This window comes from Hyperoodon ampullatus (genome assembly GCF_949752795.1).
Source record: "Hyperoodon ampullatus genome assembly, chromosome: 7".
Classification (NCBI taxonomy): Eukaryota; Metazoa; Chordata; class Mammalia; order Artiodactyla; family Ziphiidae; genus Hyperoodon; species Hyperoodon ampullatus.
The window spans coordinates 26,925,352-27,069,530 of NC_136920.1; the positions used below are offsets into that span (position 1 = coordinate 26,925,352).

The window sequence follows — 144,179 nt, forward strand, 5'->3', positions numbered from 1 at the left end:
AAGAACATGTACTTTCAACCACAGAGACATTTATTAAATTAAAATTTATTAGACATTTCTTTTTCCATAGCTCATTATCTCATAGCAAAACTAAAGAACTTTTTGGTCATCACCCAATAACTTGCCCTCTAAGTGAGAACACTGAGCTGTTTTCCTGTTGGACCCTTAATTATTAATCCACACCAGTTACCACCTCTTCGTGAATCAGAAGGCTAAAGGAATATATAATTCATTAATATTAAAATCTAGAGGACATTAGATTTCTGTGGCTTTAGCTACAGACTTATTTCTGTAATATTCTTATTTCTATAGTCCTGTAGCAGGTGCTACCGAGAAGTTCAGCAAGGTGTTTTCACTACATTAATAGAGAGGCATTTCCCCAACTCATAAGTCTTTTTAATGTGCTAACCTCCAGGATTTCCTATTAAATTGATGTTTTTAAAAGAAGAATCTCTTGTGAGGCTCTGGGACCAACCTGCTTGTCTGAATCCTGTCATCGCCGCTTGTTAGCTGTGTAATCTTAGACAAGTTACTTAACATGTCTTTTGTGAAATGCTGATAATACTAATATCTTTCTTACGAGGTTATGATGAAAACTTGAGTTAATAATACATATAAAACATGGAGAACAGTGCCTGAAACCCACTAAGTTAGCTATTACTATTGTATTATTATATTTTCATGGTCAGCATACGTATAGTTTGAAGAAAAGGTCTGTATCTACTTAGCGGGAACGAAGTTAACTAGAAAATTATATTGAAATACCTACCTAGAAAATAAGAGTACTGTAGAGAATTTCTCAAATGATACTTTTAAAACATTAATTTATTTTACCAGTTTTTCCATTTTTAAGGCTTTTTAGGAAGCTATTCCTCCTAATATTTTCCAAAGTTGTGATGACTCATTCAGGAAACAAAACATACAAAAGCCCCGTGACCCCACTGAATATCAAGTTTCCAATTTTGCCTAATTCATAGGCTCATATACTCTCACCTGCAAGGAATAATGACTTTAAGCATTCTCTGAAAAATGACTGAAATTGAAATTTTAAAAGGACAGAGTTTGCTCTCAGGAACACTTACATCTATACATCTTAGCATCTATTTCCATTCTTCTAAAGTTGCATCAAAGCATAGGTATAAAGAGAATACCTGGAAACTCAACATCATATTCTAATTATTTATTTAACAGGTACTTAATTAACAGGCTGAGATAAGATATTCTTATTAATTCATCAATAATTAATAGATGATTTGGCGTCAAAATGGAATGCCCACAAATTATTTACTAAGTAATGAAACCTAGTTAACAGTGGTGGCTGTGTAGCATGGCAAGAGCTACATGTGCTCACTGCTGAGTAAAGTTGGCTTCCACTTCACAAGCATTCGTTCTCAACTAATAAATTTAAAGAACAAACTAGCTTGATATTTAGCATTAGAAATACCGAATGGTAAAAGTAAAACTTGATTTTTACCTGCTCCTATAATTTTGCTCAGCTGGAGAACTCAAAAGATAGGATCCTGATTCTCTGAAAATAAATTCGACGGATGGTCCCTTGAGAAGCAAAACAATGGGTGTGAAGATTACCTAAAGAAGTGGCTGTCCTGGCAGATGACTTATTCTATTAACAAAATGCATTTGCACACACAAGACACCTTCAAAAAAGTAGGGCCTGGATAAGAGGTAGGAGAGTGGAGGTATGAAACACATTTCCATCATACAAAGCATGACTGTTTCTTCCAAACTCAGCCTCTTTCTTTTTTTTTTTTTTGCGGTACGCGGGCCTCTCACTGTTGTGGCCACTCCCGTTGCAGAGCACAGGCTCTGGACGCGCAGGCTCAGCGGCCATGGCTCACGGGCCCAGCCGCTCCGCGGCATGTGGGATCTTCCCAGACCAGGGCACGAACCCGTATCCCCTGCATCGGCAGGCGGACTCTCAACCACTGCGCCACCAGGGAAGCCCTCAGCCTCTTTCTTTAGGCATGATGAGCTGGCAAAGAATATTTTCTTTGTGAGCAGTAGGGTGTAAAGCTCTCTCTGCCCATGCAACTTGCCACTAGGTAGTTTTCCTCCCAACTAAGTTTCTAAGCTTTGTTGGGATTAAAGTTATTATAGTAATAGGTACAGGTACTGAGTCAAGGTCATGGAAAATGAACTGCTGAGCTTGTATAACAAGTGCTAAATATTTGGTTACTAAAATTAGAGAAACCAGAAACCATAAGGAGCTGGTTATAACCAGTAATGTAAAAACCTGGTTCAAATGTTACCTCCTCTGTGACGCTGTCCTCTCAGCCCAGGTCCTATGCAGACTCTGATGACTGCAACTCTGAATTGCATTTCATTTATCTGTAGTTTAAGCTGCTTGAGGGTTAAGGGCCATTACTATGAATCCTCAGTGCCGACACACAGTAGATGCTCACCATTGTTGAATGAATAATATCTCAACATCTTCTTTTGTTTCACATTTTAATCAATGTTTCACCTAACAGGGGAATTTACTTGAAATAATTCCTACCCACAAAGTAGATCTAACATAGACTGCTACCCCTTACTAAGATGTCTTATCATTTGGAGTTATTCCAAATTACAAGATCACATTTTATTTCCCAGCCTGTCTGGTTGGGTTGTTGTGCCAGCCACTAATTAATTTCTCGGATTCAATTGTACCCTTCAATGCCTGCTCTGAACTTCTGCACTGATCGATGATTCTTCTAAGCATTTCTCCTTTACAGCAAGCACAGTAAGTTTCTCAGAAGGCACCTGGGAGACATTGCCAATTCTAGCTCCTGCCAGACTGCTCAGTGGGCGTAGAACACACAGTGATGCTTTGCCCCTGCCTTGTGCCCAGAATGGCAGCCCCAGCTCAGCCTGATGACCACCTTCCCACATGGCCCTCCCCACACAAACAGCAGGTGCTCCAGGCCTCCCACCCGCAGTGGCACTGTGACCCTCTCAGCTGAGGCTGACCCGCGCCCTGGTGGGTGGCTTCATATTTCCCTGGCGACTGCAGACAGATCTGTCCTGGGGAATGCAATGAACTTCTCTGACACCCAGTGGGCTGCAAATATTGGATGCTGACTGATAAGGTGGTCAATATAGAAGGCTTGACCCTGGGATACAGTTGTCAAGATAGAAGCCTGGAGCTTCCAAAATAAAAACTGAGGTAATTAATTACCTTTGGCTCTGAACTCGGACCAAAGATATTTATTAAAGTAAAATTGTCCTATATCATGCTTTTTATCCTTAGAGAAACTAAGCCCCTAATTTTTTTAAGCTTTTATTTTCCTAAGCCTTCTATTTGGAGGTAGAAGTTACAACACTTAACTTCAGCATTGCAGGTTAATAGTTGTCCATAATGAAAACAAAAATTCCTCAGCACTTTCTGCATCACCAGAAAGGCACAAAGCGAACTACTACACTACAGAGAAATATGAGTTAAGAGTGGCCATGTAGTCGACACATTTTATTATTGAAGAACAGGACCTTCCAATTATTGCAAGTAGAAAATGCTATCTGTTAGTACAGAACTATACCTGCAGCAATAACACAACCTAGAAAGTTATATACTGCAGTGTGGTGAGCTTGAATTTTGGCACTTGCAAAGACCTAGGTTCAAATCCCAGTTGTGACACTTCTGAGCTGTGTGCCTTTGGCCAAATAACATAATCCCTGAGTTTCTTTCCTTATCCTGTCTTGTGATGATGGTTATAAAGTAAGATATACCTACCTTATAAAATTGAGAAGATTAAACAAGGTAAGCAACCATTAGTGTGATTAATTTTCCCTCCTGTTTCCTCACTTTATAGGTAAGAGAATACTGAGGCACAGAGATAAAGTTTTTACCAAAAGCACAGTAATTTACAGATAAAGTTGAAACTAGGCTTAAAATACTCTTGATTTAAGCATGCAAACTTGGGAAATGAACTATGTACTAAAGACCAGTAGCTCCACTTGATAAGGATAGTAATTTATTAAGTAAATAATAAATTATAGCTGCCTGATAAATGCCGTAAGAAGTGTAGAACAAGTGCAATTTACGTGATTAAAAATTTAACATATTCATATAATACTTTATGCTTTATAAAGTGCTATGACTAATATAATTTAATCGGACCACAGTAGCCTTATCTTTAAAAGACCCATTTTTTTAGTTATAGGAGTAGTAATTTCATAGACTAAGGAATTTCAGAAAAAATAAATTACTTTAGGTGTGAATAAAGGAAAATCATGACTAATTAATGATTTTGCTAATAATTTCTCAACTTTTAATAAAAGCCCAAGTTTCTCTTAACTGTATATATCATATATAGAAGAGGTTAAATTAGAGGTTTAAAAAGTAGCCACTTTGCTAGGAAGAATAAGGTTGCTTGGATTTGTTGCAAAAAATATAAGTAGGTAAATGTGAAAGTAAACTTTGTATGGTCAAAGAAATAAAAGACTGCCACTAACAGAGGCAAATGGTTTTTCAAAATACGTCTTTGTACCCTACAATTTCAATTCAATGGTGTCTTCAATATTACAAGTCTAGACAAACCACACCTTCCTTCAGATCTCCCCGTCCCCATCTCTTGAAATCAACAGACACTAGAAAATAAATTTTAAAAATTCACAAAACTATTTCAAATGATTTTATTAGAAAACTGTTGTGTTTCCCATTTACAAAAAGTTTCAATGTTTCCTGAAATATACCACTTGCTGTACATAACTTATCAGAATCTTAACCTTTTGTACACTGGTGATGGGGGCCATGGAGGGTGGTGTTTTGGACTGGGAAACTGCATCATTGTTGCTGCATTATCCTATAGCACACACCCACCCCACATATTCATAATATACACAGCAAATGAACATGTCGAATATTCTTAAGTTTCTCCCTTCTTTAAAGCCCCTGACCTGGTACAGAATCTAATCAATGGACACTTTCATTGTAGCAAAAGCTTCCAGCTGGTCCTGCTGACGGCTGTCCTCTCCATTTTGACCTACCTTGCATATTGTGGCCAGATTAACCTGAAAGTAATTCTGCCCTGTTACTTCCTTTTTCAAGTCAACAAAAGTTTCCCATTAATAACATCACATTTAAAATAATGGTTAATTCTTACCAGCAATACGCCTGGTCCTTTCATTTCCTCACTGCACCTGAGAAAAAGTCCATCATGATGCAATGAGTAATAAGGACAAATTTTCCTTGAAAACTGAGAATTGTCAGTTTTATTTTTCTCCCACACTCTAACTACAATATATTAACTCACAGCACCACCTATCTTTCAATAAAAGGTTAGGAAAGTAGTTTTACTTTTAGCATAATGCCCCAATATCTGGCCTGTACAATTTAGTGTGAAATTAAGTTTAAATGCAGGAAGGAAGAAAAAAATCTAAAAATAGAAGTTCCATTTGACATGTATATAAAACACTTATACCAGTATGTATCAATTTCTTAGTAACGTTTCAAACAAAGGAGTCTGGCCAGCAGTATACTGAAGATATTAATCTGCCACAAAATAGTCAGTGAACAAACTGTGCCTGAGGATGTTAACTCGAAGTCGCAATCAGGGAGAAGCAGGGCCGTTTTGACTTATAAATTCTAATATTCATTGATATTTTCATGCCCAAGTGTTAACTAGAATGTGTGTTGCCTTTTCCTTAGAAGTCTTCCCAACATTTTGGTCATTTTCCGTGTTTAAATAAGAAAAAAAAAAGGTATAAAATTTCATTTTCACATGCTCTCAGTGTGATCCCTATCAGTACTACAAGTAAGTATAAATTTATAACGTGGAAAACAGCCTGCTCATACAGCACACAGTTCATCCTCTGTTTAAGGATCCCAGTCAAGACACCATACCCCTTTCTCAAATCAGTGTTATTCTATGACCTCGTGTTGCAACAGAACTATTTTTAGAAATGATGATTTTCTTACATAAACCTAAGCAGTATAGAAATATTATAGAAAATATTTTTTGGTCAGAATGAATGGGCATTTGTACCAACAGCTGAGAAGTCAAACCATGAAAAGTCAAACCATGAGAAGCAACTGATTATATGAAAAGCCTGGCTGTGATGTCCATGAAGAATTAAAATGTCTTGAATTTACAGAGCATTTCTCTTGTGCAGTCCATGTCAGCTCTGTAAGGCAGGCAGGGGTGGGTATCACCGCCCATTTCACCTACAGGGAAACAGATGCACTACAGTTTAAGCATGTCAGTCCGTTGGAAAAACAGAACTCCAAGCCAAGGGTGATTTACAGCTGTCTCACGTTCTATTCCTCAGATTTAAAAATTAGAAAAAAAAATAATAATTTCAGTTAAAACGGATTGAAAATAATTTAACTCATGAAAGTTATTTTGAAAACAGCATTTGGTTACAATTTTCAGTAATATGACAAAAGTTTTGAAGACTATTTTTAAAGAACAGCTTGTCAAAACTAATTGGATTAAGCAACTTCTTAGCAACTGATATACTGGGGCTCTAATTATTTTAGAAAGCTCTTTTGTTAGAGCATAAGTAGTTCATCATGTCATAGCATACAACTTGTACCACATAGTCTTTCTTCTGGTGATTCTCATCAGCAGAGAGTAACACGACTCTGTGACTAGTTAATTAAATCACCATCCAATTCCAGTTCCAGTTAGCTTGTCAGTCGTAGCAGAGTTGTTAAAAGAGAGAAATAAGCTCTCCTAACCTTTACAACAATTAGTCAAATTTTCATATTATCAATGGAATAAAAAGGATAGTTCTCACCTGCTTCACAGGCCTTCTATTCTTTCTGAAGTTTTACATTTCACATCCATTTTTTCCTAATGTCATATTACAGTTGACCCTTGAAGGAGTTTGAACTGTGCATGTCCACTTACACGTGGAGTTTTTTCAATAAATACCTAGTATAGTACTACCTGATCCCCGGTTGATTGAATGCCCAGATGCAGAACCATGGATATGAGAACCAACTGTAAACTTAAACGCAAGACTTCTCTCCTCCTGCAGAATCCCTTTTAAGCTATTCCAGGGAAATTACTAATATACTTCCAGGTACTAAACTTCTGTGTCATAACATTTAAAATACAATAGAAATTTTTATATTTTCTCATATTTTATTGCACAGTATAAACTTGATTAAAATGCACTAAGTAACAACATGTGTTTAAATCAACACTAACATAAAATGTTAGGTAGGAAATAGCATAACTTACTTTAATATATTCCAACTCAGTATGAAGGTGAGCAGTTTATTTCTGAAGGTTCAGATATTTTAACTGTAGTTTATTATCAAAGCAAACAAAATATTTTGGTCTCTTTCTTCACCTTTGATTCTTTTGAATTCTTCTTCTTTAGTTTACAGTGTCATAGAAGTGTAAAATAAGACTGATAGAAACCACTCTAAAACATATGGCTTTATATACATAAAAAATTCAATAATGTTGCTACAGCCCCTACAGAGTGATTCTTATTTACCTACTAGTATCCAGAATAAACTTCTGTACATATTAAATTGTTCAAGTATATCTAGAGCAGTGCTTATAAAAGTGACGTCCCACTGCTACATTAATGGGCATCTCTTTGAAGACCACTTCTAATTTCAACACAATTAAGGTAGAGTTCTAAAATTTTTTGATTTTACAACTTATCGTACATCCTTGAATATTCTAAAATGCTCCAATGAGCCAAACATCTAATTTAATTTACATCTAGCTGAACATCCCTTTTGTACAGCACCAGTGGTTAAATTAAAAATGCATCTGACTGACCAAATGTTCTCTTCCTTTCATCAGTTACAGTTTGTTATTTATTTATATAACTCTGAACCCAAACTGAAAATGAAGACAACTCAGGTCAAACTCTTTCACCCTAAATAAACATTTCATTCACTTCACACTTAAATACCTAATTGTTTTCCTATAGTGTATGTTTCTCAGTAACAACGATACAGTTAACTAAGCCAAAGACCAACGTCTCATCTTTGAGGATTAGGCAAGTCGAATAGGATTCTCCAGGTTTGCTTTAAAACTTTCCAGAAACCTGGTAGCCAGTTCATCATCTACCACTCGGCTGTCACTGGACATTGTGACCGTTATGAGCTGGTGCTGCTGCAGTTTGGCATTACCCTCTTCATCCTGAGTGAGCTTCAGCACAGGTCGGAATCTCCCAACAGCCAAAATGCAGGCCTGAGGGGGGTTGATCACTGCAGTAAATTCATCGATGCCAAACATCCCCAAGTTGGAAATACTAAGGGAAAACAAAAAGCTCTGAAGATGGCATGTCCTTGATCAAAGAACCCTTTTCCTGAGTCATATATTTTTACTTTATTAAAAAACTGTGCCATAGAACCTTATTCCAAGTTACTCAAAGACCAAAGACAAAGAATACCATTTACAGTAGGATCAAAAAAACAAGTATAAACACACAAATATTGTATCTAATGTAAACATTTATTCAGCGTTGAACTCGAAATCCTAGGCAGAGGAATATGGCAAGGAAAAGAAATAGAAGGTATGAAGACTAGAAAAAAGAAATAAAACTTTATTATTCACAGATGAACTGATTGTGTACAAAGAAAATCTAAGCCTCTATAGATAAACTAGTAAGATTAATAAATGAATTTAGCTAAGTCACTAGATAATAAGTCAATATAAAAATTTATATCTATATACAAGTTGCTTTCATTAGAAAATAATACCATTTACAATAGTATACAAAATATCTAGGATTAAATCTAATGAAACATATGTAAGACCTCTAAACAAAAAATTATAAAACACAACTGAAAGAAATCAAAGAACGAGTAAACAATGGTTTATACCATGCTCATTCACTGGAAGACTCAACGTTATAAGGATGTCAATTCTCCTTAAATTTAAATTGATCAAACAATTCAATGCAATCCCAATAAAAATCTGAGCAAGATTAGTGTGTGTGTGTGTATGAAAAATGACAAGCTGATTCTAAAATTTATTTGGAAGTGCAAAGCCAGGAAAGACAATCTTGATGGTGAACAAATTTGGAAGACTTTCATTATCATATATCAAAAGTTATAGTTTGCTGGTATTAAGCAAGGGAAGGACAAACAGGTCAATTGGAAAGGAGAGAGAATACAGAAAAGGACCAAACACACTTGGTTACCTTCTCAATGCTACAGAGAAGTAGTAATCTTTTCAATAATTGAGGCTTAGTCCATTAATTATCCACAAAGGGAAAAAAAGAGAATCGTGACCTTTACCTCCATATCAAAGATGAAATCTAATTTCAGATGAATTGCAACCTACATGTGAAAAGTTACAAAGCTTCTGAAGATAACACAGAAGAATAACTTCATGACTCTGGGATAGACAATAATTCCTAGCAGAAAACAAAGAGTACTAACTATAAAGAAAAATACTGATAAACAGAATTTTATTAAAATTCAGAACTCCTGTTCATTAAAAAACACCATCAAGAAAGTTTCAAAGGCAAGGTAAAAAGTGGGAAGGTATTTCAAATAATATATATCCTATAAAAGTCTGTGTATCAGGAAAAAGGAACTATTGTAAAACATTTTTAAAAACAGACACAAGACTTCAACAGGTATTTTATCCGATGAGTTACCCAGATGGCTGACAAGTAAATGAAAATAGTTACCAGATACCCAAATGGCTGACAGCTAAATGAAAACAGTATTCAACATCATTAATTTGCATTCTTCTGACCACAAAGAGTACCACTACACATACCAAGATTCATTAAAATTTAAAACCTAACAATATTAAGAGTTAACAAGAACATGAAGCAACGGGAATTCTTCATACACTGCTGATGGAAGAAAAAAATGGTAGAACCATTTTGAAAAACTATCTGGCAGGATCTACTAAAGCTATAAACCCAGCAATTCTACTTTCAGGTCTTTACAACAAAAATATGTACATATAGTCACCATAAGATACTAACAAAAATGTTCATGAGCACCGAACTGTAAACAACACAAATGCCCAACAGTGAAATGGACACTAGCATATTTATACAGCATACTACAGAATACTATAATGCAATAATAAATAAATGACTGTTTCACACAACAACATGCATGGTTCATCTCACAGACATTAATGTTGAGCAAAAGAAGTCAGACACTGAAAAATATGTATTTATGTAAAGATCAAAGTTGGCAAACCAAAGAACTTTGGTGATAATTTTCAGAATCATGGCTACCCTCAAGGGGGTGAGAATTAGGAAGGGTAAAGGGAGGCTTATGGGATGCAGAAAATGTTCATTATCTTGCTTTGGTTGGTTACACAGCTTTCTTCACTTTATAAAACATTCCAGCTACACTCCGTGTACTGTACTGTAAGTTATACTTAAAACAAAAATAGAGCTGATAATAACTCAAGAGTCTATGTGTTAATATTTTACCCCAAAGGACCTTAAAATTAATCACAAGTAAAAAAAAAAATAGTTGACGTTTATAAATCTATTGTATGTCAGACCCTGAATGTCATTCTATGAACATCTAAATGGGTTAACTAGCTAACCCTAACGGCTTCCTACTAGCTTTGATTCATATGAAAGACTGACTAGTCTGAAGAACATTTTCACATATTCTCTTGTCTAAATAAAGTATGATATTTAGCTTAAATTTTTAAAGAAATTCTTCAGAAAATAAATGAAAACAGGTTAACAAGGACTTCATAAGTCTTATGTCTGATGTTACAAATAATTAAGTTTATATTTTACCTAAAAGATCCTCCTTGGTATTCTTCAGGTAACAATTTTCCATCTCTAGCTTTCTTTGATAGAGCCTGAGAAAAATACAAACAGAGCATGACAACCAACACTACATTATATGGCTGATCTTGTCACTTAAAAATATTTTTATAGGGTACACTCTCATCTTTGATATGCCTTGACCTGACTTTATAAGAGACTATATATACATACGTATGTATATATATATATATATATATATTTTAAAATTATATATATAAAATTTTCTCTAACACACTTAAAAAAATGAGTAAGTTAGAGCACAGATAATCCAAGAAGCTATACACATGTGAATCAGAACTCTAGAAAAATCATTTCCCTTTAAAAATTCTTCAAATATTGGAATTACCTTGTACACTATGCAGAATATTTCAGTGTTTTTTATATATACAGTGAAATTTTCCATTTTGCCTATAAAATTTTTTCTTGTAAGACAAAGTATTAGAAGAACCCTTCTTGTTACTCTAGTAGCTTTTAAATAAATTATTCAACGGCAACAATCTCACAACCAACGCATCGATTTTCATTTCAGTGTTTGCTTCTTTTTCACCCATAACATATATATAACTTCAAACAGTTGTTAAAAAAAACAGAATTTTATCGTTACTTTTCAATATTATATGCATCGTCTGTATTGTTAGTCTTTACAGCTGATTTTTAAATGTTTAACATTCTAAATACTGCATCTGCCACAATTTAGTCATTTTCCTAGTGTTGTAATTTGGTTCATTTGTTTCTTTTGAATTCCTTCATATAAATTCTCAGAAATGGAATTACAAAGCCCTCGAAAATGAACTTTTTTTTTTTTGTTCTTGATCCTATAGCTAAAACATTTCCTGTGAGCTAGTCTACCCTGCTACAAGGAATGTAAAAATGTAGTAATTTCATAACACCTTTGACAAAACTGATGTCTAAAAACTTACAGAGGGAAAGACAGATAACACTCTGAGAGCTATATGAGGAAAAGTAGTTGAGTTTCCCTCTACTTGCAATTAACCACACATCTTAATTTTTATTTTTCAATGCTTCAAAAGCAAGGGGTCAGAGACTGAGTCATTACATACAAAAAATTAATGAAGAATTACTTTATGAGGGGGAGAGTAGAGATAAGCTACTGTCATTGGGTAGATGATATAAATCTGGGGTTTACTTAATATTCCGTATTGTATAGCTAACAAAGGTACAATTACAATCCCCACTGAAAACTACTTAATTTTGAACCACGGATGATTTAATTTTTGAAAAATAAAACATTCTTTAAAAATCAAAAAACGATCTCAACATATCACTGTGACTTACTGCCAAATTAATCAATTACAGATTTATATTATTTGGATATAGTTACTTATAAAACTATTTAGATCCAGAATGAAAAAAAAAAAAAGAGATGAATTTAGACTTGTATAGTCCTTGGAATATTAGTAGAGAGGACAATCTACAAATGCATTTCTCCTGCCTTAAGCAATATAACTTCACATGATCTGAAGAAGCACATATCACATGAACTCTAAAAGGCATTTCTCTAAAGGCAGATGATTGTAACACATCCTGATGAGTTACCAGGCTACAACAAATAAAAAACATATTCATAAAAAAAAAAAAACGAACAGATGATAAACACACGTAATACACTTTAAGAAAATCTCTATAGACCCAAAACATCAGCAGGATATTCCTGTCAATGAACTCCTAAGAGTGTGGAATAAGAATAGATTCTGATGAGGATAACTGGTTATGAAAGTAACTAATTCTCACTGGTATTTCCTGGGAATGTGAACTTAAAAATCAAAGCTTGTGTTTCCTGAACCATCCAGTTGACAAGACATAATACAAGCTGACTAGCAAATATTTCTAAAATATATCACATGCCTTACTAATTTATTCAAAAAATTTACTGGGTATTAAGGAGCTAAACTTTGCCTCTGCCTCTTAAAAGCTGGCCTACTATTGAAGCTGGCCTACTGCCTGCGTTCCGCCTATTCAATGTGATGTTTTTGGTGAGAGCTGACTCTTCCATATTGGACCCCAGGAAAAAGAAAGCGTTTTTGCTTCTGGAATACCAAGTACTTCTAGTGGTCTCGACTGCAGAGAGGAAATTAATAAACTTTTAAGAATAAAATGCTGTGAAAAGTGAGGTCTGTCCATCACCACACTGATAGAGATACAGTTTCAGCTTTAACTTTAAAATTTATCTAAAATACCATCTCTAGAGTTGCATTATAGACTTTGGGAAACAAAGCAGCCAACTTGAACACAGCTGGCCCTAACTTGTATGCATGTTATTTCTGAATTTTTAAATGTTAAATGTTCTTAAAATGGGTTGTACCTGGATAAAAGCTTAAAAGTCTATATACGTAATTGATAAGCACTTGGAAATACCAAAAATATATATTATGCGCGCGCACACACACCTATCTCACAGTGTGGCAGAGTATGCTAACCTACCTTCACAGAGTCAGCAATCTCTGGCAGACCCTTAGCAGCAGCATCTTTGATGACTGGTGTAATTAACCCTTTATCTGTTGCCACAGCCACTGAAATGTCAATAAAGGGCAGTTGCTTTGGGCTCTCTCCATCCCAGCTTACATTAACACTCGGCATTTGCTAGAAAGCAGAAGTAGGGAAAAATGTTGCTAAAGAAGTAGCTTTAGACCAAAGTTGTTACGGAAAAATAACTAACATTATTATGTAGTTTTGAAAGTGAATATAGCTAGACTGAAGGAAATAAATAAAACTTTGAGTTGAAAAAAGTGGTTTGGACCTCTATATTAAATATCTTTTATGCTTGGGAAGAATAATTAAACACACCATCTTTTTTGAAGCAAGCTTGAGGAAATTCTGATGATGTACACATGTTTTGATCTCTTTATATCATGGTTAAGAAAAGGGCTTCCTTTGTTAAACCTAATTGCTAGGAAGTATTTAACGTTTGTTAACCTTCCTGTCTCATATGATGACCGACGTGACCTCGAGGAGAAGAGGGGAGGGCAGAGGGGTAGTGACATCCAACCACATTACTTCTATGGCATGAGGATGCCTGACTTTCTAGTGCAGCCCTGGGAAATATTAGCAGGCCCTTAATAAATGACTGCCCTATTTAAGAGAGGTTTCTTAGGCTTCATAAACATAAGCTATATACTATATATGAGCATGTATATATTTAATATACATACAACTACACTGAGGATGAAAAAAACCAGAGGAGATGACTAAATGCCTGGAAACAGTGTGTATTGATAACATTGCCAGACATCACCGGAGAAAATGATGCTGAAAAACAGAAATCAAAAACTGATTTCTCTTCTCAAAAATTCACTGCTTTCTGCAGAGTAAGATCCAAGCCTCCCAGCATGTCATTTAAGCATGGCAATCCACAATTTGATTCCATCCAATCTAATTTTACTCCTGACCACTCCCCTAAGATGAATTTCCACTTTACTCAGGCTTCTCATTCTTATGCTACACTCATTTCTATTTCACCACTGTTCAACTGCAATTTTCACTTCTTCTTTCAAGGCTTAACTCTTTCATTCAACAATGCCACTATGTCAAAATAATAAAGTCCCAATCTCCCAGAAGATTTTAAATTCTTCATGGACAATGAAGTAAAAGAAGAAAAGAGAAGAAAACAAACAAACCCTCACAAATGAAGAATGTCTGGCAAATAAATTTAATTAGAAAGTTATATAACAAAAACCTCTAGGATAAAGCCTAAGTTGTATTCAAAGGAAAATTCATCTTAAACTTTCTTATTAATAAAAAATAATTATAATGAAATACACATTCAAGTTTTCTAACAAGATATTTCTAACCAAAATAAACCTAGGGAAATGAAGGAGGGAACACATAATGAAACAATGTAAAAGGAGTGATAAAGCTAATATGCAATAATAAAAGTGAGACAGAGTTCAGAATAAACCCAGGCATTGAGGACATTAAAATAATTATAAGAAACAAATTCAAATAACTCTAGGCTAATAAGTTTGGAAATCCAGGTGAGATGAATGATTTCCTGGGAATATGTAAATTTCTAAAATTGATTCAAGAAAAAGCTGAAAACCAAACAGCTTGATAATTATAGGGGGAAAAAATGGGAAAGCTGCCAAGGCCCCTTCCTCAAAATAGAACTAGGCTCCGATACTTTTACTGGTGAATTCTATAAAACTTCAAGAAATACAAATCTTTGTAATACTGAAACAAGCACAGAGAAAGGAAAGGGGAAAATACAACCAAATTCATTTTATGAAGCAAATGATTTAGAAAAAAAAGCCTGAAAAAGCAAGCACACAGTTTAAATTACAATTACTTACGGTTTCTGATACAAAATCATAAAACGAAATCTTAACAAACAGTTCATGGACCACTAGAGACTCACTTGAAGAAGGCAAGAATGATTCATGAGAAGATCGTTAATATAAATCAAAATATTATTTGGTCAAAAAAGAAAAACCATATGAACATTGAGATACCAAATGACTGAAAAGGCATGCCTTTAAAATTCTCTATAGCTGTACTCTCCTAGAACTAAAAATAAATTCCTTATAAAAATACTTTAAATGCAGCACTTAGTAAGCAGTGATGCAGAAAATAGCGTAGTTATAGAAAGAAGGCATGACAGCAAATGGTGCTGAGCAGGGATTCAGGAAGCCTGGGCTTTGGATTTACATCTGCAGTCAGACACCTCGCTGAACTGCAGGCTCTGATGTTCACCTGCCTTCCTGCCACCCCACTGGGACACTATTAGGCTTCCTGAACTTAACTTGTCCAAAACTGAAGTCTAGATTCCCTGCCTCAAACCTGCTCCTCTCCCAGTCTTAGTACCTGGGAAATTCCATTCCTCCCACTGCTTGGACCAAAACCCTTGTCCTTCTTTCTCTCACATTCCACATCCAATCCACCAGCAAATCCTGGTGGTTCTGCCTTTGAAACGTAACCACTTCCACCCTTGCCTTTCTGCAAGCTGAGTTCCACACAACGCCGCAGCAGGCTCTCCTTTTTCTTTTTAAAGTTTTAAGTCAGATCATGTTAATCCTTCGCTCAAAACCCTCCAAAGACTTCCTTCTCATTCGTAATAAAATTCCTCCTCCTTCCCATGGTCACCAAGGCCTCGTGTACTTCGGGACCCCTTTAGCCCCTCTCCCTCTTCTTTTATGTTTAAGCTCATCTCTTACCCTCCTACTCTCACTAATTCCACTCCAGGCACACTTCATCCCCAGCACCATGTCTCTGGGTGACACGATCCACTCCTCACAGCCTCTGTGTTTGCTGTTCCCTCTGCCTGGAGCATCTTCTACCACATCTCTACATGGTTTTCTCCCTCTCTTTCCACAGGCCTTGTCTCAGTTATCATCCTGCCAGAGAAGCCTTCCTTGGCTAACTTTTGAAAAGAACACCTCTAGTTCTTCTGTTCCCTTAACCTGCTTTCTTTTTCTCCTCAGCACTTTCACTATCTGACATATATATTTGTTTGCCTCTCCCAACTAGAAATATAAGCCCCATGAGAGCAGAAAATATGTAGGCTTTTGCTCACTACTATATCTCTAGTATTTAGCACATGCTAGGGGATCAATTAGTATTTGTGGAATAAATGGTCTTTATTCTGCTGTAATTAGTTGTAAGCCTTTGTGATTCTCAGTTTCTCCATCTGCAAAACTGAGTGAGACTAAAAAACAGAATATTTTTAGCATTAAAATTATAAAGTTTTTGTCACTTAAAAATAAGGGTTCTAGTTATTATATAAAACCCCAATTTGTGAGACTACTTTGGAAGCCAAAATTATCTGGGGTTTGCTACTTACTTTAAGGGTAACAGCTGCTGCCTTGATGATAAAATCGTTTACTGATACTTTGATGTCATCTGAAAGAAAAACAAGTATTAAAATTAGTGTTCATAATAAAACTTTTAAATTAACCATTATGATTTCAAACTTTTAAATTATGGACTGCACTGACAAACAATGATAAAAAATATTACAGGTTTTGTTCGCTTAGTCATGGTTCCTCTGAGTAGAAAAACTTGCATTACATGAGGTCCTGGATAAATAATATTAACCACGAATATAAAAGTTTTCTCCTGATCCTGATTACAGTTCTTTTAAACTGCTCAGATATCATACACAAAAACTTAAAAGATACATGACAACCATAATCAGAAAGAAAAGATCCAAGTCCCATGTCTTGAAAAAGACAAATGGTCTGTCCATGGCATAGTCAGGAAGTTTACAAGATGATTCATTTTCTTTCCACATCCTTTTCAAACGTCCGTATTCTGTGTATTCTTTATAATACATGGATTATATTAGAACAGTGGTAGCTGTAGTCACTTTAAAGAAACAAACAGATATATATATAGAGAGGGGATGTTCAGAAATTTCTTTTTACTAACAAAGTGTACAATGAAAAAATTTAAGATCACTACATTAAATAAGAGCTGCTTTTTAACTTAACAAAACAGGATATAGCAAATGCCAAAGATGAAGCAATGCTGGCGTGGGTCTTAATGCAATGAATAAAATGAGGTTCTCTGTCTAGTTTTATGGTGAATCCATTTAAATCAATTTTTTTCCAGTATAATGTTTTAAGATAAAGCTGGGGTCCCCTCCCTTCCCAAAGAGCTGATCTTAATGAAGGCATTTTGTTTATACCTCTGCTTTTCCCAGTGCATATGAAAGTGTTGAAAATGTAAACTACATTTGATTCTTTGTTGCAAGGGCTTCTATAAAAAGACTTTAAGATCGGTATCTAGTCAGTTGATGGTATGTGGCAGGATACACAAATCCTGTTACTCTACTATGATGGAATTTTACATGAATGATATCTCATTCCAAAGGCATGCTAAGATTTCAGAAAGGGATTAGATGTATTACCATAAACCTAAACACCGTCAAACTGTCATGGTAACTGTCAGCTGCTCTTCTAATACACAGCTCTTACAATTCAGATTTCCAGAGACACAAACATTTTTGTTTGTTTAAAACTCCTTTGGGAGCAGAAAAACAAACAGATTTCCAGTGGTTAGAGACTTAATGATACCCACATACAGAAAATTTGGTCTGCATAAATTCAAATACGCAGACAGAATATTTTATGAGCACACTGTGCTTACCTCTCATGCCTCTCTCAGCCTCCTTCTCACTTTACCTACTATCCATAGGTGTCCACAGTGAAGACTTCCCAAACCATTTACCAGCTGATGATTTCCAAATCTACTGCCCAAGTCCATAGTCACCACTTAAAATTCCCTGCCCTCATCATACTCCTACATTTGACCACTTTCTTCATCTTGAAACACATTCTCTTTCTGACTTCTGTGTCACAGACTCTCCTAGTTTTATTCCACTCTCTGCTTACTTACTTTCAGTCCCTTTCTCTCAATGTTGACATCTCCCCAGGTGAGAACTTTCAGTTTGATACCATTTATATGATAATGATTCCTCCAAATTCTATCTTGAATCCTGGTGTATCTGGAGCTTCAGACTCATACACCCTCTTTCTCACATGACATTTTCTACTTACGTGTCTGATAGGCATCCCAAATCTAATATGTGCAAAGGAGGTTTTTTTCAAGTTCCTTTATTTTTAAGTAAAATTTAAAACATACAGAAAAGGGTTTTTTTGCTTTTTTTTTTTTATTGTGGACATTTTCAAACATACAGAAAGACCACTGGTAACATTTATTAAGAAGAGAGTAGGAAATACATTGTGAGGGAATATCAAATATTCTCCTTTGCATATTGTTACAAAACAAAGGTGGAACATACTTATAGAATGTTATATATTATAACCTTTAATGTGGGCCCTATGAAGACTCATCAAAAAATCCCTAATTGAAAGGACATACCAAACCTGGTCCATGCAAAGATACTACACTAATCCATACCTCCAATGAAATAGTACTGTTTCCTGCCTCATGAGAGGAAGGAACCAGGAAAATTATTCCCACAATAACCTCTATATCATAACTAGCAAGTATGATTTGAAACCTGTAAGGGGAGCTTCCAGGGTTAACTTTTTGAACATTGATCACTCTGTCTAAAATAGCTTTCCATTTAGTTCCTTGGACTATTAAAATCTGTCAGGTTTGAAAGCCTATACCTATACTGATTTTTCAGTTCTGCTTTCACTTAGGATGTAGAAAGCCGTAAGAGAAGGTTGTGCCCATCCAAAGAGGGTGGGAGGAAAAGCAACATAAACTACAAAATCATAACTTTCTTGAGCTTATTAGGGAGCTGAGGTTACGTCTAAGCTTTACAATTATGTCTAACATTTATAATTAGAGTTCCAAGGAGAAAACACAATGAAGCAGAAGATATAGTTAAAAATAACTGTATCTGGGAGTTTTCCAAAATTAATGAAAGACAGCAAACCACAAATCCAAGAAGCTGAGAGAAACCCAGACAGGATAAATGCAATAGGGAAAAAACAAAAAACAAAAAATGTTAGGCATATAATAGTCAAGCTGCTATTGGAGAAAATCTTGAAGGCAACCAGAGAGAAAGAAAACATCATATACAGGGAAACACAGATTAAGAATGGCAGCAGATATTCTGCAAGTCAGAAGATAATGGAATGGTATCTTTAAGTAAAAATACTGGGGGAAAAAAACCTGTTTGCTCAAAATTCTATACCCAGCAAAAATATCTTTCAAAAATGAAGGAGACACACCCATTAGAATGACTACTATCAAAATCACAGAAATAAAAAGTGTTAGTGATGATACAGAGCAACTGGGACCCTTGTGCACTGATAAGAATGTAAAATGATGCAGCCACAACAGAAAACAGTATGCTAGTTCCTCAAAAAGTTAGAGTTAGAATTACCATATGATTCAGCAGTAACACTTCTGGGGATATAACCAAAAGATCTGAAAGTAGAGATGCAAAGAGATCTTTGTATATCCATGTTCACAGCAGCATATTCATAAAAATCAAAAGGTGGAAGAAACCAAGTGTCCATTGACAGATAAATGAATACACAGAATGTGGTATATACATAAAATGGAATATCATTCAGTCTTAAAATGGAAGAAAATTCTAACATATGCTCATTGTGAATGAACCTTGAGAACAATATGCTAAGTGAAATAAGCCTGTCACAAAAGGACAAGTACTGTATGATTCCACTCAAATGAGATACAGAGTGGTCAAATTCATACAGACAGAGAGTAAAATAGTGGCTGCTAGAGGCTGAGGGGAAAGGCGAACAGGGAGTTACTGTTTAACAGGTACAGTGCTTCAGTTTTACACAATGAAGAGTTTTGTGAATATGCATGGCGGCAATGGCTGCACAACAATATGAATGTACTTAATACCCCAGAACTGTATACGTAAAAATGGTTAAGATGGTAAATTTTATGTTATGCATATTTTACCAGAATTCATAATTCAAGGTATGGAAAAAAAAATGAAGGAGAAATAGACTTTTCCAGACAAAAACTGAAAGAATTTTTTGCCAGCCAACCTGTACCACAAGAAACATTAAGAAAGCTCTTCAGGCAGAAGTATGATAGCAGATAGCTAGCACTCTGGTTCTGTACAAAGAAATGAAGAATGACAAAACTGGTAAAAATACATACAAGTATAAAAAGACATTTTTTCCCCTCATTTTTAAAACTTTAAAATATAGTTGATTTGCTAAAGTAAAAAAAAATTATACATGTATTCTGCTGACATCATATGTAGAAGTAAAGCATAAGAATAACAGAAAAAAGGATGAGGGAGGGAATACAGGCATACTGTAAGGTGCTTACATTATACATGAGGTGGTGCAATAAAAATATGAAGGTAGATGTGATAAAGAATTATACTGTAAACCCTAAAGGAACCACAAAAATAAATAAACACGAATAAATAAATAAATAATGAGGGAGAGGAGAGAGAGTAAAAAGAGAGAAATAAAATGGAATCATAAATAAACAAGTAATCCAAAATGAGATAAGAAACAGGAAAAACAGGAAGAATGATGGGACAAAAACAAAGGACAATAAATGGTACGAAAGAACATTTTACAAAGGAAAAACAAAGAACAAATCATTAAATGTGAATAGTTTAAATCTTAATAAAAAGACAGAAACCACAGGATTGGATTAAAAAAGTGAGAACCAATTATATGCTGTCTGCAAGGAACCATCTAAATACAGGCATACCTCATTTTATCGTGCTTTGCTTTACTGCCCTTTGCAGATATTGTGGTGTTTTTTTTTTTTTTTTTAACAAATTGAAGGTTTGTGGCAACCCTGCTTCAAGGAAGTCTACTGGTGCCATTTTCTCAACAGCATTTGCTCACTTCATGTCTCTGTGTCATATTTTGGTGATTCTCTCAATATTTCAAACTTTTTCATTATTACTATATTTGTTATGGTGATCTGAGATCAGTGATCTTTGATGTTACTATTGTAACTGTTTCGGGGTGCCACGAACCACACACATAGAAGAAAGTGAACTTAATTGATAAATATTTGCGTGTGTTCTGACTGCTCCACTGACTGGCTGTTTCCCTGTCTCTCTCCCTTTCCTCAGTTCTCTTTATTCCCTGAGATTCAACAATCTTGAAATTAGGCCAATTAATAACCATACAATGGCCTCTAAGTGTTCAAGTGAAAGGAAGAGTCACACATCTCTCACTTTAAATCAAGAGCAAAAAGTGATCAAGCTTCGTGAGGAAGGCATGTTGAAAGACAAGGTAGGCCGAAAGCTAGGCCTCTAGTGCTGAACAATTAGCCAAGTTGCAAATGAATGCAAAGGAAAAGTTCTTGAAGGAAATTAAAAGTGCTGCTCCAGAGAACACATGAATAACAAAGCAAAACAGCCTTATTGCTGATAGGAAGAAAGTTTGAGTAGCCTAGATAGAAGATCAAACCAGCCACAACATTCCCTTAAGCCAAAGCCCAATCCAGAGCGAGGCCCTAACTCTTCAATTCTGTGAAGGCTGAGAGAGGTGAGGAAGCTGCAGAGGAAAGGTTGAAGCCAGTAGAGGTTGGTTCATGAGGTTTAAGGAAAGAGCCATCTCTATAACATAAAGGTGCAGGGTGAAGCAGCAAGTGCTGTTGTAGAAGCTGTAGCAAGTTATCCAGAGGATCTAGCTAAGAACATTAGGGAAGATGGCTACATTAAACCACAGATTTTCAATGTAGATGAAACAGCCTTCTATTGAAAGATGTCATCTAGGACTTCATAGCTAGAGAAGAGTCAGTGCTGGACTCAAAACTTCAAAGGATAGGCTGACTCTCCGGTTAGGCAGCTGGTGACTTTAAGTTGAAGCCAGGGCTCATTTACCATTCTGAAAATCCTAGGGCCCTTAAGAATTATGCTAAATCTACTCTGTCTGTGCTCTATAAATGGAACAAAAAAGCCTGTATGACAGCATACAGTTTACATACTGTTTACAGAACAGTTTACTGAATATTTTAAGCTCCCTGTGGAGACCTACTGCTCAGAAAAAAAGATTCATTTTAAAATATGATTGCTCGCTGACAAGGCACCACGTCACCCAAGAGCTCTGACGGAGATGTACAACAAGATTAATGTTGTTTTCATGCCTGCTAACAATCCATTATGCAGCCCGTGGATCAAACATAATTTTGACTTTCAAGTCCTTGTAAGAAATACATTTCATAAGGCTACAGCTGCCATATATAGTGATTCCTCTGATGGACTCGGGCAAAGTAGGTTGAAAAACTTTGGAAAGGATTCACTACTCTAGCTGCCATTAAGAACGTTTGTAATTCACGGAAAGAGGTCAAAATATCAACATTAGCAGGAGTTTGGAAGTTGATTCCAATCCTCATGAATGACTTTGAGGGTTCAAGACTTCAGTGGAGGAAGTAACTGCAGATGTGGTAGAAACAGCAAGAAAACTAGAAGTAGAACCTGAAGATATGACTGAATTGCTGTAATCTCATGATAAAACTTGAACAGATGAGGAGTTGCTTTTTACTGATAAGGAAGGAAAGTGGTTTCTTGAGATGGAATCTACTGGTGAAGATGCTGTGAAGACTGTAGAAATGACAACAAAGGATTCAGAATATTACATAAACTTAGTAGATAAGCAGCAGCAGGGTTTAAGAAGACTGACTCTGCTTTTGAAAGAAGCTCCACTGTGGACAAAATGCTATCAAACAGCATCGCTGCTACATAGAGTCGTTTGTGAGAGGAGAGTCAGTCAATCAATGCAGCAAACTTCAATGCTGTCTTATTCTTTTAAAAATGCCCACAGCCACCCCACCCTTCAGCAACTCCCACCCTGATCAGTCCACAGCACTCAACATCAAGGCAAGACCCTCCACCAGCTGAAGGCTCGGATGGTGGTCAGCATTTTCAGCAATAAAGTATTGTTAGACATAATGCTACTGCACACTTAACAGACTATAGTATAGCGTAAATTACTTTTATATACACAGGAAAATCCCCCCAAAAAACTGTGACTTGCTTTATTGAAATATTTGCTTTATTGTGGTGGTCAGGAACTGAACTCATGATATCTGTGAGGTATAAAGATACACATACATTCAGAGTAAAAAGATCTAAAAAGACATAATATAAAAACACTAATCAGAGAAATATGGAATGCCTATACAAATATCATGCAAAGGAGGTTTGAGGATAAGGAATAGTATACCAGGAACAGACAGGACATTACATGATGGGTCTATTCACCAAGAAAACATAAAAATCCTAAATGTGTATATGCCTAATAACAGACCTTCAAAATACATGAAGCAAAAACTGATAAAAACTAAGAGAGGAAACAGACAAATCTACAATTATAATTAAGGATTTTAACGCTCCTCTTTCAAGAATTAATAAAACAGAGAGACAGGGAATCAGTAAGTTTACAGAAGGTAAGAAAAATAGTATCAACTAACTTCACCTAACCAACATTCATAAAACACTCCTCAAAAGTAGAACACACATTCTTTTCAAGGACACTAACCTTTGTGCTCCATTGCCTGTGCTTAGTTGTGCTGGCTCTGCCCCTTTGTAAAAGAATACTGCCTAGAGCCTGAAATATACATAATAGCCCTTTCTTAATGCTCTGCCCGCAGAGGCTTGAACTTTTAAAGGTGTAACACTTTTTCATTCACATAGAGATAAAAAGTTGCAGAGCAGAAAGCAATTGCCTTGTTGGAGGTTTACAGAAACATTGTGACCAGACCCACCCTGGCACTGTAAGAACAAAGGATTCCAGCACCAAAAAGACTGCAACAACCAGTCACATCCCCTGCCCTTTTAGTATAAAAGAAGCCTGAATTCTAACTCAGGTAAGATGGTTCTTTGGGACACAGTCTGCCATCTTCTTGGTCTGCTGGCTTTCTGAATAAAGTGCTATTACTTGCCCTAACATCTCTTCTCTCAATTTATTGGCCTGTTGTGCAGTGAGCAGTGTGAGCTTGGACCAGGTAACATTTTGACTACAAAATAAGTCTCAACAAACTTAAAAAGGTTTAAATCATACAAAGTGTGTTCTCTAAACACAGTGGAGTTAAACTAGAAATCAGAAAAGAAAGAAAACTGAAAAGTCCCTAAATATTTGGAAATTAAACTTATACTTCTAAATAACTGATTAATTAAAGAAGAAATCACAAGGGAAATTCGAAAACATCTTCAATTGAGTAGGAAGGAAAATAAAACATGCCAAAATTTATGGGATACAAGCTGAAGCACTGCTTAAAGGGAACTTAAAAGTATCATATGCTTATGTTAGAAATAAAGCTTATTATATTATATTGACATCGATTTTCACCTTAAGAAACTCTGGAAAAAAAGGGCAAATTAAACCCAAAGCAAATAGAAAAAATGAAATAATAAACATGAGTGTAAAAATCAGTAAAAACAAAACTATAGAAATAGAAAAAGTTAGTAAAATCAAATAACTGATTCTTTGAAGAGATCAATAAAATTGATAAACCTCTAGCCAGACTGACCAAGAAAGTTAGAAGACAATTTACTAATATAAAAAATGGTAATCTCACTTCATTTACAGTCATCCCTCCGTATCCGAGGGGAACTGGTTTCAGGACACCACTTGGATACCAAAATCCAAGAATGTTCAAGTCCCTTGCATGAAATGGTGTAGTATTTGCATATAGCCTACATGCATCCTCCCGTAAACTTTAAATCTCTAGAATGCTGGTAATACTTAATATGATGTAAATGCTATGTAAACAGTTACCAGTGCATGGCAAATTCAGGTTCTGCTTTTTGGAACTTTCAGGAATTTAAAAAATATATGGTTGGTTTAATTCACAGATGCAGAAGCTGTGAATATGAACGGCCAACTGTATACATAGATGTTAAATGTATAATAAGGTAATATGATCAACTTAATGCCAATAAATTTGATAACTTAGAAGACATAAACAAATTCCTTGAAAAACGCAAACTACCAAAGGTCATTCAGGAAAAAATAATAACTCTTAATCTATTTTAAAAGTTGAATTTGTAGTTAAAAATCCCCATAAAGAAAACGGCAGCCCTAAAAAGCTTCATTGGTAAATTCTACCGAACAATTAAAAAACAAGTAAAACCAATTCTACTCAAACTCTTCCAGAAAATAAAGGAGTAAGAAACATTTCCCAACTTATTCTGTGATAACAAACCCAGTAAAAAAAAAACTCAATAAAAGAAAAACGACAGATCAGTATTTCTCATGTGCACAGGTGTAAAGATTCTTAGCTAAATTTTAGAAAATGGGATCAAGCAATATATGAGAAAATTTTTAATGATTAAATGAATTTTAATCTCACTTACTAATGAGGAATCACTCATGTAAACAAAGGTGATTCAACATTTGAAATCAACCAATGTAATTCATCATATTAACAAGGAAAGAAAAGATTATTTCAAAGGATACACAAAAAGTATTTTAAAAAACTTAACATCCATTCATGCTTAAAATTCTTGGCAAATTTAGGAATACAAAATTCTTCAACATGAAGAAGGGAATCTTCCAAAAAATCAACAGCTAACATTAAAGACTGAATGCTTTCCCCCAAGATCAAGAACAAGGCAAGAATGTTTGCTTTTATCACATACTGATCACTGTAACAGAGGTCCTAGACAGTGCAATAAGGCAAGAAAATGAAATAAAGCCATACAGATTGGAAAGAAAAAAATAAGACATCAGATCATTCTAAAAATTTATATGTCTCTTAGCAACCTTAGTTTTAATAGATTTGGAGAAGGAACATTACAAATTTAATAACATGAAAGTACATTTTGAAGAGGAACTAAAAATTAAAATGTATAAAGAGTGATATCTAAGATATATTTACAATCTAAAACATTCTTAAATCAGTTTTGGATTTTATGCTTTCTAAAATGTTAAGAACTGCTTCTTCACATATCACACCAAAAAGTATGACGTATTCAGTACTATGGAACCAATTTATTTCTTATAGGAAAAGAAAACCAATTCTCTTCTAGTGCTAAAATATGCCCAGATGATGAAACTGACGGAAAAAGCTACACAATGTGCATTTCATAAATAAAGGATCTCATAATAGTTTAGCATGTGTATTACATTAAATAAACTCAACTTTACTAACCTCTGACCAGATTTTGCCTAACCTTTAAAACAGCTCCAAGGTCACAGTCAGTAGTAGCATATGCATGAGGTACAGTACGTTTAGATTCAGTTAACCTCTTGGCAATAACTCTTCTAATATTGCTAGTAGGGATTTCAGTGAACGTGCCCTGCAAAGAATAACATGTCTATTAAACCATAAATAGAATTGGAAAAAACAAGCAAACAAACTGTAACTGAAATCTAGTCTCAATGACCTAACTTATGAAAATAAAGATTAATACAGTAAAACTGTTATGAAAAATTCTTAGTATAAGAAGAAATATAAGAAATCTGAGGAATTTTAACTTTATAGTATATGACTGTAGAAAAAAAGCAGAAAAATTCATGTTTCAGTTGTGAATGGAACATCTATGTTACCATGTTTAAGATGATTAAAAAGAAATGTACCGGGCTTCCCTGGTGGCGCAGTGGTTGAGAGTCCGCCTGCCGATGCAGGGGACACGGGTTCGTGCCCCGGTCCGGGAAGATCCCATGTGCCGCGGAGCGGCTGGGCCCGTGAGCCATGGCCGTTGGGCCTGTGCGTCCAGAGCCTGTGCTCCGCAACGGGAGAGGCCACAACAGTGAGAGGCCCTCATACCGCAAAAAAAAAAAAAAAAAAAAAAAAATGCACCAAATCATGAATAAACCCCTCATGGGTGTGCTTATTGAGATATCACCTACAAGCCTGTAAGTAGCTTCTGTTACAAACATCACTTCTTAATAAAACTCAAAGCAATCAATAAATCAACAATTACAGGCAATTTTTACTTATAAAAATGGCATACATGAGAAAAAGGTAATCCAAAATACTAGATAATCTGCCAAATTATTTCTAATTTGGTTTGTAATTAAAAATAAAAAATCACATGAGCATCTTATTTCCAAGAAACTCATAAAGTATGAACAGGATAATAAAATCTTCCTGTAACTTTACTGTAGCTTTTCCATTCTGTTCCTTGAACCTCTAACAAAAACATGATGGACCTTAAATTACGTCTAATTCCTTCTTTGTCCTTCACTCCATTCTGGGACTGGATTACAATCACTTAGGATAATACAAATCAGCCAAAAGTACAGCTGACTTCTTTTTTTATAAATGCTTTCTGTGGGAATTAAACATCTTATGTTAGCAAAATACTTGATCAAATAAAATAAATGCTGTCTACATACTGTAAGAATTTTAAAGGTTTATCTTTCAAATTTGAATAACTTACTTTTTAAAGAAATAAGATCTGATTACTCATAAACTTTTGTGTATGTAGCCACAAATCATTAATCTACATTTAAAAAATCTGTTTCTCATGAAACTTGTACTGTTTTTAATTCCTTTAAAATACTATATTGGAATATATTTCTCCATCAGAAAAAGCAGTGTAGGTTTATTTATTTATTTATTTCAGTGCCCATTCAGCTTTAAACAAACCTGATTATCCTGCATTTCTTCTGATGGGAAGCAAATGACATAAAAGGTACTAAGAAAGGGAGACAGAGGCAAAATGGAGTAATTTGAAAACAAAAAAGGGCTATTATATGTATCCAAGAAGGAAAGAATGATTAGCTATACAATCTCTATAGCTCTTCACAGTAAGACTATCAACTCCCTTAGTCAAAAAATAAAACATATCCACAAAAGGGAGCTGGTGTCAGCTACCAATTATTAGTATCACACCCAAGAAAAAAAGAGACATGAAAAGTATCACGATTATAGAGCATATATACATGGCACTGACATTGTGGAACTTGTGGCAAATTTAAATTGAATCATAATTCTATTTGGAAGTTAGCACTGTACAAACAAATCTGGTTTATGGAAATGTGCAAAACAAAACATTTAGAGAATTTCTGTCTTCATCACTTTGAGCTACTACTATAATGGACTGGTAAAAGAACTCATGAAACATAGAGTAATGGTTCTTATTTCCTCTCTCACTTAAAACTGAAAAATAAAAATCTACTCAGATGACATTACCGCTACATTAGGCTGTCCAGGAGTTGATACTGGAGGGATCATTGGCCGGGGATAAGGTGGCCTGGCTGTGGCCGGTGGGGGTAAAGACGCTGTGGGAATGGTTGGCAGGGCTGGGGTGGGTCTGGATTCAGTGATCTTGCCCATCTGTTTCAACTGGACCAGTTTGAGAGCATCCCTGGAGATAAGAAGGGAGTTAGATACCATGATTAGCAACCAGGAATATAAGAACTTTCAGAAAATGGAGGCCAGATGTGAAGGGGAAATGAAGAAATATACTAATGTCAAGGCTATAACGCAAAACGATTTGAGCTAGACAAGAAAATCTTGTCTCTTACCTGTTCTACTGATTCATATTTGTCCAATGGCTACAATATTTGCACATTTTAAAAACAAAACAACAAACAGATTTTATCAAAGCACTGGGTGTAGACAGTTATTTTTTAAAGGAAAATCAGTCTTTTTTTCTGGGGGTGGTGTCTTTTGGTAGATGAGCAATTCATAAATTAAGCCATACCCTCATTCATGGTATTTGTGAAATAATTTTCATATAGCATTCAGAAAGTGTCAAGCTTACTGTACCTATGACTTTCATTAGAATATTTACTAAAGCATTGTTTATCCTGGTGCAAATTAGCTTGTTTATGGCCAGAAAATCATACCTCAAATGCTATCAGCACAATCTAATGTAATAAACCTAACCCATAGCAGCATTTAGCATGAAAAATAACTAAACAAGTAACAGACTTGCCTTTGTATTACTCTGCAAAACAAAGGTGTCTTTGTTTATTAAAAGGATATAATTAGGCTACTATTCAAACTCTCAATCCATTCGAAGTTACAGTGGTATAAAGTCATGTACTTCCTTAAACAAAACAGCTTTTTCAAAAATTTTAATCTGACAATTCTAAAGTACTTAAAAATGTTTTATATTAAAAATGTTTTAAATCTAAAAATTTTTCAAATGAAAAAGGTTTTACATAATCTAAAAACAACTTCAGGGTAACACAAATCTAAAGGCAAATTATATTTTTAAAATTTCTTAAACACAGTTAATGATTTGATATTATCACATACCAGGCAGAACTCTGAGATGGCCCCAATATTCCTGTTCCTGGTGTACATACCTCATATAATCTCTCTTGAGTGTGGGTGGGCCTGTGAATATGATGGATGTCACTCCCATGATTAGGTGACATTACATGACAAAGGTGATGGATTTTGTAGACATAATTAAGGTCCCAAAGCAGTTGACACCGAGTTAATCAAAAGGCAAACTATCCTGAAAGGGTCAGACATATCAGATAAGTTCTTTAAAAGGAACAGGGAATTCCTAAAAGAAGAAATTTGAATGGCGATTCTCCTGCTTGCATTGGAGAAGCAAACAGGCATTTATGAACGTCTATGGAGGTGACCTCGTGGCAAAGACCCGAAGGAGGCCTCCAGGAGGTGATAGCAATCCTTGGATGACAGCAAGCAAGAAAACAGGGCTCAGAGTCCTACTACCCCAAGGAACTGAATTCTGCCAACAACCATGTGAACCTGGAAGAGTGCTTCAACCTTCAGATGAGACCCTAGCCCTGGCTGACACCTTGATTTCAGCCTTGTGAGACCATGAGCTGGAAACCCAGCCATGCTGGACCAGGACTTCTGACCCACAGCACTGTTAGATAATAAGTGGGTGTTGTTTTAAGCTACTAAGTTTGTTGCAATTTGTCATGCAGCAATAGAAAATTGACACAGGCAGGAATGCTCTAGCTTGGCGAGGCATCATGGGAGGGATCTCCCAATGTGTACTGGTACATTTTTAAGGAAGGAGAGTCTATGATTTTTATATCAGGTCCAGAAAGGGATACATGAACTTAACATTAAGTGCAAGTAAGTCACTTGTTTCAAAATTAAAAATCTGACATTTAAGATAAGAGGTCAGACTGACAAAGAAATCTTAAAGGTTGTATCATCCTTGATCTTTAATTACTAAAAGAGGGAATAAAAGTGGAAAAGTGAGCCTCTTGTGTATGTACTGTGGTTATGTTAATGTAATCTTACACCAGCCATGTGAGGGAGGTATTATTACTCCCACTTTATAAATGAGTAAGTAGGTTCAAAGAGGTTAAATTCCATTTCTAAGTCAGTAGTTCTCAAGCACCTACTCTACTGTAGGTGTTGAAAATATAATGTTAAAACACTTCCCAACAAGGAGTGTTATTCTATAGGAGAGTCATACATTAACTAAGTAAACAAATGAATAGATAGTGAAGAAAATAAAGCAGAGTAATGAGATTGAGAGCCATGAGTGAGAGGAGGTGTTACTTTAAAACAGGGCGGTGAAGGAAGGCCTGAAGAAATAATATTTCTGTGGACGGACATGAAGGAGCAAGTCTCAAGAACAGCTGGGAAAAGCATGTTTCTAAGCAGAGAACAGCAAGTGTAAAGGCAGGGAAATTAGGGCTTCTAAGAACAGAAGGAAGCCCAGCATAGAAGGAGGGCAGTGAACAAAGTGGAGAGGGTTTAAAGATGAAGCTGAAGAGGTAGACAGCTAGGAGCTGCCAGGGCTGGGACCAAACCTGGATATGGCCAACTCCAAAGCCTGTGTATTTCCTACTACCTTTCTAATACCTGTGCAGAGTATGCCAATTAAACTAGGCAGAGTCGGAACAATTTTTTCTCAGAAGAAAAGGCTAGAATAGAATTTATCTATTCTATTAGATTAACATATCTCAGATTAACAGCAATTCCGTGATTGAATGAAGAATAGTTATCTACCCAGTTTGAAGTAGCTAAAAGTAGGACCTCCAGACAAAGGCCCTTCACCCACCGCACAAAAAGTAACAGGAACATAACTGGAGGCAAGGCTGGTTCTCTAAGGATGAGCCACAAACCTGATGGTAACGGCAGAAAGACTGAGTGTCCTGGGGAATGAGCTTATGTGCTCTTAAGGCTTTTTAACACCAAGCTTACTCCTATTTGGAAGTTAATTTTAAATTTACTTATGATATTTATAACCCAAAGCACCATTTTTCCAGTTAATTGTGATAACATTTACATGTGAAGTAAACGACTGCCCTACAATTCCTGGGGATTTATGTCATGAGTCAAAACCTTGGCCACATAGATAAAAGTGTGAGCATTGATATAAGATAAGGCCTTTTGTTTTAGAAAAATGCCTTCAACAAAAGATATTTAGCGTTTAAGAGCTGTTACAAGCCACAATCTAACATTACTAGTCCCCTTTCATCATATAAGGTAATTAAATACACCTCTCTAACAAAATCTATTATTAATCTGGGTTTTAAAGTTTAGCATCAGGATGGCATATACAAAACACATTGATTTCTTTATACAGGGATCACTAGTGTACCCTCAGTAATCGGTTAAAAACAAACAAACCAACAAACAACAACAGAAAACAATGAACACTTGAGGAGACTAAAAAAATCTAAAATAATTCCTGAATACATTCTACTTAAAGGTTGGTCACACTAAATAGACATATTCTTATTTCACTATCAGCATTACTATTACTTACTATTTTTATCAAGAAAAGGCAGTTTAGGTTCATCCCTAAAAGTAAGTAGGAGTCATCAATCATAAACAAGCAGAAAATCAATTCTGGCCACGGGCTCACAGTAAACTTTTATTGCTGATTTTACACTTATATACCTCATAAAGTATGAATGTTAATTATTGTTTAATAACAGCCAATAATTTAGTTTCTGTAATGCAGAGAATGATTTTTAATGATTTCTGTCCATTAAGTAATTAATCAGTCTAAGCTTGAAGAATCAGGTAGATATTAAAAGCTATAAAAATTAGAGAAAATCTGATACACCATTCACTTCTGCTTTGGACATTCACTTAAGGCAGAACCTTCTCTACCAGATCCCTTAAGTCATTTGGGTGTGCTACGAAGTAGTTTTAAAAAGAAGTAACACTGAAAACATACTAGACATGACTGTCATGCCTACTATATTTGTGATGCTGTGATACGAACAGAAACATTAGCTACAAGTATGACTTAAGACGTAGATATGCCAAATAAGTTAGGCTATAGGCCAAGAACCTCCAACAGTGTCCCTGGCACTTGTTTTCCTAAAACAGTTACATGTACAGGCAAAGCAAAGTCTACATGTTTTTGCACAACATACACTCTGAGCAATATGCTTGCTTTCATGCAACATTAAAATAGCAAACATGACACTTATGGTTTTCTTCATAAATACAATGGGTCAGAGACACCTCCTCAGCTGTTGCAACTGACTTTTCTCTTCTACTTGCACATTTAGTTGACAAGGTAAGAAGGAAGGATGTCCCTCATTATTTCAAGAATGTGTGCTAAGGTATTTGGGGCACAGCTTATGCTGAAGGCTGCAATTTGTCAATCTTACCAGAAGATGACATTTCTGTAGATGACACGAGGACAAATTTTTTTCCAAAGCTCACCTCAGTGTTTACCTTAAAACAAGGTATCTTTAGTAGTATACAAAGTAAATATTCTCAATAATGCATGCTTTAAGGATCCACTTTCCTCATGAAATCTTTTGTAATACGTCATATTTTAAAGACCGAAGGTTGACCCTCTTATGGTAGGGAGTTAAAGGACTGGGTAATAGGCAGACAAAGATAGCAAAGATATCAAAAACAGAACTCTGTAATAGTGCTTCCTTAGGGTATCCAAGAAGATAACACCATTCTGTCCTCCTTAGGAGATGTCAGACTACTATGATCACTTTCAACTTGGGTTTAAAAAAGATACTTGTTCATCGTATATGTATTAAGCACATACGGAAAGAGAAGGGAAAGAAAAAGAAAACTCTACTTCTTTACCCCACTGCTGTCACACCACTGATCTGCCCTCTAAACGGTCACTAATCACCAACTTCAAGAGCCTTTTCTCAGATCCCTTCCTCCTTGACTTATATCCATCTCCTAGGTATCCTCCAACACAGAAATTTTTGCCTTCTAAAATGTTTACCTACTGATGATCTCAACTGTAATTATCACTTTATTATCTATCAAACCTACCTCTCTAGTACCAAACTATCTCCCAAGATGCATCTTCACCTCACTGCTTCTAATATATGGAATCTGGTTGTCAGCACTGACAATAAGCTTCAAACCAAACACATTAGTTATTCCACCAAGACAAATGCTTCCACAAATCCCTTATTTCTATTTATGGGGCCAAAATGTCATCACCTGGAACAGAATCCCAAGTTCTTCCCTTGACTCGTTGCTATCCTGGTCTGTGCTCTACATTCTATCCTTTACAGGCTTCTGGATTTTCTCCTTATAATGCTGTATCCATCAGTGATCTCTCTTTTACGTTCCTACCCACATTCGAGTATTCATTCTCTCTTAGCTAGACTACTTTATGAGCCTATTAATTTATCTCCTTACCTCAAGTCTTTTTCTGCTCCAATTTATCTTTCACAAATTTGCAAAATTGATCTTTCTAAGTTACATCTATGATTATTTTACATTTCACCAAATCTTCAACAATTAATGAATTAAATATAGACTCTTTATCTTATCCCTCAGATATATATGGGTAAGTCTACCATGATATAAAGAAAGTTGTTTTCTCCCACTTTTACAGAGACTTTTTCATAAGGTATGGACTGGTAGAAGATTAACAAAATTAAGATACAAGTAGTATATACTAAATAAGGATTAATGTGGGGAAAAAACTAGGCTTAACTACCTATCAGGATTCTTTATTTTAATTTTTTATGGCTAAGTGAAACATTTAAGTCTTTTAATTAAAAATCCAGTCCAGGATGTTGCCTTTCAGCCAGGGGTCAGAATAGCTGATTTCCAACTCATGTGAGTATGTTGGCACAAACTTCACAGTATATGTTTAAGAAAACCACACACACCTGTCTGATTAACAAATCAGTAAGGCTGAAGTACAGATAAATGAGGATATCTAAGAATTAAAGTGTATTGCTTTCGTTAAAAGAAATATCCAACAATAAACCAATGCTTTAATGAAGAGTAAAATAATCCAATGAAAAGAGAGAAAAGTCACCTGGTCTGCCGCTTAATAATTTCATAACTTAGCTCTACCTCAACTTGTAAAAATTTCTGGCCAATACTACTGATCACTTTTATCAATAGTAGATAAACAGGGAATAAGCATATTGCTTTAAAACATTAACTCAAATTGAAAATTTAATATTACTCTAGTAGAAATGTGGCAGACACCTCTATAGCAATTTCACATTAGTTCTTATGCCTATTTGATTAACCTTTGTCTTCCTCACCAGACTAATTTTCAATAGAGCAGGGGTCATCTGTTTTAACACATTCTTGAAAGACACAAAAGTTAAACAAATAGAAACACATAGTGTTCTTGAATAGGAAGACTCAACATCATAAAGATGTCACTTCTCCCAAAGTTAATTTAAAATGTGATACAATCCCAATAAAAAGAACATAGTCTTCCTGCCCAACCCCACCAGTAGGGCTAGACAAGTTGTTTAAAATTCATTTGGAAGAATAGTAAAATAAAAATAAACCAAGAAAACTGGTTTACTGAAAAAGAAGAGCAAGGATAGCTCTATCAGACTTTAAAGCTTACTATAAAATATTTCTAATTAGGAGTGTGGTCCTAAAAAAGTGAGGTACTGGGTTTCCCTGGTGGCACAGTGGTTGAGAGTCCGCCTGCCAATGCAGAGGACACGGGTTCGTGCCGCGGTCTGGGAAGATCCCACATGCTGCGGAGCGGCTGGGCCCGTGAGCCATGGCCACTGAGCCTGCGCGTCCGGAGCCTGTGCTCCGCAACGGGAGAGGCTACAGCAGTGATAGGCCCGCTTACCGCAAAAAAAAAAAAAAAAAAAAAAAAAAAAAGTGAGGTACTAATTCACGGACAGACTGATCAACGGAATAGAAAAGAAAATCTAAAATGAGACCCAACTGCATATGGAAATTGCTTTAATCATACACATGAGCAAAATCCAAATGGGTTAAGAACGAAATTTTTTCTTAACCTATGCTTCAGAAATTTAAATGTGATTGCATGATTATTTCATACAAACTTAAAAATAATATAAAGATTCACCATTCTGCACTCTAATTTTCTCCATTTATCATGATTTCTAAGGTTCTGGCTTAGTTATCAAATTAGAACTGTTTTTCAGTCATGATGCAATTATTCAAAAAACAACCCTTGCATAAAATACATTTTATGCTGACAAAAGCAATTAAAAGTACAAAAGAACAGTGTATTTCCTTTTAAATCTTAACAGTGAATAAGCCCTTCTTTAAATACTTTCAGAAAAAGATGATCATGATAAATAATGGAACTGGTTATTACAAAAAGTACACACATACTCTTTAGTGAATATCCCCCGAGGGCCAGTGGCTGTGCCCTGGTTAGCATCCAGTGAGTGTTTTTCCAGAATATTGCGGGCAGCTGGACTTAAACGGAACCTAAGAAAACATGAAAATTAATGGAACCAATTAACACTTATATTTCATTCAAATATCTCTAAATGTCCACAGTTTTGCTGATAATTAGAAAAATTAAAACATAATAGAGCTAAAATGACTCCCATAGATAGTGACAGTCAAATAAATTAATCTGTACTAACCTGGTTTACTTTACTATGAAAACATTTTCATACAAGTTTAACTAGTTATTATTTCAAAACACTCTTTTAATAAGAATAAATATTCATAGGGAGAAAGCTTCTATTTTGACTAATCACTTGTCATATGGCTCCTCACCACATACATCAATAAGAAACTATGTTGTTCCTTCATGTTTTTTTTATTATAGTAAAATATATGTAAAATTTACCATTTTAAGCATTTTTAGGTGTTAGAATTGAGTGGGATTAAGTACAATTACAATGTTGTACAACCATCACCACCACCCATCTCCAGAACTTTATCATTCTCCTAAAATGAAGCTCTGTACCAATTAAACAGTAACTCCCCATCCCTCCCTCCTCCCAGCCCCTGGCAACCATCATTCTACTCTCTGTCCTTACTAATTTGACTACTCTAGGTAACTCATATAAGTGAAATCGTTCATCATGTGTACTTTTGTGATTGGTTTATTTTACCTAGCATATCTTCAAGGTTCATCCATGTTACAGTATGTGTCAGCATTTCCTTCCTGTTTAAGACTAACATTCCCTTGTATATATATAGCACATTTTAGACATATGGGATGTTTCCATCTTTTGGCAATTGTGAATGCTGATGCTATGAGCATGGGTATATAAATATCTCTTCAAGTCCCTGCTTTTAATTCTTTTGAGTATATCCAGAAAAGGAAGTGCTGGATAATATGGTAATTCTATTTTTAATATTTTGAGGAACTGCAATTCTGTTTTCCAGAGTGACTGCACCATTTTACATTCCCACCAACAGTGCACAGAAATAGTAATTTCTCTGTATCCTCAGCAACACTTGTTATTTTCTGTTTTGGGGTTTTTTTTCTTGTTTTTAGATAACTGCCATTTTAATTCGTGCGAAGTGATATCTCACTGTGGTTTTGATTTGCAGTTCCCTAACATCTTTTTATGTGTTTACTGACCATCTGTACATCTTCTTTGGAAGAAATGCACACTTGAGTCCTCTGCCCATTTAAATTGGGTTGTTTTGTTGTTGTTGCTGAATTACATCTTAACATATTTTTTCAAGTCCTTAGTATTTACACGCAAGCATTTTTACTTCATATATAAAGAAGAGAGGCAAACACAATTATGTTGATTCTATAGACAAGGAAACTGAGACACACACCAAAAGGTCACATGACTAAGTGTCTACTCTTCAAATAAGACCTTTAAGCCTAATAGCAAACACAAATAACTACACAGATTTTTAAAAATGAGTAAAACGGGCTAGATCCAGAAGTTTATAACTCCAAAAAGGAGAGGAACAAATGTGGCATTTTCTGCATTTCTGGGAAACAGCTCTAGCTGATATGGGCTCAGTGGTACCAAATCTTCAGATTTTTCAAGAGAAACTGAAATTTTAGATTTTAATGTAAGATTAACTAGTAACAAACAAACTGAAAAAAATTTTTTAAATCACTACATGGGCCAACACTGTGCAGGTTCACAGGTCAGCTGGTTTTTAAACTACACCATGGGGTTTCAGACCCATGTAAATTTCTAACGTTGGATATTAGCAAAATCACAGAGTATACTACCTTTGCAAAAGGGAAAAGAGCATTAAGTACAAAGCATCCATGAGCCTACCTTGTGATTTTCATGGAAAATAAAGAGGAGTCAAGGCAATGGAGTCAGAAATACTGTATGATAATGGAAAGTTAAAACTCAGTACTTCAAACACACTGGCAACTTCTAACAAGAACTGACAATTGTAAACGACTGGAAAAAAATATAAAAATGAAAGTGTCTGCATTTTTATTTACGCTCAAAAGCATTCTTAATAGGACCATTTTTCAAAAAGAACTTTTTTTACAAAAAAAAGGAATTTCATATAATTATAGGGAATATTAAAATAAAACATAATTTTCAGAGTCCATCGATTAAAGTTATGGAAAGCTAAAGTGAAACGATGTTTACTAAGTATCTGTGTTGTTACAGAACAACTGGACAAAACTGAGCTCTAATACATGTCAGAAACTCAAATGCAGGGTAGTTAGAAAAGGAATGCATGTTAAAATGCTAATTTCATTTTATATCAGCTATACATTTGAAACTGTAATTCACATTACAGTAATTAGGATTCCATGAATGGGAACACAGTATGAAGTTTGGTACACTGAATTCCATTCTGGAATCCTAAAACCTAACTCAAGCTCAGTGGGGACACAGACTATTTGTCTTCTTCTCCACAAGGTGTCCAGGGCCTTCACAGTACCTGGAATATAGTAGGTATTCAATACTATTTGTCTGTGGAATAAACAATGATGGTAAAATAATCATTCCTAGACCTCAGTTTCCTAAGAGAAAAAAAGGGAAGAGCAGCAACTTCCTACTTAATGTACAAAGGTGTTTTAAAAAGGATAATGATTAAAATACTCAAAAAGTTGCTGTAACTTTTTTTTTTTTTTAAATAACATCACTCAAATAAACATACTCACTGCAGTTTTCCCGGTGTGTGTTCCTTTTTGACAGGGGTAGAAATCTGTGGTTCTGGTGAAGGGCAAGGCACTGATGGTTTTGAAGCTGGTGACGAAGGACCTATATCTTTGGGAATTTCAACATGTTTCCAATCTTCTCCTTCTTCAACCAGCAAACCAATTAGTGTACCTAGCCGTATATTTTTAGATCCTTCAGCAACCTATATTTTAAAAAGAAAATAATTGCAGAGATGGAAAGACTCATGACTTCATGAAGTAGTTTATTCCTTGGATAATTCTGTACCAGTTAGAAATCTCTCTTAACGTGAGCTAAATTCTACATCTGAGCTAGCCTGCCTCCGCCTTCCATGTGCCTCGCCTACCTTCCCGCACTTACCCCTTTCTTCACTACTCTCCTCCTTCCAGTTACTGATTCTACCTCCTGAAAAAAAAAAAAAAAACCTAGAATCTCTCCTCTTTCTGACAGGCTTCAAATATATAAGAGCTACCATTACTATCTTCCTTTTGATGTCATTCAGTACAAATCCAAAACAGGAGTTGTAGTAACATATCTTAACTATTTGTCTTTCCCAGACAGTTTCCACAATGGCTTAGAGAATTCCAAGATTTCATAAGGGATTAACTCCTTCAAATAAGTCATATTTACGAAAATTAATTTAAAGTAAGATCTTTTCAGTAAACTTAGTCTCTGGAAAAAAGGACGTCCCATTGTATAGACAGAATTGGTTAACTACTCTGGTTAATAATGTTAAATATACTTTCCACATTTCTCTATATTTAATTTCTTCCCTGTATTTATATTTGCAAGATCTAAGAAATAAAATAAAAACCTCATGAATTTTCTGTAAGTACATGAGAAACACATGGTGGTGTCTCAGCTGACCAGTTTTTCATAGATAATGCCAACTAAAAACATAAATAAAATCGAAGATGATTTTTTTAAACTCAAATATATTTTAAGCATTTCAGCAGCATTAATTTATAAAGAAAGAGTTGATTCTTATTTACTTATTAAAAGAAGTCCCTAGAGAACCTTCAGATGATAATATAAGTTCAGTACTGGAAGAAAATGTCATTCCTTCAAAGTTTTCTATTGTTCCCTTTCAATGACTTTAAATAAGGTTCATTAGAGATGTAATCTAATGAATAATAGAATGACAGACTGCAGGACAGTCACTAATATAGTAATTATAAGTAAAAGTGTAACTCTTAGAATGGGTTTGACATTTTCTAAGTAACAGTAATTTTCATGCTTATTACTATGTGCACTATTAAAATAATAAGGCATAAATTCTGAGAGCTAGGAAGCTTTCTAAGTTTACTAACTACTGATGGAGAAGAACAGTAAATATATATAAGAAATGGGTATATAAAACTAAAGGATGTTTAATGAATTGCGGCTGAGGAAAGAAAAATACTAAACAACCCAAGAACAATTTGTTTAGTTGTCTGTCACATACTAAAAAGTTTCACTTCTGTGGTCTGCTCATTTTTCTTTACTATGTCAAAAAGATGAGTTAAGATTACTAATGGGTTAACACTTTTTCTTCTTCTGAAAATGTCTATTTACCTGCTTATGAACTGCTAACTCAAAATCACAAAGTAAAATGATCAATTTTCTTAAAAAATTGATAGAAAAAAGCATTAAGTGATATGAAGTACACTTGATGTTAATTCCTATCAAAATTGAACCAGAAATAGGATCAATATCCAAGTTCAAAGAACCTCACTCAAATAAAAAGCATTCTTTAAAAAAAAGGAAAGTTTTATTTTAAAAATATCAATAGGTTTCTAAAACCTGAATCAGATACTATATAGAATCTGAAACTGACACCTCACCTTGTTTCATTTACTACAATAAATCATATAAATGATTCCGTATATACCCTACTTATTGACACCTTCACAAGTGGGCAATAATGAGCATTTAGTATCATTTCCATTTTTACCATATCTAAATATCAAGTAAATTTTATTTTTAGGGGCTTCCCTGGTGGTGCAGTGGTTGAGAGTCCGCCTGCCGATGCAGGGGACACGGGTTCATGCCCCGGTCCGGGAAGATCCCACATGTCGCGGAGCGGCTAGGCCCGTGAGCCATGGCCGCTGAGCCTGCGCATCCGGAGCCTGTGCTCCGCAACGGTAGAGGCCACAGCAGTGAGAGGCCCGCGTACCGCAAAATAATAATAATAATAATAATAATCAGTAAGTTAATAAATTATTTAAATATTTTTCTTCTTTAAAACAGAACAGTTTGAGAGCTGCTAAGTGAGTACTGAAGGAGCATGCACAATGGTTAGTGGAGATAAGCTGAGTCACATGACTGGCTTAGTTGGTTTGCAAACAGTACAGATTTTCCATCATAGTTTGAACCATTATACAGTTTTAACTTGTTTTTATTCTTTAATATATATATTTAACTTATATACACAATGAACTTTGGTTTAAAAGGAAGACACATAGAAACAATGAAGCAGAAAACAAATCAATGATAAGCTAAAATGCAGAGGGGAGAAGGGACATCCACTAAGTCCTTGAATACGAGTTTGACTGGTACTTAAGTGCCAGGCACTGTTCTAGCACAGTATTAACTCATTTAATTATCTTAAAAACCTTATGAAGTGCTATTATTATTCCCATTTACAGATAAGGAAACTGAGGCAGAGAAAGGTTAAATAACTTGCTCAAGATCACAGGGCTAGTTAGCAAGGAGTCAATGCAGTGTGACACTAGAGACAACATTCAATACGATCAGTACCAAATCTGTAAATTATATTCGCTCAATCAAAATGATCACACAGCACCTCAAGACAGTGCTACTATTTTTACAAAGAAGCTTAAAAAAGAAGAGTGGATTATAAATGATTTAGCTTTTAATTCATGGGGAACATAGACTCATTTACTACTTCAATGTCATTTACCCATTTCAGTATAAAAAAATTAGAACTGAGAGTATCTCCCAATTAGTAGAATTTGCTCTGAGCTTTGAGAGGATATTTTCTTAGTTAAAAACATTATAGTCTACAGAGAAGAATCAACTGAAGGTCTTACAACTTCAAATTTCAACCATTAACTTTCAAACTACAAAATGCAACGCTGAAGGAGACTGCCGGCAATTTAATCAAAAATAATGGAGGGGAGGAGGGAATCTAACAAAAAAATAAAACCTTATTGAAAAAATCCATTCTTTTGAAAACACCAGTGACACAGTACTGGAGTGAGAAACAATCAAGAAATTGATTGAATTTGATGAACAATACCAAAAATAATTATGATCTGTTGTTTTTGTAATATTCAGATGATCAATAGTTTTTTAAAAATCTGTTTTAATATCCATGGATGGTAGGTTTTAGAAAGAATTCTGTTTTTGAAAATTGTTTTGAAGAGTAACGGCCTACCAATAAAATAAAACTCTATCAATGAATGCATTGCCAGTCAATAAACTAAAATTTTCTAAAATTATGTAAGTTTAAATTTTTTAATTGTATAAGTTTAAATAATCCTAACATCCTACGCCCTCCTCACCCTCAAAAGTATCCTGACTTGCATGACAAATTATATAGTAACCCTAAATACATCTGAAGCCAAACTACACAATCTCTAATAAACTCTCCAAAAATGTCATCCTAATATTCTATATTACCATTTAAAACACCTGCTATCCAATTTGCTGAATAAATTTAAGACTAAACTTATGAACTGATATATGTGTAATAATTTAAGGTTTTTGCATGACAAGTTACTAGTGATTAAATGAGAATTTAACAACTCTCCAATTAACTTAATTGGAAATAAATCATAAAATTATCTACACTGATACCAATTATTCTTTATTAATATTATTAAGAGCTTCTAAGCTTTTTTTCTGGCTCTAACTGAAATGTAATAATATTATTTTACATTTAAAATGGAATTCAGATGTAAAAATTATAAGTACAAAGAAAAGAATAAAATTGGGAGGAGAGGGAGAGTATAAAAACCTCTCACAGACTATGGAAATAAATCCCTATGAAGAGCAAAACAGATTATAATTCCTAATCTTTCAAAATGTGGGCAAACTAAAAACTAGAGTTTTATATCATCACTTGCCTTTTAACAAGCTCAATTATCCAACTCCTTGATTCTGAAAGTAAAAATCTCTTATATGTATCCCTTTAAAAATCATTTATTATGTGTGCTAAAATATGAGAATTATTCCACAATGAAAGACAAAGTTGTAACTTGCTAGTGGGGTGGTTGAGAATGGAGTGGGGTGAAAGGCTAAAAAAAAAGACAAAAACAAAACACTATCAGTAAAACCACCGTAATTTTTTTCTCCATTTTTTCCCCATAAAATTGCACACACTGTGACATGAATATACTCCTATTCCTATTATCCAAAATGCATGTGGAATAATAATAAAGCACAAAGCCCTAAACTACATACAGTCTTTGGCAAGGAAATAGCTACTTGTGCCGCTAAAGCTGCTGTCAATCACACCCCCCACACTGCTTCAGAGCTCTGGGGCCAGATGAACAGTCACTACTGACCTATGACATCATTAGTAATCTGAAATGCATTACTAAGTACCTGAGTGGAAAATGCTGTCGATTCTGGAAGACTTTCACAGCCAAACAATCCAGAACTAGGGCCAAAAACACAGCTTGCCAAAAGCACACACAATAAAATGTAGTTGCGTTTATTACATATGGTAATTCAAACAACCTTTTTCCGTTTCAAAATGCTGCATAAATTAGTGAAAGAAACTACCTTTGGTACGAACATTTATTTTTTCCTAGCTATAAAGGTACAGAAATTTTAGCCTTCCATTCATATTTCCTCCTAGGAAGTATGTTCAACAATGTGTTTTAACATGGCTATTAATATTGAAGATGACAAGTAAAGGAAGTTTGACAAATTAGAATGTAAAAAAATAAAATATCAAGTATGACATCCCAAGGTATGGTCTTTGAATAGAATGTATGAAGGAAGGCATTATATGCATGGTCAAAGCAGAGGTAAGCTGGTAGCCCAGAATTAAAACCACATCAACAATGGACTACTAATAGACGTGCAGTTTATCTGTACAAATCAAACTACAGAGGCATAAATGGATGCTTAGTGTCTAGTCACAACCAACACAAATTATTAGACAAATATACAGACTGAAATGGGGGCTTATGGTCACCAAGACTGAATGAATAACTGTAATAATAATGGGAACAGTGATATTTATTGACACCTGGTGGGTGATAGGTCTTGTGATGAGTGTATATGCATTATCTCACTCAATCTCTACTTCTACCCCATGACCTAGGTATTATAGTTATCTCCACTTTATTATGAAGGTTAAAGAATTTGCCAATCATGACATAACTAGTAACCCGCAGAACTTATTAGCTATATGAATCAGGCAGCAGTGTGACTCCAGAGCTTACAATCTTAGCTGCTATACCATGCTGTCTATTAAACGTCCTACACGTTAAGAAACAAACATGCTCCATCAGTGAGTATACCATGTAACCTTAAACAGGCTTTAAGCATTTTATTTTACTTTACTTTTCACATAAATTCTAATATTCCATTATAAAAATAACATGCCTATTATAGAAAATGTAGAATATAGAGAAAAACAGAAAAAAACAGAGCAGGAGAATCACTTAGTTCCACTACCCAAACACAAATACTCAAATTTTTGTAACACTTCTTTCTAATCTTTTCTGTATTTATGTTTTTATTTAAAGTTCTACAAGATTGTAATCACTGTCCACACACAATTGTAAAAGCATTTTTCCAAAATTTTTTTGAATTTTTGTTAACTTATAAAGAAATCACATTTTTTTTCCTAGAAGCAATTTTTCATTGGCTACATGATATTCTGTATTTCCTTCCATTAATTAAGTAACCTCTCTTGTATTGCTACACATTTTGGTTGAAGGGTTGTACTAACTTCAGCTTGTAATAATGCCACTAAAGTATCCAAGTTACAGCTTCATATTTTTAATTAGTTATAAAGCAAAGTTTGTTCAGAGAAGAGCCTTCAAAATTACTGCAATGTATTAAAATTTAGATCTAAAAGGAAATGACTTTGGTTTTGCTAGACCCACAAGTATATTTCTTTTGCTCATGAAACAGAAAATATGCTATCAAAAGATAAGATTGTCAACTACATTCAAGTATATGAAATATTCCATACACATATCTTTTTATATAATTGTATTTGTAAATAATTATAAAAATGTAAAGGATGAATAAAACTGTAAGAAAGAGTAAGAAGTAGACCAGGACACTGAGTGTGGCTATGAAACCCACAAGCAAGACTATGCATAGGACGACTCCAAATAGTCTCATCTAGAGAAAGGAGCTGAGCAGACAGTCACTTTATACACCTTCCAGGTTTCGGAGTCCTGGGGATAGATGAAGACAGGGTTTCTTGCTTTCATGAGATTAGAGTAAAACATTTCTTTTTTAAAATTTTACCAACTATAAACTTGGAAATTACTAGCTCTAAGCTTTAACCTATTGCTTTCTTTGTCTTCAAATTCCACCTCAAATAGACTTCTCTCATCCCTCAGGCCAGAATGCTTCTCATTTTCCACTAGGGAACCCAAAACACTGAGTATCTTTACCATGGTTGAAATAGTTCTATGTTGTTTGATCATTACTGGCTACTATTAGACCTTAACACTAAAATATTTTAAACATCTGAATTTAAAATGTATTATGTATACTATAACACTATAAAGAAAGAGGTAAAAATAAACAGTAACTCAATTTCAAGGAGCTTTACATTTAAGAAATCTTCATCCTGTTGAAGACAATCAAAATAAAAACTTACCACTATCTTGGCCAAGATGCCATCATCACTTGCATCTAAGGTAACCACAGCTTTGTCAGTCTCTATTTCACATAAGGCATCTCCAGTACTCACAGCTTCACCTACAAAACAAGACTGGGTTTGTTTTGTTTTTTAAAATATGAATATTAGTTATGTGAGATGGTGTGTGTAAAGTGTGTAAAACATGATAATAAGTACCAAAACACTCAATAGTTATTTCTGGGCTGTGGAATTACAAGTAATTCTCATATTGCGTGTGTGTTTCTGTGGTGTATATGTGTATGCTTTGTTGCATTTTCCAAAAGCTCAATAATGGACCTAAATTATATCTGTTATAATAAAAAAGTGATTATAGATTATTAAGCAAACATTAAAAATGAAATCGCATTTTATAGAGAATAGCAAGGGATGTGTATCTTCCTCCAAACAAATCAATTCCAGACCCCATATTTCTTCCTTTTTAATATATTTTGATTATTATTCCTTAAGAAGACAGTTCTACAATTAATAACACCTCTGGGTTAACACTGTAGGCGAGTTCAGAAACCCTGTCGGCACCACAGAGCACAAATGAATAAAAACATATTAAGCATAAAGAGAGAAAATCAAAGACACAGCTAAGGTCAAATAAATATTTCTGTGCAACAGAAACAGTATAGATATTCAAAAATGCTGAGCAGGACCTGACTTGCTGGTTTCTGGAGCTAAAAGCATGTTGTGGGGAGGAAGGGTGAAGTACAGTAGTTTCCTTTGGAGCAAAGGGAACTAAAAGTGGCCTGCTGAAGCAGGGGACTCAAATCGATTCTCTGCTTAAAGCTAGGGCTGGCTGCAACCAAAACCTTTGACTAGAACTATGGCTTTATATCAGAAATGCGGGTCTAAGAAGGTAGGGAACAAAAACACTGCCTCAATACCAGAACAGAGTCAAGCCACCCTCTGGTTCCATTACTTTATCTGCCAATATCCCAAATATCAATAGCAAAATCCCAGATTGAGGGGTGGGGAAAGGGAGACTCAGGGGACAGGTGGGAAGATATCAAAACTAAAACAGAAACATTCCACTCAAAAGTAAATTGCAAAACAAAGTTCCAAAAGATGAAGAAATTTAATGCTAGGAAAGAAAACCACAAAAATCAGTAATTGGAACAGAAATGCATTTCAGATGCAATCCATTTAGTGCAACCCACCAAAGATTTTAAAATAAGTATCTTAAGGATGTTCAGATATCGAAATGAAGGTATAAGATCCATCACAAGAACAAGAGATAAAAAAGAAAAATAATGTACAGACATAAAGCACCATCAGGTTGAAAGGAAAAAAACTAATTAGAAATCTTGGAAATGAAAGATACAATGAATGAAATAACAAGAAACAATCAATGGGATATATTCTACAGTTGACATAGCGAAAGAATAATTTAGTAAATTAAAGATAGCTTCAATGAACTACCTGGAACTTAATATGGGCAGACAAAAGGACAAGCAGAAAAGAGCAGTTAAGGGACATAAATTGAGGCTGCAGTGTTTGTCCAATGGAGTTCCAAGGGAAGAGATGGGAAAGAATAGTGGACAAGCAATACTTGAAGAGATAATTGCTGAGAATTTCCCAGAGTTGAAAAGAGATATATATATCCTCAAAATGAAAGAGTACTGAACGAGTTTAGAGTGTGGTTATCTATAGTGTATTGACTAGGAGGGGGCACAGGGAGCCTTGGAACTTGCTCGAAATATTCTGTATCTTGACTAGGTATTGGTAACCTGGATATATGTGTATGTAAAAATTAACTGAGCTTACACTTTGTGTAGGTGATACCTTGATAAAAAGAATTAAACAGAAAAAAAGAGTATTAGACTGTATAAACATGACTCCACATCATACACTGTATAGAAATTACATACTTTCAACAACTGAAACACAACCTTAAAAGCTATCAGAGGGAAAAAAATAGATTACCTCAATGGAATGACAGACTGAGAGCACACTTCTCAGCAGCTGCAATAGAGGTCAGAAGACAACGGAGTAATATCTTCAAAAAGCTGAGGAAAAATAACTGTCTAGAATTTTATATGCAGCCAAACCATCATTCAAGAACAGAGGGAAAGTTCAGACATATAAAAGCTAAGAAAATTTACCACTTATTGATGAGCTATTACAAAATGCAGTTTATCAAAAAGAAAGGTAGACACAGAGGGGACCCATGGGCTACACAAAACAAGTTACCACAGAAACTGATAAAGGGTTAACTATTAATCATTTAAAAGGTAACTTCTGAGGGGTTAAAAAAGTTTACAACTCAAACATTAAAAAAAACAATAAGACGGATAAGGATATTTTTAGGTGATAAAACATGCTAAGAACTTTGATACAGATAGGAGGAAAAAATACTGGGTAACTCTAGACTGCACTGGCAAAATATAATTAAATATGTATCCTAAAAACTTAATGGGGTATACCAAAAAATATAAAAATGGAAACATAACCTACAGCATTCATAAAAGCAGGAAATACAGAAAATAACAAAAACTATTATCCAATTGAAGGCAGATGCATGAAAAGAAACAAGCAAAGGATAAAAACAGAAAACACAAAAATGGTAGAAGTCCAAACATATCAGTAATTACAATTAACATAAATGGATTAAAACCACCAACTAAAAGTAAGAGATTATCAAAATGAATAAAAAAATAAAATCTAGTTAAATGTTGCTTATAAGAGACAGACATAAACAAAAACAGAATAAAAAGTAAGATATAGAAAAATGTGAAGCATACAAATACACCCCCTCACATATACACACCAAAAACAGCTGGTACAGCAATATGAATAGGCACACTCAATAAGAGAACATGAAGGAAAATCTAGAACACTGACATAACAAATATGCTCTAAAAGTTCACTGTACTGAAACTCCTTCACTGTATATCAAGATTTTCACACAGAAGGTTATACTATATCTCAGTTAAAATAGTTCAGAACCACCAATACAAACTATTTTAATGAAATAAACTTATCTGTTAGATATTTATCAAACACCTGAAAGGTGCTCAGTCTAACCCCAAAGAGATTTTCCTACTCAACCAATATTTATTGAAAATGTATTAGAACACTGAGGATACAGCGGTGGGAGGAAAAAAGTGGTTAAGACTTCTGACCTCAAGAAGCATCCTTACTATCTTGTGATAAATTAATTGGAAATAACAGTGGAATTAGATGAAGTCAGGATGGTATGGGAACACTCAGCAGGGGTATCTAATTCAGTTTTTGAAAGGTGAGAGCAGCCTTCCTTAAAAAAAAAAAAAAAAAAAAAAAAAAGACATCTAGTCTGAGCCTGAAAAGATGAGGAGACAATCAAGTAAAGGGGCAAGTGATCCAGGCAGAAGGCACAACACACCCAAAGCTCTCAAGAAAGAAAACAGGAAACTTTGGAGGATGTGGCTAAATACTACCTGAGAGAAGTGATGAGAGATTAGGCTGGTGAGGTAAGCAGGAATTCCACCCAAAAGGGAAACTTGTCTGTCATAGAGAGAAAACTACGGTGCCAGATTATACAATCTCACATCACTTCTTTATATGACAGATGTCCTAGGGCAGTTAAGACAGATTATATTTCAAAAGGAAAGGAATCACACCCTAATATGTTTCTGCTGTAACCATGGAAAAAACAATTGAACCAGGCAACCTAGCAATTAAATACTTCTTTTAGACACCTAGAAAAGAAATTCTGGCCATAGGAAAACAATAAAATAATGTTTTATCACTTGTGCTTGCCTATTTCAAATTCCAAACACCCTTTGAGAACGATTCACAAATTCTTCCTCAGCCATAGATCAACCTAGATGATTTTGTTCCTATTCCTGAATTCCTATAGTAATTGTAATTAATTTGAAATGAATCACAAATTGTACTATGAAATGTTATGTTAACTTCCATTAATTACTTTTTTAAAAATTGGTTTTCTTCTATTTACCAAACTATGAGCTTCTTCATAATAGGAACAGGACACAGTTTAAGTGTTTTACATTCTACCTCATTTCCCAGGACTCCAGCTATTGCCTCATACATGAGTTTGAGATTAAAACACTTCAGAAAAAAATTGCAATAATATCACAAGTCCTCATTTCCTCATAAGGTATACATCAAACTGTCCTTTATGTTTCTTTCAGTTCTAACATTTGATTTGTAGCATGTTTCTGACATTTAAAAACTTAGGTATTCTGTTTCCTTTTTATTTTGTTTTAATTAAAGGTACACCTATTCACAAAACATATATATGTATTAGCTATATGAGAATCCTGAGAGAGAGATAAAATGTAAAGAAACATAGAGAAAAGCATCTATTGTGTGGTGAACCTTCCCCAGAAACCACAGCAAGGTTTAAAACATTGTATTATTATATAAGGCACATTACCCCTAATATCACAAAACTAGGGTTCTATCTATCAATAATCAAACATAATGTGAATGCCAAAGAAAAATTTTGAGACATAACGAGCCATGAAGATTCCAAATATACACAGTTTCAGCCCTGGTCAACAATTTAGTGCTGTAACTTGGAAAACCTGCAAGGCACAGTAGTTACAAGGAGCTCTTCCAACTCAGACACAGGTTTATCCCAAGCTCTGACACTTACTGGTAATCTTGACCAAGTTACTTAATCTCTCTGACTCTAAGGAAAGTTTTGAATGTGCAGCTATTATAAAAAAAAAAATCATGGAACTGCAAATGTTAACTCTTCACTAACCTCTTCAAATAACACTTCACAACATCTTTAGATTAAAAAGTTAGGTATGTTATTAATAACCATTAAGAACCAAGGCTCATTCTAGCTCCCTACTCCATACGCCATCATCTCAGACAGATCATTCATCATACATTAGTATATAAGGCATTTATAAGTAAGCACTGGGTATAAACAAAATAAGATAGGGTTCTGTTCACAACAAGTTCAGAGTCTAGAGGAGAAGACTTAGAAGCTAGCACAGAGCATCATGGCTGGTGTGAGGTGACAGACGGCTCCTCAGCTGCCACGTTGAGGGCTGACTGGTTGTAGAAGGAGATGGCAGCCTTGCCGTGTTCCTGCGTGTCCCTGTGCCATCTCCTCGTGGTGCGTGTCAGCAGCCGAGGTGGAGCGGGCCCGGAGCGAGAGTGCGGGCCCCAGGAGGGGCCAGAGCAGAGGCCCGCCCGGGGGCCGCTCCCCAGCACCGAAGCCAGCATCATCATCATCCTGTGCCTTTGTCCAGGTGGGCAGCTGCCAGAGCTGAGGACTGGAGTATACAGAGGCTTCCCTTTCTCTTTTAAATTCTGGGTATGAAATGTAGTCTTGATCAAACACAGTTAATGGTGATGTTTATCAACTAAACACATCCTATGACTTTCACAAAATAATCTTGTTCTGTCGAAAGTTAAGAATAAAAGTCTTTATTTAAAAGGTGTGTGTGGTGGTAACGGTGGGAGGCCAAGTCACATCTACATGAATGTTAAAGAAAGAAACCTCTTCTCAGTGCTAAGGTGAACCATAATGACACCTATGATTAGAGACAAAGATAATTCAATCGTATATCAACAAATATTTACTGGCTGCCCCTATGTGCATGACACTGTGCAAGACCCTATGGCAAAAATAATAATAAAATAAGACAGAGTCTGACTGAGGAAGAGTACAAACAAGCTGGCAATGCCAATCTCATCCAGTCAGTGCCTACGGCAGCGTGGGAGGATAGAGAAGGGGGCCCTAGTCAGTGTTTGCCAACTCTTTTCATCACACATGAAAAGATATTACTTGCATGGCCCAAGACCCCAGGCGACCCGGCTCCAAGGGCATCCTGCTCTGAGGACTCAAGGCAGGAGTAGTTGTTCGAGAAGGAAACTGCTAGGCAAAGTTAACCTCCCTTACATCCTTCTGGCTCTTAAATTTCACTGCATTACGCATTTCAAGTGCGCAACACACATGTGGCTAGTGGTTACTACACTGGACAGTGCAGACATGGAACATTTCTATCACTACAGGAAGCTCTATTGAATAATACTGTAATCTCACCAATTCCACTCAACAATTCTATAATTCTGACATAATAGAAATATTAACAATAAATGTAAAAAAGCCTAATGATGGAATGCTATTCAGCAACAAAAGGAATGAACTGTTGATACATGCTACAACATGGATCAACTGCAAAATCACGCTAAATCAAAGAAGCCAGTCACAAAAGAGTTCATAATACATGATTCTATTTACATTAAATGCCCAGAAAAGGCAAATTTTTAGAGATAGAAAGCAGATCAAGATAGGGATAAGAGAAAGAAGTGACTGCAATCAAGCACTAGGGAGTTTTGGGGGTGATATAAATGTTCTAAAGTTGTATTTTGGTGATGGCTGAAGAACTCTATATATTCACTAAAAAATCACTGAATTGAGCACTTAAAATAGGTGAATGTTATAGTGTGTAAATTATACCTCAAAAGCTGTTAAAATAGTAGTGTACTGAAAAAACACTGAAGTTATTTGTGAAATGCACACTTCAGAAGTTTTCCATTTTAGCATCCAAACATGTAGACAAATCCCCAGAAATAACAGAAACCAAAGCCTCATCTACAATAGAAGCCAGAGACCCATTTAACTCTCTAGTAGCACCTGGTGATAACAATTCAAATAGCGATCAACACCTTTAAGACAGTTTTGCTTCTGAATTTTACACTGTATTAATTATACAATCTAAGATTTACACAAAAATTGTTTTAAATATTCAAGATTCCCAGTCCCATGAAAAAAGGAAAGCCCACATAAAGTGACAGTCTCTGAAGGATAACAAACACCAAGAGCAGTAACACGGCTAAGGAAGCAAGTTCTACGTCTGTTCCAGACAATGTGTGGCCAACTATCTCAGTCTAGTTTTGTTCCAGTGTTTCAGTATAAGCTCTTAAATATCTCAAGAAAGAAAACAATGTTTTTCATACCCTCAAATATTCTCTCACAAAAGGGTAGAACAAGAGTATTTTCTTCCTTTTTGTTTTTTAACAGATATGACCTTACAACTGATAAAAAAACAATCTATATACACTTTAATTAAACTAAAAATAATCTGACACATACTTCCCCCACCAAATAACAAGCTTGTAATAAAATTGTGGAATGTGGCTCAATTCACCTTTCAGGTTTTGAAACTGTACATGTTATCTGGCACTTTTGAACTGTTTTCCCTACTAACTTAATAACGCATATTCTTTACTTAATCCTCAGACTGAAATTAAGTATTCTAATATTCATTACAAAACTACTTTTCTAACATTCATTAGATTAACAAAGATGGGAATAATTTACATGCTGTATTATTGCATGTTTCCATGTGATGAGACAGGTTATCAAGAGGACGTGACCACTTAGCTGGGCAAGAGTAACTGGAGGTCACTCACCCCTCCCCATCCGTGAAATGTGTGCTCCGCTTGCCTTCCCAGTGCTGGAAGCTGCCCAAGGACATAGCCTTGAGATAGTACTGTGGTGCTGAGACCACCTGGACAGAATACGTGATCAAGCCCAGTTAAGGCCTCTGTATACTTTTAAGATTCTGGCAGGCAGTGTGGGGATCTACCCATCTTGTGGCTGCCAGAGGCAAGCCTCACATGAAAGTCCCCTTGCTTATTAAACCTGCCACCTACCAACCTGGAGCCTCTTTCTTCCATCTCTCCCTACCCTCCATGTATAGGGCCAATTTCAGATTACACCCAGGAAGCTCCTGAGGAGGTTGTGATACAATGCTATGACTTCAAAAAAGAAAAGGAAACTGAGTTATCACAGAATTCTAAAGTCAAGGATATATCTTAGAAATCATCTAATTCAACTCACTCCCAGATATTTCACGACAGAGTGGGAACACCAAAGGACAAACCTAGACTAGAGTTCTTTTCACTGCACCCTTATTGCCTTGGCTTAAAACAGACACACACACACGCACACATTAGTAACAGTTGTGAATTACAGAGTCTCAGATTTTCAAGAAGCCTTAAAGGTTTGTAAGACCAAACTGCCATCCACTAAAGGTTATCAGATCATTAGCATTAGCTTAAAAATAAACTAGATTCAAAATCAGATACAACACTATTCTTTTTCATGAAAAAAATTTCAATCCCCTTAATGTTTGAAGGTCTAACAGTGACCATACAATAAAGATCTCAAGATAAAAAATTTTAAAAACATAGCTAATAAGAAAAAAGGTATATAAAAAGTTTTCTTGTAGAATATAAATGTTTTTAATACATAACGACTGAACCAAGTTATGTACCAAGCACCAAACATACTTAGACATATATAGTCATACCCATGTGTACAATACATAAATGTTAAAGAACTAAATTACGAGGGACGTCCCTGGTGGTCCAGTAGTTAAGACTCCCAATGCAGGGGGCCCGGGTTCGATCCCTGGTCAGGGAACTAGATCCTGCAACTAAAAGATTCCCGCATGCTGCAACTAAAGAGCCCACACGCCACTACAAAGATGCCGTGTGCTGCACTAAGACCCAGCACAGCCAAATAAATAAATAAATATATATATTTTTAAAAATTCTTAAAAAAAACTAAATTGTGCTCAAAAAAATCACAAAGGTGATGAACTAAAAACGAAGCCAGTGAATTATGGAGAGCTAACGATTTAGATTGCTCTCAATTACTTATGTGTACTGGTAAACAACATTTCTTCTGAGTTGGCAGAACACAGAATTTTAAAAGCAACCTTCAAGGAAACAGGCTCCAGGGCCTTAAAGTACACCCTGGCTTGTCCTGCATGAAAATAGCACATGTAATCAAAAGGAAAAAGAACAGAATGATGAAACCATTTGTCTCCTGGCTCTGCATTATACTCACCATATTCTAATGGGTGTGAATAACTTATCAGACTGCCAGAGAGCTAGAAGTCTGAGAGATAAATGTGGTCCAGAGAATCCTCCTATCTACTTGCCTATCAAGGTCTCAAAGTGTGAAGAAATTTAATCTTTTTATAATAATCCTAAAAGGCTGGTCTGTGTCTGAATCATTCTTTAATGACACCAACACTCTGTCATACCGGATATGGAAAAAGCCAAAGCTCTGTAATTCATCAGGAAAAAGAAACTTAAAAATAGATTCCAACTGACTGCATTATTTATAAAGGTGAAACTTTCTTAGATACTGATAATTATTTTAGAAGACGGCAGCAGCCATGCAGAGCCGATTACTCAAAATGCTTCCTAATGAAGCACTGTCTCTTTCATTTATATGACATATGTCTTTCTCAAATTCTAGAAAACTCTGCCATTTTTTTTTTGTTGAATATTACCTCTTCCTCATTCTCTCTTTTTTCTCCTTCTGGAATTCTTCCTATTGGGCTAGTAGAGGATTCTCATTTTATTCTTCGTGTCTTAGCTTCTCTTTTATATCCTCTACTGCTTTATCTATTGCTACTGCATGCAGGCTAACAGGTTGGACTTCACGAATCCTTTGATAAGACACGTCTAATCACACCTTAACCCAACCTTGAGTTTTTCATTTTCTAATTTTAGAGACAACATTTTTCATTCCTAGAAGTTCTATTTGTTCTTTTCAAATCTGTCTGGACTTTTTGGACAGCGTTTGTCTTTTTTCATATTTTCAGTTCCTTCTCTTACACGTTTTGTCGTTTCAAACATATGTTTTTATGTATCTAGTAATTCCAACAAGCTGAAGTTCCTGGAGGTCTAATCCTGTTGCTTGTTATGCCTAATAACATTTGCCCCTAAAGGGCAGCTTCCATGTCAATTATTAAATTTGGAACTGTGAATTTGTGGTTAAGTGGGACTTTATCTGGGAATCTTGTGTGAGTTGGATTAGAGACTATGTTCTTCCAGAATAATGGCTTCTGCCAAGTAACCAAGGAAGATTATCAGCCCAGGACCACTTTACCTCTACGTATGGGTTCCCAGAAAATGCAAATACTACAAATCTGAACCCCAAAGCCTCATGAAGAAATGCCTATGAGAGAACATTTTCAACAAGGTAAGCATTTTTATTCCAAGAAAAATAAATATATTTGTTTGTTAGCCCTTTTATGGCATTAAATCCCATCTATATGGTGGTGACTCTAAAATGTCTATCAAGTCAGACTTCACTCCTAAACTTTAACTCCTATAACCGTCTATTGAATACATTCCCTTGAATATCTAATAAGGAACTCAAACTTTACCACATCCAAACCTGAACCTAATTCTTTTTTTCTCCAGCTTTTTTTTTTAATATACAGCAGGTTCTTATTAGTCATCCATTTTATACACATCAGTGTATACATGTCAATACTAATTGCCCAATTCATTCCACCACCACCACCACCCCCTGCCGCTTTCCCCTCCTGGTGTCCATACGTTTGTTCTCTACATCGGTTTCTCAATTTCTACTCTGCAAATTGGTTCATCTGTACCATTTTCCTAGGTTCCACATATACGCATTAATATGCAATATTTGTTTTTCTCTTTCTCACTTACTTCACTCTGTATGACAGTCTCTAGATTTATCCACGTCTCTACAAATGACCCAATTTCGTTCCTTTTTATGGATGAGTAAAATTCCATTGTACATATGTACCACATCTTCTTTATCCATTCATCTGTCGATGGGCATTTAGGTTGCTTCCATGACCTGGCTATTGTAAATAGTGCTGCAATGAACATTGGGGTGCATGTGTCTTTTTGAATTATGGTTTTCTCTGGGTATATGCTCAGTAGTGGGATTGCTGGATCATATGGTAATTCTATTTTTAGTTCTTTAAGGAACCTCCATACTGTTCTCCATAGTGGCTGTATGAATTTACATTCTCACAAACAGTGCAAGAGGGTTCCCTTTTCTCCACACCCTCTCCAGCATTTGTTGTTTGCAGATTTTCTGATGATGGCCATTCTAACTGGTGTGAGGTGATACCTCATTGTAGTTTTTTTTGTTTTTTTCCGGTACGCGGGCATCTCACTGATGTGGCCTCTCCCGCCATGGAGCACAGGCTCCGGAGGAGCAGGCCCAGCAATCATTGCCCACGGGCCCAGCCTCTCCGCGGCATGCGGGATCCTCCTGGACCGGGGCACGAACCCGTGTCCCCTGCATCGGCAGGCGGACTCCCAACCACAGCGCCACCAGGGAAGCCCCCTTATTGTAGTTTTGATTTGCATTTCTCTAATAATTAGTGATGTTGAGCAGCATTTAATGTGCTTCTTGACCATCTGTATGTCCTCTTTGGAGAAATGTCTATTTAGGTCTTCTGCCCATTTTTTGATTGCATTGTTTGTTTTCTGAATATTAAGCCACATGAGCTATTTATATATTTTGGAGATTAAACCTTTGTCCGTTGATTTGTTTGCAAATATTTTTTCCCATTCTGAGGGGTGTCTTTTCGTCTTGTTTGTAGTTTCCTTTGTTTTGCAAAAGATTTTAAGTTTCGTTAGTTCCCATCTGTTTATTTTTGTTTTTATTTCTATTACTCTAGGAGGTGGATCAAAAAAGATCTTGCTGTAATTTATGTCAGAGTGTTCTTCCTATGTTTTCCTCTAAGAGCTTTATGGTGTCCAGTCTTACATTTAGGTCTCTAATCCATTTTGAGTTTATTTTTGTGTATGGTGTTAGGGAGTGTTCTAATTTCAATCTTTTACATGTAGCTGTCCAGTTTTCCCAGCAACACTTACTGAAGAGACTGTCTTTTCTCCATTGCATAACTTTGTATCCTTTGTCATAGACCGAATGACCATAGGTGCGTGGGTTTATCTCTGGGCTTTCTATCCTGTTCCATTGATTCATATTTCTGTTTTTGTGCCACTACCATATTGTCTTGATTACTTTAGCTCTGTAGTATAGTCTGAAGTCAGGGAGTCTGATTCCTCCAGCTCTGTTTTTTTCCCTCAAGACTGCTTTGGCTATTCGGGGTCTTTTGTGTCTCCATACAAATTTTAAGATTTTTTTGTTCTAGTTCTGTAAAAAATGCCATTGGTAACTTGATAGGGATTGCATTGAATCTGTAGATTGCTTTGGGTAGTATAGTCATACTCACAATATTGATTCTTCCAATCCAAGAACATGGTATATCTATCTGTTGGTATCATCTTTAATTTCTTTCAACAGTGTCTTATAGTTTTCTGAATACAGATCTTTTGTCTCCTCAGATAGGTTTATTCCTAGGTATTTAATTCTTTTTGTTGCAATGGTAAATGGGAGTGTTTCCTTAATTTCCCTTTCAGATTTTTCATTATTAGTGTATAGGAATGCAAGAGAGTTCTGTGCATTAATTTTATACCCTGCAGCTTTACCAAATTCATTGATTAGCTCTAGTAGTTTTCTGGTGGAAATCTTTAGGATTCTCTATGTATAGTATCATATCATCTGCAAACAGTGACAGTTTTACTTCTTCTTTTCCAATTTGTATTCCTTTTATTTCTTTTCCTTCTTTGATTGCCGTGGCTAGGACTTCCAAAACTATGCTGAATAACAGTGGCTAGAGTGGACATCCTTGTCTTGTTCCTGATCTTAAGAGGAAATGCTTTCAGTTTTTCACCATTGAGAATGATGGTTGCTGTGGGTTTTTCGTATATGGCCTTTATTATGTTGAGGTAGGTTCCCTCTATGCCCACTTTCGGGAGAGTTTTTTTTTTTTTTATCATAAATGGGTGTTGAATTTTGTCAAAACGTTTTTCTGCATCTATTGAGAGGATCATATGGTTTTTCTTCTTCAATTTGTTAATATGGTGTATCACATTGATTGATTTGCATATATTGAAGAATGTTTGCATCCCTGGGATAAATCCCACTTGAGCATGGTGTATGATCCTTTTACTGTGTCATTGGATTCTGTTTGCTAGTATCTTGTTGAGGATTTTTGCATCTACATTCATCAGTGATATTGGCGTGTAATTTTCTTTTCTGTAGTATCTTTGGTTTTGGTATCAAGTGATGGTGGCCTCATAGAATGAGTTTGGGAGTGTTCCTTCCTCTGCAATTTTTGGAAGAGTTTGAGAAGGATGGGTGTTAGGTCTTCTCTAAATGTTTGACAGAATTGATCTGTGAAGCCATCTGGTCCTGGACTTTTGTTTGTTGGAAGATTTTTAATCACAGTTTCAATTTCATTACTTGTGATTGGTCTGTTCATATTTTCTATTTCTTCCTGGTTCAGTCTTGGAAGGTTATACCTTTCTAAGAATTTGTCCATTTCTTCCAGGTTGTCCATTTTATTGACATAGAGTTGCTTGTAGTAGTCTCTTAAGATGCTTTGTATTTCTGCGGTGTCTGTTGTAACTTCTTTTTCATTTCTAATTTTAATGATTTGAGTCCTCTCCCTCTTTTTCTTGATGAGTCTGGCTAATAGTTTATCAATTTTGTTTATCCTCTCAAAGAACCAGCTTTTAGTTTAACTGATCTTTGCTACTGTTTTCTTTGTTTCTATTTCATTTATTTCTGCTCTGATCTTTATGATTTCTTTCCTTCTGCAAACTTTGGGTTTTGTTTCTTCTTATTTCTCTAGTTCCTTTAGATGTAAGGTTAGATTGTTTATTTGAGATTTTTCTTGTTTCTTGAGGTAGGCTTGTACAGCTATAAACTTCCCTCTTAGAACTGCTTTTGCTGCATCCCACAGGTTTTGTGTCATCGTGTTTTCATTATCATTTGTCTCTAGGTATTTAATTTCCTCTTTGATTTCCTCAGTGATCTCTTATTTAGTAAAATATTGTTTAGCCTCCATGTGTTTGTGTTTTTTACGTTTTTTACCCCATACCTGATTTCTAATCTCATAGCATTGCGGTCAGAAAAGATCCTTGATATGATTTCAATTTTCTTAAATTTACTGAGGCTTGATTTGTGACCCAGGATGTGATCTATCCTGGAGAATGTTCCGTGCACACTTGAGAAGAAAGTGTAATCTGCTGTTCTTGGATGGAATGTCCTATAAATATCAACTAAATCTATCTGGTCTAGTGTGTCATTTAAAGCTTGTTTCTTATTAATTTTCTGTTTGGATGATCTGTCCATTGGTGTAAGTGAGGTGTTAAAGTCCCCCACTATTATTGTGTTACTATCTATTTCCTCTTTTAGAGCTCTTAGCAGTTGCCTTATGTACTGAGGTGCTTCTATGTTGGGTGCATATATATTTATAATTGTTATATCTTCTTCTTGGATTGATCCCTTGATCATTATGTCGTGTCCTTCCTTGTCTCTTATAACATTCTTTATTTTAAAGTTTATTTTATCTGATATGAGTATTGCTACTCCAGCTTTCTTTTGATTTCCATTTGCATGGAATATCTTTTTCCATCCCCTCACTTCCAGTCTGAATGTGTCCCTAGGCCTGAAGTGGGTGTCTTGTAGACAGCATATATATGGGTCTTGTTTTTGTATCCATTCAGCGAACTTCTGTCTTTTGGTTGGAGCATTTAATCCATTCATGTTTAAGGTAATTATCGATATGTATGTTCCTATGACCATTTTCTTAATTGTTTTGGGTTTATTTTGTAGGTCCTTTTCTTCTCTTGTTTTTCCCACTTAGAGAAGTTCCTTTAGCATTTGTTGTAGAGCTGGTTTGGTGGTGCTGAGTTCTCTTAGCTTTTGCTTCTCTGTAAAGCTTTTGATTTCTCCATCGAATACGAATGAGATCCTTGTCGGGTAGAGTAATCTTGGTTGTAGGTTCTTCCCTTTCATCACTTTAAGTATATTATGCCACCCCCTTCTGGCTTGTAGAGTTTCTGCTGAGAAATCAGCTGTTAACCATATGGGAGTTCCCTTGTATGTTATTTGTTGTTTTTCCCTTGCTGCTTTCAATAATTTTTCTTTGTCTTTACTTTTTGTCAATTTGATTACTATGTGTCTCAGTGTGTTTCTCCTTGGGTTTATCCTGTATGGGACTCTCTGTGCTTCCTGGACTTGGGTGGCTATTTCCTTTCCCATGTTAGGAAAAATTTTGACTATAACCTCTTCAAATATTTTCTCGGGTCCTTTCTCTCTCTCTTCTCCTTCTGGGACCCCTATAATGCGAATGTTGTTGCGTTTAATGTTGTCTCAGAAGTCTCTTAGGCTGTCTTCATTACTTTCCATTCTTTTTTCTTTATTCTGTTCCACAGCAGTAAATTCCACCATTCTGTCTTCCAGGTCATTTATCTGTTCTTCTGCCTCAGTGATTCTGCTCTTGATTCCTTCTAATGTATTTTTTATTTCAGTTATTGTATTGTTCATCTCTGTTTGTTCTTTATTTCTTCTAGGTCTTTGTTAAACGATTCTTGCATCTTCTTGATCTTTGCCTCCATTCTTTTTCCGAGGTCCTGGATCATCTTCACTATCATTATTCTGAATTCTTTTTCTGGAAGGTTGCCTATCTCCACTTCATTTAGTTGTTTTTCTGGGGTTTTATCTTGTTCCTTCATCTGGTACATAGCCCTCTGCCTTTTCACCTTGTCTATCTTTCTGTGAATGTGGTTTTTGTTCCCCAGGCTGCAGAATTTGAGTTCTTCTTTCTTCTGCTCTCTGCCCTCTGGTGGATGAGGCTAAGAGGCTTGTGCAAGTTTCCTCCTGAACCTAATTCTCAATTTCCCCGCCTGCCCACAAAAAAACACCCCTGTTTCCCAATCTCAGTTATTCTACCCTTCCAGCTCAAGCCCAGCAGGGCATGTAGTCAACTCCTACTCACCATTCTGGATATTGTTGGATTTGGTGATTCCTCTTTCCTGTGTTTAAGCTCAACTTACATTTAAAAAATCTGTCTTATAATTTTCTACCCAGAAGTGAGGAGAACCCTGACCGCATCTGTTTAGATGGTCATGCTGACTAGAAGTCCTCAGGACTGGCCTTTCCAATGTGAGCCTGTAAAGGGAGCTACTTAAATTGCCTACAGTTAGCTCTTGATACCAGAGCACTCCTAGGGCCTGTTCCATTCAGTGCATGGCTGCTGTCAGGGCTCAAGAAAGCACGTAAAGACCACTTCCTACAAAATAACCATGAGTGTCGTTACCTCTTGGCTTTAGGATAAGGACACTCACAGACTGATAAACTGCAGCTTGATATTCAAGATCCTTCCTTATCTCACATCCACCATGCCCTTAATGCAGCCAGAACTACCTACGGTTGCCAAAATACATGTCATGACATTTCACTCCCAAGATTTTGACAAATGGTTTACATTACTTATAATGTCCTTCTTTCTTTTTTTTTAAAAAAAGCCCATGTATTATATAAGGACCAACTCAAATAGTACCTCATCTGTAAAGCCTTCTCGATGCCTGTCACATCTCCTGCTCTTGCCTTACTCTCCCCTCTGCCAATATATTTACTGATCAGCCATGTACAGTGCTGCTGGGTCTGTTCTATTGATTATTACTATGCTAGTCATAACCACAAAAGGAAACATATCAACATGTTCGCCACTAAGGAACAGAATTAAGTTGTGCTTCCAATCAGAGGTGGTATATAGCACATCAAGGACCAGTCATGGTCATCTGGATAGCCTCATTGTGCCATACCTCCTATCCTCTATATTGGCCCAATCCACAGTCTCAAACTCCTGCTGTGAGGCCCATTCTGTAATTTCTCTTGTTGACTTTCCTAGCACCCCAGCCCTGCCCACCCCACCTGCAAGAACTGAGGCCTTCTCTCAAACTCCCAAGCTACTAAATACTTGCAGCCTTCTTCCCGACGCCCAACACCTGTCCTCACTGCCATGAATGGCTCGTCTCGTAGAATTACAGCATAACTGGGTCAGACTCTGAACTCTTACTCACTGCCTAAGTTCTTTCTATACAATTTTTTTAACATCTTTATTGGAGTATAATTGCTTTACAACGTTGTGTTAGTTTCTGCTATATAACAAAGTGAATCAGCTATATGCATACATATATCCCCATATCCCCTCCCTCTTGCATCTCCCTCCCACTCTCCCTATCCCACCCCTCTAGGTGGTCACAAAGCACCGAGCTGATCTCCCTGTGCTATGTGGTTGCTTCCCACTAGCTATCGATTTTACATTTTGTAGTGTATATATGTCCATGCTACTCTCTCACTTTGTCCCAGCTTACCCTTCCCCCTCCCCATGTCCTCAAGTCCATTCTCTACGTCTGCGTCTTTATTCGTGTCCTGCCCCTAGGTTCATCAGAACCACTTTTTTTGTTTTTTAGATTCCCTATATATGTGTTAGGATATGGTATTTGTTTTTCTCTTTCTGACTTACTTCACTCTGTATGACAGTCTGTAGGTCCACCCACCTCACTACAAATAACTCAATTTAGTTTCTTTTCATGGCTGAGTAATATTCCATTGTATATATGTGCCACAACTTCTTTATCCATTCATCTGCCAATGGACACTTAAGTTGCTTCCATGTCCTGGCTATTGTAAATAGTGCTGCAATGAACATTGTGGTAAATGTCTCTTCTTGAACTATGGTTTTCTCAGGATATATGCACAGTAGTGGGATTGCTGGGTCGTATGGTAGTTCTATTTGTAGTTTTTTAAGGAAACTTCATACTGTTTTCCATAGCGGCCATATCAATTTACATTCCCAACAGTGCAAGAGTGTTCCCTTTTCTCCACACCCTCTCCAGCATGTATTCTTTGTAGATTTTTTGATGATGGCCATTCTGACTGGTGTGAGGTGATACCTCATTGTAGTTTACATTTGCATTTCTCTAATGATTAGTGATGTTGAACATGCTTTCGTGTGTTTGTTGGCAATCTGTGTATCTTCTTTGGAGAAATGTCTCTTTAATCTTCTGCCCATTTTTTGATGGGGTTGTTTTTTTGATATTGAGCTGCATGAGCTGCTTGTCAATTTTTGAGATTAATCCTTGTCAGTTCCTTCGTTTGAAAATATTTTCTCCCATTCTGAGGGTTGTCTTTTCGTCTTGTTTATGGTTTCCTTTGCTGTGCAAAAGCTTTTAATCTATACAATTTTATAAGCGCTAGCCTGGACCACTCAGTACCGACATTTGCCTGGATGACCTCCCATGCCCACTGAATCACATATAGAGACCCCAGAAGTCCTTGCCCAGGCTAGTCTCTGGAATCAGTCAAATCCTCCCAGACCATGTCCTTCATTCTCAACTCACTCTTCCCTCTTCTCTTTCCATTTTTAACACTTGGTTTACCATTTCTCACGCTGAAGCATAATAATGGCTATGGGGAACTCATCTGGTCAATTTCTCTGTGCATCTGTCCAACAAGCCCTAATAAGGGACTGGAGATTCATCTCCCCAAAAGTTTAACATGTTGCAGAATGAGTAAAGCATAGGGAGATGGCTAAAAGAATCCATCCCAGTCAGTACCTGGTTACTCTACAGACACATATGGCAATGACCAGAGGACGGAAAAAGGAAAAGAAAGCAGCTGCCAGAAAAATAAAAAGTCTCCTTCTCCAGCTTCCTTCACAGTAATTTTTCCTCTGTCCTCATTCTGTACCATGAGCGCTGTAGCATCCTTATCTCTTTGGCCTTCATATCCTTAGTCTTATTTTTTAAGCACCATACTAAGTATTAAAATCTGGCAAAATAATTATTTACAATAGCATACAATTTACATATAATAGGTATGGAAACAACCTAAGTGTCCATCAATGGATAAATGGATAAAGATGTGAGATATATGCATATATATATATAATGGAATACTACTCAGCCATAAAAAGATGAAAATTTCGCTATTTGCAAAGACATGGATGGACCTTGAGGGTATTACGCTAGATGACATAAGTCAAAGAAAGACAAATACTGTAGAATGTCATGATATGTAGAATATAACAAACAAAACAAAAGAAATGAACAAAGCAAACCAAACAGAAACAAACACATAGCTACAGAGAACAGAGTAGTGGTTACCAGAGCAGAAGGGCCAGGGGAAGGAGGGGAGGACAAAATGGGCAAAGAGGACCAACTGTATGGTGATAGACGGAAACTAAGTTTTTGGTGGTGAGCATGCTATAGCATATACAGAAGTAGAAATATAAGGTTGTACACATGAAACAGACAATGTTATAAACCAATGTTACCTCAGTAAAAAAATAAATTTAAAAAAATCTGGCAAAATGGTTGCTATAAACAATAGATTAATACAGCTTTGTAGGTAGTATTGTAGCAAGTATTTTCTTAGTAACAGCAAGATTCAAATTCACTTGGAGCTTATAAAAAGCTGAGGAAAGAGTAGTTTCTCACTCCAAGTTATATCCCAAAGGCTACTGATTGGACAACTTTACAAAATATATATTAGTACAAAAAGTTCAAACATACACAAAAGTTATAAGGAAAGTTAATGAACCAACTTTTACAACTATTACAACTGTCAACTCACTCATGAATACTTATACTCTTATCCTCCCACCAGAGGTACTGTGAAGTTAAGGCCAGACGTACTATCACTTCATACATAAATATTTCAACTCATATCTCTTATAGATAAGATTTTAAAAATTATTAGCATAGTATCATTAAACCTCTAAAATGATTAATTCCTTAATGTAATTAAACATATAATTTTCAAATTCCCCAAATGTTTTTATTTGCTTGAATCATAAATAAAATAAGGTCCCTACATTGGAACCAGTCTCTTAAATCTCCTTGAAGCTACAGGTTCCCCTACCTCCTTCCTTTCCCCATCTTCCCATTCCTTGACATTTATTTGTTGATGAAATTGGCCTGTAGAAATCCCCACAGTCTGGGTTATGCTGATATACTCCTCATGGTGTCATTGGATACATGCCTCTTTCCCCTATATTTCCTGGAAATTGGTAGCAAGAACTACAGGCTTGATCAATTCAGCTCCATTTTCTGGCAAGACAACCTTATAGCTGGTGGTACTACCTGTTTTTCTCTCTTTTTGTGATATTAGCAACCATTGATGGTCACTGGCTATATCCCTTAATTCATTAGAGATTGCAAAATTGTGAGACAGTGACATTCTATCATTCCTCCATCTTTTAAGAGTTGGAATATGCCAACAATTAGAAACTTATCATCACCAACTACTTGGTTACTCTAAGCTACAGTTCATATAGGAAAGGTAGGGAAAAATACTTGAGTCTTTCCACTTATTACCAGTTTTCAAAATGAGTTAATTTACTAGCATCCCCCAAAGCAGACCAACTATTAGTATTTTTCTTTAGTATTATTGTGAGCTTCAAATTTAAATATATTTAATATGTTTCAATACACTGTAGATATTATTCTTACTGATCCTCAAATTGTCCCATTTTTGGCTCCTGAGTCCTTTAAGACACCCTTAGGAGTTTTTATAACTGTTTTCCTTTCTAAATTGACAAGATGTTCCAAGCTCATCTTGTACATTTCCTGCCCCAGACCTGGAAGTAGCTATTTTCCAAGGAGCTTTGGTTTACTTTAGTAGGAAATGGTATTTAGATACTATAGTCTCATTGTTAGGGGTGCTCATTGCTAGTGGGTTTGTCATTTTTCCAGGCCCTGCCATGAAAAAGAGCTAGAAAATTTACCATCACAGGATCTTTCCTTAACCTTAGCTATCTTTCATCTGTTTTTCCTTTAAACCACACTCAAAGGCTGGATTCCCAATAATATCTTAATCACTCATTTGCTTTATCCCATAAAATACATTTTTAAAAAACCTTAGAATAACAATACCAATATAACCACTATAATACTATTACTCTAAACAGTTTAAGATATTTTTAGAGATGTCATTGTCCTTTAATAACAATCTAGTAGCGATAGATAGTCAAGTTTGTTGACATTTGAAATAGCCCCTCCCTGCATGGTTGTTATATCAGCAACTCAATATATAATTAGGTACTTCTGTTTCAATTGGTTTCCATTTTTAGGGATCTTTTAAAATTAAATTCTGTGTTAAAATTATGCAAAATATGTATATGGTTCCAAGTTAAGGAGACAAAACAAGATGTATCCAGAGAAGTCTAGCTTCTACTCCTCTCTCCACCCACGACACTGTTTCCTCCATCACACTACAAATAACCATTTTTTTGTTGTTAAATTTTTGTTTTATCCTTTTTAAAAAAAAATTTCCAAATATTAGTATTCCCATTCCTTTCTTCAATGAATGATACACACTATATCTATTAGTCACCACCCTGCTTTTTTCCCCTGAAAGTCACTCTACAACAGTATAAAGAGACACTCTCCATTCCTTTCTATAGTTGTGGATGTAGTATATGTTATTCATCAAATTGTGTACTGACCAACAGATGGATTGTTTCTAACTTTTGCTATTACAAACACCACTGCAATAAATAGCCTCATATGTGCATCTTTTCTTATTTTTGCCTTGAGATAGGATCTCTAGAAATAGAACTGCCTGGCGAAAGGGTAAATAGAAATGTAATTTTTCTAGGTATTGACAAATTCTCTCCCCTAGGGCTTATATCATTTTGCATTTCCTACAGCAATGTTTGAGAGTGCCTGCTTCCCCCCATTCCCTCCACAGTCTCATCAACAGAATAACTTGTCAAACTTTTTAATTTCTGTCAATATGATTGGTAAAAAATGATGTATCAGTGTAGTATTAATCTGCATATTTATTAGTACAAATATTAAATAGCTTTTCATATGTTAGAGGCAATTTGCAGTTCTTTTTCTGCAAACCATCTGTTCTTATATCTTGCCCACTTTCTTGCTGAGTTGATAGTTTTCTTATTCTCTATTTTTTAGAAATACTAACCCTTTGTGATTAAAAACTGAAAATATCCTTCTCCAATTTGTCATCTTTTTTACTTTATTTATTATGTTTTCAGCTATAATAAAGTTATTATTTTTACCATAAAATTTATCTATATTTCCCTTATTGCATCTGGATTTTGAGTTATAGAGTGTTTATCCACTTCCAGGTTCAGAGGAATTCACCAGCCTTTTTCCTAGTACTTGTCTGGTTTCATTTTTGTATATTAAGTGACTGATTCACTTGTAATTTATCATTGGGATAGCACAAAGACTAAATCTAATACCATCTTCCTTCATTATTTAAACACTATTCATGTATATTTCTTCATTTTCCATTCAGTTCTGTTAGTCTGTCTTTTCAAGCACCAATACCACAGTTTTTATTATAAAGGCTTAATAAAATGTTTCAATATCTAGTAGGTCTACAACTCTCCTCTGCTGCTCTTCTTTAATGAGAGTTTTTCTTATTATTCTTACTTATTTATTCTTTCCAATGAAATTTATAATCAGCTTGCCTAGTTACAGGAAGCACACACAAAGAATCATTATAAAGTCAAAAATTAACTTTAGGGGATTGACAGATTTATGATGTTGAAACTAAAAGCTAAGAATAAGAACTAAAACTTGGAAAAAAGCATTAAAATAGTTTACCATTCTCTGCTTGTGAAAAGATACAGGCTGAACCCAGAAAACCTTTGCTACATTACCATGAGAAATTTTTATTTAAACAATTAAGATTAATAAGCAAAGGAACCAATCATTTCATGTATATCATGTATTGTGTAAACCAGCTGATTAGGAAAAAAACAAAATGATCAAATAACACAGGTATTAGAAATGCATTGCTCACCTTCCTTTTTCAGCCATTTCACAATGTTCCCTTCTTCCATTGTAGGAGACAGTGATGGCATTAGTATCGTAATAGGATCAGCTGAAATTGAAAAAAGGAAAGATTAAACACAAAAAATAATGCACCTCATGAGGCAGCAACAAAAAGTTCAAGTAAATTAATATCGAATTCAATTTGAGAAAAAAATATTCCAGTCTGAAAGACACCCAACTGGTCAAACTAAGTGTTCAGTAATCTTTTCTGGAATATTTTCAACTCCTTTTTCATAGTTCCCCAAGCCCTCTATGCATATTTTCAAGCCAGGTGCTTACAGGATTAAAAAAAAGAAAAGCTGATTTATGTTTCATCTTCTTTTCCTTCCCCTTTTGTTGCTGCAAAAAATATTTACAAGTAGAATGACCAAAGGAAAAGACAAAAAAAAAAAACCTAGAGTTCTGATAAACGACAACAGAAGAATTAAGATTAGACTTACAACAGAATAATCAAGATTAAACTTTAGAAACTTGTTGTGTTTTTACTTTAATCTAATATTACACTATTCAGAAATCAAAGGTCTTGCTGCTAAGTGTGAAAAGCAGAGGTTTGCTTTGTCAAGAATGACAGGGCAAGTGAACTTAAGTAGTTAAACTAATCTCAGATTGTGTTTCATAGCTAGGGATCCAAAAAGATAGACTCAAATCAGGTGACCTCTCAATAAAGCATAGCTACTTTTCCCTTAGATATCAAAAAAGGAGACACGCTATATATTTGGCCAGATGTGCTTCCCGATAATTCCACTGTCCAGGACCATACTTAAAGAGCGCACAGCTGTTAGATTACAATTTACATAAAGTTTATACTAATAAAATAGTTCACAGAGTGCTCCAGTGCTTATTTAGCAGTAGCCATAGTAACAAATTACATTGCCTGAAATCTTCCACAAAACCTATTCTCTCCTCAGATTATTAAACTCTCTGACCCAAAAAAGCAAAACACACCACATCTGACATAATTCAAATGTGGAAAAGGGTAGAATAAGGTTTTTTTTTCCCATTGATGTTTTAGGGTTAAAAATAAGGGAATTGATATCAAAAAAACAAACAACCTAATCCAAAAATGGGCAGAAGACCTAAATAGACATTTCTCCAAAGAAGATATACAGATTGCCAACAAACACATGAAAGGATGCTGAACATCACTAATCATTAGAGAAATGCAAATCAAAACCCAATGAGGTATCACCTCACACTGGTCAGAATGGCCATCATCAAAATATCTACAAACAATAAATGTTGGAGAGGGTATGGAGAAAACGGAACCCTCTTGCACTGTTGGTGGGAATGTAAATTGATGCAGCCACTATGGAGAACAGTATGGAGGTTCCTTAAAAAACTAAAAATAGAACTACCATATGACCCAGTAATCCCACTACTGGGCATATACCCTGAGAAAACCATAGTTCAAAAAGAGACATGTATCACAATGTTCAATGCAGCACTATTTACAATAGCCAGGACATGGAAGCAATCTAAGTGTCCATCGACAAATGAATGGATAAAGAAGATGTGGCACATATATACAATGGAATATTACTCAGCCATAAAAAGAAACAAAATTGAGTTATTTGTAGTGAGGTGGATGGACCTACAGACTGTCATACAGAGTGAAGTAAGTCAGAAAGAGAAAAACAAAAACCGTATGCTAACACATATATATGGAATCTAAAAAAAAAAAAGGTTCTGATGAACCTAGGGGTAGGACAGGAATAAAGACGCAGACGTAGAGAATGGACTTGAGGACATGGGGGGGGGAGGGTATGCTGGGAGGAAGTGAGAGAGTGGCATGGACATATATACACTACCAAATATAAAATAGATAGCTTGTGGGAAGCAGCCCCATAACACAGGGAGATCAGCTCGGTGCTTTGTGACCACCTAGAGGGGTGGGATAGGGAGAGTGGGGGGCAGGCGATAAGGGGATATATGTATACATATAGCTGATTCACTTTGTTATACAGCAGAAACTAACACAATTGTAAAGCAATTATACTCCAATAAAGATGTGTTAAAAAATAAAGGAATTGAATACTAATGTTAAATGTAGTTAAATATTTCCTTTGGGAAACTGAACTAATGTTATTGTAATTTCAAATGGAGAGTTCCTATGGCTTCATGGTAAAGAAGTGCCATTTCTGAAGCATTTGGAAGGAAGCTTCTATCCTCCCATCACTGTTCATTCACTCCCCTCTAAAGGACTGGGAAAAGGATCCAGGCAAAGACATCTGCCTCAGCCTTTTCCTCATTTTAAGACCTGCCTGCCTATAGGGAACCTGTATTTTCCTTTCAGTTCTTCTATGCACTAGGCATAAATGGACCTGCCTTTCAAAGGCAGGTAGTAAGCCCACCTCTCTCTATTCCTGCCATCAGGGCCCAGTGGGTGCTGGGAAGCAATTCAGGATGTGTGTTTGCTTTGTATACACAAACTGTCTCTCTCAAACAAAAGCCCAAAGTCTAAACAGGGGTTGTACTGAGGAGTCCAACTGTAAAAGGCCACAGATTTAAGTCACATTTTCCAATACAACAAAACCATCAACATTAAAACTGTTACTTTGATCTCCATCTGTCTGGTTTTTGCCTTCTCAATTGGTACCAATCTACAAGGATAGAAATGTAGAATCATCACTCTCAATACCCCAACAATGATAGAGCCCGAACCAAATTCTAAGTCAACATGCCCATTTCATCAATGAGAAAACTACAATCCACTGATTACGGGATTTGAATTCTGCCTAACTCTCAAGGCTGTCCTCTCCTACACTGTACTACTGCTCATCGATAATTGATGATCCTTACCATTATGGATTATCAACTAATTAATCATTGGTTATTTATAGCCTATTCATCCAGAAATTCATACAGAACAAACCAGACATATCAAATCTATGTGAGCATTCTTCACGTGTCCAATCAAGCAGCCTAACAATCCCTCTCTATCAAAAAGTTCAAGCCTGGCATTACGAGATGCAATATTTCAAAATTATATACACAGTAAATTTATACATCAAATAGAGTTCCACTACAAAGAAGCAAAATAAATGAACTTCTATGATTCTATGTCCAGATTCCAATTTATGACAAATATCAACTCAGTTCTCTCAAAACAAAGTCTCTCTTCAATATGTTTATACCTTGGTTCTAGTTACCATGATACAATTAATATTTATTTTATGATTCTCTCTATTATAATCTCTCACCTACGAGACCTTCACATTTTTCCTGACACTAAGTACTTCATTATGAAACTTTTTGCGTTTTATGAATTACCACATCAAGAACCTTAAAAATTTTCATATTTTAAAAATAAAAAGAACATAATCACTCCTCATACAGCCACCCTTCATAGATGAACTGAAATCGCTTCTCTGAATAATGACTGAAAAATATAAAAATTCTGTAATAGATCACTATCCTTACTCCGAAATGAAGGTGACAAAAACCAGAGAAAGACATTTTGGACATTTCCATTATTCGGTACTATCTCTTGATTGCTTATACTGACTTATATGGAGAGTACAATGTGCAATGTATTTTCTTTTTCTTTTTTTTTTTTTTTTGCGATACGCGGGCCTCTCACTGTTGTGGCCTCTCCCGTTGCGGAGCACAGGCTCCGCGGCCATGGCTCACGGGTCCAGCTGCTCCGAGGCATGTGGGATCTTCCCAGACCAGGGCACGAACCCGTGTCCCCTGCATCGGCAGGCGGACTCTCAACCACTGCGCCACCAGGGAAGCCCTGCAATGTATTTTCTGATTAATCTAACTAACCTATATCCTCAGATGCTCATGCTAGAAAATGATTTTTAAAAGGAAGCATTAATTTATTAATAATAATGCATATTTCATTCTAGTGGATCCTCTTTCAACCTGAACATTACATACATCTTTTCCAAATATATTTTTTCCAGTGGGAAGGTAATTATATAATCATAATATCAGTTTTGAATGACAGGGCTGCATATAACTAATATCTGGCCTTTATGGCTGCCATCAATTCTACTGAAGATAGTGTTGGCTTTTCTAGACTCCTTGGAATTTTAACCTACACATAATGTTGTTTAATTTCATTAGGAATTATATGTAGCTTCCCTTCTCATTCCAATAAGCAGTACATTCTACCTTTTTCCTGTCAAACTGAGGAGGCCTTGAAATGGGCACCAATTACAGTTCCTACTCGTAACTGGGCACAACTATAGTAAGAATAAAGGAAATGCGGTTTTTTACTCCACTGGTCATACAGGTTATTTCAATTAGTACTCAAAAAATACCCCAAATTTTGTTAGACTTTAACCCTTTTGTAGTCATTTTAGTGTTCTATTTCTTTTCATCAAGCTAACAAAGTATACCTAATGGTCTAAGTATACCTATAAAGTCTGCCCTTCTATAGCAGTTAAAAAACATATTTAAAAACTTTTAAGGTAACTACCGTAACGTACATTGTTCCAGTTTATATTTAAATATACTGATTTTAACAGCAGAGTCTCACAAATCCATCACAACTGTCTTAATCTCTTTTTTTTTTTTTTTTTTGCCTCAATATAACGACACAATAAGTTGAAATTTTTCACTCAGTATATTGCTGCTTTACCTTCCTTATCAGGCACATGAGCAATTGATCAATCAGCGAATCTTACAGCAATCTACACTAATCTAATTTCTTGTTCTCTAGAGTATTTCTTTTATCTCAAAACACGCGTACTTTAGCAAAACCTATAAAAGCTTTAAATTGATGATGTATACATCAATTCTAAAAGGTTTCCAGATTTTTTTTAAAAAGATTAATATAAGCAAACTCTTAAAATACAAATGCAGAACAAACAGCTTTGTGGCTAATAATGAAGCAGATCTAAGCTCCATTACTCTGACTGAAGTAATTAAGGAAATTCCACAATTTACTTATGGTACTGCTTGGACGTCATGCTCTAGTCCATTAATACGACTATAATCCAAACACAAAAATCATGAAATGAAGACAGACAAATTGAAGAAATAAATTACCCTGTACTTTTTTAGTTCAGCTCTCTGTTCCTTACATTAATTTGCTTCTTTTTAAATAGGAAGAGATGCTGCTCATTTAATCACCTCTCTTTCCAATGCAAGAACTCATTAAATAAAATTGACCTTTAAAATTTCTGCTTAAATTAAACAATTCTGCCATCTGCAGGCTGGATGAAATAAAGCCATAAGACATAAAGGTAATTTCAAAATCAATACCAGGGCATAGAATAATATTAATACTGCAGTTTTGAATAAAGGTAAAGCAATTTTTTAAAAGATAAGTGCTTGTCATATGGGTCTTCTTTGTTCAAATACTTATTTTGGCATAAGAATAGATTGAAAATGTCACAAATACTTACTTTGGTATAAGAATAGATTGAAAATGTCACAAATACATTTTGGTATAAGAATACATTGAAAATGTCAAAGAACAACAATAGAAAATGTATGCATAGTAGTTTGTGAGAAAATAGCATTTAGAGTAATAAATGTAATGAAAGATGTCCACAAACAGTATACATGGCATAATCCAATTTCTACCTGCTTAGCTTGTATGTACACAAAGACTGAAAGGATATACTCCAAAATGACAACAGTACCTATCTCTAGTTGATGGTTTTATTATACCTGCTTTTTATTTCTTTGTTTCTTGTTACTTTTAAACAAAACCCCACAAGAACAGGGAGAAAAGAAGGAACAATAGAACACAATTTTGGAAGCAGAAAAGTAAATAATGTAGATAGTAATAATTGACTAAAGAGAGACTAGAAAGCTGAATGCTAAACTAGAAGTGGAGAAAGCTGAGATAATCAACCTGGTTTATACAAGAATTTCCCAAAGGCCCAAGAACTGGCAGTACGGAGGACCTCTGGAAATACTGGGGGCGGTGCGGTGGGAGGTTTGGGTGAATGCTATTTAAGTGCTGGGTAACACCACCCTCATTCAACCGAAGACTGGAGGTTGTTTCCTCTGCAGAGGTAAAAGAGAAGACCTTTGGAACAGAGGGTGAACCTACACACCTGGAGATACTGTATATAGAAACTGCAAAAGTAAGTTAACTGAGAGATCAGCTGAAGTGACTGACAATACCAGAAATTGTGCTAAAAAGATATTAGATGGTGTGGGATGAATTAGTAATAGTTACAGAGAAAACTGAAGGAAAAATTTTAAAGGCAACGACTTGAAAAAAAGCAAAAAGTAAGAAAGGTAACAATCATAATATGGGACGATATAGGACAATTCTCAGTTAAGCATTATTTGTTTGGTGTAAGCACTGAATATAGATTTAATTAAGAATTGCAAAATAACTACATTGGGAGAATGGTGGAAGGAAAACAGGGGAATGACTGATCAGAAGTCATACACAGATAATATATAACATATATAATATACAACATAAAATAGAGAGATGAGCAAATGCCAGAGGACACTTAGAAGCAACAAGAGACAAAACTTGTTGCTTCTAAGGAGGAAGATGACTGGGGGAGCAGGGAGAGATGGGTCAGAGACCCACCGTATTGTTATAAGCCTTTTAGTATCATTTGACTATTTAAACTATATGCATGCACGACTGTGTTAAATTTTTTTTTTTTTTTTTTTTTGCGGTATGCGGGCCTCTCACTGTTGCGGCCTCTCCCATTGTGGAGCACAGGCTCCGGACGTGCAGGCTCAGCGGCCATGGCTCACGGGCCCAGCCGCTCCGCGGCATGTGGGATCTTCCCGGACCGCGGCACGAACCCGTGTCCCCTGCATCGGCAGGTGGACCCCCAACCACTGCGCCACCAGGGAAGCCCTTAAAATATTTTATTATTTAATAAAATGACTAATTTTTTTTTTTAACTTAAACAGCAGCACACCACTGTGATTTAGAGAACAGGCACTGGAGCCAAACTGCCTAGGTTCAAATTATCAACCCAGCACCTACAAGTTACCTAGTCATTCTGTGCTCTGATTGCCTCTTCTGTAAAATAAAGAGTTTGGTAAGGACTAAATAAGGTTACACATGCCAAGTCATTACAATGGGGTCTGGCAAAAAGTCTCATCAAAAATGTTAGCTGTTTATTATTAATACGCAGCACAGAAATGGTTAAGAGTAGACTCTGAAGGCAGCCAGACAGCTGGCTAGATGTATCACAATATCCTACTTTACAATTCCTTCCTCAGGTAATGAGCGATGGATTCACAGGTTCCTTTCACCTTCCCAATCTAAACATGAAGGTTTCCTTTCTACTCTTTACCTTATCCAGCCTTGTCCTCATTGCTAAAGTACACTAACTCTTGAACTCTCTTTTAACTGTATTGCACATTTGAAAACCAAACTCTCATTAATGTCATTGGCAAATGTTTTACTTTCTGTGGTACTGTCATATTGACTACTAAAGCTAAAGAGTAAATGTAGGCATTCAACAAATGCTTTCTGAGCTCCTGCTATCCTAGCCTTAGACCCACATAAGACCAGAATCTTGACCTCAAAGGATTATAGTTTAAATGGGAAGTCAAGACAAATACACAAGTACTAGAGGGTAGCATATAAACATGCCGTGAGAATGCCAAAGAGCTGAGAGTCGAGATTCTAGCTGTTCAAAAAAGGAAATCTTGATTTGTGTGCTAGTACCACTTTATACTCATTAGAATGGCTATTATCAAAAAAACAAGGTGTTGGCAAGATGTGGAGAAATTAGAGCCCTTGTGCACTGTTGGTGGAAAAGTAAAACAATGCAGCTTCTGTGGAAAAACAACCCAATGGTTCCTCAAAAAGTTAAACACTGAATGACCATTTATTTGATCAGGCCACCTCACTTCTGGGTATACACCCAAAATAACTGAAAGCGGGAACTCAAACAGGAGTTTGCACAACCATGTTCACGGCAGCATTATTCACAATGGCCAAAAGGTGAAAACAGCCCAAGTGTCCGTGGATAGATGAACGCATAGACAAAATATTGTGGTATATACATCCAATAAAATGTGATTCGGCCTTAAAAAGGGATGAGATTCAGATATCTGCAACAACATGGATGAAACTTGAAGACATTATGCTAAGTGAAATAAGCCAGACACAAAAAGACAAATATTTTATGATTCTGCTTTTATGAGGTACCTAGAAGAGGCAAATTCACAGAGAAAGTAGAACAGGGGTTACCAGGGGCTAGGGAGAGGGGAGAATGGGGAGTTGTTGTTTAATGGGTACAGAGTTTCAGTTTGGGATTATGAAAAAGTTCTGGAGACAGTGGTAATAGCTGCACACAATGTGAGCACTCTTAATGCCCTGGAACTAAACACTTAAAAATAGTTAAAATGGTAGATTTTATATATATTTTACAATAAAAAATAACTTTTAATTTTAAAAATCTGCTGAGCAAATAAAACAAGGTGAGGGACCAGCAGAGATATTCCAGGTGAGGGAGACATCATATGCTAATAAAGAGGTGGGAATTACAGCTTAGTCTGGCTAAAGAGTAGAACGTAATGGAAATGAAAAGTAGGCCATGTAAGTTAGAAAAAGTATGTTGGGACTACTGCCTTATAGTAGGTAGCCATAGTACCTTCTAGTACACTCTAACACCTAGTTAATGGGTTTGACATTATTTAAATACCAATGGAAAGACATGAAAAAAATTTCGAGCAAGTGAAAGAAATAACCACAATAAAAAAATTGAACTTGTTTGCAGTTCCACAGACATAGCCATGTTCACAAGGCTATAATTTACAAAAAAGAAACGAAGAAAAACTGCACATGCTTTGAGACGGTCACAACTATAAACCCTGCAGAAAAGCTAAAATAATGGGATTTTAAATACAAAGTGAAGATACCCATGAACATGTTACCTGTTCTCCTTTACTGACTTAGAACACTTGTCCTGAGAGACTGAAAAGGCATGTAAGGACCAGATCCTTCTAAGAAAAGAAAGGAAAGTAAGGGGACCCAGTTGCAGTAGAGGAACTATTTTATTGTTTGATCAGAGAAGGCGTCCTCTGACAAAGTGAGTAGAGCTGAATGGAGGTAGCCATGCAAATCTCTGATGGAGAGCCTTCGAAACGGAGGAAACAGCAAGCACAAGAATGAGCAGAGGGCTTCCCTGGTGGTGCAGTGGTTGAGAATCCGCCTGCCAATGCAGGGGACACGGGTTCGAGCCCTGGTCCGGGATGATCCCACATGCCGCAGAGCAGCTAAGCCCGTGTGCCACAACTACTGAGCCCGTGCTCTAGAGCCCACAAGCCACAACTACTGAGTCCACGTGCTACAACTACTGAAGCCCACACACCTAGGGCCCATGCTCCACAACAAGAGAAGCCACCATAATGAGAAGCCTGCACACCGCAATGAAGAGTAGCCCCTGCTCGCCACAACTAGAGAATGCCCACGTGCAGCAACGAAGACCCAATGCAGCCAAAAATAAATAAATTAAAAATATTAAAAAATAAGAACATAGAAAAAATAAATTGTATGTTTACCCACATAAGAAAAATAAATTAAAAATAAATAATTTTTTTTAAGTTTAAAAAAAAAAAATGTGCAGAGAGCATGCTTGGTATGTTCAGAACTCACCCAGGGAGCCTGTGTGCTGGAGTGGAGTGAGTGTGAGGTGAGGCATGGTCAGAGCTGAACTCAGAGAGGTGGAGGATTCATATCATATTGTGCTTTGTAAACCACAGTTAAGGACTTCAGATTTCATTCTGAGTTTAATGAGAAGCTCTTGGAGGGTTTTCAGCAGAGGAGTAACATGATCTGATTTATAATTTAAAAGCAGCACTCTGAAAGCTGCACGTAGAATGGCCTGTACTGGGCCAAGGGTGGTGGTAGAGACATCTATTGGGACACTCCTGCAATAATCTAGATTAGAGGTGGTGGTAGCTTGCACCAGTCTAGTTGGTAGCAGAAGTGGTGAGGAGTGGTCAGATTACATTTAAAGGTAGAGTCAACAAGAATTTCTGATAGTTTGGATGTGGCATATGAAAGTCAGGAGTCAAGGATGACTTGAGTTAGGAGTACAAGTGGAAAAAACCCAAAAATCCAAATTAGATGCCATAGCTCCAAAAGGAACATTTTTCTTTCTATAAAAAGTGCCCCAGGGGCTTCCCTAGTGGCGCAGTAGTTGAGAGTCCGCCTGCAGACGCAGGGAACACGGGTTCATGCCCCAGTCCGGGAAGATCCCACATGCCGCGGAGCGGCGGGGCCCGTGAGCCATGGCCGCTGAGCTTGCGCGTCCGGAGCCTGTGCTCCGTCCGCAACGGGAGAGGCCGCAACAGAGAGAGGCCCGCCTACCGCAAAAAGCAAAAAACAAAAAACAGCCCATTAGTACAGCACCATCTCTACACCCTAAATTCACAAAAATAGTCCCTTATAAAACTCTCCTCAAATTACCCCTTTCTAGAGTGTCATCGATTCCCTTGCCAGGAGCCCGTAAAAAGATTTAAGAGGGTGGCATTGAAGTAACAAGAAAAATTTCAAACCACAAGGAAGGTCACTCCATTTGAAGGAACAACATGAGCAAAGAAAGGAAAGATAAGTACAGATGTTTAGGTAAAGGTGAATGATCGGATGAGCCTAAATGCACAAACTTAGCCCAAACCCAGATCCGAATCAAAATTTCCAAATTACTGCCTTTGTTGTAGTCACTTGGGTAAATGTATCCAAGAGTCATTTGTTTATAGTTTGAACCCCTATATTAAAATGCACCTTTCTTGTTCTCAGATATGGCAAATACCCTTGCAAAGTAGCACAATTATTTTCTGTAGGAAATGACCGAAATTAGGTGGCATTTATAGATAAATTACAGGGAGATCTACAAGTTTCCTGGAATCACATACAAAATTTTGCATGTATGCATTTTTCTGAAGAAGTGGTATAGCTTTTATCAGTTTTCAAATAGGTTTATGCCTCTCTAAAAGTCAGTGCTAGTAGATTCCCAAAGAAACTCTCCTGAATTTAAATTTACCAACCTTAATTCTTCCCTAGAAATGTTTCATTAACACAAGAAAGACCTTGATTGAAAAAAAGTATCCAGTAGATCACCAGCTATAGTAAACTGCTTACCAAGTACAAAAAATAAAAAGAGTCACCATACACTCCATTTTGTTTACAGAATCTGTTGATTCCTTCATACACTTAGTACTGAATGATACATTTACAAAGACCCTGCTGGAATTGTAAGGTATGTCAGAATGGCTACAGAACTATTTTCTCTGGGTGAAATAAACCAAACACTTCAGAAGAGGTTTCAGCTTGCAATATCAGTCTTCTTGGTATTAAACTATAAAATTTAAATTCTACATGAATCCCAGTTTATTCTGCAATCTTGGAACAAGGGCAAAAAGAAATCACCACTCAAGAGTGTAGGAAAAGAATGAACACGTGCATAACAGTTTGGGGATTTATACATTTTTTCGTAAAGGCAAATGATGCTCAAGACAACAATAAGGTGTATTTAAGAGTATATCACCTTAGAAACTTACAGAGAGGTCAGTGACATATACTTTAACTCTTAAATGGTCTTACCATCCTTTATACACAGTCTGGAATTTTAGTATCTTATTTAAAATAATGATATCATGACTGTTGCTGAAATACCATTTCACAATGTAGATATTATCAGAATATATCACCTCTTAAAAAAAAAAGAAGTTTCATCACTGGATCGTAAAATCTCAGTGCACTCATCTTAACATTAACTTCGTGTAACATTTTTTTCTGAGCCTAAAGTAGCTCAGAATATGTAGGCAATGCCTACTGCACCTAATTTTTTATATTACAATTCATCCTGTGAAGTGACTGAATGATGCGCAGGTAATAATACACTCAGTACCTGCCTGCCACCCATGTGAAGAAAAATAATGCCGGGCACACTATATTACATGGTATCAAACACTGTAAGAATTATGTTAATTGTGTCAATACCACTCTTTAATGACGACTTTCTATAATAAATTTTGTGAACAAAGAAGAATTTCAATGACTATCCAGTTCTACAAGGGTTAAGTCATAACCCACTCAAGTTGCCCAGCCACAGTGCGACCCGAGAGGAATTCAGGATGAAGCACTCTGCTTTGGATGAACAGGCCCTTAGATAGTTCGAAGCATATCTCAGGAAGAACTTCAATGACCCTGGATTCTTACATCTTCCTATTCGTAGAAATATACTAAAACCATTAACATGAGTTATCTGTTCTTTGTGATTAGCAGTAATCTTTTACCAAGATATATGCTTGACTGTATGTATTTCCTAGACAAAAAAAATTCATATACAATCTGGCTTCCCCCCTACCTCTGCAGAGCAGTGCCTCGGACCTGAGTGGCTGTCTCCCGTGCTATAACCGTCAGTAAGCCGCTGAATAAAACTTAAACTCACAACTCTTATGTTGTATGTCTTTAAGTCGACACCTTCTGGGTAAGATTCCCCTCCTAAATTTTCACTCTTTCAGGCTCATGTTTTGGTTAAACATTCTTCCCGACCTATGTCTAATGGCTGGACATTTACAAATTGGGTCCTTTACCATAGTGGTCGCGTGGAGCAACCCAAGTGGCCTCGAAGGTCTCCAACAAAGACAGGTCAGGAGAATGAATAAAAACTGCTAACGGTGACGTCTGAATCTCAACAAACTTGGTCAACCTAACAACTCTAAAGAAACCTGAAATGTGACTGGGAAAAGGCCTAAGAGATGCCTCACAACCCAAATTCCAAGGCAAGGTCACAGAGAAGCCATATCAACCAGGTGGACAGGGACGGAATCAAGTTCTCCTACTTTCCCCAAAAGCCCTTTGCGGCATGCAGTAGGCCAAGTCAGCAGACTCCTCCCCAAGAAAAAGCCAAGGGAACAGTGAGCCCCTGGCAACTCACACCCAGATACAGGCCTTCAATCAAAAAGCTCCAGCCCCAGCCCCATTGCTCAGATACACAGAAGCTGAGCGAGCCCCAACCACTCACCCCGCAGCCACTGCGTGCTGTGAAACCATCTCCAACTAGCTCCACGGCCGGCAGACCACCCAGAAGCCCCCTTAACCAGCCTTGGGCTTCGGCAGAAGCCCAGAAGGCAACGCAGCAACCGCTGATCACAGCCTAGCCTCCAGGAGGCCGCCATCTTCCCGGCCTTCTCCCGGGCTGCCCTCTGCACTGCCTGATCGCCCAGTCATCAAGGCCCTCTCAGGCCCCGCCTCCCACCCTGTTGGACGCGCCCCCTGGACTCCAGCCGCCCCTCTGAGCCTTGGAATCAAGCTCTTCTAGCCCTGCCTCCAACCGCTTGGCCCCGCCTCCCGGTCAGGCGGCTCCGCGGTTGGGTCTCCAGGCAGCGAGGCCCTCCCAGACCCGCCTTTCGCCTTGTCCGCCCCGCCCCCGGGGTGCCCTCAGGGCCGCCTGATTGCAATTCGGCCCTTGCCGCGTCAACCCAGGCGGAGCGCCAGAAGCAAAGCCGTGAGAAGGTTGGAGGGCGCGGTACCCCTCGTCCGGGCCATGTCTAGCTGTCACGCTCCGGAGGGAGGCTGTTGCTCACTGCAGTGTCGCGCGCAGGTAGGGGCGGGGCCACCGATGCACTCTATTCCCAGGAGACGAGGTGCAGGTCGGGTGGGGCTTCAGGCCGGTCCGGATGCAACCCCCGCGCGCCGCCGCTCCCGTTCCTCGTGCAGACCTGAGGCCCCGGGCCCCGAGGCGGGCCTCCTTCCAGCGCTGGGATTCTTTGATGGCGGGGGTTGGGCACCAGACGTTGAAAAGGGAAAAATAACGGAAGAGAGCGTCGGGCGTCTTTCGTGTGTGTTTCAAAACAACTTAACATGAAGACAGACCAAGCTGGGAAACGTGAAGCTCTGGAGTGGAAATGAAGCTAAGACTGTGCTCTCGAGCTTCTTTTCTGCGCCCTGGCGACCAGCCCGACGTTTGCCGCCTAGTAGATACTCGGAAACGTACGCCGAGCCAGATCTGCGGACTGTAGCCGGCACTTTTCATCTGCACAGTTGCTCTTTGCCTGTCTCGGTTTAGATTGATGATGGGATGATCGTAAAAAGGATTTTTCCTTAAGCAGAAGTCAAAGGAAAATCCACCCTCTGGCTGCACATAACTTTTCATTCGCTTCTGCGCTCTAAGAATTTTATGGAACACCCACGTGCTCAGGGTGGTGATTAAGACAATGGCCTGGGGTCTGGAGGAGAGCTAGACGAATAAACAATTACAATGTGAGAAGGCTTGCTTAAGAGACAGGGAAAGTCCTTATTCCTCCTGTTATTCTCTTTCGGGGTTGAACGCCCCAATTAAAAAGTAGTAACATGACAGATTTTATTGGGAAATACTTGTCAACCACTATCTTGTGTGCATAAGTGACAACACAGATTAGCAAGGTCCCTTGTTTGTTTCCTTTTTCCCACTTATTACAGCTTATTTATTTTTTCCTCTTTTCACTGCCAACTAAAAATTGTCGCACACTGTTTGCCTCTACAAGGTTTAGGTCACTATCTACTGGAGTGGTTGACCTTCAACACACCCTCTGAAAGGAGTTCAGAGAGGAGGTAGGAATGAGATATTCGAGGAAGAACAGGACTTCAGATAGTTATTTTTAAGAGAACATATTATGAGCCCAATTTCTTGCATCTTATATCTAGAAAAGCACTAAAAGGATTAAAGGAGACATCTCGTGACCAGCGGCAGACTTCTTGTGATTAACAGCAGGCATCTGCCAAAATGTGTGCTTGATTCCATGTAACCCCCCTTCACTAAAACCACGTCTCTACTGACCTCCCCACCACCCCACCGCTTTAGAGCAGTTCCTCAGAGCTGAGAGGCTCCCTCCTGGGTTATGGTCCTCAATTTGCCCCCAGTTAAACTTAACTGTCACATTGTGCATTTTTTTTCAGTCGACATCGTTTTTTTTTAAACTACCCCCTAGCGTATAAACTCTTTGAGTGCAGAGACTTTGTCTTGTTCATGGCTGAATTCCCAGGAAGTGCTTGGTACATCGACACTCAAGGAATACTTATGACTGATATCACTACCCACTTAGCTACTCAGGCAACTGAAACTTAGAATTCCTCTAAGCCTTCCTTTTTTTCAGTCTTCTTACCCAAAGCCCATCCTTTCTTTTTAACTTCTTAATTATCTTCCAAATCCATCACCACCTTACAATTTCATTTTGAAATTATTTCCACAGCGTTCTTCTGGTCTGGTCTTTTGCTTCCTTGGTTGTCATGCTTCAGCCTCTTTATTGCCACTGTAGATACGTTTCAAAAACAAAGTATGATCCTATCATCTTCTACTTAAAACTACTCAGCAGTTATCAACCATCTATAGCATAAAGTGCAAACTCCTGTGCATGGCATGAAAGGTCCTTACAGTCTTTTTCCTTCCCCCCTCCATCCCATAGAACCTAATTCCGGTTCCAGCTACTCAGTTCTCTCTGACTGAAATGCCCTTTCTCCTCTTCACCTACCTGCATGCTCGGCCATCCTTCATTAAAACTTAGCTCAGCATCCCTTCCTCTATGAAGCTTTTCCCAACTCCTGCCCCCTCCCACCAGTAGCTTCTGTTACCATAATGCCCTGGATCATCTTGTTTTATATATTGCTTTGTCGTTTCACAACTGTTAACTTCTTTACTAGAGTTTGAGCCCTCAAGGGTAAGGATTTTCTCTTACTCGTATTTATTTCTTCAGGGCCTTCAGTAAAGGTTTGTTCAATGAATGAATGAATGAGAGGGCTATATAATAGATACCAAAAAAAGGTACACAGTGCAAATGCCATGGCACAGAGTTTGAGGAAGGATCACTTCCTGTGGAGATGAGAGAAGGAATCATAGGGGAAGTGGGTAGGAAGCCTGGTGTAAAGACTGACAAGCAAGAGTTTGATAGCTAGAGGTGGGATAATTGGAGATCCAGCATGAGCATTAACAGTGCAAAGAGAAAAAGATGTATTCTTGGCTGGCAAGAAAATGTGTCTTAGTCATCTATTGCTGCACAGCTAGTATCCCAAAACTTAGGCTTAATGCACAATCATTGTCTCACAGTTTCTGATGATTAGGAATCCAGGAGAGTTTAGCTCAGGGTTCTGGCTCAAGGTTTCTCATGAGTTGGCCGTCAAGCTGTCAGCTGGAGCTGCAGGCATCTGAAAACTTGACTGCAGCTGGGATCTGCTTCCAAGCTCACAAAGTTATTGCAGGCCTCTGTTCCTCACATTTTATTGGCTGGAGGCCTCAGTTCTTCGCTCTATGGCCTTCTGCATAGGCTGAGTACCCTTACATCATGGCAGCTAGATTCCCCCAGAGCAGGTGATCCAAGAGAGAGCAACCAAGACAGAAGCTGTAGGCTTTAGTAACCTGCCATCAGAAGTGACATACTGTCACATCTTAGTCTGTCTTCACACAGACCAGCCTGGTACAATGTGGGATGGAACTCTACACGAGGATGCGAATACCAGGAAGCAGGGATCATTAAGAGCCATCCTGGAGTTGATTACCACAACTAGGTTGACTAGAACTGAGAGATGTATGTAAAAAAGTGAAAGAAAATATGTGAAAAATTAAATTGGAGCAAGAAAGCAGATGGACTTAAATAAGAGACCCAGGGGGTGATATTTGAACATTAAATGATTTGAGGAAGGGAGTTCAGCGATCAAAGTGTGTTATTATTTTAGTACTAATAATAGAGTGAAGGATAAGCTGGAGAAGAGAGAGAAGAAAAAGGAGAAATTGTAGGCAAGGAGACCAAATAGGAAAAAATAACTTTAATCCTCCCCAAATATGTGTCCGTGAGAGCTTTTACTCAATTCTGGCAAAATAAGAAAAATAAGGAGGATGGTAAATTGAATTTCACAGAATTAATTGCATTCATTTAAAGGACTATGTTTCATTCTGACCTTATCCTTCCTGCTCTTTTTATGTTAAAAATGCACTTTCCTTTTTGAAAAATGTGATAATGGATGGTTAAATATAACCAATGTCATTAACTGGTAACCTTATGTCAGTCCCTAAAATTTAAAAAACAGCAACAAAAACTACCGGTCTTGAAATTCAGAAGTCTAGGAATCACTGATCCAGATTATTAAAATAAGGACACTGATAGCCAGAAAGGGTCACAGACTCGCTGTAGTGGGGGTCAAAGCTAAAGCCAGCCTCCTTGTCTTCTGATTTCTAGTCAGTGCTTAACTGGTAAGAGTTTTTGGTTTTTTTGTTTTTTTGCGGTACGCGGGCCTCTCACTGTTGTGGCCTCTCTCGTTGCGGAGCACAGGCTCCGGACGCGCAGGCTCAGCGGCCATGGCTCACGGGCCCAGCCACTTCGAGACATGTGGGATCTTCCCGGACCGGGGCATGAACCCGTGTTCCCTGCATCGGCAGGCGGACTCTCAACCACTGCGCCACCAGGGAAGCCCTGTAAGAAGAGTTTTTAAGTGTAATGAAGGTAGGAGGGAGAGATAGGGCTTTGAGTGGAGGTGAAGTTGCAAAGAAAACCAGTGTGCAGAAAGGAGAATGAATCAGAAGTGCAGAAGGAAACAAAGACCAGAGACAGAGAAAATGCTGACACCTTGACTGTGCCTGTATCCAGTCCATTCTTAGGCCAGTGCGAGGAAAAATTCTGCAAGACTGAAATGATCAAAAAAGACTACTAGGTGTCTTGGGGCTATCTTTACGCTATTTTACAGGTCTGTGAATTGTAGAATGCTGACAGTAATGCAGATGATTATTTTTCATAGAAATGCAAGTCGTGTTATAGAGATTCAACTTATTGCTGCAGCGGATATTGTCCAGTTTTTCTATATCATTTATTTGTAAATCCAGGATTCCTGATTATTTTTATGTGTGTGTTTTGAATTCTCTTTGGACACCGTTGTATCATCTTTTTGGTTCCCTCATTTAGCTGATGGGCTAAATACATTTGACACGTGTTCATTTTATGTTTGTAAGAGTCCCTTGGGAAAACCTCTGAGGAATAATGCCTCTATTATGCTTAAATTGAAAGAAAAGGTGGGGGAGGGGATGAGAGCCATTGTTGGCTGTGAGCAGGTATCTCAGTGACATTCGAAGCTGATTTCCTTAAAATAACTAGATTGAAAAATTGGGGAAATGAAGTATTGATTCAAAAACTGTTTAGGCTTTAGTGTTTTGAAAGTATATTCAAAATACTGTTAAATGTTTCTTCCTCACTGTATGGAACCTCTACTGTAAGAAGTTGATTGTAATCCATCTTTAGATATGTCTTTCAAAAGTCTTATTCTAGCAGACCTAACAATAACAGACAAGTAATATTGATATTCAGGGAAGAGCTAAATACTAACTAAACCTTTTCTTTCTTGTGAATTCTTATTAAAATACATATTTTAATTTTTACTTTTCTTATCATTCTGGATAACTTAAATGACTGCATTTTTACTAAATATATCTCTGTTGGTTCCTGCTGCTAAGTGATTATTTTTCTTGAAATTGTAATTTTGTGGGTTTGAACGATTGAATGAAACTTTACTAACAACAGCTGCCTTACTATTGTTATTCCTGTAGCATGAAGCAGGCTAATTGTTCTAATACCTCAGTACTGGAAAGACAAAAGGGAAAGGGGCGGCCCTTAATAACAGACTGTTTTCTATAATGTTTGCAACGTGCCCTGCAAGTTGATGGTTAAGGATTGGAAAACTGCAGGAGTCTTCTCATTAGCTGTAATTTAATATGTAATTAAATATCATATCCCTAAAAAAGGAAATAGCAAATTATACAGGGCATGGGTAATTTTGGCTAGATTTCATAAGGAAAGATATAAGAAAGACCAATATAACTTTATTTTTAATTTTAATTCAGGAATTTTTAACTCGTTAAAATGGGAAGGAAACGAATGTTGACTGTGTCACACATTGTGCTTCATGCTTTGTATCCATTATATCTCATTTTAATCCTCATAATGTTCTTATTTAATGGATGAGTAAACTGAGGCCCAAGGTCACGTAAGCAATAAATGGTGTAATATGGATTTGCCTTTGTGTCCATTAACTCCTAAGCCTGTGTTCAATCAGAACTTTTAAAAAATGTCAACATTCCCATGTTTTTAATTTTATATTTTTAAGTCTACTCCATCAAATGATCATTCGTAGTACTTATCTAAAATAAAATGTCTATGTAAAATATTAACAGTGAATTTGGGAAAATATCATAACTTCAGAAATCCAATTAAATAGCTGAAAATTTAGTCTGTTCAATAATAATCCCTCTTTGGACTCAAAGATGTTTTTTTCCCCTTTACCCAGTGCCAAGATTTATATATGCAGGTTTGCTAGCTGTGCTTCTCTGCACAGTGTGACTACTTGTTCACTTTCACCTAGAGGGTATAGCCCCTTGGGGTCCCATGCATATGTAGGGATTTTCTATTAGATGCCCTATTTTGAGCACACCCTAGGTTTTATCTTGTGTTTCTAGTGACATGCATAGCTATCAAAATTGAAGAGGTCACCAGAGATTTACAAATACCTTCAGGGAAATTAGGGCTTTGGATCTCACTTCCCTCCCAGGTAGACTCACTGTTGTTTCTTTTATGGCTGTGAAACCTTATTTTCTTGCCAGCTCAACAGTATATTTTGAAATATTTTTTGAATGACTTATTCAACAGTTTTACTTGTTTTCAAGGTAAGCGTTGTATATTATACTGCCAAAATGGAATTCATTGTATTTCTTTATTATAGTTTTTGTTTTCATTAATTTTAGCTTTATAAAAGAGGGGGAAATGCCTTGTTTTGTTTTCTAAAGAAGTAATCATTAGACATTTAAAAGTAAGGCTCTTATTTCAACTAGATTTATCGTACTGATCATTTCACCATTTATACAAATATGGAATCATTATATTGTACACCTGAAACTAATATAATGTTCTATGTCAATTATACCTCAGTATAAATAAATAAATAAATAAGGCTCAGTGTTTATCCCAACATATATCTTCATAGGATTGGGCCTAGAAAGTATTATGATTGTTTCTGAGTGCTTTTTATATTATTTTCTTGACTTTATAATTCCATAATAAGTATATATTGCTTTTGTAATAAGAGAAAACAATACAAGTGCTATGAAACAAAGGACATTTTTAGAATAAAAATAAAATTGAACCAACGCAGATAATAAACAAATAACTATGATAGTATATCATGTATATCATGCCTTAATTGAATAAGATGTTATGTGTAAAGAAATTTTCTGGACAGACTGAAGCATGTTCCTTTCAGCACTAGATCCCATTTTATTTCAGCCATTTCAGTAGATACTTTGTAATATAATCTGGGCATTTCTCCACCTTGTTCTTGCAGTCTGTTCCATAATATTAGACTGTATGGCCCTGAATAATTCTGGTTGCAAAATAATATAGTAGATGCACATTCCAAACATTAAAAACAAAATATATTTTGTAATAATTTTCTCCCTCACTGTACCCTCTCTATGGTAGATTTTCTTAAACTTCCTTAAATTGGTTTCTTAATAGAGATAGCATCTAGAGTAGTCATTTGATAAAATAATGTCTATTTTAGAAATCATTATCTTCTTTTTAAGGACAAGGAACATCCAAAATACCTGATCCCAGAGCTCTGCAAACAGTTTTATCATTTGGGCTGGGTCACTGGGACTGGAGGAGGAATTAGCTTGAAGCATGGGTAAGTTTCTGGCTGATTTCATTTCTGAGAATTCTCCATATAAGTAGACCACAGAAAGCCTAACATGTATTATGTACAAAGAACAACCGATGATCAGTTTTATGATACTGAAGGTATTTAGTTTCTAAATAGAGAAATAGGTATTTGCATAACTGAATGGAATAAGTGTGCAGATGTTGCAGATATAATAAATATCTAAGGATTTAAGAACCATAATTTCTAATCAGAATAATTTGGTCCCCAGTCCATGGAGTACCAAAGTTAAATAACATGTTGCTGGGTATGTTCATATGTCTGGAACTACGAAGGGTCCCCTCTAGATAGACAGGATTTGTTTCAAAGGTTCAGATACATATTTTAAAGTCACTTAAATACAGATTACTAACCACCTAAAATTCTAAAAATTACATTTTTTTGAGTCCAAAAAAAGGCAATATGCCTTTCTAAATACATGTATCATTATTAATGGACATAGCACCTGCAGGTCCATGTTGTTCACAGGACAAAACAAGAGGTACTGGCCTTGAAACAGAAGGAATGAATAGTAGTTAATTGTTCTTTAGACTTACTGTCTTTCCTTTAAGAGGGTGAAGAAATAAGTAACCTACTAACAATGAAAATAGAGGTTGTAGAATCTCACTCTCTTAAGTGTTTCTGGAACAGGATTAATGTATTTGCTCCTGAAATATTTTAGGAATAATATTGTCTGGAGGCTGAATGTTAAAACTGAGTAACTTGATTTATTTCTTTATCCTAATTCACTTTCTTTAACAAAATTGGATTACTACAATATTTATGTAATGTTGAATTGTTTAGAAAAGAATGGAATGTAAAATGTAATCAGAACATTTTGAACAGGGGATTTTATAGCATACCACAAGATGATGCCATTGAAATTTCATCTGCTTCAAATTACCAAGGAATTCATGAAATATTAATTAAACTGTGGGAAATGACAGGAGAGCCCTTAGTCAACAAATGTCACAGTTCATGTGTAGGGAGGCTCTCAGTCTGGAAACGTCCTGTTCCACATGGTATCAATACATGGGACATCCGTCACGTGCATCCTCTCTTACCATCAACCCAGTGCTAATGTGTCAATCAGCATTTTGCAGGTTTTCAAGTTATCTTGCCAAAACTTTCAAGTTGATCTGTTCACAGCAAAGTCCTATAATAACAACACTTGTTATCGTTTCATTTATTCATTTAGGAGTTGAGTCCTAGTAATTTGGTTTCTCACCTGTATTACTTATAATAAATTATATTCTAAATATTGCCTTCAGTTAACTGCTTTTTTTTTTGCATTTGCAGAAATAGTTTGTATATGTACAAAAGAGAGCTTTCTACCAAACTGAGTTAAAATAACTTTTCCAACTGGCTCAAAAAAACAGCTAAGTTAAAAATAGAATGCAGGTAAGGGACCACTGCAGATCTCAAGACGGAATTTTTTTGATCATAAAGACATAAAAGACTATGTTCTTTGTAAAACTAAAATTCTTTGTAGAACCATGCACTAAAATTATGTGTGGTCACCCTAAAACACTCACTGGCACCTCTTAAAATTAATTGGCTTTATGGCACTACAGTCAATTTATAGGGAAGTTGCATTGTGTTTGTAAAATGCTTTTTCCTCAGCTTCTTAATTGGTGTGGAGCCTCCTGGAGGTCACAGGTGAAAACAGCCACAGTTTTATGGCGCTGTATTTGGAATCTTACTAAATTTTTGCTTTACAGAGTAAAATGGGTAATTTGTAGTAACATGTTGAATTTTCTCCCTAATATTTAAATGACTTCATAGACCCATATCAATAATTTTATCAGCAATATTATTCTCATGTTAGTGAAAGTTTGGTTTTCTTTATCTGATGCTTAGAGCGGATAAATTTGGAATGAAGCACAAACCCAATAGGTTGTGTTTCCAGAATAATTCTAACATTAAGCCCTTTAGGAAATATGAAATTATTTACTGATTCCAAGGTTTGGCTACTATCAGTTCAGCTGATGCTACTGGTGTATGGTGCCAAAAATGTACATAATAAAAGATAGCTTAAGACACATATAAAAGTTAAATCAGAAGGAAGAAATGGAAGACCAAGAAAATAACAGTAATCAAGGCAATTCCAGGATACTGAGCAGCCATTGTGCGTAGGCTAGATTCCTGTCTTTCATAGCATTATATTTTTATGTGTCAGAGACACTAATCCTGTTGTATGCTATTAGAATTAAAATTAATAAATCTATATTATAGACAAGTTAATTGAATCATAGTAAGGTTTAAAGGATTTTTTTAAGTAAATAAAAATAGAACATGTATTATAAACTCTTGTGTTTTGTTCCCCTGCTCACCACATTGTGAAAGATCAGGGAGTATGGAGAAAATAAATTCTAAAACTTAATACCTTGAAACTCAAAATGCTTTTGTTTGTGGCTTAGAGTACCAAGTAAATACTTCACTTTTAGTCTTTGGCATGTTTCCCTCCTAAAATAAAAGCTCTGTCATCTTTGTATTAATATTTTTATCCACGTATCTCCTTCTTTGTAGGTATAGTTTTTTCTAAAACCTGTTTAGCTAATCTTTTCATTACTCAAAGTTGATCAAAGTCTCAACTGATTTCCATTTTATAAAGGCAGTAATAAAAATAGGTTTAGCGGAAAAAAAAAAAGAAAAAAAAAAGAAAAAAAAGAAAAAAAAAAGAAAAAAAAAAATAGGTTTAGCATACCAGGGAATTCCCTAGCGGTCCAATGGTTAGGACTCCACTATTTCACTGCTTAGGGCACAGGTTCAATCCCTGGTCGAGGAACTAAGATCCCACAAGCCATGCGGCATGGCCAAAAAAAAAAAAGAAAAGACATTTAGCGTACCAAATTATTTGAACAAACTGAATAAAAACCCTGGATTTTCCCACTTTGTAGGTGGAGTTTATTTACCAGCAGACTGTTTCGAACTTTATTTGAGTCTGTTCCCAGGACTGCATAAATATCTCCGCACACAGGAAGACCTACAAGTCCACTTACCAGCGGAGGTGACTGGACTAGGTACCACACGTGATTCTAGAGTCTCTTTCAGGTTACCATGTTACATGAGGACAAAAGATTTGGATCCCTGGTATTTATAAGGGGCCGTTTTAACAGTAATGATCCCTATGCATTCCCACTGGTTCCAGAGGAGTGCCACTTTATGGTTTTCTTATGCAACGAAGTTCTAAAGCAATAGCTACTTTGTGAAAATGAATGCTTGAACAAAGCTTACTCTGCTTTGGATTTCACTCCCATTATCAGGCATTTATTTTCTAGACCTTAATTTACCAATAGATCCTTAAAGGAACTTTCTTAAATTTTTGTCAGTTCCAAGTCTATAGGTTTATTAGTAACCCCAACTTTGACAGCTCAATTCAATATAGGCAGTCATCCTCATTTTCACTGGGAAACAATATTTATTCAGTGTCCCTACGTCCATGCCTCAGTGGCAGAAGCTGGAGCGTGCAGGTGCTGGTATTTCATTCATTTGCATTATGTGGCAGTTCTTTAACACCCTCTGTCAGCAACTGAAACTGATACATGAGCCAAAGGACCTTTGTTGAGGGTGGAGAGAATTTAGAGAAGATTTTAGATTAATTTCCAAAGCAAGTTTGAAAGCACCTTGTGGTAAGTGGTACTGCTATAGCATCTCCCTTAGCACAATGTGCTGTGTAACAGAGAGATCTCCAGATGTAGCCATGCCTTTTATATTTCTAACTTTCTGCAATTGTTCTGGCTTTGTTAGCAAATATTTTCACAAGATAGAAGTGTTTTTCAATTAGGAAGCATATACTGTTCCACCCAAAAAGTAGCTCAGTGTTAATGCTGTAATTTAACAAACCATCCAGCAGAGGTCTCTGAGCGTCATGTTTTATAATAAGAGCATTTCAAACAATAAAATTAACCCTGATTTCTTGCAAGCAGAGATCTACTCCAAGTGAGCATATTTCCACTGATTGGACTTTAGAATAACTGTGTTCCATGTATAGTAAGATAAACTCTGCTTATTCATGCTTAAAGAAGCTAAAGACTTATGTTTTCAGATTTTTATTTCCCCTAACCAGATAAAAGCCTGGTTACCATTGATTTTGCACCATAAAAGGAAATAAAGAAATATATATGAAAATGTAACAAAAGCAACTATCAACACTTTACTGTGTCACCAGCATTATAAAGAAATTAATTTGGTATTCTTTCTATACAGCCTACACCATTAATTAAATAAAGCAGCTATTTGTATGACTTGATTTATAAAGATAATTAATGATTAGACTGCAAGGGTACACTTGTCTTTTTGCAAAAGCAGAACATTCGAGTTAAATAAATACCAATTTCTGTATTTTGTGTTACCAGCAATGAAATCTACATTGCTCCTTCAGGAGTGCAAAAGGAACGGATTCAGGTATGGTAAAGGGATACTTCTTAAACCCAAATGTCTGTTCTTCTCTACTTGATTATTGTTTTGTGAAATGGAATTAATATTAAAAGAAATCTTAGTTTTGAAGGGAGGTTATATTGTGATCATTTAAATAACTAATCAACAAACATTTGTTAAGTAACTATTAAATTTTTTTAAGGTGGTAAGGATCCTGCTTGCAACCCTGTGTTTTGAATTCTCATTCAGCCTCTAGAGGGCAAAAGTGAATAGTGCAATCTTAAGTCATAATAAAAAATGATTCTAACTTTGCAGCATTATAACACCACCTTTATCAGGCTAATAGGGTAATCAGATTGGTGGTCTCAGATGGGCCAAACTGATTCATATTTAATAATGGCAAAGCTCTTTCAATTTAAAGTTATAAAACTTTGTTTCAACATTTTGAGAAGACCCATTCTGTATTAATGCTGGAATAACACCCAGAATAGAGTTAAAACAAGCACATAATACTTAATTCTGTCTAAGGCATAGTGCTCCATTAATAAAACATTTATATTGTAGTTTGTAATAAACCCTGGCAAACGAAAGTTACACGTCAGAGATATGCATGTATTACTAGGAAAAACCTGTGGATCTACATAATTCCTTAGAACTTTAAAAATAGAGTACGTCATCGAGATTAACATTTCTGAGTACCAGTTAAGTTTCTCAAGGGATAAGAAAATTTTACTCTGTATTTTTTTACTCTGTATTTTTCCTCTTATATTATGAAATGTGAAAAAAATTATAACACCCATCATATAAAATGATGATTATATAGTCTCTCTGAAATATAGCTGTGAAATTACATGGCAAAGCTGAGAAACTAAGTTGATAAAATGACATCAACATCATTACATGCATATTAAATTTTCCATATCACTTTTTTCTTCAAATTCTAAAGGTCGATTTTTTTAGCTTTCTTGAGATGATTTTTATTAGTAGAAAACATTTTTTTATTTCTCAAAATGGCTAAAAAATTTTGAGAGAGAAACTATAATTATATAAATATTTAAAATATGAGTTAAATATGTATATATATTAGCACTGTTTATATATACTATATATAAATGGAATTGTGTATATATATATGTGTGTATATATATATATATATATACATATATATATATGTATATATATATATACACACACACAAGAAAGGGGACATTTCTAATTGATATTGTATAAGCCTTCTTTTTTTCTTTTTCCCCCTCTAAATAGCCTGAAGACATGTTTGTTTGTGACATCAATGAACAGGACATAAGTGGACCTCCGCCATATAAGAATCTTAAGAAAAGCCAGTGTACTCCTCTTTTCATGAATGCTTACACAATGAGAGGTAGGCAGAAAATGTATTCAACGTAAAGAATATTTGCAGAGTAGGCTCCTGTAAATAATGGCAATTATTGTTGTAGTTCACAGTTCTTGAATACCTGCTATGTGCAAGGGCTTTAAATATGTTAACTCATTCAGTCCTCACATCAGCCTCTGTGGGAGGTCCATTATTACTTCATTTTATATATGAGAGGATAGAGGCTCTGGGAAGATTTTCCCAAAATAACCAGCCAGTGAGTATTGGGGCCAAAATTCCAACCTAGATCAATATGATTCCACTAGATTGTCAAATTAGCCAACTAAATATTATATTTACAATCCAATTCCTACTTTTAGTTCAGGGTTATATCTCTGGGAACTTGTAGTAGAAGTTAATCAAAATACAAATGAGGGAAAATCATGCCCTTCACTTCAGTGGGAGTGATCCTCTTTTGAAAAATTTACTTTATGATAAAAATAGGACTCTTACTTTAATTCCCAGAAATTGTGGTAGAAAACCAACCTGGAAAGGTTGATCCTAGAGGACAATGTAAGAATAGGAAAGTATAACTGAAGTACTGGCTCAGCCTTAGCAATGGAGTCATTAGAACCATGCTTTAGTATAGCCCCTGAATAGAATCAATATAGAGTTAGTAATCATGCCATGTGCTGTTCCCAGACATTATCAGCTACTACTGAAAGGATGAAACTTCAGCAACAGGTTCTAACAGCATGAAGAATCTTTCCTAGCAAAAAGCTTAATAAACTTCCCATTGCAAAAATAGCCATTACTGAGTTTTATAGCATACAAGTTATTTTTTAGGTAAATCCCTTGCATCTATATCTTAAAATCCCTACCATCCCCTTATGTTATTAAGATATGGCCTACACTGAAGCATATCTTGGTGATTAAGGGTCAGACTAAACTGGGTTCAAATCCAAGTTCTTCAACTACTATCTGTAGTTGGACAACGTAGTTAAATAACCATGGACAAATTATTTAACATCTCTGAACCTCATGTCCTTGACCATTAAATGGGGGAGATGGTTGTTGTGATGATACGAAGAGATAACATCTATAAAGGGGATTTGCCCAGTGCCTGGCACATAGGAATCCCTAATTGAGTGGTAGTAGTAGTATGATTATGATCTCCACAGTCATTATAGTTTTACTTCAGACTATCTAAAGGATATTTCTTGAGCATGTATAAAGTATCATGCATTGTCCTGATGCTGGATAAAGCTTAATTTTTTTTCCTTTTGCTTTCTGACTTCTCTATCAGTAGTTCTCTTTCCTATCTTCCTTTCTCCCCTCCTACCCGCTGCCAACTTATTATTCCATGCCAAGAAAAACAAGTCCAAAGCCATATACAAATAAGTGTGTGTGTTTATATTTTTTTCTTTAAAAGGTGCAATTTAGTTTTCACTGAGCATGTAACTGTATTCTTCCCCCTCCAGGAGCAGGTGCTGTGATTCATACCCACTCTAAAGCTGCTGTCATGGCCACCCTTCTCTTCCCAGGAAGGGAGTTTAAAATTACACATCAAGAGATGATCAAAGGAATAAAGAAATGTATCTCAGGAGGGTATTACAGGTATTTTCCCCTATTTTTTGCTTAAATAATTTTAATAGTATTTCTCCTTCTTATAATAAACAGGATACTGATCTTTTTATGTAGTTAATGAGATGTTGTAGATCTGTGTTAGATAGTACCCCCCCTTAATGTTATACTTCCAGATCTATTCTCAGTGACACAAATCAGATGCCTTCCCTCCTTTTCCCCATCCCCAACCCAGCCTTGGTAGGTTATTGCCAACATGAATAATTAAATGTTTGTCAGAGTAAAATGCAAAAATCCTGGCTGAGATATCTACAGAGATGGAAAGAGTGTGTTCCTTTATTGAAGAACCCCAAGAGCCAGCTCTCCTCACCTTCACTTTGTCTTCAGGAAGTTTCAGCTCTGACTAAGTCTTATGCTTCATTTTGATCTCATGTAGTATTTCTGGAATATTTTCATTTTTAAAAAAGTTTTATAATTATTTTAATTAAGTAGATCTCTATACGTTTATAATTTTTCAGTGTGGAAACTGGCATAGATAGTATAGAACAGAGGCCTTCTGGATAAAATCAGCTAAACCCACCAGCCCACAAAAATGTAGCAATTATTCGTCAATCTAGAATACAGTGACATGAAGAAACACGTTCCCAGGGCTCAGGGACAGGCTCGGCATTTTGTTTGAATATACAGGCATTCTTGTTCCTGAGCCTTCACCCTTCCCAGTTTCCTAAAGGGGCTGAATCCACTTTGCCTTGTTTAGAGGAAAAGGGTGCCAGTTTTTCTAAAGTGTTCTTGCAGCAATATCTTACTGTTGCTGCACATAATAGACTGTATGTGTTTAAACTAGTGTGCTGAGAAGTTAATTGGACTTGATTTTAGTTAATATTTATTGTGTGCCTAAAGCATTCCTCAGTGCTGGGAAACACCTATTTACAAAAGTTAAATATTTAAATTATGAAAGTGTACATACTAAAAAAAGCATAGCCGCATATTGCCTTTTCCATATCTGGGTCTTGAAGGAGAGGCATTATGTGTGCTATCAGTTTCATCGGCATTTGATTGCTTTGGTGAAGAAATAAAAATAGGTCAGAAGAACATGTGAGATGGTGGGTAGAGGAGCGGAGCACAATAGAGAGCCTTTGGAATTTTGTGGAAAAACAAATGACATGAATGAAAAGATGTCATTTGTTATGCATCACAACGTATACACTTTATATATTATTTTGAATGTCTCAGAATTTAAAGAGTACAAAGTTTTTTGACATGCTTTTGTAATTCTGTTTGAACCTGGCTGGGAAATCAGTAACAGGGTCATTATCACAGCTCAGGGGCAGTGATACTTCATCAGTATTTGGGGAGAATCCTAAGTGTCCAGTTAAAAGAAGGGGCAATAGAAGGTGGATGAGTAAGAAAGGATGGAGTTTTTACATTTTTTATTCTACTTTTTAAAATTTTAAGTCCACCTTAAAAAAAATTATAATAACTTTCAAATGCCTAATTCTTATCGGGGGAGGTTACCATGTTAAATATAGTTGTTGTACCTTTTGGATGCAACATGCCTATGGTAGAGTGAAAAGAATACTGTTTGATGGTCAAAGGACTACCCTGGCTCTGTTCCTCAGGTCTTATTTTGCTGTGAATTATTTTGCACCTGGAGATATTTCTGACTGTTCGGTATATGGTAGAGGAAAATATAAGTTTGTGGTTCTCCTTGCCAATACTAGGAAAGATTTGGGACTAGCAATTTATTCCTTCCACATTTAAGGATATTTTATAATTACCTCTATTTTACTTAAGTGAAATAATGGGCAACCTCATACTGTTCCTGATAATGGTTGGCCAGGTTCTTTATCACATGACAGCTACTCAGTCGGTACCTTCCCTAAAGTAGTAACCTCTGATAATATATGGATAGAACTTATTTTGGTTAAGTTTAGCCATCACAAAGATAGTGAAAAAGCAGATGTAACATTAACAAGGCAAGAGAAATTCATGTTAAAAGGAAAACATGTCTGAGTTTTGATTGGTTGTAAATGACCTCACAAATAGACATAGTTTTACCAGTAACAAGCTTAAATATTACTGCAGAAGCAAAAATGAAAAATGCATATTCTGATTTCATCACATGTACTTACTAAAAATAAGGTAAAGAGGTTCTAATGTCACAGATTTGAGAACGTTCTGAAAATATTGTCATACCTTTAATAGTTAGCTCCAAAAGGTTTTTGCTATCCCAGGGCCATAAACCACACCTGCATTTATTTATTTGTCTATCCAAGACACTTTTGGGTCCTGCAGAGATAGAATAGAATGATTTTGTAGCGTTGGGAAATTCCTGCTTTAATAAGTAGTTCAATTGTTAATCCTTCCTATGCTTCTAATTCTGAAATTTATCATTTCTTATCTCCTGTTAAAACTACTGTGATTCTCTATCCTTCAGGGAAATACTTGTATGATCTTGATAATTTCTTTGTTAGGTTTTGGTATCCTGTACAAATTTCTGCCACTTATACTTAGGATTGGAACAATGCCTGCCAAATTCCCAAGGCGTCTCTTGATACAGTTGTTTATACAAGATACACAGAATAACATGCAACGTCTTGTTCCTAATTTGGAGTGGCTTTTCAGATATAAAGAGAACGTCTAACTTGTTATTTGAAAAAATTATGAATTTTATATATGAATGTCTTTATTTGTTTTAAAAAGGAAAGCAAATGACTTGTTTTGTCTTAATAGATATGATGATATGTTAGTAGTACCCATTATTGAGAATACACCTGAGGAGAAAGACCTCGAAGAGCGAATGGCCCGAGCAATGAATGATTACCCAGACTCCTGTGCAGTACTAGTCAGACGGCATGGAGTCTACGTCTGGGGAGAGACGTGGGAGAAGGCTAAAAGCATGTAAGTGTAAACCGAAACCAAAGAACGTCTGGGGCAAGTCACCACACTCTAAAAGAGAACGAAATATGTTTTATGATTGAAAACGGAGTATGATTTTTTTGTGTGTTACTGGTCAATTGGTTTAAATTTAAATAGTTTATCATTAATTTTTTCTAGATATTTTATTTGTATTATATATTCTTTTGTTAAGAAATATTTTTCAGATTAGCTGTTAGTTGGCAAGGCACTGTGCTCTTTGATACAAAGAAGGAGATACAGATCTTGTTCTCTGAGTTGAGGGCTAGAATAAAGCTAACCCAAGTCGCATAAAGATTTGATGTATTTATTTCAAAAAATGGCACATAATAAAAAATTTTAATTTACATAAGTAGTATATTTTAAACTCCCTTTTATTTCCTGAGAAGTGTATAGTATGGTGGCATGATTCAGTGTGATTCCGTGTTTTAATAATGTTGGAGACAAACTAAGAAACTTTGCCTAGAATTGAGGAAAGAAAAAAAAATCTGCTAGAAACAGGGTTAACTTGATGCAGAAGAAAAATGTGATTGTTAGGATTGGAGAACTCTCTTTTCACTGAACACTTTTAGTTCTTTTTGCTTTTATTTATTTATTTTTTAACAGGTGTGAGTGTTATGACTATTTATTTGATGTTGCCGTATCAATGAAGAAGGTAGGACTGGATCCTACACAGCTTCCCGTTGGAGAAAATGGAATTGTATAAGCCAAGTGGAAGTTTATTATATGTAGAGACAAAGCTCATCTTAATTATTACTTAAATGACTCAGGTATTTTTTTAAATGAATTGAAAATTTCCATGAAGCTATTGATTTGTCACTAAATGCTGCAGATCTTCTGACACTGGATGATATTTGCTTATATTCTTGTATTTTAAATGGCAATACAATGGAGTAAAAATTTTATAGTGAATGTTTTTTGTGTTTATTTCTAAACCCCTTAACAGCAAAATATTTTCCTTTAATTTTTTATATATACTCCCAGAGAATTCCTATTACTCTTTAAAGTTGTTAGGATAATAGAATTCATTGGAAAATGTCCACTTAATTACAGAATGAGCATTTTCTTATTTTAATATTGGTGTCATAAATTTACATGAAAAGTCAAGGACATATATATCCCTCAATGTTGATGTCAAAACAATTTTATAGATTTCCCCTATATGCTGTAGTGCTTCCCTATGTTGTAACACAGGGCACTCATCTTATATTGGGATCGGTTGTAAAATTCAAATCAAGTGATATTAACTCAAACTCTCCTAGCCAAATAAACTGTGACCAACCCAGAGATGTAATCAGAAAGTGCTTTTTTTTTAATGTAGCCAAAAGCAACATCATCTTGATCTTAAGGTTTTATTTGGTTAATGCTTTTATTTAATTGGGAGAGAAAATAATACACCATCTCCTAAATTATAACCTCATACACCCCCTTCTTGGTTTATCGTCTTGAACCATTTGAGTTCATTTACCCCAGTTCTTTCACTCCAGCAAGTCTTTAACTTCATCCAGACTTCCAGTCCCTTGATTTTACCATTTGTCATTGTCCATGACTCCTTTCATATCCTTGCTTCCTTATGAAGCATAGATGATGGCCCAGCATTTTCACCACTTTATTGGAAACATCCTAACCCCCTTGTATCTTAGCCCCCATCATACTCACCTGGCAAAACCCACAGTCCTTGTGAGCCAGTTACTTGGCACCTGTACCAAAGCAGCAAGGCCTGATGGGGAAAAGTACACAACTATGTTGACTGATCTCACTTCAGATTTATGACCACACCGCTCAGGTGGGCACTCCATGCTGCCAAACAAACCTACTACACTTCCCTAGTAAGTTCGTTTTCCCTACCTGGTGACCATTTCTCCTCACAGCTTTATTTATCTGACATCAAATACCCAATCTTCCTCCCCCCATCACTTCTCAGATGGTAACGTCCTCATACTTTCAGAGATAAGTAGATTCATTCCCAAGAACTAACAAATCTTCCCATTTCACGTTTCCATCAACCTTCCTGCTTTCAGCCTTCTTTGCCTCTTTCCTTCTACCGAATTCTAAGTTCGTTCTTCCACTTATGCCTTGGATCCAATGTCCGCTGACCATCTCAAGGGCTTTGCTTTCTGCAAAGATCCCCACATTTACCCCATTTCTTTCTTGCATTGTTAATTGTTTACCCTCTTCCACTGGTATAAAAACATGCTGTAATACCTTTCACGTTAAAATACACAGAGAAACCTTGCCTTCAACCACCCTTCAGCTAACCCCAGCGCCTTTAGAGCAAAGCTTTTTGGAACGGTTATCTGCTTTTCTGTCAGCTTATGTTCTCTCCCTTGCTCCTTGACCCACTCCGATCCAGCCGCATCAGGGCCACTGAAACTGCTTTACCAAGAATAAGAAATCCTCCGCATTCTCATCCTTTTGAATGCTTCCTTTGCTTTCTTTGCTCTGAGTGAAACCTGTCTCTCCCCTGGGGATATAGTTTCCCCTGAAGCTGTCAGTGGTGGTGGTTTTCACTTCCTCTCTTACCCCTGGCAGTGAGGTGAGTGAATTCCTTGGACACTAAATGTCTTTCCCCTCCTCCTTGTTCTATTGTACTCAGCAAACCGTCAGTCACAGATGATTCCAGCTCTCTTCTGACTCCAAACCCATACCTGTGCACCTTAATATGGCTGAAGGGATACACAACCATGTCAAGGTCAAGTGGGCCTTTTAATGCTGCTTGTGAATTTTACTTTGTTACCCTGGTTTCTTCATTCCCCTCCTCCCCTCGACAACGGTGTCTCTCTTCAAACTTCACACACCTCCCTGCATATTCCCTCTTGGCTGATGACCTTGACTGCTATGTCACTGAAAAAAATAGAAACCACCAAGAAAGAACTTGCTTTCTCCTCTGCCTGCATATACTCTTGTGAAGAACTGTCCATGACTCCCACTGAGGCCAGCCTCTCCCCTTAAGCAGTAGATCTCCCAATTCCAAAAACAATTCCCAGTTTCCTGGTGTCTTCCCCACCTTAACTCCATCCTTCCAGTCACCCAGGCAGATAATCTTAGCATCCTGCTTGGCAGTTTCTTTCACAGGCCACATCCAGCTAATCAGCAAATCCCATCAGCTTTAACATTGAGACTAGTCTCTAAGCCAGTGGTCCCCAACAGTTTTGGCACCAGGACCGGTTTTGTGGAAGACAATTTTTCCACAGACAGGGGCGGCAGGAGGTCGGGGTGTGGGAGATGGTTCAGGCCGCTGTAAGGCGAGCAATGGGGAGCGGCAGATGACGCTTCCATCGCTCGCCCACCGCTCACCGCCTGCTGCGTGGCCCAGTTCCTAACAGGCTGCGGACCGGAACCAGGGTTGGGGACCCCTGCTCTAAACTTCTCACTGCATTCACTTACTACCTGGCTCAAGGCCCACCATTTCTCACCTAAATTATAGCAATTGCCTCTAATTTCCCTGCTTTGGCCTTTGCTCCCCACCCTCATCCCTGGTCCCGACAGTGCCTGCTCAACACAGTAGCCTGCATGGCACTCCTCTGCTCAAAACCCAGGCTTCCTGTCTCACAATGAAGGCTCCGATCCCCTCTCACCTCATTCAGTCACTCTCCTCCTCATCTACTCTGCTGCAGCCACTCTGGCATCCTCCTGAGTCTTTACAGCTTTCCAGGCACTTTCACACGTGTTCTACCCTCTTTAAACCTCTTCTTCCAGACACCTGCCTCGCTCATTCCCTCTGCTCGTTCAGGACTTCACAGATCACCTCTGTGCTGTCTTCCCTGATTATTTTATTTTATTTTATTTTCATTTTTTTAAATGCTCCATAGCTTCGGAGTCTTTGCCCTTGCTGGGCCCTCTTCCTGGGATGCTCTTCCCATGTGTGGCTCCACAGTTATCTTCTAAAGGTCTTCCTTGTGTGAATTGGATCCTCTGCTGACCGCCAGCGACACAACAAGGAGGGCTTGCCCTCCCAGCACTATAGGCAAGATTCCATTTGCTAAGTTTGAATCTTTCAAGTAGGGCCCCAGTAAGGGTCCTTCCCCACTCCACACACGCCGCCTGCTCCCCCCAACCCCGGTGTCCTTCAAGTCAATTGAAGGAGACCGAGTGCCGTTCAGAAGCAAAGGGAAGCTTCCTTCCTTGATGTAACAACAGACAGGTGCCAGCTTCGGGTCCAGAGCCTGATTGTGCTTATTTGACATTGCAGCCCCACTCTCCATACCCAGAGCGCTCGCCTCTGCCTGCATTTCCTGTAAAGGGCTCAGAATCAACTAGCATACTATAATTTAATTGTTTATCTTTTTCCCCCCTCACTAGAATGTGAATTCCATGAGGACAGGGATTTTCCTTTGTTTTGTTCACAGGTGTATCTCTAGTCCCTTGAGCAGTATCTAGTACGGAGTTGGTACTCAATAAATATCTGTTCAGTGAAAGGCAAAATGAGTGGCCAGTTCTCTGTATTTTATGCGCCTTTACGGTAGCTTTTTGCCAAAGTGAGTGGCCAGTTCTCTGAATTTTATGCACCTTTACAGTAGCTTCACTGGTGAAGACTCCCTCCTTGAAACTTTTCTCTAGGCTTCCATGACCCCGTACTCATGCGATTTTCTACTTACCTCATTGGTCACTTCTGTGGTTCTTGAATACTTTTCGTCTGTCAGATGACTAAATGTTGGAGGGCCTCGGGACTCTCTGCCCTTAACTGTGTTCTCCACCTACACTTTTTTCCCAGGAAATCTCATTCAGCACCATAGCTTTAAACATTATCTAGGTGCTGATGACTCACTGTGTTTTTTCTCTAGCCCAGATGTCTCCCTTACATTCCAGACTATCTCTCCACCTCCTACGCCTCACCCGTTGGATGTCTAATAGGCATCTGAAACCTACCTTGGCCCAAAACAGAGCCACTGATTTTTCTTCTGTATGAGCCATTATCTGCCCCCTCTCATCCCCAAACATTTTCTGGATGAGTACGCCAAACCTCTTTGAGACAGACCTCTGTCTTGTTCACTACAACCAAGAAAAATGCCTGACACATTGTAAGCACTTCATAAATATGTGTTTTCTGGGTTCTTGGTGAAGGTTCCTCTACTGCGGAAAAATAATTTTGGTCACTTCTGCTTAACCTCATTTTCCTCATTCTTGAGATGGAGCTAATGAAAGAGATAAAGTATGTGAAGGAACAAACCACAGGGCTTGACCCATAGTAGTTATTCAATAAATATTAATTACCTTCCTTTCTATAAGTCCCATTTAATCCTCCTGAGAGGGTTTCGAAGTATTATCCCATTTTTTTAGATGGGGAAATTGAGCTCAGATAGGAATAATAAATATGTAGAATTTAAGAGAAAGGATGTAAACTTCTTACCACAGTGCCTATCATATACTAGAAGTGCATTCAAACTATAAAGTTCCTTGCCTAAACACTCCTCACTTAGCTGCCCTCACGGTAATTGTAATGCAGGTAAGTCATTTAAGCTGTGCTGTAGTACAGCCTGTCTCCAACTGTATTTTTTTTTACTACTACACACACTGAAAAGATGAGCAAAACCTGATTTAGAGGTGGGGGAACAGGTAGCTGGTGGAAGTCTGTATCTCCTAGTTGTTGTTGTTGTTGTTAAAGAAGAATATGATCCCTATAACGTGATCATTAGAAGCTGAGGTCCAAAGGTGATACACATACTGCTCAGGGAGGGCTTATTCTCAGCATCTGGCACATGCGTGTTCAGTGAATATTTGTGGAAGGGAGCAACAGACATTCTTTGCATGCCCTTGTGACTGTTTTTCTCTCAATTATCCCCACTTCTTTAAATAAGGAGGGGAAAGGTGGGTTATGAATGAAAGATTAAACTGGTAAGAGATCCAGATCAAACACTTTTATTTCATTAAGTGCAGGACATTCCATTCACTCCCAGATTGAATAAGGAATTAACATTTTAGTCAAGAGTATATTATTTGTTTCTCAAATGATTTTAGAGCCTTCTGGTCCAACCCAGCTCTCTTTTGTGAGAAGCAACTCAAAATACGATAGTTCCCCAAAGAATGTCCCAAACAATCAGAACGGTAAAATCATAACCTTGAGAGTTTCATCTTATATTTCAACTGGCTCAAATACTTCCGTTTTGATGAAGAAAACTGCCATATCTCATCAGCAATTCCAGTCAAGGTAGTCAGATATGGGACTTATAACATCGATACCACTTTTCAAGAAGCAATAAGAATTCTCCCACCAAAGTTCTTTAAAACAGTACTACAAGACAAACAGAATTTGGTTTTTATTTCATTGCCCTATAATCTATAATCACTGAGTCATCACGTTTTGGATGATAATCACTGAACTAAGTATTCTTCTTTTGTGGTTATAAGTTATAAGCTGTGTTCATCTCTTTGTCATAGTTGTCGCTAATCATGTAATTTTATTGTTTGAAAGTATATTTTCTGAAAAGTAAACCTGACTAAAGAAAAAAATAGTTTTCCTCCATTTATTTTCTTCTTGTTTAAAATTCTATAATTTTTTATTATTGGAATTTTAGAAACCAGGGAATAAGCAAGACAATTAAATATTGCATTAACTAATATTGTATCAATCTCTATGATTGTTCTTGAAACTTTCTGATTTAGAAGTAAAGGTTGTGAATGAATTTCTTCAAGTCATCATAATGGTGCCCAGCCCAGGCCAGGTGTTAATGTAATAATCATAGCAGTCTCTATTTTTTAGGAGCCCAAGCACTATGGTAAGGACCTTTAAATACATTACATCCAATTCTTATAATAGCCCTTCAAGGTATTATTACTCCCATTTAATAGATGAGGTAAATTAAATTCAGAGGTTAAACTACCCAAGTAAAAAAGTTACCAAGACCACCCAGCAAGCCCTCTGCACTTTCCCACATCAACTCACTTTTATCTCATCAATATGATACTAATTGCTCTTATGGGTGTAAAGAGAGTTTTCCTCTTTAAGCATATGTAGCTTCTGAGATAGGCATTAGAGACTTAGGAAAAGAAGCTTCTCTGGCTTTACTGACCTAATAGTTCCCAAAATTTCTTTGGGGACCATTTATTATTATTATTATTTTTTTTTTTTTTTTTTTTTTTTTTTTTGCGATAGGCAGGCCTCTCACTGTTGTGGCCTCTCCCGTTGCGGAGCACAGGCTCCGGATGCGCAGGCTCAGCGACCATGGCTCACGGGCCCAGCTGCTCCGCGGCATGCGGGATCTTCCCGGACCGGGGCACAAACCCACGTCCCCTGCATCGGCAGGCGGACTCTCAACCACTGCGCCACCAGGGAAGCCCGGGGACCATTTATTAATCATGCATTGGGTTTCCATTTATTATTCAACTGTATGATTAACTTTTACCCTTTAAAATATAAAATATTCTCTTTCTTCTATTATTTTACTTATAATTTTACTAAGTACCTTTTATTTTCATGCTTGATATTATTTTTTATTGCAATTAGAGCCACATCTTTGAAAACGAAACCAAGAAACTGGTTTGTTTTTTGCTTGTATTGGTATACATCAGAGCTTTATCTTAGGTTTGAAGGTTAATGAGTAAAGTGAAAATCTCCAGTAGTCAAAATTACCTTTAAAAATCCTTTAAATCACCCATATAGTCTTATACGTGTAATTTGTGAATTTAACCTAGTTTCTTTCATTCTTTCAATAGTACGTGTTTATCGATGGCCCTCAATCCTACTTGTTTCCTTTCTTAAGGATATTGATCAAGCCATCACCAAACATTTATCTACTACTTGAACACTGTGTCTTAAAACTACTCACATGGACTTCCCTGGTGGGGCAGTGGTTGAGAGTCTGCCTGCCGATGCAGGGGACGTGGGTTCGTGCCCCGGTCTGGGAAGATCCCACATGCCACGGAGTGGCTGGGTCCGTGAGCCATGGCCGCTGAGCCTGCGCGTCCGGAGCCCGTGCTCTGCAACGGGAGAGGCCACAACAGTGAGAGGCCCGCGTACCGCAAAAACAAACAAACAAAAAAAAACTACTCACAAATGTTTCCACTGGTTTCACAAATGTTCATTCTTGGTTTCACGTTTCATTGCATCCATCACTTTTAATGTAAGTAAGGAAAAGGGGGGATTGCCCTGGTGTATGACCCCTTTAAGTCAACTTTAACATGATTCAATACCACTGTAATTGGAACTCACTGGCTAGCTAAGATCCGTCCTCTTCCCTTATGCATGCCTTCCAATTAATAAACTTTTCTTTCCCATGCTCTACATACAAAAATCTTATGCTCATTTAGGCTTATATTATTTTATAAAAACTGGGTCAAAACCAAAATACCATATCCCAAGGAAATAACAACATATTAGGGTAGCAAGTACTCTCTTGAAGCAGGCAGTTGTTTTGGTGTCAAATGTAAGGTTCCTAGTCAAAGCACTGATGACCATCTGTGAGCTTATAAGTTTGATATAAATGATCTAAAAGATGCCACAAGAATATACCATGGACAAGAGAATGGAATACACATCCCCAGGGCACTGAGTGTTCCTGCCCAAATGGGAAATTGTTACCCCTCAAATGATATTGCTGCAAACCTAGGATAGTAAGTAGATGTGAAGAGATATTGAATGAATGACTCTGGGCCTCCCAGCAATATTAAAGCAGATGGTAATTAGGAGTAAGATGAAATGTCTGCCTCACCTCCTCCTCCCAATTCCACAGAGAAAGAATTGAGCCTGGGAAGAATGAATGTCATGTTAGCTTTTATATTATGGACATAGTTGGTCATGGTGGTTAATGGAGTAGGACTGGGAAAGTCTTAAATCCCTGTTTGGAACAGAATTGAAAGGGAGAGTTATAAATAAACAAATCAGTATTATATTACATTGCAAAGGAAGGGGTTGGGAAGAACAGGATTATAAAATCTTGTGAGGCAATAAAGTTTATCTAATATTTCTTTATTAAATGCCTAATTTTTATGTCTTCCCATTAGCAAACTATGAATCACTTTATTCATTAATAACAATTGCATAAAATCTTATAGTTTAGCAAACACTTTCACTCTTCTAGTCATCTCAACAATCCTGTGATTTCAGTGTTATCACCATCTGCCAAAGAATACAAGCTTCTGGCAAACCAACGTCATGTCTTGTGGATTTCCATATCCTTGAGCCCACAGGTAGTAAGGTGATCAAAAATGTTTGTTTCTTGAAGAATTCCCCCTGTTACAAATGAAAACATAAGTTCCAAGCAGTTAACTTGTCCAAGCCCTGTGAGTGGTAGAGGTGGGAATTTGTCCTAGGCCTTTGACTCTAAATTCTGTGACATTTGCCCAACCTGGATGAACAAATATCTCTCAGCAAATGTAGATATATGCATTTGATTCCTAAATTTTTTAATTGTTCAAGATAATGTACATAGGGACATTTTCAGATTGACTTATCTGTTTTCTTTTTTTTTAACCTTTTTTTAATTGAATAGTTATTTACAATGTTGTGTTAGTTTCAGGTGTACAGCACAGTGATTCATTTATACATATATAGGATATCATTAAAAAAGCAATTATTTCCCTATCTCCCTCTGCAATTCTTAAGAATGAACTTATACAAGTTGATGAACCTGTTTATTTCTTCCCTTTCTATTTTCTTCTAATAGTTCTTCATGGGTATGAGGATCCTGACAACCTCTGTCTCATGTAACCCAGAAATGTGTTCATTCTCTTCTAAATTCCAACCTCTAAGGATTTGCACCTAAGTGACACTTTCCAATGACACTTTCAAAGCCATTCATTTTACAGGATGTCAGGTAGAATTCTGCCCTTTCAATTCCCTTGTTTTTAGCAATTTTGTATTTAATTTAATTGCATGGCATCTCTAACTAGTGAGTGATCTTATCACAAAATGGAATGAATAAACTCATTTCAATCTATATTCATCAATGTCATATCAGCAATCACATGTGCTTTTTATAGAAAGTCTCTGAAAAAAACTTCTTTCCTCCATTTTCCTAAATTTCAGAACCTATTGTAATTTTCTCCTTTACTTCTTTTTATCCAGAAAGCAAAATTGAATTCTTACTTCCAGTGATTTCCCTTCCCAGCCAAGAATTCCTATTAAAACCTTGCTGTGTTATGTGAGGGATAATACTTTTCCCCCAGGTAGCTTAATAAGAATTACCATTTAGCAATTACAGTGATTCTGACTCACCAAACTTACAAATAAGAGTGAAGGCTTCAGACTGGATCAGATTTCTAAATTTGTTGAAAACAGGGTCTTTCAGAAGCAAATGCTCTCTAAGGCCTACGTCTTAAAGGAAGAAGAGCAACCCCATGGAATTGTAAGGAAGTAAATGATTAACAGTGATGCTTGGTGCAAATACTGGAAGCAAGTTAACTGCTAGCATTTTTATTAGTAGTAGTATTGCTTTTACTGGTGTTCTGGTTACACGGCACCATAAATTTTTAGTGTTCTGCTTCAACCTTGTTGATCCCATATGCCTTATTATATTCAGCACAGCATGGACAATAAATACGGTGTTAGAGCATTTCTATTTTATTTATATATACCCACACTCATTCTGAAAAGATTCAGGACCATATAAAATTTACATAATAAGATGATTTGGGGGAACAGGGAGGGAAAGGAAGAAATAGAAACACAGGTATTAACATCAAAGGTTAATGTTAAAGCTAAAACAAAATGAATGTTGTAAAACACTGTGTTGTGGATATACTCTTTGGATTTTGTGTAAAATCAGGTGGCAATTCTATAACAAACCAGTTTATTAATACTACTATTCATCTCATACAACCCAAATGGATAAGTTGGTTTGGATTGAAAAATAAGAATATAAACTTGGTAGAATTAAATATTTGTACCCATTTGGTTAACTAGGGATGTGGTATATTTTTAGATCCATAAGAACAGGGGTTTTGTCTATATTTCACTTTTGGGTCTCCAGGATCCTGGCATGTAATAGGTATTCCATAAATATCTGCCAAATGAAAGTATTTTAAAAACAAAGCATTTTATTTCCTTAGATTCTGAATTATTTCTTAATTTATTTTAATTTTTATTTATTTACTGATATTTCAACTCAAGTTCATGTTTGCAATGTACATATACATTTAACATGATAGAAAAATTCAAACTCTACAAAGGACTATCTCCTTAGAGCATTTCCTCTTTCTACGTTGCTCTCCTGGTCACCTATATCCTTTCTTTGGAGGTAACAACTGATACCAATTTCCTGTGCATTCCTCCACAGATAGTCTATGCAAATATAAGAATATATCTACATACATCTGTATTAGACACAGGGATGCAACACATAGATCCCTTTTCATGGAAGGGCTTGTGGCCCGGACTCCTAGAAGTGCTGTCAGCAGATAGCCTTTAGCTGTCAGCCCCATTCAGAGACTGCCCACCCAAGGCCATGCCCTTCCCAGGGCAGCCCACATTCAATGTCTGAGGCAACTGTAGTGTAAATGCCTGGCCATTTTAGCCTGATGCCGGACATGTCTGAAGGGTAAATTTAATTCCAGAATTCTTTGTCTATGGGGTTAGCTGAGGCCATCAGGCCTGGATTACAGCTTGGCTCCTCCCTTCATTCAACCCTGTTTCTGTCCCCTCTCTACCACAGGTAGGGTTACCAACAGTCCCAGTTTTCCAAGGACTGAGGGAGTTCTCAGGATGCTGGATTTTCAGTGCTAAAATAAAAAATGTCCCAGGAAAACCAGGATGAATTTGTCATCCTAACCACATGTGTTGATCCTGAAGACACCACCTAATAAATATCCTGTACACCAAACTCAGTCTCTGAGTCTGCTTCCCGCGGTACTCAGCCTGTGACAGTTAGTAGCAAGGGTGATCTGAGAAAGTAGGTATAAGAGAGTTTTAGAGCTGAATCTCTTACCACCACATTGGCATTGCTGACCCCATCGAGTGATAGTTGAAGCAAATAGCCCCTGACACAAGGGGACAGTCCAATCGTGAACTTTCACCAATGGTAAAGTAGGATTGCATACCAAGGAAGAGAAAACACTAGCACACACGGTATATCAGGCATTTGAAAATTATGGAGGAAATAGTCACCATAACAATGGAACTAGGTGGCTACGGTGATTATTGCTTCAGTGAAAGATAACAAAAGGCTGACAGTGATTAATAGACAATTGAAAGCCAACGGTGAAAGCCAGAGGGTTTCTTTGGTAGCTAGGAGACTCTCATCTCCTGCGGTAGCAAAACAAAGCAAGCTGAAGAACAGCTCCAGGTTTTAATTATCAGAGTATCTCAGATTCAAACAATGTTCAACTCGCAATGAAGGCCAGTCTGCCATAACAAGGTCAAGACTCTTTTTAGGAAAGAATGGGACCTCAACACATTCAGTGGAGAAATCAATAATGATGTCCCTGAAAATCTTTAATTCCCAGATACCCAGAACGTTCTGCACCTGAAGAAGTGAACTCTCCTCCTTATTAGGAGCTGGCACTCCTCCCTTGCCTCTCCCCGCCTCAAGACAGCATCCCCCAGGATCTGTCCCTACCTCCCCTCCTGGCCACGAGGCGCATAAGTAGGGTTAAGTCACAGAATAACCCAGCCAGGGTTTTTGCTAGGTCAGGTTAGAGAGGAAATGGATGCCCAACGAGTTGCAACACATAGCTACAGATACTAGCAGGAGCCAGCGGAGTTTTGTGGGAATGAATTCCAAGGGTCCTTGACAAAGAAAGCTGGGATGTAAGACTGGTTATGGGAGAGTTGGTTTATTTTGTAGGAGAAGGGGGAATACTCAAGCACTTAACCATTGTTGGACACAGGGTCTGAGGTAACATTGGTAGCTAGAGACCCAAAGTATCATGGCCTCTCTTACAGTGGGTTCAGAAGAGCCGGTTACAAACAGACTGTTGACCAGGTTCTGGCTGACTGTGGGCCCATTGTATATTCAGATGTATAGTTGGAACAGACATAGTTGGGAGATGATACAGCCCTCACATTGGATCCTTGGCCTGTGGGGTAAAAACCATCTATCAGAGTAGAGGAGACCAAGTAGAAGCCTTTGAAACTGCTACCTACTCCCATCCTGCTCCCAGCCAAGATATTAAATAAAAAACAAATTCATATCCTCAGAGGGATGACAGAAATTAATGCCACCCTTAAGGATCTAAAGGAGATGGTAGAGACCCCCATTTCATCTCCACCTAATTCATCCATTGGGACCCCTACAGAAATCAGTCATATGTCCTGGAGGATGACAATAGACTATCACAAACCCAACTGCAGCTGCCATGACAGATATGGCATCTTTGCTAAAGAAGATTAATGTGGCCTCAAATACATGTTATGGAGCCATCAATTTCTATATCAGAAAAGAGGATCACAAACAGTTCGCCTTCATGTGACATAGGCAATAGTTTTCCCCCAGGGCTGTTAGTGCTCACTCTCAATATATAGTCCAAAGAGATTTGGACTTTCTGTATATCTCACAGAACATCATGTTGACCCACTACATTGATGACATTATGCTAAATGAGCCAGGTGAGCAAGAACTAGCTAACTAGCATCTGCTCCAGTGGTGCAAGATAAATCTTATGAAGATTCAGGAGCTTACCACATGAGGAAAAATGCTAAAGGTCCAATGGTCAGAGGCATGCTAGCATATTCCATCCAAAGTGAAAGACAATTTTTTGCATCTTATACCTCCCACTAGGAAGAAGGAAGCACAATGCCTCATAGATCTCTTTGGGTTCTGGAGGCAACGTATTCCACACTTGGGAATACTGCTCCAGCATATACAATTGTTGTCTTGCAAGGCTGCCAGCTTTGAGTGATACCCAGAGCAGGAAAGAATTCTGCAGCAGCTCCAGCTTGTGGTGGAAGCGGCCCTGCTACTTGGGCCATAGGACCCACAGGACCCTATGATATTTGAGAATTCGTGGTGGAAAAAGTTATCATGTGTAGTTTATGGCAAGTCCCAGGGGGAGAATCACTATGCAGGTCCCGGGCTTCTGCAATGGAGGATTATTTGCCTTTTGAAAAACCACAGTGTGCTCCTGGGTGTGTCTCATAGAGACACCAGGGATGAGGGTTAATTTTATGTGTCAACTTGGTTATAGGCTGTGGTGCTCAGAGGGCTGGGAAAATAGCAGTCTACATGTTGCTCTGAGGGTAATTTTTAGATGTGATGAACATTTAAATCAGTAGACTGGGCTTCCCTGGTGGCGCATGGTTGAGAGTCGGCCTGCCAATACAGGGGACGCGGGTTCGTGCCCTGGTCTGGGAAGATCCCACATGCTGCGGAGCGGCTAGGCCTCGTGAGCCATGGCCGCTAAGCCTGCGCGTCTGGAGCCTGTGCTCCGCAACGGGAGAGGCTACAACAGTGAGAGGCCCGCGTAGCGAAAAAAAAAAAAAAAAATCAGTAGACTTTGAGTAAAGCAGATGACCCTCCACATAAGGGTGGGCCTCATCCAATCAGTTGAAGGCCTTAAGGGAAAAGACTGAAGTGCTTTAAAGAGAAATTCTGCCTCCAGAGACCCTTGGCCTCAAGATTGCAACACTGGCTTTAGCTGGTGTCTCCAGCTGACTGGCCTGCATTGCAGAGTTTGGACATGACAGCCCCACAATTGTGTGAGACAGTTCCTTAAAATGATCCTCTCTCTCCAAGTCCATATATGTGTGTGTATATGTATAAAGTGTATATACATATATGTGTGTGTATTGTATATATGTGTGTGTGCATATATATATATATATATATATATATATATATACACGCACACACACACACATTCTATTGGTTCTCTTCCTCTACAGAACCCTGACTGATACATCAGGTGACCATGCACCCAGAACACCCATCATCATCACAAGCTGGGTTTCATCAGACCCACCAAGTCGTCGCTTAGGCACATCCACAGTTCATAAGGTGGCAGTGGTACCCCTGGAGTCAAGCATGAGTTGGGCCAGAGGTCACGAGGCAGTTGCAGTAGCAGAGAGCTCAGGCTTTTATACATTCGTTGTTGCACAAGCACTTCTCCCTTATCTCATACCTATGGTCATGTGGTGAGTTACGTAACCAGCTGACAGAGGAGGAAAAAGCCTGGGCTTGACTTATGGATGGTTAAGTTAGCATGTGCGTACAAGTCAAAAATAGCCATAGGCTGCACTATATCCTCACCCAGGGGTAACCTAGAAAAATAGTGGTGAGGCAAAGATTCTTCCCCTGGGGAGAGTGTCAGGTGATGAATGTGGTCACCCACTTTGCTTGGACAAAAGAAGTGGCTCAAGGTTAAAATATATACAGACTCACTGGCAGTGGCAAATGGCTTGGCTGGCTGCTCAGGTGCCTGAAACAGGAAGACTGAAAAACTGGGATCAAATTGGTCTGAGGTAGAAGCATGAGGAGAGACCTATGACAGCAGCATGAAGTGTAAAGATCTTTGAATCACATGTTAATGCCAACCACAGGGCACGTACTGTAGAACAGGTATGAGACAATTAAGTGGACACGACAACTCAGGCAGTAGATGTCATCCAGCTTCTATGTGCTTCTCTGATAGCACCTCCCACAAGTCATTTGATTAATTATTTCAGACTAAACAAATCTTCAGTTGATTGCACCTGTAATAACTAAGGACAGCCACCAACTTTGGCACTCATAGCCAAGTTTTACAGGAATATTTGAGGACTTGTAGCAGGAAGAGGAACCAAGAGTCAGATCTGAAGGCCCTGATAGGATCATGACTCTTCATGGCTATAAGCTCATTGTTCTTCCATGCCTAGACTTGACCTGGCATTAAGTCTCCCTGGGCGCTGAACACAAAGATGCATTTACCCAATGAGTGTAGTGATATTGTCACCTTTAAATGAGCTACAAGTGGCTTCAGATACAGCAATCTTTCTCCATCCATGTCTACTTAGCAAGGACTCCACCCAGCAGCTGCACTGGGGCCTTCCCAAAGGAGCTCAAACCCACATCATTGGAAGGAACCAAGCTTCTATTCTCCCCTGTAGAAAGTCTATAACCCAGTACGGTAATATGGCTGCCTCCAATGGTAAACCATGAGAGAGTCCAATTGGTGTGGCTGCCCCAGAAAATTGTTTAAACCCTCAGTGGCTCCACCAAACTCTTACTGCCATTTCATAGCAATGGCAGGAAACTATAGTGAAAATATCCAGTAGGTAGCTGGAGATATGGGTCTAGACATTGGGAAAAAGAATATGGAAGAATTTTCAGCAAATCAGTGATTCTTCCATCCATTCATTTATTCAACAATATTTATTGAACATCTACTGTGTATCAAGCACTCTGCAGGATCCTCGAGATTTTCCGGTGAATAAGACAGATCTTGTCTCTCTTATCCTGGTATTTAGACTCTGATGGTATCATGGAAGTGTTCATTGAAGCCATAAGTATAGATGATCTTTCCAAGGGTGTGGAGAAACACCAAACTTCGGGGCACATTCTAGAGTGTAAAAGAGAGAAGAGAAACCAGAAAAAGAAATAGAAAAAGAGGAAGTAAGTAGAAAACCAGAAGAGCATAACATTTAGTTTAAGATGTGAGAGTTTCAAAGGGAGAGAAAAGGTAAAATATCTTCTGCTAAAAAATAGTGTAGGTAGGGCTTCCCTGGTGGCTCAGTGGTTGAGAGTCCGCCTGCCGATGCAGGGAACACGGGTTCGTGCCCTGGTCCGGGAAGATCCCACGTGCCGCGGAGTGGCTGGGCTCGTGAGCCATGGCCGCTGAACCTGCGTGTCCGGAGCCTGTGCTCCACAACGGGAGAGGCCAGGGCAGTGAGAGGCCCCTGTACCGCAAAAAAAAAAAAAAAAAAAAAAAAAAAGTGTATGTAGTATTATTAAAAACATGAACTCTAGACTCAGAGATACATAACTCTGAGTCTTACCTCCACCATTTATTGGTGATGTGCCTTTGGTGGGGATGGAAATGCCTCCTTTAAGGACTGCATAAATGAGATCACGTATGCAAAGTGTCAAGTATACTGCTTAATAAATAGTAGTTTGGTTTTTTATTTTGCTTTTTGGGGGCGCTTTTGAATTTGGCAAAAAGAATTGGCGCATTCTAGGAAATTTGACTAAAGTCCTTAAGCTTCAAAATTCAATATGCTCTTCCTCATAAGCCCTTCCAGTGTCTATGTACTTCAGAGTGAGAATCTCCCACTATGCACCCGTCTGGTAAGATGTAGGAAGAAGGGCAATAAAACGGACATTTGTAATAACAATTTAGGTCCCCCATTCAGTGCCCAAATGCCTCAACCTTTTAACTTTGGGGATGTGCTCAGTCACGGCGCTGGGAATTTAAGCAAAGTAGCCCTCACAACTCAGAACTTGGGGCTGAATGGGACTCTGTCTCTCATAACCAGAGCAGCATATGAATAAATCAAGCATCAGACTCACCTCAATTTAGAAGGCTACAAAATATTTTTATCTTGCCCTTACTTAGACTTTGGAGGCAGGGAACCATTAAGAGAAACAGCAGAGGCAAGTGTAGAAAGAACCAACAAACCTGGATCCAAATGAGGAGATGTTCAAACTTGGGGAAGACTGAAAAATAGAAGGCTAACATCAGAGGGTCAAGGAGAAGACCTTGAGAAGCAGGCATAGACCACTAATTGGAGAAGTTCAGTAGTAAAAAGACAGAGACAGAGAATTCTGGCTGTGCTGCTGTCAAATTCAACCTAAACTTAGACCAATTACTTAAACCAAGTCCTGTTTGATGAGTTGGCTTCTCAAGCAAGCAATCTGTCTCTGTTTTTCAGGGCCTGGCTTTCTCATGTTCCAGAAGCAGAGTGGGTCATAAGCCCTGCTGAGATATCACTGGAAAGACATCTAGTATGCCCAGCCCACAGATACTGCTCGTAAGTAGAAGATTACAAGGTGGTTAAGAGTAGTTATGGTGCAAGGTCACACTGTCCTTGTTCCAGCTGGGGAAAGATCATTCTTTCTATGCATTAGCTTAGGCAAATTAACAATCACTAAAAGTCTCTGCAGTGACACCAGGTTTCACGTCAGGTCCTACTCTGGAATGCAGGTATGGCAACATCTAGGTTATTTGTGTGGATTTGGCCTTCTAAATCACTGACATGCTTTGGATTAACTCTAGGGTAAGATCATTTTCTCAAAGAAAGGCTAGACAGTAATGGGCTCCCATCCCAAATCTATTCCAGAGCACCTTCCACTGTGCCCCAGTTGGCCTAACTCCACTGATGGAGACTGGACCTTCCATTTCTCCTCCTCTCACTTCCAACCCTGCCCTTGTTTGCTGGAGAGGCTCTACCAGCCCGTGTCTACATAGCTGGATTTACCACAGGGTCTGCCTTTTACCTGCTGTGCGTGCATATGTGCCAGTCAGGGTGGTGAGAGATGTTGCCAGAATATTCGTCCCAATGGTGAGAAAGCATCATGACCAAATGTTTGCGGTGGTGTCTAGCTGATGGGTTTTAAAGCCCTCTGAAGCTTGAGATCCACATTTTAAGTTAAATCTACATACTAGCTTCATGGCCATACAAAGAAATTTCAAGGGGTGTCTTTTCCAGGGCTGCCTTCTGCATACATTGATATCTGGTATAGGTCATTGGCTGGCATGGGACAGGTGAGCCTCTCAAAGTATCAAGATGGGATCTTCCTATAGATTTCCACTGTTGGATTTAAATTTAAATAAAACATTCTAACATTAGGTTGCTGGATGATGAGGACAGGAATAAAACAAAGTATTATGGCTTTACTTTTGTTTATTCATTCGTTCAACATGTATTTGTTGAGCACCTACTATGTGCTGTGCACTGTGCTAAGTGCTAGAGGTACAGAATGAACAAAACCAGTCAGGTTCCTACCCTTACGGAGGTGGAAGAAATTTGTCACATCATCTCACAAGCAAATGGAAGAGTGCTACAAAAGAGAGCTATGGTGCTATGAGAATGTATGATAAAGAAGCTTTACCTGGTTTTGGTGGTCATGATGGTGGAGTGAAGAAATATCTTAAAGTTTAATTGCCAGGAACACAGAGGCTATTAATGGCTCATCACACTTGGTAGCCTTGGGCAAGTCCTACCTATGATGACCCTCCTCTCTTGTCTCAAGTTGTTACATGTTTCTTTCTGGATGGAAAAGAAAGACTAGAAAGTATTCACATAGGTTTAGGGGATGCCTTTGGACAAAGAAGTAATTCAATAAGAGAATATGATTTCTTGATGTACTAAGTTCAAGGCAGACTAGGCTAGTTGCTACTTTCTCAATGAAAAACCATCAAGTAGAATCTTAAGAGGCTGACTAAATTCAAGCTTTTTGAATCATAAAAGCAGCAAATTCATGTGGATTGGGCTGCCAATATAGAAACTTCAGATAAGGAACAGTAATGTGCAATGTTGAGGAACACACTGACCTTAAACCATACAGTGAGGAACCAGGCCCACACAGTATTTTTGTAGGACAAGAGTCAGGAAAACTCTGTGGAAGTGTAAAAGAAAGACCCCCTATGCTGGGTGTCAGGAGACTTTGGCTTTAAGCCCAGCAAGGCCACTAATATTTCCTCTGTGACTTTGTATAAGTTGCTTTCTGTCCCTGAAACATTAGTTCCTCATCTGTGAAACTGTGGGGTTTGGCTTATGATATTTAAGGTTCCATCCCTTAAGATTCTCCTTGCTCCTGTAAGACAGCAAGACTTAAAATAAATTTCTGTAATCCCCAGCTCAGAATACAATTGTCTCCCATTTCCAATTACCCTCTGTGTGGACAGGTACAGACAAATAGCCATACGGCCCATTTCTGTCTGTCCACAGCAAGTGCTAGGTTCCACGTGGACCAAGACAAGAATAGATTCACCTTCCTTGGTCACATGATTTGTGAGTTAAGAGCTCAGATCTGGATCTCAGCTAGCTAGCATTAACCATTAACTACCTGTGTGACCTGGGTAACTTATTTAAACTTTCTGAGGCTCTATTTGCCCACTTGCAAAATGGGGATGACAATCATTACCTCTCAGGGTTGTCATGTGCCTGGCATATAATAAATGATGGTAGATAGCTTTGCGGTTATGTGCTAAAATGCTAAACGCAGACTCTTGGGTTCGAATTCCACATCCACCACTTACTAGCCCTGAGCTCTTGGTCAGGTTACTTAACTTTCCCTGTATTTCACTTTCCAATCTGTAAAATAGACATGATAATTACAGTGGTGGGCATCAAAGCAATAATCCATGTATGCACATAGAACAGTACGTGACTCTTAGAACTCAATAAAATTTAGCTATTATTAGTAATAAACGGTAGCTAATACTTTTTATATCAGGGTGCATATTACATATCAAAAATGCAAACATTCATCAGGAAATCATCATTGAGAGCACTACCCAAAGAATCAGAAAAATACTTGACTTCACTACTAGCTAACACAAGCACAAATTAATTACTGAGCATTTTTTTAACCCTTGATAAAAATAGAGGTAGTATCGCTCAGCCCTTAGATGCTGAATCCAAAGGAATCAGAAGGGAAATGCTTTCTGAAGTCCAGCCTGGCTGCTGGCACACACCATCTCTGCCCCGTTGACCTGTGTGACCGCAAGCCAATCAGCTGAAGCCTCGCAGCGTTCAGCAGAGGGGCAAGTGGTAACCACACAGAATTTAGGCCTGTCGAGAGTGAGGTTGTGATTCAGGGGTTTGACTCTGTCAAACAGTGCTGACAAAGACACACTGTTTTCCCTGACAGTACAGAATCATATTACTGCACACACAAGTGTCTCACACCTGGGAAAGATGAAATTACACTAAACTTAATCCTCCGAAACCAGATCAACAAGAAGTCGCTTAAACATTTAGGATAGGAGTTGTCTCCTGGCAAAGAAAATATTGCAAGGCAGTTGGGCAGTTTTCACTAATTAGAAGGGCCTGGCCTTGTCAGTTGCAAATCACCTTTGATCCTTTATTCTCTTTATTAATTGTACCTTGAGAGGTCTAAACACAGTCTCTGGGCACTTGGGTCTTCTGCACTCGTTCTTATTTGCTGAGGAAATCAGTCCTTTGGTGAGGTGACATGAGCATATGAAAGCAAAGCAGATTGATACCAGATACTTCACTCAGACTGATACCAGATACTTCACTAAAAAATAGATATATAAATTCATTCCTTTCAGCAAAATTGAGCTTTGCTCCAGTTAAGGTTAGTGAAGATTATGTCCACGCTGGAATGTGTCAGTGAACACAAACCCAGGGCTGTAACCAAAACCGAAGCCAGACAGGAGTTTCACAATCTTTGTCTCTGGGTTTAAGTAACCAGAAAGCCAGGGTTTGGAAAAGTGTTTAAACCAAAGACTCCCAGTGAACTCTGGTGCACACCTTCCCCCCCCACCCCGACGCCCAACACATGATCTTTCTCACTTGCCCCACCTGCAAGGGAGGCGGAGGATCTGGCCTCACACCAAGTAGACAGAAGCAGCCAACTCCCCGAGCCATCTTCAACCTGCAGCTCCAGCTTATTGAGGCCAAGCTCTTCCGTCTGCTCCCTCCTGCAAGGAGATAACTTAGCTTGGAGTTTTATGGAAAATTAAACTATGAAACATATATCTCAATTGATCGTCCTACCAAATGCAAAACAATGTAATGGTGAAGGGTGGGAGTCGGTCAACCAAAATCTTAAAACTTCACTGTTAAAAATCAGATAAGATATGCAAAAAAAAAAAAACCCTAAAAATAAGAAACACAGACATAGAGAACAAACATATGGATATCGAGGGGGAAGGGGGTGGTGGGAGGAATTGGGAGATTGGGATTGACATATATACACTACTGATACTATGTATAAAATAGATAACTAATGAGAACCTACTGTATAGCACAGGCAACTCTACTCATTGCTCTGTGGTGACCTAAATGGGAAGGAAATCCAAAACAGAGACGGTATATGTATACGTATAGCTGATTCACTTTGCTGTACAGTAGAAACTAACCCAACATTGTAAAGCAACTATACACCAGTAAAAATTAAAAAAAAAAAGAAACACACTGCAAAAAAATGCCAAAGACACCACAATTGTACAAAAAAAGAGTAGATCTTAATAATTCCTCTCTCCCCAGCTACCTATTTTCCTTTCCTAGAGGCAACTGGTGTTATAAATTTCTTTTGATTCCTCTAGAAGTGTTTAATGCACATTCAAGCCTACGTGCACATATATTTCCTTCAACACACATGTACATACAAATGGTAATAAATCTAACCCACTGCTCTGTACCTTGCTTTTTTCACTATATGTTAAAGATTCTGCCACATCAATACATACAGGACAGACTTGCTCTTTTTAAAGACATCAAAGAATTCTATGGTATGGATGCGTCATAATGGACTTAACCAGTTCCTTAGTGAAGGACACTTAGGTTTTTTCTCCCAGCCTTTTGCCATTACAAAAAATGTTGTAATATATGTGTCCTTGTATGTACAACATCATATCCATGTGTGAACATACCTGCAGAATAAATTTCTCAGAGTGGAATTGTTAGGTTAAAAAATACGCACTTAAAAAAAAGACGCACTTGTGTAATTTGGATACATATTGCCCAATTATCCTCATAGAAGCTGTGCCAGTTTACCCTCCTACCAGCAGTGTATGAGAGGGGCTGCTTCCCCAAACCCTGGCAGGGCCAGTGTTTGTCAAACTTTTTGATTTTTGCCAAACCAACAATGACAATTATATCTTACTCTTGATTTCATTTGATTTTTTCTTATTGTAAGCAGGCAGAGCACCTTTACAAATGTTTAGACGTCTTTTCTTTAAACCATCTGTTCGGGTCTTTGCCTCGATGTGTTGGTCTTTTTTTTTTTCCTTCTTTTTTTTTTTAATCGGGGTATAACTGACACATAACATTATATCAGTTTCAGGTGTACAAGATAATGACTCGATATTTGTATATACTGTGGAATAATCACCACAATAAATCTAGTTAACATCCATCACCACACGTAGTTCTCTTGCTGATTTGTAAACACACTTAGTATGTTAGAAAAATCATTCTGTGCAGTACAAACATTTTATCCTAGTTTGTTGTTTGACTTTGTGTCATTTTTTTCCAAGCATATTAAAAACATTTCTTTTGCATATTGAATTTACCAAGTTTTTCTTTCATGGTTTTGAATGGGTGGAAGCGGGGAGAGGCCATCAACATTTAACTGACCAAAGGCAAAACTGAACAAAAGCCAAGCTCCTCAAAATAACCAAGTCTGTGTTTCCCTTGCTTCTTTTTAAAACCCCATCTCTGTAAAGCCTCTCCAAGTACATAAAGTTCCAGCCAAATAAGCTATTTGCATTTCCCAAAACAAGTCTTCAGATCTGTTTGGGGTTTTTTTATACATATAGATGATGAATAGGCTCTTCTTTCTACCTGGAAAACATTTCTCAATCCCGTACTCCAAATTTATCTGATGGGCAAATTGCTGTTTCATACAAAGCGATTCAAATATCATCTCCTTTGTGAAGAATTCCCTGCCTGTTTCATCCTTCCTGTGCATGATTAGTTATGTAGCATTTTCTACGAACCCCTCTGGTGCTGATCTCACGTGGTTCAGTTCATACCCCAGACAGTAACGTGGGCTCTGGAGCCAGGCTGTCTGGGTTCACATCCTGGCTCGGCTGCTTATTTACTGTGCAACTGACCTTGAGCAAATTACTTCACTTCTCTGTGCTTTAATATCCTCATCTGTAAAGTGGGGATAATAATAATGCCTCATAGGATTGCTTTAAAAATTAAATAGGTTAATAGTTGAAAAAGGGTTAAGAGTACCTGTGTTGAGAACAGTACCTGACACACAGAAAATGTTTATTATATAAATAAAAACATATTGAACCCAGTTCCAGTCTCAGCAACAGAGAGGAAAACACCAGGAGGGAGCCGTGCTAACATTTATCTGTTTTCCTGTCTTCTTTCCTAGACTGTGAGCGTGGAGAAGGAAGGGGTCAGATATTGCGCTTCATTCAATTTTGTCTCCCAAGCACCCAACACATGGTGGCTTCTCTGAATGAGTAAATGAATGAATAAATTCTTTCCATTCCAAGGCTCTCATTTTAGTTGAAATACAGCATCAATACATAAAATAAATTTTAAAAGCCCTCAAAATAAAAATAAAGAAATAAAAGTTGTCTGTAACACAAGCAAGCAAAAAGTCCTTCTGTCTGTGATTGTTGAAGAAATAGTCAAGGAGACCAGTGGAGCTGAACAAAGAACACTTCTTGAGGAAATTTCCTTTAAAGATTTAAATCAGAGAAAGAACAAGGATTGCAGAGACGGTGGAAGAGTATCCCAGGCAGGGGAAATGACCCACATACGGGGCCGCTTGAGGATCCTCTTAAGTCCTAGGCAGCTCCACATACATCTTATCAAACCTTCAAAGAGACTTATGTCTACCCTAATTTGGGGACAAAAAAAATTGAAAGATATTTTCTACTTTGGCTTTTGAAATTCTTTTCTATGAGTAACTCCTTTGATTCACACTTGATTATGATTTCTCAGCCATCATTGTGTACCCATGAGAAATTTTAAGTAATAAAATCTAATCCACAAGTAAGTTTTAATTGTAATGAGATGCTTATGAATACTGAATTTAATTACCAAAGTTGACATATGCTGTAATTTGCAGTAATGTCACTAAACATTTTTAAATTCTGATTTCACAGTTGCCATATTTTGGAAGCAAAACATTTCTTTCTTACTTTTCCTTTTTTTTCCCCCTGGTCTCAGCTATTTTAATCAGCTCTTGAAATGTTCTTGGGCCGCAGCCTAGGCACTATGCCTCTGGTGCCTATGGGCAAAACAGCCTGGCTTGTTCAAAGGCCTGGAGGCAAGTGCAGTCAAGCTTTATGCTGAATATGACAAACTTATTTTCTCTGTTGAAGCCAAGTATTTATGTGGAGGATTAGTTGGATGCATACTTCCTAAGGGAACCAACTGCTTTTGTAAGTAAAGTCCTGTTGCAAAAAAAACAAAAAACCTATTTCCGTTGGGAGGTGTGGGTGAGGAGGACACAGTGTTTATCTCATCACCTGCCAGGAACACCATGCCCACATTTCATGTCAAAGTCTATGAACACTCGGTACCAGATGCAGGATCTAAGATATTAGTTTCTATCACAGAGCCAATTCTTACACCTTTTCGAGAACAAAGTCTCCTAACTTTTCCAGGTTCTTTGGAGCAACTTAGAACCTTTTCTCTTTTTCACCCCTCAACCTCCCTTGTGCTAGATGTTGTGTATCACATCCCTTGGTATGGAGGAAAGGTCCCATCTTTTTTTTTTTTTTTTTTTTTTTTTTTTGCGGTACGCGGGGTTGTGGCCTCTCCCATTGCAGAGCACAGGCTCCGGACGTGCAGGCTCAGCAGCCATGGCTCACGGGCCCAGCCGCCATGGCTCACGGGCCCAGCCGCTCCGCGGCATGTGGGATCCTCCCAGATCGGGGCACGAACCCGTGTCCCCTGCATCGGCAGGCGGACTCTCAACCACTGCGCCACCAGGGAAGCCCAAAGGTCCCATCTTTGAATGACGCACAGGAAAAAAAAAACAGACTGAGGCTAAAGACATCATTTAACCTGAACGAGGCCATGAGAAAAGAATAGTGGAATGGAATATCCAGCAGGAATGAACGCCATTTTTGCAGGTGGTAGTATGAATGGCTCCATTACAAAGGAATTGGGGTTGGCATTTTGCACAGCTCTAGGGGGCAACATTCACATAAGGTCACAGTGCCCCCTGGAGTTGGGCAACCCTGTGGGTCTGAAAGCAATGGATCACAGGCCTTTCATTTCCAGGGAAATGAGGAACAAAATGGTCCAGGAGAAGAGAGAATATGCTACCAAGTCGCGCGTATGTTACGAACATTCCAACACTGCAATTGATTTCATGCCCAACTCTTGCTACACCTAAGATTTGCATACAGTACTAGGGAGGTTTGGGGGGAAAACCAGGATTCCACCCCTGAACCCAAGCCAAACCTTCAGTGACTGGAACCTGGGAAAACTGCACTTTTCAATTTTAATCTAGTTTCTCTTTCCCAATATCATTTAAAGGACAAACGTGTTCTGTTCTGCAGCCCTGGAACTCACTATTCATGGTTAAGTCATTACCTGTGAGGACTTTATAAGGGTTATTGGAAGTTTAGCTTTACAGTAAATGTACTATAATTTACACAATAAAATGCAGTCCCTTGCTTAATTACTTACCTCACCTGTCGGGAGTTTTTCTCGTTTCTCGGGTCAAGGTTTTTACTTAGGGCCATAACTACAGAGTTGACATTGCTGTGAAACACTTTTGAATCTCTCAGAATAAGACTTCTTGACAAGACCAGCTCGCCAAAAACAATGAATGGTGTTTCACAATCTGAGTGGGTGTACTTCATCTAACTAATATGTAAATAAAGGAGTGGTGAGTTAACAGCTCAATACTGGAGGGACCTCTCAAGAAAGCTGAGCTACTAGAAATCAAGGGCAACTTCACTCAAATCCTGTGACACTGTGGAATTTAGGCTCAGCAAGGTCACTGGGCCCAGACCAAGGGGAGGACAAAGGGCTTGTTTCTCTCTCTGGAGCTCACTCATGTCCATAGTTATGGGATGCCAGGAGGTGGGCTCCAGAGCTGATTCTGAATCCTCCCATGTCATTTCTATTCCCCACACCTCTTTTTTCCTGTTCAAAAGCACCAGAGCATTACGCATTACAGATAGTTCCAGAGAAGACGAGATCAATGATGAACTTTTGTCATGCCCTCTGGTTCACATCAGGGAAGAAAGCCCAATAGGCCAGCATGACCTAAGGGAGTAGAACCCCCGAGATCCAGCCAGACAAAGGAAAACAGGGACCTTAGAAGAGGAAAAATAGGTAATCTGGAAATTTGTAGGTACTGATGGAATCACTGTAACAATAATAATTCAATCGTAGGTAGTTAGCACTTGCCCACAACTTACTTAAACGTGGGACCTCAGACCCTAGCAAATGCTGCCCACCTTCCAAGTTTTTCCGGGAGCCCCCAGGGGATGTTCCATAGGCATCTGCATACAGTTCTGTTGTTCTCCATCCAGTCTCTGTGTTGATGATGTCCACTTCCCAAGATTCCCTCCATGGGCTCCATGCAATCTTGGCATCTGGGCCAAGGCTTTGTCTCATGGTGCTGTCAGAGCTGCTAACCTGAAAGGGGCCAAATGGTTAGTACCTTTTTATCTGGGCAACAAAGCATCCCAGGTGTCACTGAGCCCCTGTGAAAACAACTCCTTCTTCCAGCTCTCTGGGAGGGTTCAGACAAGAGTCCCAAGGGGTCAGACTGGTCCATTCTGGAACTGATATCTGAGACAGATGTGCTTTTTTTCTCTCCACCTCCTCCCTTTTCCTACCTTTTATTCTCCTCCAGCCCTCCCTCACTCATTCTGTTTCAATGTATCAGAGTGAACCCCAATTATCTGCATTTTAATGAGTCACCACAAGGCCAGATACCACCTTCCTAGAAGCAACACTGTATTCATTAAAAGGCTGTATAGCCTGGTGGCTGAAGCCATGAGTCACACCTAGATCTGAATACAGGCTCTACCACTTACTATGTCCTTAAGCAAGTGGCTTAATGTCTTTGTGGCCAAGTCTCCTCAATTACTAAATGGAGATAATAATAGGACTTAGTTCACAGGGCTGTGGTTGGAATTCCATGAGATCATTCATTTATATCTTCCTTGTTTAAATACTTTATTGAGGGACTGTTCTAATGTTAGGGATACAGAACAGAACAAAATACCCAAAACCTTTGTCCTCATGGAGCTTAAATTCTAGCTGGGGAAATAAACAATAAGCAGAAAAATAATATAATGTTGGGGAGAGATACATTCTATAAAGCATAAAGCCTGATTAGGATATGGAGAGCAACAGGGAAACAATTTGATATAGGACAGTAAGGAAAGACTTCTTTGAGGAGATGGCCTATGAGTGAAGACCTGATTGTAAAATATTTAGCATAGTTCAAGCATAGAGTGTTCCATTAATGGAATCATTAATAATATTACTTTCCAGGTTCTCATCTTCTAGATGCTCTTAGGTTATATGCCTGAAAATGCAGTAGGTGTCTTGTTTTATTTTTTAAAAATACATCTATTAAATGACACTCAAAAAAAATCAACTCATTTCACAAACAAAACCACTGTTATTTTAATTATTGTATCTCATTCATTCTTAGTCTCTAACCCCTGGTCACCTTTCTACTGGGTGCCAGAGCAAGGTCCAGAACTAGGTATTTTGACCACTGGTACATTACCCCACAAATATCTGTCAGAGGGGTAGCAATACACTTTCTAGAGTGGATCTACTATTTGTTTTTATGGAATCTGGACTACACATGTGGAAGGAAGTAATGGGAAGGGCAGTGAAGCACATTTAGTAGACAGCACTGTATATCACTCAGGAGCATCATTCTTTTGGTGGTGGGTAAGCCAGTGCAGATGGTATCACTGCAGAAGTATCTCAGACTACTTGGGAGCCATTGAAACCTGGTATGGCTGTAGGACAGACTTTTCCAAAGTGTGTTCCTGGAAACATCCGTTCTATGAAGTTCCATGTTCAAAATCTTTGGGAAACACTGCAAACTAAATTTCTCTCCTGGAGATTCACAAGACATATTAACAAATTAGATGAAAGGACTTGAGAAGTTCTGCAGTAAAGAAATCTTATTATCCTTAATTGACCCAAAATTCTCTGATCACAGAACCATTTTCTCTCTTAACACTTATTAATTTGCACTTTTTAACACTTAACATTGTACTTTTTGCAATGTTACTATAGAGACACTAAATTTTAATCAACTCATCACAATGTAGACTTCTAGAGTCCTAGAAATAGCACAAGAGTAAGCAATTAGTAAATATGGGGTGAATGACTCCATATAAGGGTCACAATAGGTGAAGCTCCTATTAAATGTCCATTCAACTTATATTCAAATTTTTATATACAAATGAGTGCTCTTGCTTCAAGTATCAGAAAGGCACAGACATAGAAACATAGTTTTGGAAGTCTGCTTTTTGGGACTCATTTTCAGAATCTAAAAGTTTGGAGGTGGAAAGTAATCTTAAAGAGCATTTTTTAACCACCAGTCCTGAACCATGTTGTCAAGACATTGTGAAATTTGTTGAAAATATTTTAAAAACACATTAAAGTACTATAGATTGTGAATAATGGTTTAAAAACCAATTAGAACAGGGCTTCCCTGGTGGCGCAGTGGTTGAGAGTCCGCCTGCCAATGCAGGGGACACGGGTTCGTGCCCCGGTCCGGGAGGATCGCACATGCCGCGGAGTGGCTGGGCCCGTGAGCCATGGCCGCTGAGTCTGCGCGTCTGGAGCCTGTGCTCCGCAACGGGAAAGGCCACAACAGTGAGAGGCCCACATACTGCAAAAAACAAAACAAACAAACAAACAAACAAAATATCAGTGAGGATGAAGTGAGATAAATTCTCTTCAGGTATCTAGGGTGCAAGTGTGAATGAGCACAGACTTTTTGGAAGATAATTTGGCAATATGTATCAAAATTTTGAAAATATTGATACACATCCCTCTCCTGACCCAATAATTCTACTTCTAAGAACTGATCACAGGGGAATAATCAGTGATCCCAGAAAAGTTGTATGTTCAAGGATATTCACGTGATATTATTCTATGTTAGTGAAAAATTGAAAACAGTTGAAAACTTAAATGTCCAAAAATTATGGAATGAGTGCATAAATTCTGCAACATTCAGATGATGAACTACTGTACATGAGACTGGCCTAAGTTTGAATTCTAATTTTGTCTTTCCCTAGCTCTATAACCCTGGGAGAGTTAATTAACATTAATTATTTTTCTTAAAATGGAGATTATAACTGTTCCTATCTCAGAGGGTTGCTATGTAAAGAACTTAGAACAGTGCCCGGCTCATAGAAGTGTTATTGTTTAGGAGATACAACATAAAGCTATATTAATGTCTTATGTAAATATATAATATATTAGCTAAGTGAAAAAGCAGGATACATAGTACATATAATATGATGCCAATTTTTTTTTATGATTAGACATATTCATAGGCCAAAGACTGGAAAAAAATCACTAAACCACAAACATTTTGCTCTCAGGATCCCTTTATTCTCTTGAAAATTATCACAAAGAACTTTTGTTTTTGTGAGTTATATCTATGGTTGGTTATTATATTCAAAGTTAAAATTAGAAAATTTAAAAGCATAGGTATGCACCAGCACATAAGCTTATAGAGTGATGATGTCATTACATGTCCTGTAGTTTCGGGAAAGCTCCACTATACACTCAAGAGAGAATAAGAGTAAAACAAACAAATAATGGTTCGGTGTTATTATTATTAAAAGAATTCTGCCTCTGTGGACCTCCTAAAAGAATCTCAGGGGCCCGCAGAGGGTCTTTGGACCACACTTTGAGAATATTGCACTAAACCACTTACTGTTAGTATAAATCATTTATACATTTTTTTGTATTCTGTATTTTTCAACCATTCTACCATGAGCATGTATGGTTTTATAATCACAAAATGTAAGAATAATTTTTAAATGTATTTATTATAATTATGCCAGGTGAACACGAATTCAATTAGATCAGAGATTCTTCTACCTAAATGACAGTCCTGCATTTTCCTGAGCTCCGAGGAGTGTGTTTCTCAATTTTGTGAGACATCTAAGAACACAGGAACCAATGGTTCTATGTAATTGAACTTATTTAGAATGCTTTTCATGTATCCAAGAATCTATTAAAGAAAAGGCTGTAGAAACTCTCAGGAGGAAGCCAGATCAGTCTGGGAGAGTCACTGATGGGCAGACTTTCTCTTATGTGCTTATGCACAGAGTAAGGGCATTCACTCATATAAGCAATTTAGCCACAGAGGCACAGAGGCCTGTTCCCAGTGTCTTCATCCATTGTGATCATATGGTCACAATCAATGGTCATTTTATTGTGTTCACGCCTATGTTCTCAGGGCCTAGTACAGCACCTGATGCACAGTAGGCATTCAGCATTTGCTAAATGAATCAATATATGAGTGCAAGCCGTCTACAAGCTGGCAAGAGGTGCTATAATAATAGTTTCCATGTCAAGTGTTTTATATACATGGTCTCACCTCATCCACCTGTAAGTCACTGAAGTGGAACTCTTATCACCCCCACTTTCCAGACAAGAATACAGAAGCTTAGAGAGTTTCAGTCACTTGTTCAAGGATACCCAGGTATGATATAGCAGAGCACAGGTTTGAACTCAGTTTTGTGCTAGGGCAGAGCCCATGTTCTTGACTTTATATACCTTCTTGACAGGCTTCTATTATTTCAGTGGTGTCTAAAGAGGCCATCAGCCCAGAAAATGCCTGGAAAGATCACCCAGAACTCTGGCAGTAAAATCTCACCCTTGGAAATTCCTGCTTCTGACTGAAGCCTATAAGATATAATTTTCTGAATATAGGTTACAACGTGTGTGGGGATGACACAGGTGGGAAGAGGTAAGAAGGAACCTGGAGTAAGCTGAGAAGGGGATGTAGAGAGGTTAGGAACCACCATGAATGTGCGGAGAAGCCATAGCAACATGAAGCTGGAGGAATTGAAGACCCAGACAGCCATCTCTCCCTCAGGTGTCCTGGCAACTGAAATCTGGGAACCAATAGAAGGCAAAGCTCTCTTAATGAGGTGAGCGGACACCAGAGCTCCCTGGAAACCACGTTTAAGAAGGATGGAGGAAGCAGATGGGCTCCATCTTTCTTAAGTCAGTCAAAGTCCCTGCGAAAACCTTGCTCACCCAAGGTGGAAGCTTTCATTCTCCCAACATCTCAGCAGAACCCCAAGCAGTACACTACCTATTCGGCTTCCAGTGAACGCAAGCAAGACGGAGTCCCAGGAACCAGACAAAAAAATGTCTGCTGGTGAAAAAGAACACTTTCCATAAGGAACTAGGGAGTTGGGGGAGGAGGTGGAAGTAGGAGCCTGGCCAACAGGTGAAAAATTCAAGAAGAACGTGACCGACATATCAACTGAGTGACTGGAAAGGTTTTCTTCAGGCACTGTAGGAGGAAAATGGATTTATTTGGTGAACAATATTTACTGAGTGTGTGGTAGAATGCTACACGGAGCCAATACCTATAGGGCATGTGCCTGGAATGTTATGTTGGCCCTACCTCCTGACCTTTGCATGTGTTGTGCCCTCTGCCTGACCTTTCCACTCTTAACCTGTCTACATCAAACTCACCCTTTAAGACTCAACTCAGAGATTACGCCCTCCAGGCAGCCTTCCATGATTCCTACCATCCCCTACCCCTTAAATACCCAGGCAGGTATAGATTATGCTGTGAGGTATCCATAATATCCTGTGCTATAGTTTTGACCTTAATAAACTGACTCCAAATAATCTGTATCTATGACTGTCTCCCTGGCTAAGCTGACATTCCTTGAGGAGTTGTGTCTATTTTTTTGGCCATGCCACGTGGCTTGTGGGATCTTAGTTCCCAGACCAGGGATCGAACCCGGGCCCTCGGCAGTGAAAGCGTGGAGTCCTAACAACTGAACCGCCAGGGAATTCCCTCTGTGTCTTATTCTTCTTTGTCTCCCCAATGCCTGGCACTTAGGAGTAGCTCAGTAAATATAAGTTGCATTAATTTAGTTGATTCTCCACCCCCCACACCACTGACTAATCAAATGCATTTAAGTAACAGGCAACTCTTACTGGACTGGAGAACATAGTCTGGAATCAGACCAGAGTTCTAGTCCTGACCCCACCACTTTCGAGACCTATATATAGCCTTAGGTGAGTTACTCAACCTCTCTGAGCTTTGGTTTCCTCATTTATGAGTGGAGTTAAAATCCTCCATCTCAAAAAACTGTTGTAAGGATTCAATGAACTGATTTAAGTCCCTGGCACAGTTCCTGGCACATAGTGGATACCCAGTAACAATTAGTCCCCTGTAGTAATAAATTATTGGAAAAGGTCATGCAAAGGTTGGCAGGACCAGGGACTTGCCTGGACCTTGATAAGGAATAAAGTTTACTGCCCTCTGGGGGTTTCTTGGGTAACTTGGGCGATGCTAGCACCATATGCTCAGCTCTCAGCTGGAGTCCTCAGTGGTCCCTGAAAGGGGGTGTGGGGAACCTGTTCCAGGACACAGCTGGGAACACCCCACCACATCCTCCTGGGGCAGGTGAACATCAAGGCACGCCAACGAGAGGGGACTTTTGTCAAAAGGACCTCAAGGTAGAGAAGAGACTGAGACTACCCTGAATGACAACAGGAGGGGCTGTAGGAGACAGCCCCCGTGGTCAGGTTTGCCTCATCCCCATCCTAAGGCCTCTCCAGCCCCAGCCTGAGAGAACAACCACAACACTGAAAACCAGCTTACAGGCCAAAGAAGGGAAAAGGTGGGATGAGGAAGAGAGCAGATGTATTTAGGGGTCCAGGGCCCTTGGGTGGGGGGTGATATGTGACTAGAGAGGTCCCCAAAAGAGTGAGTTTCCCTGCAGGGCAAGGAAAGGAGATGCCCTTCAACTGGTGGCCCAGGCAGAATCCATTCCTGGGCTCTGAGGGATCACAGCTGTCAGCTTCAGACCAAAGGAAAGAACAGCTCTATGTGTCCTGGATTCACTGTTAGTCATCAGTGAAATATTGTGGGTAATGGGCTGTGCCTTCCTGCCCTTCCAATGTTAAGAGCAAAGTCGGGACATTTGGCAGAGACTGCTAGTTGTTCCCTGATATCCATTCTTTCCTTCTTCCTAAGCAGAAGACCACTCTCCACATTTTACCTGAGCATGCAGCTACCCAGAACAAAGACTACATTTCCCAGCCTCCCTTGCATCTAAGGCTGGCCGTGAGACTAAGTTCTGGCCTACAGGATAGGTGCAGAAGCCAGTGTGCAACTTCCATGATATGTTCTTAAAGGTAGGGGATGTGCCCTCCTCCTTCCAATTGGCTTGGAATGTAGACGTGATGGTTGGGGCTTGAGCATCTATACCAGACTATGAGGTAGGATCTTCAGGCTGAAGGTAAAGGAGCAACAAGCTAGAAAAATTCTTGGTCTCTGAAAACCATGGAGTTGCCATACTAGGTGGCAATGCATACCATGAAAGAGAAATAAACTTCTACCTCTTACTTTGGGTTCTTTGTCACGCACTGTTGAGCCTAATCTTAACTGATACAAGGGCCTCCTCAATAGTTTCAAAAGCCAAAATCCTCCATTTCCCTGGGAAAAAAAAAAACATGCAGGTTCATGATATTAACATCTGTTGAGGGTTTACTATGTCTCAGACTTTGTCTTAAGCACTTTGAATGCATTAGTTCATTTAATCCTCACAATAATCCCATGAAGTAAGTGTTATGTTATTCTTGTTTTGTAGATAAAGAAGCAGGAATGAGGCAATTTAACTCACTCAAGTTCACAGGGTAAGTAGTAGAACTGGTATGTGAACCCAGATAGTCAGGCTCCAAACCCAGACTCTTAACCACTGTAATAGCTAAAAATTAATCATATCAGAGTCCAAATCAGGTTGCTTTTGGTGTTGCCTCTCCTGGTTTCTATCACCCAGCGTTGTTTCCATTTATCATTAATTTCAAAATGGAGAAGTAAATGCATTACTTAGCACAGCAGTTTGGGAGGAGGTTTTCTGAAACATAGGACCCATGATAGAAATGGAAGTGCGGGGGTAAACAGATAAAAAGGGGGCATTTTATCAATTGGGTACCCCTACTCTAAATTGGTGGTCTTCAAACTTTCTGAGTGGCATGAACCTATCAGCATAACACACAATTTGGGGGTACACAATCCCCAAAGCATGAGTGTATGTGTGTGTCTGCCTGTCTGTGTGAAATTCACATGTATGGCTCTGTGATTAGATTCTTGTGGTGGGTACTGTCGTGATCTGTCCAGATCCCCTCTTTAGAGCTGACGCCTCCATCTCCTAGAAGTGGGAAGGTCAGTTGCTAAAGCCTCACAGCTGCAGTCCTCACTGGAAACCGCCCTCCACTGAAGGAAACTGCTCATCCAAGGTCATGATCTCCCAGGGTGTGGCCTGCAGCCAGTGATTGATGGGGGTGCAAAAGCCCAACTCCTTTGCCTTAATTCAGGACTGCTCTGAGGGCCATCCCAGCTCCAGAGCTCTCTGTACGATGGCTGAGGCCTCTGTCACTTGTGCATTCAGGTCAGCTTCCCCCACTGCCCAGCCCTGCCGTCCTCACTTCATCACAGGTGTATCACCTGAGACCACTCCCCAATAAACCTGCACGCAGCTTTACATTTCAGAGTCTGTTTCCAGAGACCCAATCAAATAGACCTCCAAATTAAAACTCAAACAAGGGTGAGTTGAAAATAAATATTAAAAGCTGTAACATTTTCTATTTACACCCAGCAGTTGTCTTGTGCACCCTTGGGCTGTGCCTACAAGCTTTAGAGATAATTCCTGAGGCTTATAATTTAACACATTATTCACATTAATCCCAGCCCAGGGATAGAAACAGAGGTCTGGGAGGAGGAGGAAGAGAAAAAGGGAGTCCTTGCCTGATCCTTCCCACCCAGTTCAGATTCTCCTGGCATGGACACTCATGGCCCTATTCCCTTCTCCTTTGGGACATTCATCACACTTGTGTAAACTTGTTTAACGACTGTCTTCTCAAAAGACTAGCAATCAATGAAGTCAAGTTCTGTGTCTGTCTTGTTCATTGTTGTATACTCAATACCTAATAGTTCCTGATATTCAGTAGTTGCTCAATAAATATTTGCCTATTGGGAGGGAAAGCGGGAGAGGAAGAAGAGGAGGAGAGGGAGAAGGAGAGGATGGAAGGGTCAGGAAGAGGGAGAGGCTTAATCAAGATCTGTTCACCCCTCATTGTCAGCAACCAGTGTTACACAGAGGCTGAGCCCTTTCCCAGCTATTTCAGCCCAGCAGGTCTTAAGGACTGCCTTGAACCTGGAGGGTCCTTCACAGGGAATACAGAAGGAGTATGTATCCATTGGTTCATCCAATAAATCCCATAGAACCTACCATGTATCAAGCAACCTGCTCTGCTCTGGGGATGCAGAGGTGCGTGAACATAGACAAGGGCCCTGAGCTTGTGCAGCTTGAGCCTGGGAGTAGACATTAATCGAACAAACGCACAAAAATATATTGACAAATTATGGTAAGTACTCTAAAGGAAAGTAGGGGCATGCCCTGAAAATGGCAGAGTCTGGTATGCATTTGGGGTGCGGGTGGGTTGAGGATGGCAGGGAAGACTGGTCAGACATGGCTTCCCCGTCGGAGCAGGTGATGCTTGAGCTGCGATTGATGGATCTGGTTAGTTGGGCCAGTGTTCCTTGACCTCGGGACTATTGACATTGGGGGCCAGATAATTCTTGCTGTGGGGCGGGGGTGTCCTGGGCACTTTAGCAGCAGCCTAGACCTCTACTCACCAGACGTTAGTAGCACCGCCCCCAATGCCCCATCTATGACAGTTGCAATGTCTCTGGACGTTGCCAAATGTCCCTAGGAAGGCAAGATGGGTCCCAGTTGAGAACCGCTGAACAACCGGAATAGTTGAGGTGTTTGGGGAAGGGAGAAGGGCAGGAAGGGGAAAGGTATGTCAGTTGGGAGGAGTCACATCTGCAGGGACCCCAGGGTGAGAAAGCAGTGTGGCTGGAGGTGCTGGCCGCCAGGGTCAGGCCCTGCAGGCTGAGAAAGAAAGAAATGAGTTGTCTGCTCCCTGGTAAAGAAAACAGAAAATCACAGAGAGAGAGAGAGAGGGTGTGGGCCTACAAGGCTACTGACAGGATCTCATGACTCTAATCACCGGGATCCAAATAAGCCTCGGGCTTCCCTGGTGGCTCAGTGGTTAAGAATCCGCCTGCCAGTGCAGGGGACTCGAGTTCAAGCCCTGGTCCGGGAAGATCCCACATGCCGTGGAGCAGCTAAGCCCGTGCGACACAACTACTGACCCTGCACTCTAGAGCCTGCGAGCCACAACTACTGAGCCCACACACCACAACTGCTGAAGCCCATGCACCCAGAGCCCGTGCACCCAGAGCCCGTGCACCATAACAAAGAGTAGCCCCCTCTCGCTGCAACTGGAGAAAGCCCACGCGCAGCAGCGAAGACCCACCGCAGCCAAAAATAAATAAATAAATTTTAAAAAAAGAAAAGAAATAAGCCTCCATAAATCCTGAGCACTGAGACAATATTAATTGAGCTGGGTTAGCACATGTAGCGCATGCACCCGGCTCCCAGGGCTGATGAGGGGATGACAGATGAACCCAAGTGGGGCAAGAGGACGTGCCAAGGGCTCCATTTAATAAATCAGCTGACACTCCCCGGCATTTGCATTGCTAATGGCGGTACCTAAACCCCAGGTGTTGCTGCAGAAACTTGTCCTGCTGCTGCCTCCCCATCTGTAACTCCCAAGGGAGTTGGCAAAGGGTAGCAGGGCGCTGTGTGGTGAGGTCTGAAACACATTTTAAAATCAGCCTGGAGCTGGCGGATAACGACATGTCCAAAATATCTGGCCGCACATGTGTAGGCTTGGTGTCCTAACGAGCACCTCAAAGCCTGGGTCACAGGGTCCCCAAGGCAGAGCTGCGCTGGAATGGGGCACCAGGGCATCGAGCCCCCAGATGCCTCCTTCTCGGGTTACTGAGCTCCCAGACATTCCACCATGAGTTCATTTGCTAACCAGAGAGGACCTCCAGTAAGTGAAAATTAACCACTTTGGATCTCTGTTTCTTCCAGTCCATGCTGAAATTTTTCTTTCTTTTTTCCTGTGGTGGCAGGGGGCGGGGGTTGGAGGGGAGCGGCAGGGAATGCTGAATATCAGAATCACGTGGGGAGCTTTTTCAATATATACCCCATGCCCCATCAGCCCTAAAATTCCCCTATGCTCTCAAGGGGGTGTGTCCTTCAGGATCAGTGTTGCCATTTTTCCTCTTGCCTCGGACTCCAATATAATTTCATACGACACTGTCCCTGATCCTGTCTTTATTTAAAATTTTGGTACTTTTTCCTTGTGGATTTTTTCCCATTAATTTGGATTTTTAAAAAATATTGCATTAGAATATTATTTATCTTGAATGGCCATCATCAAGAAATCTAGAAACAATAAATGCTGGAGAGGGTGTGGAGAAAAGGGAACACTCTTGCACTGCTGGTGGGAATGTGAATTGGTACAGCCACTATGGAGAACAGTATGGAGGTTCCTTAAAAAACTAAAAATAGAACTACCATATGACCCAGCAATACCACTACTAGGCATATACCCTGAGAAAACCATAATTCAAAAAGAGACATGTACCAAAATGTTCATTGCAGCTCTATTCACAATAGCCCAGAGCTGGAAACAACCTAAGTGTCCATCATCGGATGAATGGATAAAGAAGATGTGGCACATATATACAATGGAATATTACTCAGCCATAAAAAGAAACGAAACTGAGCTATTTGTAATGAGGTGGATAGACCTAGAGTCTGTCATACAGAGTGAAGTAAGTCAGAAAGAGAAAGACAAATACCGTATGCTAACACATATATATGGAATTAAAAAGAAAATGTCATGAAGAACCTAGGGGTAAAATGGGAATAAAGACACAGACCTACTTGAGAATGGACTTGAGGATATGGGGAGGGGGAAGGGTAAGCTGTGACAAAGCGAAAGAGAGGCATGGACATATATACACTACCAAACGTAAGGTAGATAGCTAGTGGGAAGCAGCCGCAGAGCACAGGGAGATCAGCTCGGTGCTTTGTGACCGCCTGGAGGGGTGGGATGGGGAGGGTGGGAGGGAGGGAGATGCATGAGGGAAGGGATGTGGGAACAGATGTATATGTATGACTGATTCACTTTGTTATAAAGCAGAAACTAATAAAACAAAAGAATATTATTTATCTTGATGACTGAAAATTTTAGGGCCCTTTAAATTTTTATTTTATTTTACTTTATTTTATATTTAATTGTGGTGAAATACACCTAACATAAAACTTACCATCCTAACTATTTTTAAGTGTGCAGTACGGTGGTATTAAGTACATTCACATTGTTGTGGAACTATCACCACCATTCATCTTCCCAAACTGAAACACTATAGCCATTAAACAGTAACTCCTCCTTCCCTCCTCCCCCAGCCCCTGGCAACTACCATTCTACTTTCCATCTCTATACATTTGCAACTCTAGGTGCTTCATATAAGTGGAATCACTTGCCTTTTTGTGACTGGATTATTTCACTTAACATAATGTCCTCAAGCTTCATCCATATTGTAGCATGTATAAGAATTTCCATCCTTTTTAGGACTGAGCAATATTCCATTGCATGTGTGTACCACATTTTGCTTATCCATTCATCCATCCATGGACACTTGGGTTGCTTCCACCTATTAGCGGCTGCACCATTTTCCCTTCCCATCAACAGTGCACAAGGGTTCCAATTTCTCCTCATCCTTGCCAACGATTTTTCCCTTGCCTTGCCTTGCCTTGCCTTCCCTTGCCTTCCTTTCCCTTCCTTTTCTCTTGATAGCACCCATCCTAATGATGTGAGGTGGTGTGAGGTGGTAGTGCCTCTTAAATTTTGTGCCCATGGAAGTGTCTCACTCATCTCACTGCAGTCCCCACCCTGACTCCTAGTTACAAGCTGACTTCCTGATAAACATGTATTACATCCCACAAGTGGGCTGGTGTAGGAATAAATACTGTGCATTTGGATTAGAAGCCTGGTTTCTAACTGTGTGACCTTGGGCAAGATACTTAACTTGTCTGTGCCTTAGTTTCCCCATTGAGAAAAGGAGGCAAGCACTTCTATTTACCTGATAGAATGGTCATGAGGATTAAGTGGATTTGTATATATAAAGCTCATAGACATAGTAACCCTTATACCTTCTGTTATCAAAGATCTCACCCTATGGATGTAGCTATTTTTTTTAATAAACTTATCACTTTGGAATAATTTTACGTTTATAAAAATGTTGCAAAGATAATACGGAGAATTCCTGTGTATACAACTCCCTCTAACATTAACATCTTACACAATTATGGTACATTTAAGAAATTAACATTGATACATTATTATCTGAACTACAGACTTTATTTGCATGTAACTGGTTTTTCCACTAGCTGTCCTAGGATCTAAGCAAGAATACCACGTTGCATTTAGGGTATAGCTGTTTTTGTTTTGCTTTGTTTGTATTTCTGTATTTTGCCTGAAGAATGTTTTTAAGAGCTGGAATTTGAAAGCCCTTAGATAGGACATGGTTCTCCATTCTGCCACAATCTTCCACCACTCCCTACTGTCCTGTGCCTGCTTCCGACATCTGCATTTACTGCCTGCCCCTGGAGACATGAGAATCTGTAACCCTGGATTAGCTGATGGCTCAATCCCTTCCCCTCTTAGAGACTGTAATTCGGTGATTAATTCTTTGGGGTCTGCAGAAATCCTCTATTAAAATTCAAATACTGTCAGGGAGCTAGTTCAACGAACCAATTCACAGATAAACATCTTAGCAGAAATTAGTTGATAGGGAGGATGGCCTTACGGGCTAGTTAGTAAAAGTGCCTGGAGGTGAGAAGAGTGCCTGTTAGGGAGATGGACAGGCACCTCCAAGGAAAGGCTGGCCAGGCTGTGATGCTAGATTTATCCATCTTGTATCTTGGGCTGGGCCCTGCCTGTGATAGGCCCGAATTCTTACTGCTCAGTTATGTAACAGGTCTCCCACCCACCACTCCAGGGCTCCCTGGCGACATGGATCTGTGAGCCCAGCAGAGCCCAGCACGTTGCTAACTTGGGCCTCTCTGCCGGCTCTGCCTCATTTCTTTCCAGAATGTGGGTAACTCAGGTCCTTGGTGGTGGACGGGAAAGAGGCTGGAAGAAACTCTGCCACCAATTTATTAAGGAGTTTCTCTTTACCCGGGGCAATGCAAAGTGCTAAGTCAGCGTTTGAAAGTGAAGAGCCAAACACAGCAGGGGCAGTATTTTCAAACTTATTTTTTGCTCAGAAATAGACCACCGGTTATGAGCGATCAACTAGCTTATTTTACTCTCCATATTTTTACATATTTGGGTGTGCGTATACAAAATATCACGTAAGAGTTACTTGTCTTGTATCTGCATATTTAGAGAATTGCACTTATTGACTAATAGCATAAATACTCAGAAAAAAGAAGAGAAGGTTGATTATTAAAAAAAAAAATTGAGAATGTTCCCCTACCTTATATTCTTATTTTTGCTGTAGGTAAAGTTTACAAGATGCCTCTAATATCAGCCACACAATTTTCCTCTGTCCTCACCCTAGTGCTTTTTTTGGTGCTACAGCATAGTTGGGAAATAGGATGGACCAGACAGACCTCATTTGAGTACTGGCTCCACCACTAACTGGTCATGGGAAATTGGGCAAGTTACTCAACCTATTTGTGCCTCAGCTTCACCTGTGAAATGGGGATAATTGTAGCACCTGCCTCCCAGGGTGGTTGTGAGATTAAAGAAAAGATGAGGGAAGCAAAATGTAGGGGAAAAAAAATAATTTTCTCTTTACCCTTCTAGGTTCTTGGCTGAGACACCCCTGTAATAAAAAAACAGATTAACAGGAGAAAAACAAGGACAAGTACAATAACATGTATACCTTCTGTATATGTAAGAGGTACCCAGGAAAACTGAGTAACTCTCCCGAATGGCCAAAGCCATCACTTTAAATACCATCTTCAGCTAAAGACAAAAGAAGATGTTTGGGGCAGCGGAGTCAGTTACCGGAGGTGACCAGGAAAAGCAAAGTAAACAAGGGTAAGGTTGTTATTCAGAGTTCTTAAAGTCGTTGCCTTCTCCAATGATAAGAGTTTCTAGGGATTTAGAGTCATCCTCCTCTTCCTGGTGCAGAGAGGGATGGATACACCCTTACAAATGGAGAGTTCACTTGGAAATGTCTTTTACAAAAGGGTAACTTCTACTTGGTTTTCAGAGCTTCTCCTGTGTCTGCAATTTCTTAAAACTAACCAGCTCAAGGTAATCCTTTGCCAAAGAGACATTTTTTCAGCTGACTTCCTTTCTTTCTTTCCTGTTTTTTTAACATCTTTATTGGAGTATAATTGCTTTACAATGTTGTGTTAGTTTCTTGTAGTCTTTGTAAATGTGTGGGAGATAAAACCTTGGAAATCCAGACCTACTAAGTCCAAATCTCCTGCTCTTTGGACACAGAACTGACCCTTCAGAAGGACCCTTCCTCTAGCCCCATTTTACAGACAGGAAAACTAAGGCCATGGAAATGGAAGCCTTTTTGGTTCCAGTTTAGGAAATAAAATTAGGAAAAATAAAATTTAGGAGATTGAAAAAAACTACCTGAAATAAAAACACAAAGAGATGAAACAGCAGGGCCAGACTAAATAGAAGCTAGACAGAGGGTCCACAAAAATGTGAAGGCTGAGAAGGTTAACAAAACAGTGAGCTCACTTCTGACAGGTAACCAGAAAGAACAAGCCGTGTTGTCATACTCCTCAGAGGCTGGCCGGGCAGCTGTCAACATGCCAACAGCAGCCCCCCGTGCCCCCCACCTCCTCACGCACTGCGAGAGGCTCCACGCTCCTTACCAGCACTGAGCCATGTCTGGGAGATGTTCCCATCAAGCCCCTGGAGAAGATTTGCTCTGAGCTCCCTTTTTTCCCTGTTGGCTCCCTGTTGGCTGCAGTCGGCCTCTGCCACACCCTCCCCTGCAGACGGTTGAAGTGGGAATGTTCAGAAGGCACTGTCTACAAAGAAAGCAACTTTCCTGAAAGCTGGGGGCTGGGGAATCAGCATATGCTGTAGCACATTCTGGCTCCTTCCAGAAACATGGTTCCTCTTCTCCAGTCATCCCTGTATACCTTGACTTAGGTTATACACACACACACACACACACACACAGGGAAAAAGAGGAAGGAACAAAGACTTCCTGCTTCCACTACTGGTCAAGCAATTCCATTTGGCCTGAGCAGGTACGGTCAGTGACCTGCAGGATGGCTGAAAGTCAGATGGTGGCAGAATAAGACAGATAAGAAAGCAGAGGGACAGGAGAAGTTGCCAGGGACTGGGGGGAAGGGCTCCAAGGTTTGCTATCTCTGGCCCCTTTGAACATTTTTCCTCTGTTGTGAAGCAACGTCTGTACATATCTAACCCGCCTGCCCGCCCCAGCTCAAATGAAGTGTGTGAGCAGGTCCACGCACCCATTCCCCTCCGGTGAAGATGAGGTCACCTCCTGAGTTCTTTCCTGTGCATCTGAGTGTAGCTGGCAGGCTCTTTGATCTCCTGTCTCCCTCTCTTGTAGGTGTCCTCTGAGTGGCCTCAGGTGAGACACCAGAGGCTTGTGGGCAACATGTGGAGCTTCTACCTGTTGGGAGTGGAGCCCAGCTCCAGCTAACCTCGGCAGGTCCCAGACCAGATTGTCCCAGCTGGCACTCCGTTTGTATCACTTCATCCCCCTCAAGAAGGGCGATTCATTAAACATGCCATCTGATGAGATGGAACCTTCATGCTTTGGTGGAATGTTACTTTAGATTAATTCACACAGTGGAAAAATAGCTTTTTCTGTGAAACTGTGAGCTACTTGGGGTTCTGAGAAACAATCCCTTACCTTCACAGATGGCTGGAACACACGGTATAGTCAGGACAGCACAGTAGATTGGGAAGATTAATAATCTTTTGATGAAAAATTTAGGAGACATGCTATATTTTTTAGTGTTTAAAAATTATGTTACCTGCGGTAAAATGCACCCTTCTTAGTGTATAGTTTTTTGAGTTTTGACAAATGCATACATACACGGGCCTACCACCACAATTAAGGTGCAGAACAGTTCTGTAGCCCCAAGAAGTTTTCTTGTGCCCCTTTTTTTGGGTTGAATTGTGTGCCTCCAAAATTCCTGTGGTGAATTCCTAACCCTCAGTACCTTAGAATATGGCCTTATTTGGAGATAGAGTCTTTACAGAGGAAATCAAATCAAAATGAGGTCCATTAGAGTGGGCCCTAATCCAATATTACTGGTGTCCTTGTAAAAAGGGGAAATTTGGACACACACACACAGGACAGCATGTGAACATGAAGTTGGCCACCTGCAAGTCAAGGAGAGGGGCCTGGAGCAGATCCTTCCCTCACAGCCCTCAGCAGGAACCAACACTGCCAACACTTTGATTTCAGAATCTGAGAACTGTAAGATAATACATTTCTATTGTTTAAGCCACCCATTGTGTGGCACTTTATTAGAGCAGCCCTAGCAATCTAATACAGCCCCTTTATGGTCTACTACCTCCCCCTACCTCAGCCCCTGGCAGGCACTGATCCGATTTTTGTGCCTATAGTTTTGCTTTTTTTCAGAATGTTATGTGAGATCATACAGTATGTACCCTTTTGAGTCTAGCTTCATTCAGTACAGTGCTTTTGAGATTCATCCACATTCCTTTTTCTTTCATTCTTTTTCTTTTTGCTGAGGAGGATTCGTTTTATGGATGTACCACAATTTTATTTAACCATTCACCAGTGGAAGGATATTTAGGTTATTTCCAGGTTTTAGGTATTGTGACTAAAGCATCCGTAAACATTCACATATAACACTTTTTGCATTTCTCTTGGGTAAATACCTAAGGGTGGGGTTCCTGGGTCACATGGTAAGTAGATGTTTACATTTGTATGAAACCACCAAATTGTTTCCAAAGTGACTGTTTTGTGTTCTTGCCAGAAATATATGAACATTTTAGTTGTTTCACATCCTCCTCACTGCACTTGGTCTGTTTTTTGTTTTTGCCAATAGTAACTATGTACAGGTATCTCACTGTGGTTTTATTTACATTTTCCTAATAACTAAAGACGTTGAACATCTTTTTGTGTGGTCATTTGCCATCTGTATAACTTTTCTGTGAACTATCTGCAAATATTTTCCCGATTTTTAATTGGGTTGTTTTTTTATTTTTGAGTTTGAGAGGATAAAAGTCCTTTATCAAATATGTGTTTTGCAAACATTTTCTACCAGACTATGGCTTGTCTTTTTATTTTTTTAACAGTATCTTTTGAAGAGCAGAAGTTTTAAATTTGGACATAGTCCAATTTATCAAAAAATTTTAATGGATCATGCTTTTGGTATCATATCTAAGAAACCTTTACCTAAGGTCACAAAGTTCAGAATACCTACTTTTCATCCTGACTGAGCAGCTGATTCTCATCCTAGATAGGTCATTCATCCTTTCTTAGCCTTAGTTTACCCCCCCGTGAAATGTGGAGATTGAAGTGATAAGTATTTTCAAGCTACTTGACAGCAAGGGAACCTACTTTTAACTGAGATCATGCATGGTACCCCAGCATATAAAATAGAAGTGTTCTTGGGGCCCTATCCTCCTGGGGTCTTGTGAACAGTGTTTCCCTATCTTTCATGTGTATACAAATCACTTGAGGCCCTTATAAAAATGCAGATGCTGATTTGTAGGTCTGGAATAAAGATGAGGTTCTGCAGTTCTAACAAGTTCCAGGTGATGCCCACTGCTGGTCCAGGGACCTCACTTTGAGCGGCAAAGCTCCAGAGTTCTACGGCCAAAATGTGAGGTCTACCTTTGTCAACATAAGACTTCGGATTTCTATAGTATATTACTTCCAAGTTGAGCAAAGTTCTTCCATATCAGTAATTCTATTTTCCTCCTATCTATTTGCCCCATTATTATCCCCAGTTAGATGATAGGTACACTGAGGCCCAGTTTGAGCCAGGTCCCCTGGAATGTGGCAGAATCAGGTAGAGAAGAATTCTGCCAGCTGCTGGCGACATGCACCATTGTGA

General features: G+C 38.1%; 2 protein-coding genes and 1 long non-coding RNA gene across 4 annotated transcripts; 1 reads left to right on the forward strand and 2 right to left on the reverse strand.

Moving 5' to 3' along the window:
• Positions 1-7,958: 7,958 nt before the first annotated feature.
• PDHX (pyruvate dehydrogenase complex component X) lies at positions 7,959-80,800 on the reverse strand (the record flags this gene model as incomplete). Of its 2 annotated transcripts, XM_079709516.1 has the most annotated exons (11): positions 7,959-8,217; positions 10,696-10,760; positions 13,171-13,329; positions 16,523-16,581; positions 26,269-26,416; positions 28,258-28,432; positions 35,590-35,688; positions 38,321-38,520; positions 45,136-45,236; positions 67,625-67,705; positions 80,580-80,800. In XM_079709516.1, 11 exons carry the CDS (start codon positions 80,731-80,733, stop codon positions 7,959-7,961), a joined length of 1,500 nt encoding a protein of 499 aa, XP_079565642.1. The 2 variants fall into 2 exon arrangements, with proteins under 2 accessions (XP_079565642.1, XP_079565643.1); XM_079709517.1 differs by lacking the exons at positions 16,523-16,581; positions 26,269-26,416; positions 28,258-28,432; positions 35,590-35,688; positions 38,321-38,520 and having other exon boundaries at positions 80,580-80,733.
• A 301-nt stretch (positions 80,801-81,101) lies between these two features.
• On the forward strand, positions 81,102-99,386 carry APIP (APAF1 interacting protein; the record flags this gene model as incomplete). Its single annotated transcript, XM_079708361.1, has 7 exons — positions 81,102-81,158; positions 88,149-88,249; positions 92,620-92,668; positions 93,905-94,022; positions 95,456-95,591; positions 98,292-98,459; positions 99,081-99,386. The coding sequence occupies 7 exons, from the start codon at positions 81,102-81,104 to the stop codon at positions 99,178-99,180; spliced, it is 729 nt and encodes a 242-aa protein (XP_079564487.1). The 3' UTR covers positions 99,181-99,386.
• Positions 99,387-114,688: 15,302 nt separating this feature from the next.
• On the reverse strand, positions 114,689-125,532 carry LOC307056232. Its single transcript, XR_013811001.1, has 4 exons — positions 125,403-125,532; positions 119,812-119,930; positions 117,371-117,528; positions 114,689-114,881 (listed from the first exon to the last, which is right to left on the reverse strand). It is a non-coding gene; the product is annotated as an uncharacterized lncRNA (long non-coding RNA).
• Positions 125,533-144,179: the final 18,647 nt, after the last annotated feature.